The sequence below is a fragment of the Miniopterus schreibersii genome (assembly GCF_964146895.1).
Source record: "Miniopterus schreibersii genome assembly, chromosome: 2".
Classification (NCBI taxonomy): Eukaryota; Metazoa; Chordata; class Mammalia; order Chiroptera; family Miniopteridae; genus Miniopterus; species Miniopterus schreibersii.
In genome coordinates, this window is record NC_138102.1 from 83,675,205 (window position 1) to 83,805,223 (window position 130,019).

Below are 130,019 nucleotides of genomic sequence, written 5' to 3' on the forward strand. Positions count from 1 at the left end.
TAATTTTTCCAAGCCTCAATTCCCACATATGTAAAATGGAATGCAAATAATTATAATATGATCCTTAACAGAGTGTTGTGAGAATTTCTGAGCTAATTTGTGTTAAGTATTGATCTTAGGCCTGGCATAGAGTAAGCAGTAAATGAAAAGCTATCATTATTATTACTAAATCTTAAATTGATTATATTAATAAAATGTTAGAATGTTAGAGCTAGAAGGGAGCTCAGAAACAGCAAAGATATAGATTCGAAGTCCACAGACTTAAGCGGGAATCCTGTCTCTGCTCCCTCCTAGCAGGATGACCTTGGACAAATTAGTCACCCAGTAAAACCCCACCCAGTATGTGAGAAACACCTAGACTTGTTAAAATTCTTATTCCAAGGCCTTTCTCCAGGTATTCTGATTAAATGGTTTTATGGGCCCAAGGATCTGCATTTTACAAGATCCCAGGTGATTCTGATCCATGAATCCTTTAGACCACAGTTTGTGAAATGTTCACCTAATCTCCTGAAGTTTCAGACAGTGATACCTGCTTCATGATTTTTGTATGGGAGCATCTGGCCTCAATTCTGGTTCATTGTCAGTGTTCAGAAATGTTGGGTCCCTTCTTCTAGATAGTTCATTCAACTATCTTATCCAAGCATGTATATCCAGTACTAGAAAAGAGACCAAAATCTCTATAATGTGCTAGAAGTTGATGGAAATCAGCTAACAAATTAAGGAGCATCAAACTGTAAAGGGTGAAGTCTATGAAACACATTAGACATATTTTGAAAAATTAGGCCTGAATTCCCACTCCCTCTCTACAAATTAGCCATGTATGGAAATTAAAAAATTCCACTCTGATGAGCACATCTCCTGCTTTCAAATGCCAGAAACCAAGTGAACAGAGAGCAGGGCCTGGACCATTACCATTGGCAGCGAGCAGTTTCATAATGAGTTTTGGAAATTTGACTTCTTGCTGGCCTCTGATTCATTAATGTAATATTAGAAGAAAATTAACAGGGTATGATGACCTCAGAAGACATCTGGGGAAAAGGCCAAGTCTATGTAAAACTAAGTCAGCTACAAAGAAAATGAAACTTCAGTTTGCCCACAAGCACTGGAGCTTTTGAAGTTCCTGTTTGCTCTGATGCATTCCATTGTCTTAGCTGATGACTGCCTGCTGTTGCTATAGAATGGGAACTTTGAAGCTGTGGAGTCCACAATAAGCTAGATGAGCTCACTTGTTAATGCTTTCCTGTTTTACATTTCAGTATGCTAAACTGCTTTTAAACTCTGAATTGCAATCTGTGGCATTATATAATGATATAATATCTTTGCTCTGTAATTGGGAAATAACTTGGTGATATTTTTTATTGGAGGGGGTTGAAAACTATAGAGAAACATAAGGTGGTATTTATATAAATGTACCTCCCCCCCCAAAAAAACCCAAAAAACCTATTCCATCAACTCTCTCAAAAACAAGTAGGCAACAACTGTAAAGACCTCTTAGTGGTGAAGAATATACTTTGAACTTTTCCCCTTTTCATCCAGTGCTTGTGGACACAGGATACACAGAAGCAGAGAGGAGAAGAGAAAAATCTACTGAAAGCTGGTTCTGTTAACAGATTAGATTCAAATTTATGTTTGGAAAAAAACAGCTATAATGTTTTATTCAGGTTCAGGAATGGCAGCTTCATCAGAGTGGAAGCCTGCCTTAAGGAAAAATATTCATGATTACCCCTGAATAAAGTTTTGAAACAGAATCAAATTTGTCTATGGGGAACTCTTTTTAAAAAAATGTATTCATACATTTGTTCACTTATTCACCAAACATTGGCTGCTGCCATCTACATTAGCCAGTGAGAAAATGGAGGGGAAGACCTGGTGTTTTCACGGAGCACTCTGCTCTCCTCTTAAATCAGCTCCCATGGAGTCCATTACAGTGTGCTTGATATTTCATTGAAACTACTAATTCTACAAATACTTGTTGAGTATATTTCCTCTGTGTGGAGTACAGAGCTATATGATCCCTGCCTACCTCAGGGGGTTGCTGCAAGGTTAAGTGGGTTCATGCAGATAAAGTGTTTAGCACTGCACCAGCAGTGTTTACTAGATGTCTGAGGAATGACTGACTTCATGCCCAGGGGGAAATTGTTGCTGGGAAAAGACTGATAGTGACCTTGTGGTAGTAACCTTCAACAGGATAAGCTGATGGAGAACTATAAGGCTTTTACTGTCTTCTGGCAGCTGTATGCTTCCTCTTTCCTGCAGTCACACTTCTGGTCTACTTACTTTCACTTAGGTTTTTCTGTTTGGCTTCAGTTACTTTGTGACTCTCTCCCTCCCTCCTACTCTCCTTCCTGTTCTCTCCAGGTTTCTCTCATACTTATTCTATACATACTGCTGTCATAAAATCCTAGCAATATTTTACTCTATCAAATTTGTTCAAAATGATATAAAAGTAGCCATCAAGGGATAAAGCTGCCCAGGAGTGATTGGCCTGTGTGAGCTAAGGCAAGGGGATAGCATCAGCCCCCTACAAGTTAGGCCAACCTGAGGATGGGGGGCATGGTGTTCCTACTGTGGCTTAAAGTATTTAGATACGTACATACATATTGCTATATATACCTGCATGTAAATATTATTTGTGAGAGATTTTTGATATTTTGAATTATGAAACAGAAATTCTGATTCCTTAATGAGAAGCACTGAACCTAGCATGTCTGACTGGGGTAGCTGAAGTCCTTGGGGGGCAAGTACAACGCCAAGAGTCCAGTTGTCATTTCCTCAGTACTCATTTAGATATTTTAATCATACAGGATCATAGATCAAAGAAATTATGTATCTAATACACTTTAAGAAAAACTTTAACAAAGAGAGGAACTTGTTTGTTGTCTCTCGAAGAGTCAATCCCTAAACATATCCTTGCCCTCCATGAGGACAATGTCAAGGTCCCCAAAGATAGGACCACCTGTACTTTTGCTCCTTGTAAGTGCCCAGAGCCTGGTACGGTGCCTGGTGCCTCAAAGTACTCAATACACATCTACTGATGTAAAATAGTAAGTGTTGAAGTAATTTTTACATGCTGCATTTCATAGCCCAAATACTCAAAAAAGGATTCTTGATCACGTGACAAATTAAAAAGCCAAAGAGAACATATCAAACCAGAACATGGTGTTAAAGGGTAGTTCTAATGGGATTTTAAATCACTGATGTAAGTTCCAACAACATATCCTGTTTGTAGGTAATAATTGTTTGAGGAACTCAGATCTGACAGGATGATGCCCACACTTGTATAGGAAAATTCATGGTGGGGGCCCAAGGCAGGCTGTTGCTGTCATGATCCAGATGTTCATCGTGTAAGTGGGTTCAATCTTCAGACAGAGGGAAAGAAAAATCTATAATGGAAACGTAAGAAAAATAAAACAAAGTCTGACTTCAGCTTACTGAGAACAATTTTCTTATTTTAACATTAGCAAATTAAATGACCAGGTGAAGCTGTTTAAATAATTCTTGGATATATGGAACCCAAATAAGTGAACTGAGCAGGGTTAATTTACTGACTGACTTGAATCACTAACTAGTCTGTGTAATTAGGTGGCTCTTGGTTTTCAATCGGCTCAAAATATGCAGAAAAGACAAAGAAGTGAATTCAGTGGCTCATCTAAGATACAGTCATATAATAAGAATGAGAAAGAAATTTTATTAAGCCTAAAGGACACCAGGATATGAAAAAAGTGGAAAAAAAAGATACAAATGAAAAATAAAATCTCAGAATTGTATTTGTCAATAGATTATTGAATTACATTGACCAACTATTGATAAGAGTTGACAAACACTTTGTTCTATTTAATGAATTTTATTCCCTACCTACTAGAAATTATTTTTCATGTTATTATGTTACTAATAGAGAGTTCCAAACCATAACTAACCAATACTTATTTCCTGTGCTAAGGATAATGCCTTCACCGAGCAGAAGAGTTTGTTTCAAGGAAGGACAGAGTATATCTGTAAATAGGCAGCTGAATTAGACACAACTGAAAGATTTGGTCTCAGATTTGCTATGGCTCATTAAGATAGTATTTGGAGCAGAGGGACAATTATTTCTTGGATCCTGATGCTTGCATAGGCCACAGAGAAATGGAACAACCAAATATTTTTCTTGAGTCTATTTAACATATTTTTGTATGCATATGGCTGTCTTTGGTGTTAGTGAACCCAACACAATATTCTTTCTAGTACAGTAATCCACTGAATGAATTTATTCAATATATTTTACCAACCTCCTTGTGTGCAAGTTGCTGCACACATGCATGTTTTGAATCACAAGGACATTTGCAAGACATTTGTGATTTTGGTAGATACTGCCAGTTGTCTTGCAAAGAGACCATATCATTTTATTTTCCCACCAAAACTGGACATACCAATTTTCCTGCAGCTAAGCCAGTACTATTTGTTATCAAACCTTTTGACCTTTGTCAATCATATTCTTGGGAAATGGTATCTCACCATTGTTTTATTTAATAATTCTGCAATTATGTTCCAGGTTAAAAATATTTTTATATATGTAAATCATCTGTATTTCTTTTTCAGTGAACTATGTTATTATATTCCTTAAAAATTGTTTTTCTTTCAAAATCTTGCCAATATCCTTAATGGAAGTACTTACAAAATTGAACTATATGGGGTAGCTTTGCTATCATATTGTTTTAAGTCATTTTTGAGGAAACTCCGTACTGTTTAATATAGCTGTTGCACCATTTTACATGAGGAGCATACCTTTTTTGATGCAACCTCTTTTTGATATGAAAATGTTGAACTTAGCAGTGAGTCTTCCCTTGGTGTGCAGCACAGGGTAGAAAGAAGTGAACTAATGGCATAAGGAGCCCAGGGGCCTTATTGATACAAAGGGGCCTATCACTCAGTCCCTTTACTGTTTGTGTTATCCACTGCTTTCACAGATTCTGCACTGGAGAGAAAGGGGAATTCCACAACACTTTCTGTTCTACATCATTAAACACTCTCTCTGGCAATAGAACCTCATGGAGTAACTATTAAATTTTCCTGCCTACTGTTCCGGGCTCTGGTGTAAAAAAGTTGGCAAGCCACAAAATTATCATATTTTCTTGAAAAAAAATAGTATGGCAACATTAAATTCCATGTCAATGTAAGGAAAGTTGTACCACTCATTGGAACAGGGCTCTGGGCATGGAAAATGATATAAGGAATTGAGCTGCATTCTGATTTCTACTTTAAAAAACAATGCTCCCATTTTATTTGCCCAAATGGGATGTAACACTGTGGAAATAATCATTAGAGAAGAGACTTATATTCATCTGTAGTTTCTTCTTTTAAAATTGAACCATTTCATCTTTTTAAAATGAAGATTCTCATCCCCCTCTCTGTACACCCCCAGAGTCTCATAAAAAAGTTTTTCTTTTTTGTTCTTGTTTTTTAGTTTTTGTTTTTGTTAATTCTCACCAGAGGATATTTTTCCACTGACTTTTAGAGAGACTAGAAGGGAGGGACTGGGACAGACATAGACAGGGAGAAAGAGAGAGAAACATTGAAGTGTACCCCAACCAGGTCTGGGAATGAACCTGCCACACAGGTATGTGCCCTTCACTGGGAATCGAACCCATGGCCCTTTGGTGCACAGGCCAACACTCTCACCACTGAGCCACACCAACCAAGGCTCATTAAAGTTTTTCTACTTAATGAGTGATTAGTTTCTTTATCTATACAGATTTTGTGGGAATTGTTACTTTTTGCCTATGAACAAAAGAAAATTTGATTCAGAAGATTAAAACCACATTTTTGCCCACTCTAATTATAAATATTAAAAGCATTGGGCCTCATCTCAACAATGAACTTAGAGAATAAAATATAGGTCTGTCCAGATGTTTAGCAAGCTTGAGAGAGCACACTTCACTTACCCTAAACCTCACAGGATGGAGTTTTCCATGTGCTAGATATGGATGGCAACATGCTACACTCTTGCACCATCCAGTGTGTGTAAGTCAATGGCACTTAACTTCAGAACCAGGACCCTGTGAATGTCAGGAATCACTGGACTTGAGTGATTTAAGTGTCACAAATGATAAACATTAAATGTTTTTGTATGTGTTTAAATTTGTTTCATTGCACTCAGAATAAGAAGAAAACACTTCTTTTCCACATGTCTAAGTAGATGAAACGATCAAGAAAAACATGTTTCACATGTGTTCAAACTCAAAGAAAACTGTTAGCTAAATTTAAGCTGCTATAATTAGTAATAGCACTAAATATAGTTTTTCACTGGTCCAATTACTTCCTGATGATTGATGATCCCTTTATAGTTTTTCAGTTATCTAGGTTACCGAGACAGTTAATTTTATGTGTCTACTTGCAGGGTGTTTTTGGATGAAGTTAACTTTTAAATCAGTGAACTCTGAGTATAGCAGATGGATGTCCATACTGTGAGTGGACCTCATCCAATAAGTTTAAGGCCTGAGTAGAATGAAAGGACTGTTCTCCCCAAATAAGAGGAAATTCTCCCCCAGATTGCCTTTGGATTTTGTGTGTCTCTCTCTCCTCACAGTCTCTCCTATTGGTTCTGTTTATGTAGAGAATCCTGACTAATATTGTTCCTTTCCTATACAGACATTTCCTTTCTGCTTCTGAATTTCTACATTTTGTAAGGTGAACTCAGATCAGTATTTATGCTTTTTTTTCTTTTAATGGGGAATTAAGATCATTTATTCTCTATAACTATAATAACTAGATGTAGGAATAAATAGATAGGAATACATCAGTCAGTATTCTAGCAAGAAATACAATTCCACTCAAAAGAATTTAACAAAAAAGTGACTATTTACATAAGTGTAGACAGAGGTAAAGCAGCTAACTGGGCCTAATGAGGCCCTCAAAAAACTAGCATTAGCAGGAAGCAGTTACCACCCAACAGCCTGAAGGGGCAAGGAGAAGAAACCATGGTCCCAGAGCCCATGAGGACTGGAATCTTAGAGAGGGTACCTGTCAAAGGCTGTCATAAAAAAAAGGATGAAACTACAGTCAGACTATGGCTAAAGAAAGGAGCAGTGGAAGAAATACCCTGAGCTTTCTCTTATCCTCCCTCTGATCTGCCAGTGCCTCCAGTCGTCTGAACCCAAGCAGATGTCAAGGGCCGGGGCTGGGAGATACACCCGAGGGAGGCCAGCCTCTTGGGGCACACAGCAGGGAAGAGGTAATGGGTCTGTGGAGGCAAACAGAATAGCTAGCACTCATTGAAAACAGCCCAGAAGATTTTGCTGTGGACTAAAGAACAATCATATTCCCTGTCTGACGGACCTCCAGCTTTGACGACCATGTAGACACAGACTAGAACACTCACTGCCCTGCCACTGGGAATGGGCCCCACTTCCACTCACTCTATCACCACCTCCAATCATCACTAACCTCAAGCAGAGCAGATGGATGGCCATGAACCCTGCTCAGATTGCTTTTGGCCTGCCTTCTATCGCTGTCGGCTGCTCTGAGTATACCAGGCAGGCTTCTCTACCCTCTTCTGAGGCTCCTGGGCTACCTCCAGCCAGCTTCCAGCAAGCCTTAAAAATGGGGGGTAACTTTTGTGACCGAAGCAGATGATGTGACCCCTGAAATCTTTTTATATGTCATTTTACTTTAAGTTGATGTCATATATAGCCACATGGGAATAAACTCCTGTCTGAAATGATTTTGAAGGACACAAAAACTGACAAAAAGTTAACTTTTTATAAAGTTTTTAGAGACAATGCATATGTGTAAAATTCTAAATCTTCTTGTCCAAACAATAAACCTCACTTTATTTGGCAAAAAAAAAATCTCTGTTCAGCCTTATAGTGTTTAAAATGGTTTATATCAAAATTACTCAGTATGTCCACAAGTAGGTCACCTAAAAACCAAATTTTAAAAGAACAGAGCAAATAAAGGGGCAAGAAGAAGAAACAGTGTTAGCCAACCCCACAAGAACTGGGACCACTAAGGTGAGGCCAGTGAGATGGGGAATGTAAGGAGGTGCTCATGCTCAGGCCCCACAAGTTGGCACTGGGCATGAGCACCTCATTACATTTTGCACCCTAGTTGCCTCTCCTGCCTCACCCTGGTCTGGCCTTGCTGGGTTATCCATTTTCTCTCATTCAGAAAGCACGACCCACCAGTGTGTACTCACTTATTCTTTTTGGAAAGTCACCCTTTTATAGAGGCTTCAATATGATTTCACTCATTGATGTAAGAGGGAATTTTATAAACCATGAAAAGAACTTTCTGGAACAGACATGGGTAATAAGACTGGATCACATAAGCATGGGAGTCTGTTACCCGAGGAGCTAGAGGAGTTCCAAAGTTGAGACTGATCCTGAGGCTCCTTGCATTTAACTGCAAACAAAGCAAGCAGCCAGCAAGCATAAGTGGCTGGAAAGTGAGGAAATACTGATGAGTTACAAAGATGCTCCAACATCCTAAATTCTAACACTCATCCATTCCTTTGGGTAAAAGTCCCTTATTTTAAAAAGCAGGCATTCCTTTTTAAGTTGCAGGAGGGTATTTGGTATAGTTAAGGTGTCAGCTCTGTCTTATGAATTGACTGTTGAGATCATTTTCCATAAGAGGTGAGGTTGGAAATAATGAAGATACATTTCATATTCTTTACAATATTTTTTCCCTAAGGTTAGCACAGGATTCCACAAGTCATCTGAAGAGAATGTTTTGGTATTGTTTGCTTCTCAGTGTAGGACTCCATATGCAAAGCAGAAAGAAAGTAGCCAAAGGAATATTGAACAAATATTTACATTAAATGCTGAATGTACAGTTCAGTCCCCATGATTATTATCAATCATATGTGTCTTAGCTTGGGTTACTATAATAAAGTACCGCAGATTAGGTGCCTAAAACAACAGACATTTATTTCTCACAATTCTGGAAGCTGGAAGGTCCAAGATTAAGGTGTCTGCAAATTTGGTTCCAGGTGAAGTCCCACTTCCTGGCTTGCAGATGGCAGCCTTCTTGTTGTGCAACCACATAGAGTAAAAAAGAGAGCTCTGGTCTCTTTCTCTTCCTAAAGGACACTTATTCCACCATGGAAGCCTCACCTTTATGAACTCATCTAACCCCCAATTACCTCCCAAAGGCTTCACCTCCAAATATGACCACATTGTAGGGTAGGGCTTCAACATACATATATATTTTAGGGGAGCAAAAACATTCAGTCCATTATAACGTAGTACAAAAACATACCACAATGATGTCTGTAAAAATATTGCTAAGAAAGTTGCTAAAATGTTAGCTTTTTAGCTTCAGGTTGACTTTGATCCATTACTCTAGTTTTACAGATAGTTGGTTTTACACTCACAGTGGTTAAATGTATGGGGTCTTACTTCACTTGCAAAGAAAATATGTGGTCCTCAGAGCTCAGTAACAGATGTCCAAAGTTTATAAACCACTAAGAAGACATACTCAGTGTATTAAAACAAAGTTCACTGCTAAGGTTGACCCATTTCTTTTGTATTTTGATTCATAGGATACAAAAAGAAAAACATTGCACATCATTTAAAAAGCACGAACACCCCATTTAGCTGTTTAGAGCAGGGTATTTTTGTGTCTGTATGTGTGTGTGTGTTTTATTAAAAGGCCTTAAGTAAAATACTTCTAAGGGAATGGTTACATACAGCAATCTTGAGGACAAAATTGCTGATGTGAGTAGCATCACACTGCATTCACTGTGATGCAAATAGAATGATCTTTCTCATAATATTTTGAGGATAAAAATTTGCTAGGCAATATGGTATCAATGAGAAATCCGGAAAAGAATTAAAAAGTAGCCCAGCCGGGCGTGGCTCAGCGGTTGAGCGTCGACCTAGGATCCAAGCTATCGGGGTTCAATTCCCGGTCAGGGCACATGCCCGGGTTGCGGGCTTGATCAATGACTCTCTCATCATTGATGTTTCTATCTCTCTCTCTCCCTCGCTTTTCCTCTCTCTGAAATCAGTAAAGATATATTAAAAAAAAAAAAAAGTAATTATTGTTTACCTGAAAACTAGTCAACTATTTATGCAAGAAAATCTCTCAATTTCAATATGTCCTCATTCTCTAACTGTAAAGGGAAAATTTACACTTGAATGTCTATTGAATACATATATTTCACAGATATTACTCATGGTTAATCAGAATATCTTAGGAATTGTAGAAATAGGAAATCTAGGTAGAAAATAACTTCCTGGCACACAATCAATTAATTTCTTTATTTATAATTATTTGACTGAGGTAAGTTTTGGAACAAAATATTTGTTAAAAATTCCCATTATTCTGAACTTAAACCAATCTGAATCTGTAATAGGATGACCAGAAGCTCTGGGTGAGATTACCCAGCTGTGTCACACAGCACATTTATGTATCTGTAATTCTCTCTGTGTACCATCTCACCCACTGTCATGACTGTCAGTGTTTTGATTATGATAGAGAAGGTTAAAAGCAAGGGCACTGCCTAGCTGGGCATGGTTCAGCGGTTGAGCATCGACCTAGGATCCAGGAGATCGGGGTTCGATTCCCGGTCAGGGCACATGCCCGGGTTGCAGGTTAGGCAGCCGATCAATGACTCTTTCATCATTGATGTTTCTATCTCTCTCTCTCCCCTTCCTTTCCTCTCTCTGAAATCAATAAAGATATGGTTAAAAAAAAAAAAAAAGAGCAAGGGCACTGAGTGAAGTCAGGAGTTCTGACTCAGAGGTAGAGTAAAGCTCTACAGAAGAACCTGAAAGTCTTTATGAAGGACGTTAATGAGTCAGCCTTTCTTGCAGACTCTTCAGTCTTTTGTGGAAGGCTGTGTTTCCAGAAATTCAATTATGACAATATTTACCTGGGGATTTAAAGGGAGAAAATATTTTTAAACACAAAAATCACTCCCAATATCAAGAATAAGAAAATAAGGGCTCACCATAAGGTGATAGAAGAGTGGAGAATCAGGGAGAGATAAACAATGAAACAGATAGACTGAAATTATGCCACAGGGTATGCATTCTTTTAGGAAAGTTTAAAGATGCTATAATTTCTGTGGCATATATAATCCTTAAATCCCAACACATCACAAACAAGTTAAAATAATGGACTGTGTTTCTCTTGTTATTTCTTCCCTTCTAATAATATCACTAAATAAGTGAATTATCTTTGTTGGTGAAGAAGTCAACAGTGACCTCAATTTTCTATTACTTGACTGTATCCTAAGGCAATTATGCTAGTTAGGTTATGAGACAATTTCATATAAGAAACATGTATTTGAATTAAATGTATCACTGAAGGTTTACATTTTGCAAGCTGTTCTAAGCATGTCACCTATATTAACTAACTTAATATATTAAAGAAAGGGAACAGCATCACAGAACATATAATTTTTATTGTTAGCAAAGTAATTCATTTTTAAAATTTGGCATTACTAAATAGAATAAAGTGAAAATAAAACATTTGTGGTCCAATGCATCACAGGTTACACAAAGAGATAAGAGATCTGTAATGTATAATTCTTACAAGGGATTAATATCTAGATTATACAAGAAACTTTAGCCTATCAACAATAAAACACTCCTATAGAAAAACAGGCAAAATATAGAAAAGGCATGGATTCCAAGATGGAGGCAGATTAAGTGGAAGCCACACTGACACTCTCTTAGGATGAAACTGGATTTACCACTAAAATATAGAAAAAACATCCTGAATAATCTGCTGCAACTGAAGATGAGCTGGAGAGAACTTTCATAACCAAGAAGGAAAAGTGGAGACTGCATAGATAATGGTAGAAAGTGTGGAGGCGCAAGAGGGCTGGCTGGGCTCCCACAGGCAGCAGCTGAAGGTCTGGAGGGAAATATCAGCTGTGGGGGTTCCTATTGAGAACTCTGGGGTCTAAATCTCAAGCTGGTCTCCGTGGCTCAGAACACCAAAACTGAGAAAGTGTTCACATAACATCGGGCCATGAAAATCAGTGAAGTTTCTGTCTGCCAGGGAGAGATGTCTGGAAATGCAGGCACCTTCTTGAAGGGCCAAGACAGTTTCATGTGCAGCTACTCACCTTGGGCTTCAGCAGAGCGAAGACAGAGTGGACTAGAGCTGTGTGAGGAGAATCCAGGTTTGTGGGCTCTGGAGATAGAGCTCAGAGGGAACCCATCAGGACTCCTGTGCTGAGTCAGTCCCCCATATGGCAGAGAAAAATCTTTCTCAGGCAGACATTTACTATCCAGGCAGCTTTTGCCTGGGGGCAAGGGAAAAGCAATTGCTGCACCATGTTGAAAAATCTCTCATCCCACCTTGTGAAGTTTCTACACCCTGAGGCTCATTAAGAGACTGTGAAAAACAATCAGCCTCTGAGTGCTTTGAGTCTTCGCCTGATTTGCTTCTGGACCCAGGGCTTGGAAAAGCAGAGCTGGGTGTTCATCTTGGTCCTTTCCAAACCTACCCAGCCACAGCAGAGGGATTCACAAACTGTGGATTGCTGATAACTCCAAACAGTGTACCCAAGGCCAGTCACAAACAGCATCTGACATTGGCTTGCACCAGAGAGCCTCCAAAAAGACTGAGAGTCCTAGGAGATCTAATTAATACATCAAAACAAATCCAAATAGGCAGCGAAAATGGGGAGACAAAAAACAAACAAACCCCAAATGAAAGAACAAGAGAATTCCCAGAAGAAGAGCTAAGTGAAATGGAGATAAGCACTCTATCAGATACAGAGTTCAGAATACTGATTGTAAGGATGTGAATATAATAAGAAAAGATATGGAAACTATGAAGGAAATTAAGAATGACATAGCAGAAACAAAAAATACATTGGAAGGAATAAACAGCAAATTAGGGGAAGCTGAGGATCAGACCAGTGAATTTGAAGAGAGGGTAGAAAAAAATCACTCAATCAGAGAACCAAAAAGAAAAAAACAACAACTGAAAAACACAACAGTTTAAGGGAGCTGTGGGACAACAAGAAATGTAACAATAGTCACATCATAGGAATGCCAGAAGGGGAAGAAAGTAAGCAAGGGATAGAGAGCCTGTTTGAAGAAATAATGGAACAAAACTTCCCTAACCTGGTGAAGGAAAAAGTCACACAAGTTCAGGAGGCACAGAGTCCCAAGCAAGAAGAAACCAAAGAGGCCCACACCCAGACACATTATAATTAAAATGCAAAAAAATAAAGTCAAAGAGAGAACATATGTTGCTCTCTCTGTCTATTTCTACTTCTTATTACATTAGACAGGCATATATATATACACATATTAATATGTATATATTAATATATATATATAAATATATCTTTATTGATTTCAAAGAGAAAGGGAGAGAGAGAGAGAGAAACATCAATAATGAGTCATTGATTAGCTGCCTCCTGCACACCCCCTACTGGGGATTGAGCCTGCAACCCATGCATGTGCCCTGACTGGGAACTGAACTGCGATCTCCTGGATCATAGGTCTATTTTCAACTGCTGAGCCACATCAGCTGGACAGGCTATCAGCTGATTTCCCATCAGAAACTCTACAGGCCAGAAGGGAATGGCATGAAGTATTCAAGGTAATGAAAAGCAAGGATCTGAAACCAAGACTACTCTATCCAGGAAGGCTATTATTCAAAAGAGATGGTGAAATAAAGAGCTTCCCAGGCAAAAAAAGGCTAAAGGAGTTTATCACCACCAAACCAGCATTGCAAGAAATGTTAAGGGACTACTATAATAAGAAGTAGAAATAGACAGAGAGAGAAACATATACATAAAAAATTAAAAATGGCCATAGATAAGTTCCTATCAATAATAAGAAACTTAAATGTAAATGGATTAAATGCTCCAATCATCAGACATAGAGTAATTGTATGGATAAGAAAATATAACCCAAATATATGTTGCGTACAAGAGACCCACCTCAGAACAAAAGACTCACACAGGCTGAAAATGAAGGGATGGAAAAAAATTTTCCATGCAAATGGAAATGAAAAAACAAACAAACCTGTGATAACAATACTCATATCTGACAAAATAGACTTCAAAATGAAGACCATAGCTAGAGTCAAGAAAGGTCACTACATAATACTAAAGGGATCAATCCAACAAGATGATATAACCCTGGTAAACATATATGCACCGAATATAGCAGCAACTTAATATATAAAAAATCTTCTGGAGGACTTAAAGAGAGAGATTGACAGCAGTACAGTCATAATAGGGGACTTTCACACCCCACTGACTTCATTGTATAGATCTTCTAAACAAAAAATCAACAAGGAAATAGTGACTCTAAATGACACACTAGATCACATGGATTTAATTGACATTTACAGAACATTTTGCCCCAAAGCTTCAGAATATACATTCTCCTCAAGTGCACATGGGGCATTCTCAAAGACAGACCACATGTTAGAGCACAAAACAAGTCTCAATTTCAAGAGGATTGAAAACATAACAACCATCTTCTTGGACATTTTCACCATGGAATACTATGCAGCTGTAAAAGAAAAGGATCCCTTACCCTTTCACACAGCATGGTGGGACTTGGAGAGTGTTATGTTAAGTGAAATAAGCCAGTCAGAGGAAAACAAGTATCACATGATCTCACTCATATATGGAATCTAATGAACAAAATAAACTGAGAACAAAATAGATCCAGAGACCTATGTCTCTACAAGCATGAATCAGACTGACCAATCTCAGAGGGAAGGTGCGGTTAGTGTAGTGGGTGGGGAGAGATTAACCTAAGAACTTATATGCATCTGTGCATAACACATGGACATAGACAATAGTGTGATAAAGGCCTACAAGGAAGGGGCAGGTGCAGGGTGGAGGGGATCAATGGGGGGAAAATGGGAGATCTGTAAAACTTTCAACCATAAAGGTAAATTAAAACAAAAAAAGATGAAAAAGGAAACTTACAGAAAAGGAACCTCATTAAGCTAATAAACATATGGAGAGGTTCTTGAACAATAATAAAAGGAATGCAAATAAAATGATAAAATATCACTTTGTGCCCATTAATTAGGCATTGATTGGAGAGGTTGGTGGTGTTCACTGTTGGCCAAGGTATGAGTTAGGAGCCCTCCTGCCCTTCTGATAAGAGAGTAGACTTACACAGCCATCGAGAGGCAGTGATACTACTTAGACCAGCTAAGTGCATTTCCAAGGGTCTTGATTGCAGGTTGTCTGATATCAGGTTGTGGAAGCAATCTGATATCTTTCACTGGGAGTGGATGGGTAAAAAGTGAGAGTGACCACCCATGGAGGGCTGTGCTGAAGTTAGAAGCAAAAGATTCAATTTCATGTAGGAGCATGAATAAATCTTAAAACTATTGCACTAAGTGAGAAAAGTAAGAAACAGAATGATATACATAATATAATTCTATTTGCGTAAGTTAAAGACATATCTTAAAACTATAAAATTCTTTAAAAGAAAACATAAGGGAAAGCTTAATGATTCAGATTTGACAATAATTTCTTGGATATGACATCAAAAGCACAGTCAATGAAAGAAAAAAGTAGATAAATTAGACTCATCAAAATTAAAAACAACTTGTGTATATCAAAGGACACCATTGAGGGAGTGAAAGCGCAATTTATGGAATGGGAGAAAACACTTGCAAATCAGATATCTTATAAAGACTCAGTGCCCAGAATATATAAAGAACTCCCACAACTCAACAACAACAATTTAAAAAGGGCAAAGGACTTGAATAGACATTTCTCCAAAGAAGATATACAAATGACACATAAGCATGTACAAAATATGCAATATCACTAATCATTAGGTAAATGCATATGCAAATTGCAGCAAGATCCTACTACACACCCATTAGGATAGTTATTATTAAAAGAAAAACAAAAGCAAGAATCAGAAAATAGCAAGTATGGCAAAGATGTGGAGAACTGGAACCTGTGCAATGCTGGTGAGATGTAAAATGGTGGAACCACTGTGGACAACAGTGGTGGTTCCTCAAAAATGTAAAGATAGAATTATCATATGATCCAAAAACCCAACTTCTAGGTATACACCCCAAAGAAGTGAAAGCAGGACTCTGAACAGATATTTGTATCTGTTCATAACAATATTCATATCAGCAAAACAGTGGAAATAACCCAAGTGTTTATCAGCACATGAATGTATAAACAAAATGTGCCTTATACACTTAATGGAATACTATCAGCCTTAAAAAGGATAGAAATCCTGACACATGTTACAATATGGATGAACCTCAGAGGCATAATAAGTGAAATAAGCCAGTGATAAAATAACAAATATTATATGATTCTACTTATAATGAGGTGCCTAAAATTGTCAAATTTATAAAGACAGAAAGTAGAATAGTCATTTCCATGGTTTGGAGAGGGGCAGGCATCCCCGAAGAGCTATTGTTTAATGGGTACAGAGTTTCAGTTTGGATGATGAAAAAGTGCTGGAGCCCTGGCTGATTTGCTTCAGTGGTCAGGGCATCCACCTGCAGACCAAAGGGTCCCAGTTTTGATTCTGGCCAAGGGCGTGTACCTGGGTTGCAGGCTCAATCCCTGTTTCTTGTCGGGGTGCATGCAGGAGGCAACCAATCACTGTGTCTCTCTCACATTGATTTTTTTTCACCCTCTCTCTCTCTCCTTTCTGCTCTCTTTGAAAAGCAATGGAAAAAATATCCTCAGGTGAGGATTAAAAAAAAAAGTAAAAGTGCTGGAGATGGATGGTAGTGATAGTTGAATAATAATGTGAATGTACTAAATGCAACTGAACTGTACACTTAAAAGTGGTTAAATACCACAATTTAAAAAACAAAAAATAAATTTAAAAAGACAAAAAAATGGTTCTGATAATTTTAGAGTAGGAGTGTAATATAGTACTTTTTTAAAGGAGGAGGAAGATGTTTGTCTTCACTTATATGAAAAAATCTAAACAACATAATAATTAAGTGGTCAATATTATGCAAAACTATTAATTTAAAAAAATTTTTGAGAGCAAATATATTTCTGCACAAAACAATAAATAGACATTTCAAGATATTTGTAAAACACACTAGAATGCTTGATGGGTGGGGTAAGGGAATGGGTTGGCTACAAGGATAAAAGGAAATAAATGGGTAAATGGAACAGGGTAAGGGAAATACTGGTGACTTCTCCACTTAATTCAGTTTAATAAAAATTTATTAAGGCTCTACCTTTTCCAGACACTTTATTTGTATTTTCTTTTTCTGATGGTATCTAAACTTAAATATGATGTATAAACATGAGATAATAAGACTGCTTATTAATTTTAGTTAGAGAATTGCATATGCCACAAGAACAGAAAGAAAAATAATAATTTATTGCTGAAAAATCTATCTTCTAACATCCTTTATCTTGTTTATATGGTAAGATCAGCTGACATATAAGAAATAAGATTGTATCTTTAATATTGCTTTTATCTCAAGTGATGCCTTTAGAAGACAAAAAATATAATTAAAAATAAGCTATAACATAAAATGATAGGTTTGGAAAAAATTAGATGTTATTTAAGTTATTTGTATATGTTAGTCTTTTATGAAAAATAAAACTTCAGAGGTATGTTTAGATATTACTAAGTCCCAAGTGACTACAAACTTAACATGTTCTGATAAAAACTTATTCTTAACAATGCCCGATAATTCATTAATTCAACAAATATTTATTAAACTTCTACCATGTGCCAGATACTGGTGCTCAGATTCTATTGTACACATAACTTTTAAATTTATATCTCTACCCCAGACTTCTATGAATTACAACCCCCTGGCACTGCTGTCTTTAAATTATTGCTTGACAGTCTCAAAGGTACTTCAAAGCCAACATATCAAAAAATACCTTGTGATCCATCCCTAAGACCTATTGTCCTTCTTTCATTTGTTTCTCAGAAAATGGTTTCATCTTCCATCTAAGTGGCACAAGCCAGACACTAAATGATCATCCTTGATATCACTCTTATCCAGACACTTCACCAACTCTGTTAATTTTATCTTTTAAATATTCCTCAAATCCATTGTCTTCCCTCCATCTTCAGTCACCATCCTATTCCAAGATATTATTATTGTCTCTTATTTCTTGACAGGACTCCTGGTCTCAAACATGCCCAGCTCTCCACCTCACTCTCCACATTGAAACCAAACCTTGTCATGTCATTTCTTATCCTGCCACCTCTTAAAAATCTATGTCTCTTTAATTGAAGAATAAACTCTTTAAGATGACCAGTGAGTTCCTACCCATCTCCCTATCCTCATCTCATCCTACCCTCTCCCCCACTCTCTTTGCCCTGTCATACTGGCCTTTAAGTTCCTTGTGTGCACCACGATTCATCCTGCCACAGGATCTCTCTGTCCTTGCTTTTTCCTCTTTTTTGCATAGTTCATCCATTCACTCACAAGTATTGATTGAGGACCTACTACATGCCAGGCACTGATTTAGGTACTAGGGATTCCTAATGAAATTAATTCCCTGCCCCCTTGAAGGTTTCATTTTGGTGAGTTGAACCAAGACTCTGGTGGATTAACACTGAATTAGTCCAACATATCTTCTTCAGAGAAGTCTGATCATCCCAAGTTGATAAGGTCTCCTTCTTACACGTTCTCCAAACCTCATTGCATCAATTTGTGGGTTTAACGGAATAATATTTGCATCACCCATTAGTCTGTAAGGTTTCTCTAGGGCAAAGACATGGCAGTGCCCTTGGGACCTATCACAGTGCCAAGTGCATAAAATATCTTTGATTTAGTAAATATGTATTGATTGAATAAAACATGAATAGAAAATGGTCATTGTACTAAGGCTAATTCAGTGCAAAAGGCAAATGAAAGAAAGAATGATACATCAGAGGAATAATGCTAACTCCAAAGTATATACAAAAGCTGAAGGGATTCCAAAATGGCTGTGGAGTAGGTGAAAGCAACACACACCTCCTCCTGGCTGTAAACCAAGGTTACGGCTAAAATTTGGAGCAATCAACCTGAGTAAACAACAGAAGGACACTTGGACAGAAGTACCATACCAAAGGATTGGAAAAAAGAGGATACACGGACACTGGTAAGAAAGTTAGAGACACAGGGAGGGCTGGTCTTTGCACCCAGGGGCAGTGGCTGTGAAGCCAGAGAAATATTGTTGCTATAAAAGCCCCCCCCCCCCGGAGGAAAGCAGGGTCTCAATCTCATGCCAGGACCCCCAAGCCAGAGCACTGGGGCCAGAAAGAAGAGCCTGTATAACATCTGGCAGCAAAAATAAGTGGGGACTTTGTCCACTGGAAAGAGGAGGGAGTCTGCTTGAATCCAGGTTATCTCCTTAAGGGCCAACACACACAGACTCGCTCTCAGGCACTCAGTTGGGCCTCTGGTGGAGGGAAGGAGACTCAGAGCATACAGAAGCCATGAGGAGAAGATCTGTGTGGCATGGCTCTGGATATCTGGAAGGTTGGCATCTAGGGTCCTAGTCCTGAACCAACATTCCATATGGCCCTCAGGAGACATCTCCCAGGGTCCAGCATTTCTATTCTTACAACAGCGCCTGGAGATAGTGCACTAACACCACCCTCCAAATACTGGCAACACCACCTTGCCAAGCTTGAGTCTGGCATAAGAAACTGTTGGCTGTACCCAACAGACACCTGAGGTGAGCTTTTTTTACTGGAGAAACTATAGACAAACTCTTAGACAATCATTGAACTGAGTGGCTTCAGAAAAAGAGTCAATCTTTTCCCCTTGCCAATCTTTCCCCCTTCCTATGGGTTAGGCAGGCACCACACCCAACACAAGGGTCCCTGGTTGAGGGTGTCAAGCAGAAGGCAGCTGAGGAAGTAGCGGGAGGTGAGCATTTGCACCTCCCATGGCCCTGCACTACCTCCAAAATAAGGCTTCCTGTATTTGCATTCCCAGATCTTGCTGGCCCCATCATGTTAAACTCACATCCATGGGGGGTTGGGGGGCCCAAAAGGGACACAACTCAGAGCTTGGACATTTTATGAATCCCCTTTGGGGCCCCCATCTGGGGCAGTGTGCTGCAGAGTTGGAAAGAGGTGAGCAGCTTTCTCTCCCCCCAAGTGACTGCGCCACCCCAAGCGGAGGGTGCAGCCTTGATCTGTTCCTCCAAGCCCCTCCACACCTTCCTGCTGGTGCAGCCTCGCAAGGGAAAAGGGAAATGGCTCCGAACTGCGACATCTGATGTGGCAAGCAGCTCTCTCCCCTCAAAAGGGCCAGCACCACCCCAAGTGGAGGGCTGCCCTGATCTGTTTTTCCAAGTCCTGCAGGGGAGAAGGGAGCAGGAAAAGCCCATCTGGCCCCATCTGTCTGGGATCAGTTTTTAGGAGAAAGGAGGCTTTGCTCAGAGCTGGGACATTCAGAGCACATCTATTCAGAGTCTCCAGTCCAGGGCTTGAGCAGGAGTGGCTACATAACTAAAAGGAGGAGTGTGGCTCACCCCCTTCCCATGGCACAGTTGGTACCACTCCCCAAAAGAAGGCTTTCTTGATCTGATTGCCCAAGTCCCAGTGAATCCACCCTGTACTATTGAGCTTCCTTCTGCAGTGAGGACAGCAGGCTACACCCAAACTGAACCTGTAGTGTGCTCCTCCTGGGGCAGAAAAGAATTAGAGACTCAGGTAGAGTCTGATGGTACGTCTTGGGAATAGAAGCCACATTCTCTCTACTGAGTACCAGACCATGTTGCCCCAAATTAGGAGACCCACCAACTCTCTGCCAAAACTAGTTGCCCCAACCCTCCAAGCCTGAGCCCGGTGGAAGGGTTGGTGAGGCATGGCCAGGTTGGTCCCACTCTACAGTCTTCCAGCATAAGACCCTGGAGGAATCTCTGGTAACATCAAGGGTGAGTGGAGTAGCTGAAAAGTGGACACTAACCTCAGGGAGTTTTGGTCTTTTATCGATCTGTCCCAGCTCAGAGCTCAAAGAACCCAACCTGTCTACACAGATTGGCTCCTTCTGCCCACACAGGTCCAGTAAACACAGACAAAAGCAGTGACTAGTGTGGAAGCTCCAGAGGTATCCCAAGTGGATCCAGAACCAGCACAACAAGTGGTGGGATTCAGACAACACAAGAGCATGACCCAAGCAGCCACACAAGCAACATACACAAAGGAAGAATCCAGCAGGCACCAGACCCTGCTAGGAACAATTCTGTCTTAAGGGCAGACCCTGCACACCATCTCATAAACTGTGATCAAGGTTTACCCTTATAGTCACCCAGCCTGAAGGGTTAAGTCCAACCACAAAAGGGCCGAGGACATTCACAAAGACACAACTACAACAGAAGGTGCACATAACACACAAACAACATTCTTGGAGCACGGGGCATAGATGATCTGGAATACTGTGCCACTGAGTTCATCAGGACACCTCAAGAATGCACTTGCACAACAGTTTGCTCACAGTGGTCAGGTTGAGCCTAAGCCATCCAGCCTGAAGGTTGATCCCACCCATGACAGGACAACAGTAATCAAGACCCAATTACAACAGTAGGGCCCACACATCCACACAAGGGACATTCCTAGAGTATCCAGCTCAGGAGATCAAGGAAATAGCACCACTGTGTCCCACAGAATGCTTTCTACATAAGACCACCCCCAAAAGACTGGGATTCATAGTAGTTCTATGTAATATATAGAAACAAACACAAAGAGACAGCTAAAATGGAGTGACAATGAAACAACCACCAGTGAAAGAAAAGGAAAATTCTCCAGAAAAACAACTAAATGAAATGAAGGCAAGCAATTTATCAGATACAGAGTTCAAAATAGTGGTTATAAGGATGCTCAAACAACTTAGCAAGAATTACAAGGAACTTAATGAGAACTACAAGAAACTCAATGGTAACTACATCATCATGAAAGAAGAGATAGAAACGATGAATAACAACCAATTGGAAATGAAGAATACCACATCTGAAAACAAGACTACCCTGGAAGGAATTAAAAGCAGTTTGGATGAAGCAGAGGATCAAATCAGCTATTTGGAAGACAAGATAGAAAAAGCATCAAATCAGAGCAACAAAAAGAAAAAAATTTTAAAAGACTGAGGGTAGTTTAAGGCAGGGGTGGTGAACCTTTTTTCTGCCAAGGGTCATTTGGATATTTATAACATCATTTGTGGCACATACAAAATTATCAACTTAAAAATTAGCTATGAAAAAGCTCCTAGATTTATTGAACTTTGAGTCCCACCTACAGTTGCCTTGGTAGGGCCAGACCAAATGACTTTTCAGGCCATATATGGCCTGCAGGCTGGACGTTCCTCATTCCTGGTTTAAGGGAACTCTGGGACAATATGAAATGTAGCATCTGCATCATAGGAGTACCAGAAGGAGAAAAACATGAGCAGGCAAGAGAGACTGTGTTAGAAGAAATAATGACAGAAAAATTCCCTAACCTGATGAAAGAAAAAGTCACACAACTTCAGGAAGCTCAGAGAGTTCTAGTCAAGATGAACCCAAAGAGAACCACTCCAAGACACATCATAATTAAAATAGCCAAGGTTAATGACAAAGAGAGAATCTTAAAGGCAGCAAGAGAGAGACAGTTAACTACCTGCAAGGAAGATCGCATAAGGCTATCAGTGGATTTCTCAACAAACACTCTTCAGACCAGAAGGGATTGGTATGAAGTATTCAAAGTAATGAAAAGCAAGAACCTGCAACCAAGACTGCTATATCCAGCAAGGCTATCATTTAAAATTGAAGGTGAAATATAGAGCTTCCCAGACAAAATAAGGCTAAATGGAGTTTAGTACCACCAAACGAGCATTGTAATAAATGCTAAAGAAGAAGAAATATATAAAGAAACATAGGCATAAAGAAAAAATGGCAATAAATAAGTACCTATCCATCATAACCTTAAGTGTAAATGGATTAAACACTCTAATCAAAAGACATAGGGTAGGTGAATGGATAAGAAAACATGACCCATATATATGCTGTCTATAAGAGACCCACCTCAGAACAAAATACCCACAACCAATGAAATTATGGGATGGAAAAAAATTATCCATGCAAATGGAAATGAATAAAAAAAGCCAGGGTAGCAATACTTATATCTGACAAAATAGACTTCAAAATGAAAGCCATAATATGACACAATAAAGGTCACTACATAATACTAAAGGGATCAATCCAATAAGATGACATAACCCTGGTAAACATATTTGAACCTAATACAGGAGCACCTAAATTTATAAAAAAAACTTCTAGAGGACTTTAAGGGAGAGATCGACAGCAATACAGTCATAGTAGTGGACATTAACACCCCACTGACTTCACTGGATAGATCTTCTGGAGAAAGAATCAACAAGGAAACAATGACTTTATTTATTTTTTAAATATATCTTTATTCATTTTAGAGAGAGGAAGGGAGAGGGAGAGAGAGATAGAAACATCAATGATGAGAGTCATCATTGATCTGCTGCCTCCTGCACACTCTTTACTGGGGATGGAGCCCATAACCTGGGCATTTGCCCTGACTGGGAATCAAACTGCGATCTCCTGGATCCTAGGTTGATGCTCAACTGCTGAGCCATGCCTGGCTGGGTGAAAACAGTGACTTTAAATGACATACTATATCAGATGGAGTTAAGTGACATTTACAAAACATTTCACCTCAATGCTACAGAATATACATTCTTCTCAAGTGCACATTGGACATTCTCAAAGATATATCACATGTTAGTACACAAAATAAGGCTCTTCAATTTCAAGAAGGTTGAAATCTTATCAAGCATCTTCTCATATCACAATGAGATGAAACTAGAAATCAACTACAATGAAAACCCTTAAAATATTCAAACACATTAAGGCTAAATAGTATGTTATTAAACAATGAATGGGTTACCATTGATATCAAGGAAGAAATAAAAAACTTCCTGAAACAAATGGAAAGGAACACACAACAACAAAAAATCTATTTGATGCAGCAAAAGCAGTCCTGAGAGGGAAGTTCATAGCATTACAGTTCTACCTCTAGAAACAAGAAAAATCTCTAATAAACTACCTAACCCTGCAACTAAAATAACTAAAAAAGGAACCAAATGAAAAGCCCAGAGTAAGTAGAAGGAGGGAAATAATAAAAATCAGAGCAGAAATAAATTATATAGAGACTAAAAAAAAACACCAGTATAAAAGATCAGTGAAACCAAGAGCTGGTTCTTTGAAAATATGAACAAGATTGATGAACCTTTAGCTAGACTCATCAAGAAACAAAGAGGACCCAAATAAATAAAATTAAAAATGAAAGAGGTAAAGTAACAACTGACATCACAGAAATAAAAGACAATACTATGAAGAACTATATGGCAATAAATAGAACCTACACAAAATGGACAAATTCCTAGAAAAATACAATCTTCTAAAACTGAATGAGGAAGAATCAGAAAACCTGAACAGACCAATAACAACTAATGGAATTAAAGCAGTAATTAAAAAATTCCCAAGAAATAAAGTCCTGGAGAGGATGGCTTCACTGGGGAGTTTTACCAAATATTTGAAGAAGAATTAACACCTATCCACCTCAAACTATTCCATGAAATCCAAGAGGAAGGAACACTTCCAAGCTCCTTTATCGAAGCCAGCATTATCCTAATTCCAAAACCACATAAGACACTAAAAAGAAAGAAAATTGCAGGTCAGTATCTCTGATGAACACAGATGCTATAATCCTCAACAAAATATTAGCAAATTGAATTCAGCAATGTATTAAATATATCATGCACTATGACCAAGTGGATTTATTTTGGGGATGCAAGTATGTTATAATATTCACAAATCAACAAATGTGATACATCACATAAACAAAATGAAGGATAAAAATCACATGATCATATCAATATACAGAAAAAGCATTTGACAAAATTCAACACCTATTTTTGATAAAAACCCTTAGCAAAGCAGAAATAGAGGGATCATACTTCATCTCAGCACATGCCATACATGACAAACGTAGAGCCAACATTAGACTAAATGGCCAAAAACTAAAAGCATTTTCCTTATGAACAGGAACAAGACAGGGATGTTTGCTTTCACCAGCTATTCAACATAGTACTGGAAATCCTAGCCACAATGATCAGACAAGAAGAAAAAAAATCAAAGGCATACAAATTTGAAAGGAGGAAGTAAAACTGTCATTTTTTGCAGAAGACATGATATTGTACATAGAAAATCCAAAAGATTCCACCAAAAAACTATTAGATTTAATAAATGAATTCAGAAAAGTAGCAGGATACAAAATTAATATCCAGAAACCAGTGGCATTTTTATACACCAATAATAAACTCTCAGAAAGAGAAACTAAAAAAAAATCCTATTTACCATTGCAACAAAAAATTAAGATACTTAGGAACAAATTTAACCAAGGAGGTAAAAGATATGTACTCAGAACACTATAGGATTTTGAAAAAAGAAATATGGGAAGATACAAACAAATGGAAGCACATACAGTGTTCATGGATTAGAATAATTAACATCATTAAAATGTCCATACCACCCAAAGCAATCTATAAATTCAACACAATTCCTATTAAAATACCATCAGCATATTTCACAGGTCTAGAACAAATATTCCAAAAATTTATACCAAAAAAGACTCTGAAAAGCTGAACCTTTTTTTAAAAAATGTTCTCAATGCCTTTAATTTTAGCTGCAGCATTCTTGAGAAAGAAGAACAAAGTTGGAGGGAATCACAATTCAGGATATCAAATTATGATACAAAGCTATTGTAATCAAAACAGCCTGGTAGTGGCACAAGGACAGGCATATAGATCAATGGAACAGAACAGAGACCCCAGAAGTTGACCCAAGCCATTACACTCAATTGATATTTGACAAGGGAGGCAAGAGCATACAATGGAGTAAAGACAATGTCTTCAATAAACAGTGGTGTGAAAAATGGACAGGTACATAAAAAATTTGAAACTGGACCACCAAATTACACCATACACAAGAATAAACTATAAATGGATAAAAGATTTAAATGTAAAACATGAAACCATAAAAATCCTAGAACTCATAGGCAGTAAAACCTCAGATATCTCAGAGATTTTGCTGATATATCTTCTAGGGCAAGAGAAACGAAGAAAAAAAAAATGGGACTACATTAAACTAAAAAGCTTCTGCACAGCAAAAGAAACCATCACCAAAATCAAAATGAAATGCACTGTATGGAAAACACATTCACCAATGATACATCTGATAAGAGGTTAAGATGATTTTCCTAAGCAAAATAAGCTAGTCAGAAAAAGACAAATATTGCATGATCTCACTTCTATGTGGAATCCAATAATCACATTAAATGATGAATAAAAGGGAGCCGGAAGCATAGAAACATGTAACAGACTGATAAATCTCAGAGGCAAGTGGGAGGTGTCAGGAAGAGATTAATCAAAGAACTTATATGCATATATGCATAACCCATGGACACAGGCAAATAGGGTGATGAAGTCCGGTGCTGGGGCAAGAACCAGATGGTGAGGGGCAAGAGGCAAAAAGGGGGGGGGCATATGTAATACTCTCAACAATAAAGATTAAAAAAAGAGAGTTGAAAATTTAACATAGCTCCAGGAAAAAACAAAACAAAAAAAGGGCATTAGGGAAGATGGCGGCACTATGAGAAGCAGCAGAGCGCCCCTGCTCCCAGCTGTGGACTCGATTTACTCCTAAGTTCCTACATAGCCAGCTTGAAAAAACCAGAGAAACATACCTGAGTGGACAGAGTGTGAGTGGGGAGCACTGAAGAAACATCACAGAGTCCGGTAAGGGGTGGGGCATAGGCAGGGGGGAGTCCCCTTGAAGCCTGTGCTGGGCTCCAAGCCCAGAGGCTTGGAGGCTGCAAAGCTCCCTCCTCTCAGGTGTGTGGACGGCATCCAAGAGCAGGGATCTCACACCAGGCCTGGAGCGAGGAGAGGGGAAGGAGCGCCCCGCGCACAGGGCAGAAGGACACAGGGGAGCGGTGAGTCCGCAAGGAGGGGACGGCCACTTCTTAGGAAACAAAGCCTCTAGTGGCAGCTGCAACCAGCATCTAGTGCTCGAGGTGCCTACCATAGGGAAGGCTGTCCCAAGGTCTGTGGCACCCCAGTGGTAAGGGACCGGAGGACTGCATTGAGCAGCCGCACACGGGGACCCTCTGCCTCCCTGTGGGGCATTGTATTGAGCCCCAGAAAGCTCTGAATCTGCATGGCATGGGGGAGGGGAGGAGCTCCCGGTGCCGGGAGGCTGGGATGTGTGACCGGCCCTGAGGGGCGCTGTGGTAGAGTGTGAAGCCCCTCCAGCTTTGCTGAGACCAGCGGTGTGGGGAGTTGTGTGGAGCTGACTTTGGATCCCCTCCCGCTGAGTGCCTTGGTGCTCGAGCAGTGGGGGACCTTGTAGGGCAGACTTTCTGCCTGTGTGTTGCTTTGTGCCTTTGCAAGTTTGATTGCAGAACTGGCTCCCACATTGCCAGACAGACCAGTGGAGGCTGGGATTGGGGTCTGCACAGTAGACAGTCTGAGGGGTGGGCCTGGTTCGACCAGCTAACCAGGGCTGAGCAGGGAGGGGCAGAGCCCACCGGCCTCTCCTGCAGCCAGGAGCACCGCCCCCAACAGGAAAGGGGTGGGTCTCACTCACTGAAGCCCAGATACTCCTGCAGGGAACAGTCCTGAGGGGGAAGGTAGAATAGCTCATAGGAGGACTTTACAAGAATAAGACTCTCAGGGACTATTGTTTGGGAACTGGAGGAAACGCTGAAAACCCCTGCTGGGGGCTGGGCAGGCAAAAGGCTCACCAGAATGTGTTTTTAATCAAACCCACTGAGCCCAGGCTGCTGAAACGGCCCATACAGAAAACGCAACAGGCTGAAATCAATCTGAAACTGCAGCAAGACAGAGCATGGGGAACTAGAATCAGAGGACAAGATAGGGACTGAGGAGCTGGCAGTGGAGCAGAGACTAACTCCTGCAGAGTGAGCGCCTGACAGCTACACCTCTAAGGGGAGTGATACCCTGAGCTACACTAGCCACCCTGCACCCTAAAGACTCTACAGAAGACTCTGAAGTAGGACCAGGCAACTACAAGGTTGCAAAATAGCTGAAAAGAGGAGGTGTTCCACAAAGAGCCTCAGATCAACCATCTACCTAAGGACACCAGAGCCAAACCTAGATGGCTCCTCACATTGGCTGATACACAAGTACCTCCCAGGAGAACTGAAATCACCACACAAAACAGTGACCCTCAGACAACATAAGTTGCCCAGAAGAAACTCACCTGATTGACTACCTTTTTTTCTTCTGTTTTTTTGTTTGGTTTGGTTTTGGTTTTGGGGTGTTTTTTTTTGGTTTGTTTTTTGTTTGTGGGTTGGTTTATGTTTTCTCTTTTTCCTTAGGAAGAAGAGAAAGGGGGAAAAAATCTGTTTTTCCTTCTTTCTTAAATGTTATAATAATTTTTTTTAAAGATTTTTAAACTATTTTTTTAAATCTTTTTTATAAAAGAATTTTGTCTTGGTTAGCTTGTTTTTAGTTTTGTTTTGTTTATTTGCATTGTTTTGTTTTCTCATTGCTTCGACTATCAAGACTTTCTTGATATCCCTGCTTAACAACTGGGACTTTATCATTATACCTAAGTTTACTGCTTTTCTCTATAGTTTCCACCAAATCTCTTACTGGACTCCCTCCCTGCCTGGGCTATGTCTCTCTCTCTCCTCTTGATCCATTGGCATAACTTTTTTTTCTTTTTTTTTCTACTTTTCTTTTATTCTTTTGTTATCCTCCCTTCTGTCTTCCTGTATTTTTGTTCAATTGTTAGTTTCTCTTATTCTCTTTATTGTATTTTTGTTTTCTCATTTTCAACTATTATCTTATTCCTATTCTCTCCCTTAATTTTTTGCTGCCCTTCTTTCAGAATCTTTTCTCTGCTTCTGTTACCTCCCAGTAGCTTCTCTATTTTTTACATTTTACTTTATTATTATTTTCCAAATTTTCACCAGTATTAACAACAATATACATCTCTCTCTCTCTCTCAGCCTTACTTTTCTTTCTCTCTCTCTTTTTTAAGCATTTTTGTGTGTGTGCGTTCTCCCTTCACTCTCCCAGTTCTATTTTCATGTGGGTTGTTTTCATTGTGACTGTCAAGATATTTTGTAAGATATCTCTTGTTTCCTGGAAGTTTAGTTGTGTGTTGACCTGCCTTGCCAGCACCTCTACAACACCTTACATGACGAGGTTGGGGCTGAGACACAGTTAGCCAACCTGAGAGGAGGGTCCTCCCAAGGACTGATCAATGACAACCTAGACCCAACCACAACAGGAGAACATAAAGAAACCACAAAAGGGACACCCACAAGAGGGACACACGTAGAGCAAAGAGCTCAGAAGTGTAAGGAAAACACACATCTGTACTCCACTGGACCCATAAGACAAAATCCCATCCCACAAGACAGAGAGACAGCAAATATATCTAATATATAGATACAAACACTAAGACCTACTAAAATGGGGTGACAAAAAAACAACCCCCAAATTAAAGAAAAGGAAACAGCGCCAGAAAAAGACTTGGATGAGATGGAATTAAGCAAGTTATCAGAAATGGAGTTTAGAGTATGGATGATGAAGATGTTCAAGGAACTTAAAAAGACACTAGATGATAAGATCGATGCTAAGACCTTAGTGAAAACATGAAAAAAGAGATACAGACCATAAATAAAACTCAGACAGAGATAAAGAATGCTGTATCTGATATCAGAAATGCATCGGAAGAAATTAAAAGCAGGCTCAATGAAGCGGAGGATAAAATAAGTGACTTAGAACAAGGTAGAAAAAAATCACACCATCAGAGCAGCAAAAAGAAAAAACACCTAAAAAGCATGAGGACAGTCTAAGGGAGCTTTGGGACAACGTGAAGTGAAACAACTTTGGCATTATAGGAGTGCCAGAGGGGGAGGAAAGAGAGCAAGGATAGAGAACTTGGTGGAAGAAATAATGATAGAAAATTCCCTAGGCTGGCGAAGGAGAAAGCCACACAAGTTCAGGAAGCACAGAGGGTTCCAAACAAGAGGGATCCAAAGAGACCCACTGCAAGACACATCATAATTAAAATGGAAAATGTCAAGGACAAAGGAAAATATTAGGACTGCAAGAGAGAGACAAGCAGAGACCTATAAGGAGACCCCCATAAGACTGACAGCTGATTTCTCAACAGAGACTCTTCAGGCCAGAAGGGAGTGGCATGAAATTCTGCAAGTAATGAAAAGCAAGAACATGCAACCAAGATTGCTCTATCCAGCAAGGCTACCGTTTAAAATTGAAGGTGAAATAAAAAGCTTCCCAGACAAAAAAAGGCTAAAGGAGTTGAGTACCACCAAACCAGCATTGCAAGAAATTGTAAAACGACTGCATTAAGATAAAGAAGAAAGAGTGAGAGAAAGGTACATCAGCATAAAGGGGGAAAATGGGATTAAATAAGTTGATATCAATAGTAACCTTAAATGTAAAAGGAATAAATTGTCCAATCAAAAGACAAAGGGTAGCTGAATGGATAAGAAAACATGACTCAAATATATGCTGTCTACAAGAGACCCACCTGAGAGCAAAAGACTCACACAGGCTAAAAGTGAAGGGATGGAGTAAAATATTCCATGCAAATGGAAAGGAAAAGAAAGCTGGAGTAGCAATTCTTATTTCTGACAAAACAGATTTCAAAATAAAGACCATAACAAGAGACAAAGATGGTCACTACATATTACTAAAGGGATAAATCCAACAGGAGGAAATAACCCCTATAAACATTCATCCACCCAATACAGGAGCATCTAAATGTATAAAAAATTTCTTGTGGGACTTTAAAGGGGAGATTGACAGCAACACAATCATAGTGGGGGACTTTAACACCCCCCTGTCAGCATTGGACAGATCATCAAGACAAAAAATCAACAGGGAAATGCAGACTTTAAATGATTCACTAGACTTAATGGATTTAACTGACATTTACCGAACATTTCACCCCAAAGTAGCAGAATACACATTCTTCTCAAGGGCACATGGAACATTCTCAAAAATAGACCACATGTTAGGGCACAAGACAATTCTCTACAAATATAAGAAGATTGAAATCATATCAAGCTTCTTCTCAGATCACAATGCCATGAAACTAGAAATCAACCACTATAAAAAAACTCAAAATTATGCAAACACATGGAGGCTAAATAGTATGTTATTAAACAATGAATGGGTTACCAAGGAGATCAAGGAAGAAATCAAACACTTCATGGAACGTAACAAAAATGAACAGACAACAACCCCAAACCTATGGGACATGGTGAAAGCAGTCCTGAGAGGAAAATTCATAGCATTACAGTCCTATCTCAAGAAACAAGAAAAAGATCTAATGAACCATCTAACACAACAACTAAAAGAACTAGAACGAGAACAGCAAGAAAAGCCCTGAGGAAGTAGAAGGAAGGAAATAATAAAAATCAGAGCAGAGATTAATGACATAGAGACTAAAAAAACAGTACAAAAAATCAATGAAACCAAGAGCTGGTGCTTTGAAAAGGTAAATAAGATTGATGCACCTTTAGCCAGACTCACTAAGAAACAAAAAGAGAGGACCCAAATAAATAAAATCAGAAATGAAAGAGACGATATAACAACTGACCCAACAGAAATACAAAGGATTTTAAGAAAGTATTATGAGCAACCATATGCCAACAAACTGGACAACATTGGGGGAAATGGACAAATTCCTAGACGCATACAACCTTCCAAAGCTGAATCAAGAAGAGGCAGAAAACCTGAATAGGCTGATAACAACTAGTGAAATTGAAGCAGTAATCAAAAAACTCCCAGCAAACAAAAGTCCTGGACAAATGGATTTAGAGGTGAGTTTTACCAAACATTTAAAGAAGAATTAGCACCTATTCTATTCAAACTATTCCAGAAAATTCAAGAGGAGGGAAAACTCCCAAACTCATTTTATGAGGCCAGTGTCATTCTAATCCCAAAACCAGATAAACTCACTACAGAGAAAGAAAATTACAGGCCAATATTCCTGATGAACATAGATGCTAAAATCCTCACTAAAATACTAGCAAACCTGATCCAGCAATACATTAAAAAGACCACACATCATGACCAAGTGGGTTTTATTCTGGGGATGCAAGGCTGGTACAACATCTGCAAAACAATAAATGTGATACATCACATAAACAAATTGAAGGATAAAAATCATCTGATCATATCAATATATGCAGAAAAAGGATTTGACAAAATCCAGCACCCATTTCTGATAAAAACTCTCAGCAAAGTGGGAATAGAGGGATTATACATCAACATAATAAAGGCCATATATTAAAGACCTACAGCCAACAGCATACTCAATGGGAAAAACTAAAACCAATTCCATTAAAAACAGGAACAAGACAGAGATGTCCACTTTCACTACTCTTATTCAACATAGTACTTGAAGTCCTCTCCATAGCTATCAGAGAGGAAGAAAACATAAAGGTATCCAAATTGGAAAGGAGGAAGTAAAACTGTCATTATTTGTAGATGACATGATACTGTACATAGAAAACCCCAAAGACTCCATCAATGTACTACTAGATTTAATAAACAAATTTGGCAAGGCAGCTGGATACAAAATCAACATCCGGAAATCAATGGCATTCTTACACACCACCAATGAACTTTCAGAGAGAAAAACTAAAAAAGCAATACCATTTACCATTACAACTAAAAAAGTAAGATACCTAGGGATAAACTTAACCAAGGATGTAAAAGACATGTACTCGGAAAACTACGTGACACTGAAAAAAGAAATAGAGGAAGATTTAAACAAGTGGAAGAAGATACCATGCTCATGGATTGGAAGAATTAATATCATTAAAATGTCCATACTACCCAAAGCAGTTTATAAATTCAATCCAATTCCTATTAAAATACCAAGAGCATATTTCACAGACCTAGAACAAACATTTTGAAAATTTATATGGAACCAAAAAACACCCCAAATAGCTGCAGCCATCCTGGGGGAAAAATACAGAGTGGGAGGGATCACCTTACCAGACTTCAAACTGTATTACAAAGCCACTGTAATCAAAACAGCCTGGTATTGGTACAACAACAGGCATATAGATCAATGGAACAGAACAGAGACCCCAGAATTAGACCCACGCCATTATGGTCAGTTAATATTTGACAAAGGAGGCAAGAGTATCCAATGGAGTAATGACAGTTTCTTCAATAAGTGGTGCTGGGAAAATTGGACAGATACATGCAAAAAAATGAAACTAGACTACCAACTTTTCACCATACACAAAAATAAACTCAAAATGGATAAAAGACTTAAATGTAAGTCACAAAACCATAAAAATCCTGGAAGAAATCATTGGCAGTAAGGTCAAAGACATCCCATCTAGTGGACTTTTCACTGATACATCTCCTAGAGCAAGAGAAAGAAAAGAAAAAATAAACATATGGGACTACATCAAACTAAAAAGCTTCTGCACAGCAAAAGAAAACAGCCTCAAAATACAAAGGAACCCATGGTCTGGGAAAACATATTTGTCAAGGATGTATCTGATAAGGGACTAATTTCCAAAGTGTGCAAAGAACTCATAGTACTCAGCAAGAGGAAGACAAACAACCCAATTAAGAAATAGGCAAAGGACTTGAATAGACACTTCTCCAAAGAGGACATACAGATGGCCAAGAGACACATGAGAAAATGCTCAACGTCGCTAATCATCAGAGAGATGCAAATTGAAACTACAATGAGGTATCACTTCACCCCTGTCAGACTGACTACCATCAACAAATCAATAAATGACATGTGCTGAGGAAGGTGTGGAGAAAGGGGAACCCTAGTACACTGCTGGTGGGAATTCAGATTGGTGCAACCACTATGGAAAACAGTATGGAGGTTCCTCAAAAAATTAGAAATGGAACTGCCTTTTGACCCAGTGATTCCAGTCCTAGGAATGTATCCTAAGAATCCTGAAACAATAAGTAGAAAGTATATATATACCCCGATGCTCATAGCAGCACAGTTTACAATAGCCAAGATCTGGAAACAGCCCAAGTGTCCATCAGTAGATGAGTGGATAAAAAAAGCTGTGGGACATTTACACCATGGAATACTACACAGCTATAAAGAAGAAGTATCTCGTACCCTTTGGGACAGTATGGATGGACCTGGAGAATATTATGCTAAGTGAAATAAGCCAGACAGAGAAAGACAAACATCACATGATCTTGCTTATACGTGTAATCTAAAGAACTTAATGAACTGATGAACAGAATAGATTCAATGACATGGAAGCATAAATGAGACTGACGAGTATCAGAGGGATGGAGGAGGGCAGGTGGGTGGAGGGGGAGAGAATAACCAAAGAATTTCTATGCATATATGCACAATCCAAGGACATGGACAATGGTGGGGAGAGGGACTGGGGAGGGTGGAATGGGTCACTGGGGAGAAAAAGGGACATCTGTAATATGTTAAACAAAAATAAAATTTAAAAAAAATTAAATTAAATTTAAAAATAAACAAACAAAAAAGAACTCGTACAACTCAACAAAAGGAAGACAAACAGTCCAATTAAGGAAAAAGACCTGAATAGACACTTCTCCAAAGAGGACAAACAGATGGCCAATAGACATATGAAAAAATGCTGAAATTCACTAGTCATCAGAGAGACGCAAATTAAAACTACAATGGGGTATCACCTCACACCAGTGAGAATGGCTACCATCAATAAATCAACAAACAACACATGCTGACGAGGATGTGGGGAAAAGGGAACCCTAGTACACTGATTGCAGACTGGCGCAGCCACTATGGAAAACAGTATGGAGTTTCCTCAAAAAATTAAAAATGTATTGCCGTTTGATCCAGCAATCCCACTTCTAGGAATATATCCTAAGAAGCCTGAAACACCAATCAGAAAGAATATATGCACTCCTAAGTTCAAAGCAGTGCTATGTACGATAGTTAAGATTTGGAAACAGCCCAAGAGCCCATAAGTAGATGAGTGATTAAAAAAATCTGTGGTGCGTTTACACCATGGAATACTATGCAGATATAAAAAGAAAAGGATCTCTTACTCTTTGTGACAGCATGGATGGGCCTGGAGAGTATTATGCAGAGTGACATAAGCCAGTCAGAGAAGAATAAGTATCACATGATCTCACTTATATATAGAATCTAATGAAAATGATAAACTGATGAACAAAACAGGCCTGGAGGCATTGATACAGGTAACAGACTGACATATCTCAGTGGAGGTTGGGTGGGAAACAGAAAGAGATTAACCAAATAACTTTTGTACACATAAGCATAGCCAATAGACACAGATAATAGTGTGATGAAAGGTTGGAGTGGGGGAAGTGCTGGGAAGAGGGGGGCAAAGTGTGGGGACTTGGGGGATATCTGTAATATTGTCAATAGTGAAAAAAAGAATAGAAAAAAACAAATTAAGAAGCATTATGTGTGTAGATAGGTAGATGATAGATAAATAGATGATAGGTTAGATAGATAGATTTTATAAAGATATGGACAAAGGTCTTAGTGGTTACTTGACATTGGGTAGGATCCAGAGTTTATTTTCTTCATTTTGCTAATCTGTATTTTCTATCATTTTCTATAATGACAATGTATTGTCGATGTAATAAAGAAAAGCTGTTTTTACAAATGTTTTTATTTATTTCAGAGAGAGGAAGGGAAAGGGAGAGAGAGATAGAAACATCAATGATGAGAGTTGTTGATCTGCTGCCTCCTGAATGCCCTTACCGGGGATGGAGCCCACAACCTGGGCATGTGCCGTGACCAGGAATCGAACTGAGATCTCTGGATCATAGGTTGATGCTCAACCACTAAGCCACCCACGATGGCCAGGCAAGAAAAGCTATTTTTAATAGTAAAAAAAAAAAGCTGAAGAGACACAGAAGGTTCCTCATTTTATTTTTGTTTTGTTTTTTAGTGGGAAGACAAACACATTTATGTCCTGAAGGATAATGGCCAGAAGAAAGAGAACAAAGACACAGGAAGGAAAGGCGCTGATGGAATGGCAGCTTCCCTAGAGAAAGGAGAAGATGGGGTTTAGAGCTCAGTGGAAGTGCAGATGTGAGTGGTGGTGATGGTTCATGAGCTCTGTTTGAGGATTTTTATTTCTTTGTGGAGTCATAGGCTAGATCAGGTCAATACAGCAGCCACTTGCTACATGTGACCACTGAACCCTATAAATATGGGCAGACTGAAGACTATATACTATAAATGCAACATACACATTAAATTTTGAAGGCTTAGTACAAAAGCAATAATTTTTATATTAATAGTTTTTATATTAATTACTGTTGAAATGATAATATAGTCCATTCTCATTGTTTGTGGTAGTTATGTTGTATGAAGTTGCCCTAAACACTGAATTAGTGAACTGAGGAAATACAGGGTTGGGTTCCTGAACAGAGCAACTGTTCACAACATTTTTACCAACTGATCAATGCATAATCTTGTTTTATGTGTGTTTCTGTTTAAAGACACTTTATTTAATATACATTGTCCCATCAACATTGAACTCATGGTCAACAGCGCTAAACTTCATGCCTGAATGAGCTTATCTGACACACTTATTTTCTCCATAATTCATATCCCAGCCTTCTTGCTCTTAGAAACAGTAAACAGCATTTCAGCACTATGCGTGGAGGCCATTTTAAACAGCAAAATTGCCAATAAATAGCACAAATGTGCAAAAAATGTGGCACTAAATAGACCATTAAAAGAACACTTGTTTCTATATAGAATGAGATGAAACAGGAAGGCAGAGTGGGTTTATTTGACCTCAGTTGGGATGTGTGTCAGGTGTTGCAAATTTTTCTCCCCTCTTCACAATTCCACAAATGATCACAAGAGTGCTCCAGTATTGATTTTGGGGTCACAAATAAATTTTAGTGAGTAGGCGAATTTGCAAATGCAGAATCAGTAGATAATGAACGTCCATTCTATCTTGGATATATTGCATTAAATGAAAGATATTATTAAAATTAATTTCACCTGTTTCTCTTTACTTTTTTAGTATGGCTGCTAGGAAATTTGAAGTTACATAAGGGGGTCACATTACATTCTATTGGACAGCACTGGGTTTAATTATCTCCTAAGAGAAGTCATTAGAAATGGGTCAGAGAGTCCTAAGAGGAAATGATGAGGGTCACACTGTGCTTGGCCCCAGGTACATGGGCCCCTGCAACACCTCATTTGCCTTGTAGCACCTTCCTTGAAAATTTCTAAGGCCCCTCTGGTGCCTGGGTACAGCAGGAACTCTAATGTTGTCTGAGTGGTGTCCCTAAGCCCTGATCAGGATCCTATGGGCCCCTGTTCCTGGTTCTCTTCTTTGGGGTGCTTTCAAAGCCTCAACCCCTTCCTACACATGTGGGATTGACCAGATCACCTAGGAGCTCTGGATCTGACATCCATGGGGTTGTCCTGGGGTACTGCAGGAGAGCAGCATCCCTCAGGTAAATCCCTGCCGCTGTTTGGCATGGCATTTCTTTCGTGGATCACATGGGACTGGGCTACTAGAATGGTGGTGACACACTGATTTGAGGTTAATCTCATTCATGTCTGACCCAGGACCAAGAATTATTACATGCACTGTTTGGACAATAAAACAAGCACAATAAATAAGCGCCTCTTTTCTACCCATTGTTCTAAGTCTCCATCAATAAATAGCTATACCTCACATGAACCTGTGAATTCGACAAGGCATTTAAAAATCATATTGTTTATATAGACAAAATTCCTGAAAAAATCAGTTGCCCATTAGGGCAGCTTTGGGTGAGGGTGTGGAATGGCCAGATACACACAAAAGGGTTACAGTGAGGTGAAGCTGTGAGAAGGGGCTGAGGCTGGGCATCTGTGCTCCTCGTCCACCTCTCAGGTGTGTTCTTAGTGGTTCAGGAATCATTAAATACCTAAGGCTTTTTTTATGAAAAGGTATTCTGCAGCTAAAATCAAGTTTACAGGCCATTGCCCTAGGTCCTGTAAGTGAAAACTGAGGCATCAGGGTGGGAAAGACTTCCAGGAGCACTGGGTTGGAGGTGGTGGCAGAGTTGAACTGAGGACAGCAATGCACCTCTTCTCTAGGGACAAGATGACCTTGATTAGAAATGAGCTTTGCATTAGGTGACTAATTCAAGTGTTTCATACGTGAGTAAGCGCTTTAGATCTAAAGTGTTTCTGAAAACCTTTTTTCATTAAAAGCCATTAGATACTCTAGAACAAATTAAAGTTCCAAATAAGGTTCTCACTGACATTTAATCCTTGATCCCTCCTCAATGTTGCTATAGACATGAGATTACCATATACAGAAGATGCTATTTATCTTGGGTTTGCTGAGCAGAAAACAAAATTAAAAAATAAGATTATCTGTCTCGCATGGCTATTAAAGCACAATACCCTTTTTCAATATCCCAAGTTTTTCCCTCCTTTGGAAATTTAATTGGGACATAAGTTTTTGAAAATTTTGAGTATACAGAGTAATATTCATCATAATTTTTATTCTTCCGTGTATATCTGCAGAAAACTGTTCTTATTAAAATGAGTTTGTAGCCCTGGGTGGTGTTGTTCAGTGGTTAGCGCATCGGCCTGCACAGGGAAGGGTCTTGAGTTCAATTCCTGGTCAAGGGTATGTACCTGGATTGCAGATTCAATCCTGGCCCTGATCAGGGCGAGTATGAGAGGCAACCAATCTCTCAGACGCATCAATGTTTTTCTCTCTCAACCCCTCCCACTATGGAAAAAATATTCTTGAGTGAGAATTAACAACAGCAACAAAAAAAGGGTTTGCAATTTCTTTATATTTTTATTTCTATAAGTGGCTTTTAATAACAATAGCCCAAATAGTGAATTTAACAAGTGGTAGACTTTTAAAAAGAGTTTGTTTCTCATCGGATTTAAAGAGGGATCTCTGTTGTCTGATTAGACGCTATTGTGTTCTTTCTTGTACTAGAGGAAAATTCTTTCTCTACTGCACATAATTTTATATACGTGCATCTTTACAAAAGGTCATTTTATACTTTTTAAAGCAAATTTTATGTTATGTTCTTGCTGAATTATTATTTAATAAACACATCAAACCTTGATTTCTTGGTGCTTATTTTCCAGGGAGACACAAAACAAACCTGACCTATACTCTCCTTATTTGAACACACACAGATCATCTTTAATGTAAAAGTAATTTTAAAGTTTGTTTTGCTATTTTTTTCGAGATCTCTATTATTACTATTATTATTTTTAAAAATATGTCTTTATTGATTTCAGAGAGAGGAAGGGAGAGGGAGAGAGACAGAAACATCAATGATGAGAGAGTCATTGATCGGCTGCCTCCTGCAAGCAACCTACTGGGTACTGAGCCCCAAACCTAGGCATGTGCCCTGACTGGGAATCAAACTGTGATCTCCTGGATCATAGATCGATGCTCAACCGCTGAGCCACGCCAACTGGGCTGAACTATTATTACTTTAAAAACCAATTTACCTCCTTATGCTTCTGCTGCTTCAGTCAGTCTCTGCTCAGCACACAACACTGTTAATTTTTTCAAAGCAATTCTCTATTTTCTCTTTGTAATGTGGTCTGATGTCTTATTAAGTTTCTGGCCAACTTTCTCTACTTGTCATATGTCTTCTTTAGGATGCCTGTGACCACTCCTATAGCTGTTCCTATGAGGTTTTAGTTAATTCCAAAGCTATTAGTACACGTGGATGCCTTACAATTTTTCCCCTGTAACAAACATTTTTGCCTTTGTGAAGCTTGAGTCTCACCAAGCAATCTGCCAACCAGGAATCAGTTTTGCTGTGTGCTCTTCTCTCAAAATGAAGTAAAATAATGGTGAGATGAGGTCAACTCTGCAATGCTAACACCACCACGTTAACCCCATGGCTTTCTATGATATCTACTAGGGCTGTTCACAAGAGCAGCTCCCTGGCTATCTTGCAAACTTGATGCAGATGTTTCTAATCGTGTTTTTTTTTTTTCTTTCTGATTATAATCTAGAAAATTTGGAAAACATTAAAAAACACAGAAAAACTAAAATTACTTGTAATCTTGTCCTGGCCTGTGTGACTCTGTTGATTGGACCATTGTCCTATACATCAGATGGTGGCGGTTTGATTCCCAGTCAGGGCACATACCCAAGTTGTGGGTTTGATCCCCAGTTGGGGCATGTAGGAGAGGGCAACCAATCCTTGTTTCTGTCTCATATTGATGTTTCTCTCTCTCCTTCTCCATCTCCCTTCCTCTCTCTCTCAAATCAATAAAAACATGTCCTTGGGTGAAGATTAAAAAAAATTACTTGTAATCTCACCTCACAGAGGGAACTAGTGTTCATATTTGGATGCATTTCTTTCTGGTCTTTTGTTGAAGCACACACATATTAATACACCCATATATGTGACAGGGTATCCTAGTGGAACCTAAACCGAGTCCTTCTGAGTTTGACAGTTTGGAAATTGACTGGGCTGCTTACCCCCTCCAGGCATGACTGTATGTTTGATATGCTTTGCTCTCTAGTTCTCTGGAGGGTGTTTTTTGGGAGAGGGACGTGTGGATTATTGCTGTGTTTCTAAAGGCCCAAGTGAAAATAAAGACAAGGACAGAGGCAGTGAGGAGAGAGAAATTAGAACAGCAGGAGAGTTACTTGGTTTTATGGATTTTTTAGTTTAGAGACACAGAATGGGGCTTTGGGACCTGGATGACAGCATGTTGAAGCTGGGGCTGGAGAGAGTGCCATTCTCCCCATTGCTGTGTTTCTTGGCACCCCCATGGCAGTTCCAGGGACTGAGCCCACCTTGGGCATATGTTGGCATTTTCTCCTGGGTGTTATTACCTCTTGCCAGCAATGGACAACATCTGGGAAGCAGGAGCAGGTGAACATGCTAGTTGCCAGGTAGTGACTACACCTGAGAGTTAGATAAGTGCATGTGAGGGTCCCTTCTAGGGGGAGTTTTAAAGTGGAGTCACAGGTTCTGCCTGTACAGCTGGGAGCAAGAACAGAAAGTTTGCTACATAAACATTAGTGTGACTGAGCTTGTATTTGTAGGCTGGTGACATCTGATTCTGCCTATTACAAATGTTTTGTCTGTCTTGTGTTCTCTATTAAAATTGGAATATATCCTGTGTATACTTTTTGTGTTCTATTCTTTTCCCCGCAATAGTGTAATTTTCCCATGCCATTACATATTTTTTAAAGGCTTAAGCTTATAAAGAGAAAAAAAGGGAGACCATCCCTGCCAGCCACCTCTCCAGACCCAAATACTCTGCATCACCAATATTTAGTATATAGGGAAGGTAAGATCAGAAGATGAGAGAGCATGGATATCTGTTTATTTGAAAGTAATTGACATTTGTAATCAATGAACACATATTGTGTTCTGACTCCATAGGCACTGGTGTAAGGAAAGCAACGAAGGGAAGAACAGACTTAGTCTTAAGAAACTTAAATCTAGTTTGGAATACAACATTTAAACTTATGAAAAAAAATAATATAGAAGTTAAATAGTATTTAATAAATTCTTTGATTAATCTCTCCCCACACACTACCATCCCCCCCTTCCCTCTGAGATTCTTTACTCTATGCCATGCTTCTATGTCACTGGATCTATTTTGTTCATTAGTTTATTTTGTTCTTTAAATTCCTCATATAAGTGAGATCATATGGTACTTGTCTTTCTATACCTGGCTTATTTCACTTAGCATAATATTCTCCAGGTCCCTTCATGCTGTCTCTAAGGGTAAGAGATCCTTCTTCTTTACAGCTGCCTGGGATGGGGGGAGAGTGCGGGGAAGATGGGGTCAATGGGGAAAAAAGGAGACATCTGTAATACTTTCAACAGTAAAGATAAATTTTTAAAAAACATACACACAACACACACACACACACACACACACACACACACACAAGTAATCCTTGGGGCAGAAAACTACTTTTCAGTGATAAATGGCTCAAACACCCAATATGTCACCATATATGTTCTTATAGATTTCATGAAATAGTACAATAAAAGTGACATCTCATAGCAATCTCTTGTTTAACAGATTAAACAACAGGAGCCCAGAAAATCTAATTTCCTTGAACAATGGCACACATCTAATTAATCATAGAACTAAGGCAGAAACTAAACTGCCAACATTATGTCTTATACATATTTTCTTAAAAAACACACAAATTATTACTTTTTCTGTTAACTTTTCTGTAGGGAAAGAGGTTCCATGAAGTTCTTTCATATCCTGTTCTATTGTCCCTTCTCACCAGAATCCTTTCTTTTTGTCCAACCGAACAATAAAAATTCTTAATTTTGTCTAAAAAAATAATAATAATATTTAATAGTAGCATGAACTATTTCACAAGAAATCTTGTGTTAATAAATGGTGCAGAGAATCATGAGTCATGATATAATCATTACTGGAAAGAATCTGCAATCATGTCACCTAACTGCTCCTCTCTCTAACCTGGCACACACAACATATTTGGTACTGGTTTGTTTGTCTCTTTCCTCCCCTATCCATAACCCCTCACTCAACCCCTTGAGAATGAGGGCTTGGCCCGGGCCAAGGTCAGGGCTACTTCACACATGAAAAAACTCATTTTAAGTACTCCATAAAGTTTGTGGAAATAAAATTGAACATGTTGTGTGCATCTGTGAAGGAATAATGACAGGTGTTGTGGAAAGAGAGAGAAGAACATGAGCACTCATGTTTAAAATGTGATCCATCATGCATTGATTGTATTTTCTTGGGGAAACTAGTGAGTGATTGTTATAGTCTTTCTAGTAAGTGCATGAATCTAACTGGAATATGTTTCTAGCTTTACTATATAGCCTTATACATGTATGCTAACTCTAGTCATAGATCCACTTAAAAATATTACCTTTTCTTTTCTCTTTTGGTTTAATTCATTATTTAATTATCAATTCAAATTATGTCATCAGTAAAGTTCTTTAACATCTTGTAGATTTAAATATATATATATGTATATATATATATGTCTTTATTGATTTCAGAGAGAGAGGAAGGGAGAGGGGGAGAGAAAAAGAAATATCAATGATGAGAGAGTCATTGATCAGCTGCCTCCTGCGTGCCTCTGACTGGGGGATCCACCCCGCAACCTGGGCATGTTCCCTGACCAAGAATTGAACCATGATCTCCTGGATCCTAAGTTGATGCTCAACCGCTGAGCCACGCCCAGACAGGCAGTAAAGTTTTTTAATACTTTGAAGCTATTTTGAACTTGGGTGACGCCAAGAATAGAGGTCACGATAAATGAAAATAGGGAGCCAGAGGATAAATTGGTTTTGCAGTAAGATCACAACTTGCACCTGAGTTAAGGCTGCCACAACAAGGACTGGCTTCTAACAAGAAGTGTCCTGAATGAACCCATCCCAGGCTTTAGTGGCCCCTTTACTCTTCACACCTCTCTGCTCTCTCCTCTCTCACGGTGCATGTTTTGTTGTACATGCTGGCTTGTGTTTTCCAAGTGTCTGTTCAGGTCATATCTTGCTTCTTCAATTAGACGACAAGCTTTTTGTGATTAATCTTATTTTTGAACTTCTTTTCTAGTCCTCAGAGGATACCCTGGGGCACTACAAGGGACCGCTTCACTGGGTGAGTTTGGGAAGTTGCCCCCAACTTGGCCTTGTCAGCAATAAATGAAGAGAAAGAAGCCCAATGTGGTTCACTGCCAAGCTTTCTGAGGAGGGATTTTGTAGCTAAAGTGAGAGGTCAGCACCCCTTATCTTGGACAAGATGAGAAAAGTTTGTAGCTGACAATAGGACCAAGACTATATGACCTAGTAATGCTCTGAATTACCCCAGAATTCCATTCTGAAGAATACTACGTTAAGTTTCATGAGGAATTTCTCATGTTTAGGAGGTTCTGTAAAATAAATTTAAGAACACTTTGGAATCCCTCCGCCCCCCCCCCCCCATTTTATACTTTTTGAGCAAAACTTTCAAGAAAGAAAGGCCTCAGAATGTCCTACCTTCCAGGATCCTCTCAGAGCTGCAGGTTGCCTTGGGCCTGGGCAGACCAACTCAGGTAGACATGGTGGGTCCCAAAGCTGCTCTAAAGTTCTGGAGTTCTTCTCGGAACACAACCCCTGGCCCCCACCATGAACATGGCTGGCTCTACTGGCATGAGCTAGGTTGATGCTAAGTGGTCCACTCAATGCCTTCAAACTTCTCTCTAACCACTAACTACACTGACTTCTCATGAGACAAAACTCAGGTACAGAAGGATATGCCATGTTCTGTCTATCAGCAGTTCACAATACTACACTTTTACCTTATTGTGTGCTATCTTCTTAATTCCGTTAGTATTATTTTTTACTTAATAATTTCATACCACTCAGTGGCAATTATCTTCATGTTGTATGTATTTCCTTAGAAAGTGGCATCTCACAAACAGTGATTGTGTACTTGCAGAAATATGGTGAGATTTTCAGTGATGTGGACCAAGGATCTTTGATCATGCTGACATAGAGATTTTCTCATTCATTCCACAAATATTTGGGTGCCCACTATGTGCCAGGTACCAGAGAGGGTCAGAGCATCAGTACTGAGCAGTTCAAAGTCCCTGCTGTCATGGAACCTATAGTCTAAGAATATGAGACAGCCAATACACAAAGAGACAAATAAATATATAATGTATTATCAGGTATCTATCTTATAAAGAAAACCAAGAGAGTGATGAGATGAGGGATGCTATTTGAGATTGTGTGGTCAAGAAAGAACTTTTTTGAGATGACAGTTAAGTAAAGACTTGAGTGTAGTAAGCAAACAACCTGTGAAGATATTTACAGATGAACATTCTGGGTAGAATGATCAGCAAATACAAATGACCTGAGTCAGGAACATGCCTAATTGGTCTAAGGAAAAGTTTGGAGGCCCTTAGCACATGAGGGAAGAATAGCAGAAGATAAAGTCTAAGAGACTAATGGGGTCTAGATCATATGGGACCTTGTAAGTCACATCAAGGATTCGGGATGTTTTCAAGTATGACGAGAAGCCACTGGGGGATACCGAATAGGAAAAGGATTAATTTGACATTTTAGACAGACCACTACTACTTGAGAGACCTGGGAGCAAGAATGGAAGTAAAGAGAAGGTGACTGCAGGAATTCAGGGTATAAGTAATGTTAGGTGGGATGAGGGTGATAGTGGTGAATATGGTGGCCACCAGTCAAATTTGGAATAATTTGTTTAAGTAAAGTCAATGGAGTTTGCTGATGGATTGGATAAGGGTTACAAGAGGGAGAAAAGGGTTTTGGCTTCAACTATATTTTTTTCTTTTTTAAAAAAGGAGAGAGTGGTCAGCTACATTAAATGCTGCTAAAGATTAAGTAAATTGAGTACTGAGAATTAACCGTTGAATTTAGCAACACAGAGATAATTTGTGATCTCCACATTAGTGATTTTAGTGAGTTGACTAAAAGCACAATTGGAATGGTTTCCTAGGGAATAGATTATCTCTTTGGAAGATTGACTGGATAAAGGAGGAACTCATGGTGCAAACTGAAGTCATTTGTAATCTTCCAATTCTTTGGTTGGGTGGTAGGGTGATAGGTTTGTAGATTCATTAGATTAGTATGTGTTACACTTCACATATATAATTCATATATTCTTTCCTATGGTTCAAATATTAAATTTTAAAATACTTTAAATTTAATAGAGAAGGGTATATATAAACTGATTAACAGCTCCTATTTCATTCCCTATTTCTGCTTTTCAGACCTTTCAAATCTCAAATATCTTATAGCCTGTTCCACAATATTGCCCTCTCAGCATGTATTACTAATCTCTTCTAATACCATCCTGAAAGGGTGATGGGCAGACATCTCCCTTTCTCCCACCATGGAGAGTATGGCTGTGTGTGGGTACTGCAGTGACCATAAGTTGGAGAAGGGGGAATTGGAGGAATGGGTTTTATAAGAAGCTCAGTCATATTGTAGTCACTACAGCATCTAAGTGGAGAAGCAAACCACCAATGTTTACTGAGCACTTTGCAAGGCATGGGGGCACCAACTCTGCCCTTGAGAAGTTCACTATGGATAAAATGACACAGGAGCAGTGATCAGAGTGAAAGATTGACATGCGCTTCCTCTGTGAAATGTGAGGCTCTGTGTGGCTCCTGGAGACAAAACTAAGACTCTCTGGTCAAAGGTGCAACAAAGCAGATTCTATGGAAGGAATAATTGATTTGTTGCAAGTGTCCAGCAATGGTGCAGACTTTTCACCAGGTAGTGATTTCCCTGTCATAGGAAATGTTTAGGTAGGAGACATGAAGGAATTAAGAAGATTCCTGCAAGGATGGGAGTTTAGATCATCTGACTCTTAAACTTCCTTTCAAGGCCAAGATTCTGGTTTTGAATAGGATTAGTAGTATATTGGTTACTGTCTGCTGCAAACAATGGAATCCACGCTGACTGGTTTAAGCAGGAGAGGGATTGTTTATTAAAATATATTAAATCACTCACACAATGGGAATGCTTTTCAAAGTACAATGGAGGCTGAGCTTTCAGGAACAGGAAATTACTCCCACTTCCGTTGGCGTCAAGTGCTGGGTGCTGGTGTCACTAGGAGGGACTCGGACTTACTGGAAATAATGAAACCTGGCTTCTCTTTCCCTCCCTTCCTTTCTTCAGTCCTTCACCACTCCTCTGTGACTTGCATCCCTCCATTCTTCTTTATTGATGTTACCTTCATAAAAATATGGATTCCATGTTTGGAATTCTCCTTTATATTATGCCATATCTTTTCTCTGGAAGGTAAACAGAATTGGAATGAAAAGGGTCAGGGAGAAGAAAAGAGAGTGATCAGTGACTGTTTCCATTCACACAGCATCAGTCTTTGTTGGCCACTACATCTGCTGGCACTATAAAACTGAGTTAATCCGAATGTGATTATTTAGCCCATGACTTTCTTCTCTTTTCTTTTTTCCCCTCAAAGGTAAGGGATGGAGAGAAATTATTTATAAAGTGAAAATTAAAGGGAAAAAAATTACCTCCTCCAATTTCATGCCTCATATATTTAAAAAATCTAAACTTGTAACATAATTTATGTAACTTTCCTTTATTGATGGGCATTGGGGATACCTCTATTGTCCACTATTACATACAGTGCTACGTTGAGCACTTGTGCACATATATCTTCATGCATTTGTTGCTGCTATTGCTGTAGGATAGAGCCCTCGAAGTGAAATTGCTGGATCATCAGGCATGGGCATGTATATTTTTTATGGATAATTATAAATTACTCTCCTCCAAAGTTGTAAGATTTCCATTTTCATCAGTAGTATATAAATGCACATTTTCTTGTACTTTAACACTGAATGTTCATTTTTTCCCACTTTTAGATGAAAAATGGTGTCTCTTTTAAAAATATATATTTTTCTCTCTCTTTGGTAGTTTCTGTTTGCTTGTTTATTGGACTTTTTCTTCCTTTATGACTTCCCTTTTCATATCCTTGTATGATTTTCGCAGTGAGTGGATTATCTTTTTTTGCTTCATGGCGAGAAAGGTTTTCTTCACAAGATTATGAAAATATCCTCCTACAGTTTTTTCTAGTATCTTTATACATTTTTCAGGTTGCTATTTAATCTCTTAGGAATATTTTGTTAGTATGGTGTGCATTTATAAACTAACAATGACCATTTTTCCTAGTCTTTAAAAAACTTACCTTTCCCACATTTTAGCTTATGTTAAATTACTATATCATCTATCATCTATCTCTATCTATCATCTATCTATCATCTATCTATCTATCTATCTATCTATCTATCTATCTATCTATCTATCTATCTATCTATATCTATCTATCTATCTATCTATCTATCATCTATCTATCTATCTATCATCATCTATCTATCTATCTATCTATCTATCTATCTATCTATCTATCTATCATCTATCTATCTATCTATCATCTATCTATCATCTATCTATCTATCTATCTATCTATCTATCTATCTATCTATCTATCTATCATCTATCTATCTATCTATCTATCATCTATCTATCTATCTATCTATCATCTATCTATCTATCTATCTATCTATCTATCTATCTATCTATCTATCTATCATCTATCTATCTATCTATCTATCATCTATCTATCATCTATATCTATATCTATCTATCTATCTATATCTATCTATCTATCATCTATCTATCTATCATCTATCTATCATCTATCTATCTATCTATCTATCTATCTATCTATCTATCTATCTATCATCTATCTATCTATCATCTATCATCTATCTATATCTATCTATCATCTATCTATCATCTATATCTATCTATCATCTATCTATCTATCTATATCTATCATCTATCATCTATCTATCATCTATCTATCTATCTATCTATCATCATCTATCTATCTCTATCTATCATCTATCTATCTATATCTATCTATCTATCTATCTATCATCATCTATCTATCTATCATCTATCTATCATCTATCTATCTATCTATCTATCTATCTATCTATCTATCTATCTATCTATCATCTATCTATCTAATCATCTATCTATATCTATCTATCATCTATCTATATCTATCTATCTATCATCTATCTATCTATCATCTATCTATCTATCTATCATCTATCTATCATCTATCTATCTATCTATCTATCATCTATCTATCTATCTATCTAATCTATCATCTATCTATCATCTATCATCTATCTATCTATCATCTATCTATCTATCATCTATCTATCTATCATCTATCTATCTATCTATCTATCTATCTATCTATCTATCTATCTATCTATCATCTATATCTATCTATCAATCATCTATCTATTATCTACCTATCATCTATCTATATCATCTATCATCTATCTATCACCTATCTATCATCTATCTAACATCTATCTATCATCATCTATATCTATCATCTATCATCATCTATCTATCTATCTATCTATCTATCTATCTATCTATCTATCTATCTATATCTATCTATCATCTATCTATCATCATCTATCTATCTATCTATCATCTATCTATCTATCTATCTATCTATCTATCTATCTATCTATCTATCTATATCTATCTATCTATCTATCATCTATCTATCTATCTATCTATCATCTATCTATCTATCTATCTATCTATCTATCTATCTATCTATCATCTATCTATCTATCTATCTATCTATCTATCTATCTATCATCTATCTATCTATCTATCATCTATCTATCATCTATCATCTATCTATCATCATCTATCATCATCTGTCTATCTATCATCTATCTATCATCTATCTATCTATCTATTATCTATCATCTATCTATCTATCTATCTATCTATCTATCTATCTATCTATCTATCATCTATCATCTATCTATCGTCTATCTATCTATCTATCATCTATCTATCTATCATCTATCTATCTATCTATCTATCTATCTATCTATCTATCTATCTATCTATATCTATCTATCATCTATCTATCTATCATCTATCTATCTATCTATCATCTATCTATCATCTATCTATCTATCATCTATCTATCATCTATCTATCTATCTATCTATCTATCTATCTATCTATCTATCTATCATCATCTATCTATCATCTATCTATCTATCTATCTATCTATCTATCATCTATCTATCATCTATCTATCTATCTATCATCTATCTGTCTATCTATCTATCATCTATCTAATCTATATCTATCTATCTATCTATCTATCTATCTATCTATCTATCTATCTAATCTATCATCTATCATCTATCATCTATCTATCATCATCCACCTATCATCATCTAATCATCTATCTATCATCATCAATCCAGAGCTGTTTTGTATATTCCTGTATGTTTTACTGCTTTTTCACTATTCCTATTTCAATAACATATTGCTTTGATTATATTAGTGTAAATTCTTCCCTTATTCTTCCTTTCACGATTTTCTTAACTATTTTTGCATAATTTTCATGTCTTCTATCACAAATGATGTTGAATATTTTTCATGTTTATACTATATCTGATATGTTTTCATGTTAATTCATTTTTTGTGTTTGTGTACTTTTCCAATGTAAGCATTTTAACTTTGAGATTGGTGCTTGAAATTTCCCAGTGGAAATGCTGGCAGGCACTGAAGGTGTGAAGTGAAAGGGCAGGGGTGAGATCATGATGAAGAGATTCAAATTTAGAAATCACTCTCACAGTTGAAAACAGGGTAGTTGAGCTCTCAAAAGAAGGGTGTCAGGAGAGAAATATATAGAGGGCCGGTGACTAGGAGATGGCGATAGTCAGCAAGAGGAAGAGGAGCTAAGCCAGAATCACAGAAATCAGTGAGGAAAGCAAGCTTTATAGATCCAAATTTTAGCTTTTGCTGAAAAAAACAAAATAAAAGAAAACAAACAAAAAACCAAAACCCATCAGACCCTCTGTTTAAAAAGAGATTACCAAAACAGTGCTGGCATAAACTCAATATTGTTGGGCTGAGGTTTTGTGGGCAACTCTGCTGTCACTTGGCCAAGGTCACAGACCCTACACTCAAATTTTCATTAGTCACACTTGGAGAGAGATTCATTTTGTATAATTTTTCTATGTGGGTCATATATTCCAAATAATTAATTCACTTTCTGCTTCAAACAATGCCCCTGATGACTCAGAAGACCAATTTTAAGTTTGTGGCCAGGAACAGGGTGGCAGTCTGTGAGAGTGGGCCAGGTGGATGCTAATTGGGCCATCCAAGATCTGAACTGTTACCTTGGTTCTAATCGACAAAAGAGACTGACCACATTCAAAGAAACAGCAAGCTTGTTTTTTTATATTAGTACACGAAAGTAGCCCCTGTGGCTCAGTTGGTTTGGTGTTGTCCAATGCACTGAAAGACTGCTGGTTCAATTCCCAGTCAGAGCTCATGCCCAGGTTACAAGCTCTATCCCTGGTAGGGGATGTGCAGGAGGCAGCCAATTTCTGTTTCATTGTCACAACGACATTTCTCTTTCCCCTTCTCCATTCCTCTTTCTCTAAAAATCAATAAAAAAATCTTTTAAAAAATTCTCCCCAGTTCCTTAATAGCATTAAATATTCAGTCATTATTTAATTTTTTAAAAAGTATAACTGTTATCTCAGTGAGAAATAGGTTGCAAAATTGTATATTTTAAACACAGGCATATAGGCAACCTGAAATACTACATCAAATATTTGAGATAAATGTGGTCTATTTAGACAGTTATTTTAAAAAGTCATGCTGTGTAGCTTCAATCTTGTTGTTCAGTAAGATTTCAATCATCTTTTGTTGACTATTCAGGAAATTCACTACAGTGAGTCTTTTACTTTTTCATACTCACCCAGCTTATTCATTCTCAGCATTGACTTATTCTACTGGAAGATATAAACCAAGAGTTTTAAATTTCATGTTGTTCCCCTGATCCATCAGCCTCTCACCTCAAAATATACTTGTCTACACCTCCATCTTTGCCTTCGAATCTCTCTGTAGTGCCACCTACCTTTCTTTCTCCACTCAGGAAGATGTAATCTTTTCTCACTATGGAACAAAATTTATTGACATATACTTCCTTTAATTTGTATGCAAATTAAAAAGTCAAATAATTTTGAAAAGTTTTATTGAAAAATCTTCAATGTCATGATTTCTTCCTTTTCAACAATTTTAGCTGTTTTTGCTTGGTATTTCACCTCATCATTTTAAAATAATATGCAGGTACCTCTTTCTCGTGAATCATTTACATAATTGCCCAATATAGTTACAATCATAATTCTCTCTTACATTCACATTAAGTATAAATATGTAAAGTTCATTCACAGCTGAGCCAAGTAGTACACTATGAGAACATTTCCCTAATCATGTTTTTTTTTTTTTCCTGGAAAAGTGATTGCCTCATTTTTTCCCTTTCTTTCTGGTTTTGAGGCTTGACTTATCTCCCCAGGTTGTGTTTTTGTTTTGTTCCTTTTGGCATGCTTTGTAATTTTTGTTGAAAGTTGGACAAGATGCATCAAGTCAAGGGAACTAAGGTAGATAGGACTTTATTGTGAGATTCTATGTTTATCTGGTTAGGAATTGGGCTGAGTTTACTGTTCATCGTATCTGTGCTATTAGAAGCTAAAATATGCTCCAGTGTTCTAGTTTTTTTGTCTGCCCCATTGCCTTTGGATTTCCCTAGAGACCTCTTCTTAAGTAGGGTCTGAGGTGATTGTAGTTCTTTTAGCTATAATCCCCTGTTATTATACAGGAGCCCTCTTGATGTGGTGGTGAGGTTCTGGAAAGGGGAACACTCTGTAGTCCTGTGATTGAGTCTATTAGTGAACCTGAACTGGGTATTTTTCTTGCTCCATGTCAAAAGCTAGAGGGAGCTGGAGTTGGACATTTCCTATCCTTCAGGTTAGTTGGGCTTTGGTAAAACCCATTTGGTCAGACTCTGGTACAACAGTTTCCCTTAAGGAAACAGAGAGCTTATTAAAGAGAAGAGAAAGCTTCAAGCGTATTTCAGAGTGCTAACTTTTTCTCTTCTGCCAGGAGTACAAGGGGATTTTTCTCTCCTCTTTACAGTGAGAATCTTGTAGGGCTCATGGAGGTAAAATTCACAGAAGTGTGGGAGTCCCCTAAGGCTGGGGTCCTCAGAGTTTTTAACTCTCAAGCATATCCACATTGAATCTCTAGCAATCTGTCAATCACAATTGAAAGTTATCCTACTGGAATTGGTTCTAGCTGTGGGCTTCCGCACCTGGTAATCAGTGATTCTATGTTTTGCCCTGTCTTTCCAGTCTTGAGGGGCAGCAGTTTGCTCTGCAACCTCACTTCTTTGATGAATCTAAGAAAAGTTGATTTTCCAGTTTGTTCAATTTTTTTCTTGTGAGGATGAAAGTGATGACTTCCAAGCTCTTAACATGTTGGATCAGAAACCTGAAATCCTTTACTTCAGACCTCTAGCTAAGTCTTCTTATTCACTCCTAAAGTCATAAAATCTCTCTCAACAAAGTTAATCAGATATCTACCTGTTCCTTTTGTGTGATTGTTTGTTTCCTGGAGACAACCCGCTTGAAGCCCTGTGTTCCCCTGTCTACCTGGAATATTGGCTGCATCCTGAGGCTTCCTTTTGCTACAGTCCTATGACTTCCCTTTATATTTCTTCTGCCTTTTAGACTCTATGTCTTGCAACCCATGTTTCCCCCTTTTTTTTTGTTTTTTGTTTACTTCCTCATTTTAGTGGAGCATATATTTCTACAGCTTCATAAAAAAAGGTGCATGGAAAGTACCTTTTAAAAGACCTTTAATGTATGAAATTTTGTATACTACTATTACACTTAATTATTAGTTTGGTGGAATATAGGATTGTAGGTTGAAAATCATTTTCCCTCAGAATATTAAAGACATGGCTTCACTGATCTCTAATTTTCAGTGTCACTTTTGAGAAGCCCAATGCTACTTTTGTTCTTGTTTTATATATTTTTTCCTTCTGGAAGCTTTAGTATTTTATTTTTATATTTGGGATTATGAAATTCCACAACGATGTGCCTTACTTTGGGTCTTTTATCATAATTGTGCTACTTAGAACCATTTAACTGGAAACTCATGTCCTTCAATTAAGAATTTTCTGTTTTCTCCATTTTCTCTCTTGAACTCCTGTAAGTTGGATGTTTGATCCTCTGAATTTTCCTTAACCTTTCTCTCTTACTTTCTTTTTTTTAATATATCTTTATTGATTTCAGAGAGAGGAAAGGAGAGGGAGAAAGAGAGATAGAAACATCAATGATGAGAGAGTCATTGATCGGCTGCAGCCCGCAACCCGGGCATGTGCCCTGACCAGGAATCGAACCCCGATCGCCTGGATCCTAGGTCAACGCTCAACCGCTGAGCCACGCCCGGCAGGGACTCTCTTACTTTTTAATGGTTTACTTTTTGTACTAGTTCCTAACAGATTTTTTTTGTTGTTGTTTTCCAACAATTGTACCAATTTTTAAATTTTATTTTTGTTATATTCTTAATTTCCAAGAATTCTCTTTTGGCTTTCTATTGTTCCTATTTTCATTCTTATCCTGTTCTTGTATCATAGATGCAATACTTTCTCTTACTTGAAAATATTAATGACAGTTTTTGTACTCTTTCATGAAGAGATTCCCTTCATATATCTGGTACTCCTTGGCTGTTCCTTTATACTTAAGAATGAGCCACTAAAAGGCTGTCTGGAAGGTTTATGTGCATAGATAGGGCTTGTGACAGATGGGGCTTTATTGCCAGGTGCTGTGAGGAAGTCCTGGAGCCAGCCTGGGGAAGCTTTGCAGAATATGATTTACTCTCTGATTTTTAGTCCCATGACTCACCCATTCTATTCTCCATATATGCTGTCCCCAGAGCTATAGCCTTTTTGGATCTGTTTCAGAAAGAACAATTTCCCTGTGGAGCTAGGGGGTGCCAGACTAAGGGTACTCCTAAGGGCAGAAAATTGGAATTTGACCATTTCTGTTTTCAGGTTCCAGATGCTTCTCTCCTTTTGTGGTATCTCAGATCTTAAGCCTTTCTTGAGCCAGGTAAAGCATCTTGTCTCTCATACACCTTTCCCTCAGCTAACTTACTTACCAGTTCTTCATCTTCATTCCCTTTCCATACACTAATCTCTCTCAATTTTGTTGAAAACAGGTTTGGCTCTTATTCTCCTTGTTATATTGGGGATAATTTTGAAAGAAAAAGTAGAGACATCTTGGCTCTATCAACTCATTATCGAGTCCTTGATGTCATGTTTCCTGCTTCTAGACATAAGCCTTGTAAGGACATGTTTCGTTGGTGTGCAAAGCAATTCCAGGCTGTGGAGGCAGCAGTGTTCCTTAGTAGGACATGGTGGGGAAGGGAGGTGCAGGATCCAAGCCCTCAGGCTCCCTGCTCCACTCCCAGGAAATGAAGCCATCCTGGAACAGTCAGTTTTCGTGGGCTGCAGAAGCACCCAGAGCCCCATCTAATATCCCCACAGTCTACTTTAGTTTCAGAGAACTCAACAGAGTTGAAGCTTCCCAGAAACCCATTTGCCATTCTCTTGGGAGCTCCCTTTTGCCACCTTTGTAGAAGCTTTTTGTCTACCACCCCAATGTGCTGGTTTATGCTCCCTTTTCCAACATTATGGCATTTCAGCTGCATGCTCTTTGTTCTTCTGGTCTTGGTACTGTCTCTGTGTTTAATGTGGTGGGATCTAAAAGTCTACAATCAGGTGGTACTCTATGCTATCTTGCTTCATCCTTCCCCCTAAACTCCCTATTCTCCTTCTCCTAAACTTCCCACCTCTGTGCACAAATATGTGCAGAGTTCCTCATCTTGAGAAATTTCCTCTGAACTGTGCTAACCCCTCAAGTGACCATCCTTTCTCATTCCTTCTCATGGCCAACTTCTCAGAAGAATATATAATATGGCCTCTATTTTCTCACCTCCCATGGACTCTCATTAATGCCTTATATTGTAATCTGGTCTAAGTCCTCATTGCAATTTAAAAAATACGTCTCAAAAGTCACCAAATGATCAAATTTCTAGATCAGTTTTCTATTCTCATCAAGTTTGATTATCCCTCCTTTTTGAAATGCTCATCTCCTTAGCTTAGAAAACACATGATCCTAGGACTTCTGGCACTCCCCTTGGGTTTTGTTTTTGTTTTTTGTCTCCTTTCCACCTGACCTACTCCCACAGACAGAGACATATATCAAGGCTCAGCCTATGACTTTAGTTGTTTCTTTTTGAACACCCTCATCTTATCCACTATCCTAGTCTCAAAACTCCTGGTCCAAATCTGCAGTCTGTCTTCTGAGCTTCAAAGATATATCTCCAATTATTTGCTTTATATTCTCACTTTTATCTTTGATGGACACTTCAATTTCAACATAGTTAGCATTGAATTCATCTTTCATCAAAAATTAATTATACATCCTACACATAGGTATATCCATGGTACTATTATTTGTATTTTCAACTAAGCTCAAAAATATTCAAATCATCACTTGGTTTTCCCTCTCACTTACCTCCTATGTTTAATTTTTTCCCCTTTCTGTCATTGTTTTGCCTCACACTTTCCCTTCTTTTTCTTGGCATTTTTTCACCATGCTAGGCATAAGCCTTCCTGAATTCATTATACAGGTTACTGTAGTTGCTTTCAAAGTGATCGTCCATGTTTCAGTATCTTCCCCTCAATTTGTGTTACTTCCAAATCAGTTGCTTGGTAAATTAATATTGTTCCTTCTTAAAATAAGTTGAGGCACCTTGCTCTTTGCCCTTGTAACTCAACTGCAAAAACTTTCAGTGGCTCCTGAGTTAGGCTGGACTACAAAGGCCCTTACAGATTTGAAGTTCAACTCCTGAATTAGAAATCATTTTCATTTTTGTTTTGCTGGCAAATAAGCAGAACAAAGATACTAGTGGGTGGGAATGAATCCTGTGGCCTTCTTAGTTCTTCATAGGGGTGCTAATGTTTAGTGGTTCTGAAAACTTCTGTGGGATGAAGAATTTGCTAGGTCAGAGAAGCTTGAAACCCTAATATCACTGCCTTTTCAATCTTTTTGGGCTTGTCAGAGGTGTACCAGGTATACCAGGGGCAGAGGGGTATGTTGGCACTAGACCTATTCCACAGCAACATAGTTTTGTGTTCTATTTCTTGTGTCATCAGACCTACTTGAACTTTAGTAGAGTGGACTTGGACATGGCCTGCCATAGTCCATATGCAGGATGTCAAATATGGCACTGTTATGACTACTTCTCTTTCTTGTGTTCAAAGCAGACATTACTAATCAATCACAGCCTCCTCTAGAAGCCAGAATGTGGCTTCACCATTCTCAACAATGTTCTTCAGCCATTTCTTACCCATTCATTCATTCATTCATTCATTCCACAAATACATGTGGAATGTGTACAATGTGAAAGCACTGTTCTAGGTCTTAGAGATACTGTAAAGAAAAAAACAGATGCCTATTCTCATGGAGCTTACATTTTTAGTTGGGGATAAAGAAAGTAAACAAAGATAATCTGAGATACTCAGAAACTCAATGAGAAAGATAAAACAGGGCACTGTAATATTAGAGTGACTGTGTTAACTGCTTTCATTGGAGAGGTCAAAGAACACTGCTCTTAGAATGTGGCTTTTGCTCTAAGACCTGACTGAAGAGAAACAGGCAGTCAGTCCTGTGCAGAGCATTCCAGAGAGCAGCCAGCCAGTCAAAGGCCCTGAGGCTGGGAGCCAGTCTGGCTTGTTTCAAAGACAACCAGAAGGCAACTATGGCTGGAGCAGAGTAAAGAGTGGAAGAGTAGTGTAAGAGGAGGGCAGGAATTGTTGGCCTTTTTTTGTTAACTGCTACCCTCTTAGTGCCTAGAATGGTGCTCAGCACAATACAAACATTTGTTTAATGAGTAAATAAAGGTAGAGGCTCTGATGCAATATAATGATAAAACCTTATTAAAGACTCTTTACGGTCTCACCCCTACCTATCTTTTCAGTTCACTGTTTCCTTGCACAAATAGATTTATTATTTATTTTAATTCTATATATATTTTTTACCACAAATATACTGCAAACACTTTTTCTTCCATGGTGCTTCCCTATTATCTTTGCTTCCAGGTCTCCTTGCAAGTTTTACTCTTTAAACCCCAGATATTATCACATTGCTATGAAACTTTTCCAGCTGCTAAAAATGAGATTTCTCCTTCCCCTGAATTCCTCTAACAGCTATCACATGTCTCATTTGTTAATGCTCAACATAATAAACTAAACAATTTATTGTCACTTCCCTTACTCTGGTTCTCTAACCCAGGGTTGTCTTTAGGGCAGAGGTTGTAGTCTGTGTTTTGAAGTCTTAAGTTTCTCATGGTGACTTTGCCCATGGTTGTTGCTCAGTGTTGGTGATGATGTCAATAACTCCTCAGTGAAGCCAAGTGTCTGGTGAGGTGTGAGGTTGGTGATGTGATTTGGCCCATGTGGGCTAGTAAGCCTCCTTCTATTACCTTCGCCAGGGAGGGCTCTGGGTCCCAGGAACGCACAGGAGAAGAACTGGTCACAAGGGACTGATGAAGGAATGTGTCAGCTTGATGACCACCTTAGGTTATTGAAAATCATCACCATTGCAAAAGTCAGTACTGTAAGTAAATTTAGACATTTCCTTTCCTTTAATGCACCAATAACTTCATTTTCATATTCAAAGCACAACAAATATTAAAACTCTTATTTGTGGGAGAACAAAACATTGAATGAAAGCCACATTTTAGATGTTCAAAGGTGGCTGTAAAAAGTAAGAATCAAAATAAAACAAAGCAAATGAGGATGAGTAGTAGCTGTTAGTCACACTTCAGGAATCCAGAGCATAACAACTATCAACAGACTTGATAAACATCGATTTCTGGGAAGAAAGTTTAATTATCATGCAATCTTTATCACTGGGTTAAATTAACTATCACTTGAGAACATCTCTGCAAATGCTGAAATCGTTGATGTCTAACTTAGGGTATATATGTGCTTTATGGCCCCTCCAAGAGAGGCATGAACTTTAAATGTGAAGAATTTAGTCAACTTGGTTCTTTTTTTAAATCACTATTAAAAACAAAAAAACAAAAACAACTTTTTTTTTTTTTTTACTGTTGGTTAAATAAAAGTAACAATAGACACAATTTGCCCTGAGCAAACAGACCATACATCAATAAGTGAACACTTAGCCTAAGCTATTTTCCATGAGACCCATGAAGCATTTCTAACAGAAACTTAACAAGTTACAACACAGTAAACAATCCAATCTTCAGCTCTAGAAAGGAAATGTGATCCTGCATGCAGACATAGAAGCTTCTTAATTTACCTGGAAGAGAGCGTGACTGTGCAGTTAGGTGGTGTAATTTTTTAAATTGCTGAAGTGTCATTGTTTTTTATTTTACATTTATTGAAAAATAGAAATGCCACATGTAACAGAAGCAGTAAGTCTTGTTCCAGTCTGATGGCTTAATCTTACTAATTATGAAAATATATGCTAGCTGCAGTTTAATAAAATATTGGAATTTCTTATGCTTACATTTTAAGGGATTAATAAAAGTACCTTCATCTGTAATATTTAAAACTTTATTGATTTGTATGAAAGTGCAGGGATGATCACTGGACAAGAATGGATGTACCTCTGTGAGGATCTTCGTCATTCAACACACTGCAGGTGTGTGGGGACTGAGGCAGAAGGTACTGGAACAGGAGGTAACGGTATTATTAGCAAGATCTTACATTTGTCTGGACCTTTCATGTTTGAGTCATCTGTGTGCACATTTTTCATTTGAGCCTCAGAAGCCTCTAAGGCAGCAGGGTCAACATATCTGTTTCCATTTGATAGATGAGGATCCTAAAACTTATCCAGGCTTCATGTACACACATTCTCAAATAAACATTGTGTCTCCGCAGCTTCTGTCCAAAGGGCTCATTGGCAACTGGAAAGACGTCATGACCCTATTTTGTTGCACAGGGAGTGGATGCTTGGGCTAAATCCCTCCTCCTCTTTCCTTTCACAGCTCAGGAGACATTTGTGGGACCCAGGGACCTCTGGCTCCAGCAAAACTGCGTGCGAAACTTTACACAGTCAAGTTAGCCGGAGCTGAAAGCTAAAACGTGGTAATTCATAACACTGATGAAAAGGGTAATAAAGGTGAAAGATAGTTACTTAAAGCAGAAACCATGGTGTTTTTTCGTTCTTTCCTTCCTTTTTTTTTTTTTTAGAACAATCAACAACAGCTGTCTTCAAGCTCACCAAGCAATTCTGCACGATCTAATTAAAGAACAAGCGCTGGTTTGCAGTGGTTAAGCGGTAACAGCATGAGGGACAGTCCCAAGGCAACCACGCGCCTCCTGCGTCTTCCTCGAAGGCTACCGAGCCTGGGCCGCCCCCCGCGCCGGTGCGCGGCCCTCACCTGAAGGCTTTAAGGGGAGTCCACCTCCGTTCCCTGTCTTGCAACATTCTAAGTTCCCACCTAAGTCTCCCCACCTTGCCATCCCCATATGACTTCAGCCAATTCCTAATCGGCTCTAGTCACGTCAACCTAAAGCTTATCTGGGCCTCCCAGGGGTAGAAAAGAGAAACCAGGTGCCTCCGGGTCGGCGGACCCGCGAGGCTGGCAAAGGCCCCGAGCCAGACTCGGAGGAAGTTGGCTTCCCTCCAGGACCAACGCCGGCTCCGCGGCTTCTTCCAGGAACGCGAGGGGATGGGAAAGAGAAGGCGGCGCGCAGAGAACTTGTGTCGCCCAAGCATCCTCCGCGGCTCAGGGGCGCGACGGGGCTCCGGTGCCTTTTCTCCGACGTCCGGGAGCGGCGCCTGCAGCCCCCGCCGGTTGTCCCGCCCCCTCCCCAGGCACCCGCTCGCCTTCTGCGCCCTTGCCCCACCATTGCAGGGCGGGGCAGGCGCCGGCTTGCAGGTAATTATTGCCAGCGGGGCCAGCCGGGTAAGCGGGGGTGGGCGCGCGGCGGGGGGCGGGCGGCGGGCGGCGGGGCGCGGGCTTAAAGGAGCGGCGCGGGCCCGGTGCCTGCATCCCGCGCAGCATGCCGGCGCGCGCCCCGCCTCGCCGCCCGCGGTCGCCTCTGCTGCCGCTTCTGCTGCTGTTGGTCCTGGGCGGCCGCCGCCTGCGCGCCGAGCCTGGAGACGGTGCGCAGATCTGGGCCCGCTTCGCGCGCCCTCCGGCCCCCGAGGCCGCCGGCCTCCTCTACGACACCTTCCCCGACGGCTTCCTCTGGGGCGTGGGCACCGCCGCCTACCAGACCGAGGGCGGCTGGCGGCAGCACGGCAAGGGCGCGTCCATCTGGGACACGTTCACCCACCTACCCCCAAAGCTCCCAGGCGACCCCCCGGTAGCCGGTCTGCCGTCGGGCGCCCTGGCACCGTCCCTGCCCGCCACCGGGGACGTGGCCAGCGACAGCTACAACAACGTCTTCCGAGACACTGAAGGGCTGCGTGAGCTCGGGGTCACCCACTACCGCTTCTCCATCTCGTGGGCGCGAGTGCTCCCCAATGGCAGCGCGGACGCCCCTAACCGCGAAGGGCTGCGCTACTACCGACGCCTGCTGGAGCGGCTGCGGGAGCTGGGAGTGCAGCCCGTGGTCACCCTCTACCATTGGGACCTACCCCAGCGCCTGCAAGACGCCTATGGCGGCTGGGCCAACCGCGCCCTGGCCGACCACTTCAGGGATTACGCCGAGCTCTGCTTCCGCCACTTTGGCGGCCAGGTCAAGTACTGGATCACCATCGACAACCCCTACGTGGTGGCCTGGCACGGCTACGCCACCGGGCGCCTGGCCCCCGGCGTCCGGGGCAGTGCGCGGCTTGGGTACCTGGTGGCGCACAACCTCCTCCTGGTGAGTTCGAGGGGCCAGGCGGAGGGCCACGCCGGGGACAGGGCCTCTGGAGACGCGGGGGAAAGCGGGGTGCCTGAGCCTCCAGCTCAGACGAACACATTTGCGAGGTCACCTAGGAGTCGCACGGGGCTGTGGGGGTCCGGGGGACTGAGCAGTTCAGGCTTTCCTTGGAGGGCGTGCAGTTGGGGTTGGGAATGGGAAGGAAATGCCGCTGTGGGCAGTGGGTGCGCGAATGAGTGCCCGGAGTGAGTGCCCCTTGGAGACCGTTTGTCAGATATTGGGATCAGTTTCTAGGGTGAGAAAAGGGCGCTCCTTTTAATGGGTGTAGAGGAACCCCTAGAGGTAAGGCGGGGAGGATCTGTTAATGGTAGCCGTGGGGAGAAGGAGAAGGGTGGGTGAAAGACAAGTTTGTTCAGAAGCTGCGCAGACTTCTTTACTCTCTGCTAGAGTTTGTGGGGATGGCCGGAGTTCAACGTTAATCCAATAAGATCTGTGTTGCTTGTGGCTCAGTCCACACCGGCTGCAAATGCAAAGGTGCTAAAATCGCGTATCGTGGAGAGGTGGGTTTAAATGTCTTTGGAAGTTCTTTCTCTCTAACCTTACTTAATTGGCAGGGATGTGAAAACCCTTAAAACAGCCTTAAACAAAGCTAGACATAAAAAGACATAATTACAGAATGATATAGGTTGTGTCCTCCAAGTATATTCCCAGATTGCTCTCTCCAATGGGAAGGATTCCTCCGGATGAGATCCTTAATCTGATAAAACTGATTTTAACACTCTTGTACAAAAAGCTGAATAAAATTTGGCTGTAGAAAGTGTTGATATGCCATGATGAAGTTGTCTCCCAAACAATTCTCCCTCCTTTTTCTCCTTTATTTAATGTTCAAAATTAGGTCCCTTTGATTTGAGGGTTCATAATGTCAGTTGTTGGTACACCTTGCACAGTTTTGTATCAAGAGAATATTTTATTTGTATGTACAAACATTTTAATAAAAGTGTTTAAATGTATAACTTTTGGTACTGTATTTTGGTGACTCGTGGGCCTACTGGAAGTCCTATTTTTAAAGCCACGTATTCTGAACAAATTCAAGACAGACTACTTCTGCATACTTTTCACTGAAGCTGCAGAAAATTGAGGCGCCACATAGTGGGTTATTGGGTTGGCTTAGTGCTCTGAGATGCCAGCAATGTAACAATGGCTAAGTAGGTTGTATGTCAGCTCCACAAAACCTGCTACTACAGGTCATAGAAGAGTGTTGGACGAGTTCGAAAAAAATTGAGATGTTAGTGATTTTATATTGATATATATCTTTTCATTAACATACTTCAGAACAATGCTAATAAGCTTTCTCAGTCTGGCTATCCTTTTAAGGAATCAGAAGATCCTAAGCACCACCTGTTTATGATTGTGATAGAAAAACCATGGGAAGAACTGGCCCCTCTTTTGAGGAAGACAAGCAAATTTCAATCCATACCAGAAAAAATAATAAATTAGTGGACCAGCTAGAGGACCAAATAGACCATTTCTGCAAAATTACCATTTTAGATTTAAATCATACAAGTTATATTTTTAGAGTGTATGTAATAACTCTGTGTATCTATACAAAAGTCACCAGTTGCTATTTTAGTGACTTACATGATTATTTCATATATAAAATCAAGTAGTGAGACAGCAGGAGCTTTCTGGTACTCTGGTATTTTACACAGTCAGCATGCTTTTGATTCTTATGCCCACTCTCAGCCCTTTGATTAACTTTTCAGTTATATTTTTGGATCCTTACACACACACAAACTTGCCAAACACTAACCATCCTTCCCAGAAATGCAGTGGACTCTGAATTCATAAGAAATTAGTGACAAGTGGACACTTTCTTTTGCTGATGCTGCAAACAAAATGCTGGTTGCTGTAAAACATTAATTTTGCTTTCAAATTTCTTTGGTTTGGAGCTTAGTCATTTTTGTATCTTAAGAAGTAAGTTGTCATTATCAAATAATACCTTAAATTATTTTTTTCATGAGATATTTTTATTCTGTTTTTAATATCCTTTCTTGGTGTAGTGTTGCAGGGAGGGGGATAGGGAACTTTTGACTCTACTTAAAAAGATAAAACATATTCTGCAGTTTTTGTTAATAGAACATTTCATCTAGGGCTTACATATTACTGTTAGAAGCCACTGAGCTCCTTACACATTCGTTTTTATTTGGAGATCTGATGCTAGTGAAGGATAAAGCTGGCCAGCACCCCTCCCCTGAGGTTCTGTTCTGTGCTTCCACTCCTTTAAAAGTAGGCTAAGGGACCACCTGAGGACATTGGAAATTTGACCCCCCCCCCCCCCACACACACACACCCTCAGAGGTTCAAGAATCATTGGTGGGATGGAAGACAGGAGGCAGGTCAAACTACAGGATGAATAATGAGGGAATGTGCTCATAATGGAGGTCTCCATGTTCCTTTGTGGGTTCCTGATACTGGGATAAACCGAGAGGGTGGGGGGAGGGAGAGAGAGATGGAGAGAGAAAGAAACATAGCATTTAGAACTGAAAGAATTTCCCTGCAGAGCTATGGGAGGCTGGGCTGCTTTGCTCATCTGAGTACAACACAGAAAGAGAACACACCTTTTCTCTCTGATTTGAAGAGGGACTGTGTGTCTTCACAGCTCTTGAAAGATGGTCTTTTGAACCCCTGAAAAACAAGCATTGATGCCTATAGTTAAGAGTTCAGCCTCTGAGTTTTTGCTCTGCCCATAGTTTCCTGAGAGGAACAGGACTGAGTTGAAGATACACATGGGCCTCCCAAGGAGTCTTGCCTATGTCTGTACAGCCCAACTGTGGAAAAAGACAACTTATTTCACTTAAGGAGGTGAGGCCAGGAGATGTTACTTTGGGCATTGATGTATAGTACAAACATGATGGGTACTGAGTGTTTACATGTGCATCAACATCCGTGCTCATGTCTTAGCTGACTTGTCTGCAACATTTGTCTAGACGCTCTTATCTCTTCCTTGACACACCTCCTCAACTCCTCTTCCAGAACCCCACTCTCTCTTGCTTCTCTTCTCAGCTCACTGGTGATACCTTCTCAGTTCCCTCTGCTTATGCCTCCTCACTTTGTCTCTGATATTGGCATGCCCAGGACTTCACCCCGGGGCCTGTTCTCTAGATTCACGCCAAGTGATTTCTTTGAATACTCTCTATATCCTGATGACAGCAGACTTTGAGTTTCCAGCCAGAACTTCTTCCCTGAGCTCTGGATATGTATCTGTCTGCCTTCTCCACTTAGATGTCCAATAGGCATGTCACGTTGAACACATCCAAATGCAAACTCCTGTTTTTCCCCATCTCCGTTATGGCAACTGCTCTTTCAGTTGGTTGAGCCACAAACATTAACTCCTCCCTTTCTCCCACATCTTATTTTTAATCCATCAACAGATTTGACAGCTCCAACTACCTTCAAAATGTATCCAGAATCCAACCACTTCTCTCCCTATTTAAAGTTACAGTCAGAGCACCCATCAGATTCTGCCAAGATAATTGGAATAGCTTCCTAGCCGATGTCCTTGCTTCTGCCCTCACCCCTTGCAGTGTACTGTGATGGATAATCTCAAGGATATTGTTATATGGGAACCAGATAAAGTTCCTTGTTTATGAAAATCTCACCTTCAAGAACCAGCTAATTTGCTCCCTTCGGTCCCACACCTGAATGCTATTTCTTCCTTCTGTGGAATCCCACAATGCTTCATTTTGATGGCTCCTACCACGTTGTTCCCTTATTTAACCATTTACCTCCTTACACCATTTCACTTGCTGGGCATTTCCTTAAGTGAGGAAACCATGTTCACTTCATCTATCCTAAAATGCCATCTTTCCCTTGGTAGGTGCTCAGCAAATGACTTTTAACTGTTTAATAGACTGACGCTGCCTTTATGAATGATGCTTCTAGGATTTATTCTCTTTGTCAGTCTTTCTGGCTACTTTCCACTGGGAAGTACCAAATCCTAACCAGATAGGAAAATCAGTAAACATAATGGGGCAGAATTTGACAATTTCAGTAAAAGCTTAAGGTTCATCATCAAATTGATGATTCCATTGTAAAAATTTCCAAGTAATTATATTTAGTTAAAAAACTATCTATAATCACTATGGAACTTTATGAAGAAGTTTTCAGAATGAGAGGTAGGGGAAGTCTCCTGGCTGGATTTAGGAGCATGAATTGGAAGTTGCTTTGTTTTCTGGTTGAATTTTCATTCCCCAAGTAATAGGAGAGGCAATTTATCTACTAGATACATGCTCAAATTATATATGCTATGTGCTTTTGGGAAGCACTGTAACCATTTTCCTCTAATTAAAATGTATTTAGTACCTGGATGCAATAACCAACTGGGTTGAAACTATGTATTTTACAGAATGCTACTAAATTCAATTGCATGTTTAATCAGAAATAGTTAAAATATCTCCCAAAGAGCTTGATCACTCCTCTTTGAATACCTGATTGAACAAAGTGTTTCTTGAAGGTTACAGTCAAGTCCAAGAAAAAAATTAAGAATAGAAAAAGAAGTAAAAATTTAAAATCGTAGCAATGTTTAACAATGTCGATTATTTTGAGTTGAAGAAAAGAGGCAAAATACAGATTACTAAGCATTCAAATAATGTCATTGTGCATTTCTTAAGTACAAAATGAATGAGTGCACAATTGTATTACCTGGGTATGTAGTTAGTCATGACTTTTGCACATAGATGTCTTCTGAGTTATCTTAATTTTTCAAACAATATGATTGCTCTAAGTCAGAATTTTATTATAATTAATTTGTACGAAAGGTGCCTTTCTTTCAATGGATGTTATCTTTTAAAGCATAAAGTAAACTTTAGCTGTAGGAGGAGAATAGAATACATATCTATTGGGAGGACAAGAAATAAAGAATGAGTGAATAAAAATACATACTGTTACTGAATCCTCCAAGATCACATCTTCTGAGGAAACTCCAAAGTTGTATTTGCAATTTCTACTTAAACAGATAAGCATAATCTACCGTTTATATACTCTTATCTTGACATATATGGGTACAAAGTTAATTTGAAGGATCGCTATACTTCTTCTCTCCATTATCTAGGGATAAACTCTTATTTATCCTACAAAGAGTTGACATAAATACTCCTATTTTGTGATAACAGAATGGATCATATACTTATTTGTAATTCCTTGAGATTATAGACTACATATCATATTTATTTAAAAATTTTAAGTGCTTATTTTAGCCCTTGGAACAGAGGAAATATTCAATGCAATATTTAATGAATGAATACAGATGTAAAATGATCTGTACTTGTTTCAATATGCCATTTTTCTTTCTTGCAGATTGGATAGTTACAGTCTGCTTCTTCACACAGTGTCTAGGAGGGAATTTTAGAGTTAGGAAGAATGGAAAAAATTCCCTCCTAGATAGGTTTATGACCTTTGTGCATTTCCAGGACAAATAATATCCCAATTTCCTCCACTGCACAGGGAAGGAGCAGAAGGGGAAGAATGTGGCTGACCTGGAGGCTGTACCATCCTTTCCACTCACATTCTATTGGCAGTACCCAGTCATATGGTGTAAAGAGCCTGGGAATTATTGTCTGTTGTGGAGCCCTGTGCTCAGTGAATAATTTTATTATGTTGAAATCAGGTGGAAACAAACCATTCAGGGCAACCAGCCACCTCTGCCACACTGCCTACCTCCGAGATATATCGTGAGAATTAAAATCATGTATGTCAACATATTTTGAAAAATATAAAGAGCCCCACAAAAGTGAGGTATGAATTTATTATCGATAATAATAATGGCAAAAGTACTGGAGAAATGATCCTCTTGAGCTGTTTAGAAGAAAGAAATTAGATAAATGCTTAGAAATTAGAAACTGTTGTCTCACTTCTTCTTTTGCAACATGTAGCATGCAGTGGGATGAAGTCTTTGAAAATTTTTTAGTAGTATTTGGTTAAATATTTTCAAGAAATAACTGATTTTATATAAAACATAGTATTACCAAGTAACTTTTCTGGACACAGCTTGATGTTTATATTTTTTAAATTAAAAAAAATAAATTATTTTTAGAGAGAGAGGAAGGGAGGAGAGAAAGATAAATGTGAGAGAAAAACATCAATTGACTGCCTCCTCCATGCCTCCTACCAGAGATAGAGCCTGCAACCCAAGGCATGTGCCCTGACTGGGAATCAAACCAGCAACCTTTCAATGCACAGGATGACTTCTAACCAGCTGAGCCACATGGGCCAGGGCTGGACACAACTTGATATTTAAAAGAAGTATATTCAGTTTATTATTGATATAATTTCATATATTGACTAAAGGTAAATATTTAGTAAACTCTTGTGGCCCCAGTCTGAATATATATATTTTTATCAATAACATTATTGTTTAAAGTATGAATGTCAGAACATCATCTCTGAATCAATATCATAGTTAGATAAAATACTCAAACTGAGAGCAGTGATATACATTAAATTTAAGCAAACATTTCTATGTCTGTAAGTGCACTTTTATTTGATGATTAGAATGCTAGAATTAGAAGGGACCAGGGGATTCCAGGTCCAATTTCTTCCCAGGAAAAACTCCTTGTAGTGGCCCTCGTGGGGTGCTCCAGCTTCTACTGCACTATTTGCTGCAAGAGGAACTCGGTACCACTCCATTTTACCTTTATATTGAATGAAAACCTGCCTCTGTACTGGACTTAAAGAATAAAACAAATTGTTTTTTGAAGAGGCAGCTTTTCAAATATCTGAAAAAGCCACTATGTTTTTCAGGTATGTTGCTGAATGGTGAAACAAATGTGACCCAAGAGAGGCCCTTTTATCTTCTGACACTTGAGGATAAGGTGGGGAAGGAGATGGAAAACTTGACCTTTCTATCTACTCAGTGGGGTGGGTCATGGTCTTCCAGAAACCAAGCAATCTCAGATTGTCTGTGGGACACACCTCTGTCCCATCTTCCTTAACAAGGGGCTGCTGGTGAGGATAGATGACTGAGGATGAGGGACCCCATGTCTCTGGTCTCTGGACCCTGAAGAGAATTGGAACTACTGTGCCTCAGATGCATTTAGAGGTTTTTTATGTCAGGGACGAGGAGGTGGCCCCAAAACCACAACTGAGGGGAGGGGAGGGGAATGCATGTCACATTTGGGAACGCATGACACCTCCTCCCCACTTGACTCCCCCTTCTCTCTGGATTCTTCATTGAAAGGTCCTCTCCCTCTTGGTGACCTGCATTCTTCCTCAGTGTCTGGCCTTCCTCGGCAGAGGTGGAGGCAAAGGTGATAGGGGTCTGTCATCTTGGGCTCAGGTACATTCTCCTTGATATTATCTGAGGTCAAATATAACTCTGTAGCATGGTTATTTCTTTACTAAAAGCACACTGGGCTTCCTGAGAGATTCCGTGCCCTCCTATTTATTAATGTGGACTGTGCTCACTGTGAACAAGTCACCTGGCCCCTTTCTTCACCTCATAACCAGGTCACATTGCACAGCTCTCAGCATAGAGGGCAAAAGATTGTCTCTGGGTCTGCAGGTTTGCCCCAGCTCTAGAGGGGGCTAGGATCCAGAGGGTGGGGAACGATCTGGCAGTTTAGTCTGGTGAACCAGCAATCTTTTGGTGCAGCCAAGGACACCCAACCAACTGTGAGCCACACTGGCCAGGGCTGTTGTTTATTTTTGGACTTTAAATCTTATTAAATTTCTTCTTCAATGTGCAGAGATAAGAGGAGAGTTCCCACAGATGGGTGATTCTTAAAAATTGGAAATAACCTAAATATATTTAAGTGATCAGTTAAAGAAATAGTGGTACACATGTCCAGTGGAATAGTATTTGGCTATTAAATTGTCAATGTATGGTCATTAAAAGTCACACACAAAAAAGCCAGTTATATTATGCTTCTTCCATATCTCTGTTGTATGGAAGTATGACTAAGTAGTAAGCACTTTACTGCTCTTCAGCTGTGCTGGGCTCTCTGCCTCCTGTCCTTTCCCCCAGGTCCCTTCCTTGACATGCTGAAGCCTAGGTTTGATATTCCTGCTTTCTGCTTTGTAAAATCTCATCCTACCCTCTTTTAGCACATTTATTGAAATTATTTGTCTTCCCACAAAAGCCCTCAGGTTTGAGATGCCAGGAGCCATGTTTGTCTTGTTTTCCATTTTATACCGACAGTCTTCCAGGGCCCAGAGAGAGGAAGCATGCAGGTATTTGTGGAATGAATGAAAGAATGCACACACACCCTGGCTTCCCCCCAGAGGTGAAGGAAAAAAGGAAAATGTTAACAGTGCATTATTACTGAACTGTGGGATTAAAGGCGATTCTTTCATTTTGTTCTGATTATCTGGATTCTCTAATTTTTCTCTAAGTAAAATGTATTGTTTTGTGATGAGAAATAGTAAGCAGTGTTTCCCGTAAAAGATGGCAGATTGTATTTACCCATCTAATTATTTTCTCTCTTGAAACCCAATAAACTTTGGTAAAGAAATGGTTAAAACAAAGAAAGAAAGAGGGAGGAGGAAGAAGAGAGAGTAGGAGAGAAGGGAGAGGAAGAAAGAGCCACAGAGATGGACGAGAGCAAAGTAGCAGCAGCATTTTAGAAGCTGAAAAGCAGATGGTGAAGCTATTGACTTAGAAGACCTAAGAAAGCTGACTGCTACGTTGGCAGTGGGAGAAGCAAAGAACCTATCCCAAGTTGCATAACCTTCAAGAGTCACAGAGGGTAGGAAGACCAGATACTTTGGAACTGGAGGGCATGGGAGAGAGTGTAACATGAGAATTGGTTGTAAGCTATTTAAGAAACAACTAGATTTTTAGGTCCCTTCCCTAATTCCTCATTGCTGGGCATCTGCCCCCTCTTCAGTCAGAGAGAAAACCAGAAGTTAATTTTTTGGAGAATATAAAATGGGAGGTATCTGAACTGAGAGACACCAGACACATTTGAAGTCATGAGCACTATATTGAAAATAAGCATTAAGTTAACATGAGCAACTGAAAGCTGAAGACTCTCCCACCCCCAGCTCAAACCCCCGTACCAGCCCTCTTCTCCCACCATGCTTTCAGAATGGTGGCAGCGTGATTTTGCCCTCCAGGTAGAGATTGGAAGAGTCTTCTCCAGGGAATCTGATGAGCTCCTGAGGAAAGACCTAAGGTGCTGATCCTACAGGTTCCACAACATATATCAGAGACAGATCACTCTGCAGTGAAGCTCAAAGTCAACAGACCCTACCGACATGCTCAGACCTTCCAATTGGGTATTTTGTTTCTCATTCTTAAAGATGAGTAGACAGTCAAGAATCAACAGACATCTGAGAAAAACTTCCAACATGAAAGATTGAGACCCATACAAATAAACAAAACAGAAAAGCAACTTGGAGGAAACAAATTATGCAGGGAGAAATATCAACTAAAACAAACAACACAGTCAAAAGGTACAAATATCTAGTTATAAAATAAATTAAATCATGGGATGTAATGTATAGCATGGTGACTATAGTTAATAATTTTGTATTGTGTATTTGAAAATTGCTAAGAGAGTAGATCTTAAAAGTTCTCATCACAAGAAAAAATATCATAATTATGGAGATGGATGTTAACTTGACTTATTGTGGTGATCATTCCATAATACATACAATGTTGAATCATTATGTTATACAGCTGAAACTAATATAATGTTATATGTCAATATGTCAAGTATCTGAATAAAATAAATATTTTAAACACCCAATAAATATTTAAAGAGAGAAGAAAAGATACTGCGTCTAGAAAATAAGAATAGGATAACAAAATATGGGGGTAGGGAGGAAACACTTGGAAATTAAATACATTATAGCAGAATTGAAAAAAAATAATGGGTTGGAAAATAAAGGCAATAAAGTCTCTCCAAGAACAGAGTAAGAAGGCAAAGAGATGGAAAATAGTAGAAAAAAGTAAGAAAATGTAGTGGACCAGCCAGAGGTCCAACATTCAAATAACAGGGATTCCAGAAAGAGAGTATGGCAGGTACTGTAGAGTGTTATGCCAGCGGCCCTTCTTGAATCATGTCGCTAAGCATTCATGCCTTGTGTACTTGCCTCCCGTAGAATGTGGGCTTGACCATGTGATTTATTTCATTCAGTAGGACAGTAGTTAGTATGATACAAACAAAAGCTTGATAAATACATTCACATTAGAATGTTTCTTCTTGGATCACTTCTTAAAAGACAGCTTCAGTAGTTGGGCTAGGTTACTGAAAGATGAGAAGCCATATGAAGAGAGACTTTGTGGGATTTAAAAATGGCTTGGACATTCTTGCCCCAATTGAGATCTCTGTTAAATATAGCCATATGAGTAACCTCTTTGATGTTACATGGGGTAGAAGAGCTATCAGCTAAGCCCAGTTAACCCACAGAGTCAAGAGAAATAATAAATCCATGTTACTTCAGTACCCTAATTGGGGTGGTTAGTTTGATAGCAATAGAGAGCTAAAATAAAGAGAAAGGAAATAATGAAGTAATTTAAAATAATTTTTCCTAGAATGGAGGGCATGGATTTCCATACTGAATGCAAAGTACTATGGGAATCATTACAGAGCATACCTGCTGTGTTATTGCAGGGTCTTTCCTCCTAGGGACTCGGCCACCTCTTTGGCTGTCTGCAACCTCTTTGGGTTACAGATCTGGCAATTGGCTGTATGGGAACTGAGCAAGTGATCATGGATTTTTATTTTGCCATACTTTATCTGTCTGTGCTAGCAACCCATTGGACCATTCCATTGTAATGGTATTTGTGGCCTCCTGGCTTCTGGCTTTAAATGCTATCCACTACCTGCTTGTTCTCTGTTACTTCAGAGTCTCATAATGTCCATGGATGGTAATAAGCCCAATTCTGTGACCCAATACTATCAACCCTGGAGGAGCACCACCACTGAATTTCTTAGTGATGCTGGTGGCCCTTGACAAGCACATTCATGATGGCCTTGGTAAATGGTGTGTCTCCTTCCCTGGCATTCCTGTGGTGGGTTGTTTGGCCTCACATAATATATCCATTCCAGCAAGTCTACTTGTCTCAGCTTCTTTTAGTTCTTCCTCTACCAGCTGTCAGGGCAACTCAAGCATTTCTGCCCACTCAGCATTGGCCATCACTTTTTCTAGGCTTCTCAGAGCCATCCTAGCAGCAAGATTTTTTTTGCCCATTCCCTGGAGTCACTGCCAAAGCATTAAAGGACACTTCTGGAGAACGTGCACCCTAGTCATTGAATTCTGTCTCATCCTGTCTTATATTCCAGGCCCTTGGTCAAAGACCCTCACAATTCAATCCCTGGGGTTTTGGCCAGTACATGCTAAATCTTGAAGCTACTTTAATACATAACATCTTTTTCCCTCTATCAGGCCTTGCTGTTTCCAGGTGGGTTATACTGGGATTTAACCCTAGTTAGTGTGGCCTGTCAGCCCCTAAGGGGGGACAATTGTTACCTTTTAGGCATGAGCCCTCTTTAGCATAGGGATGTGCTATCTCTTACTAGGGAAGGCTGGGCCATCTCTGTAAGCTCCAAGTGTTTCAAGGGGTCTAAAGAGCCCAGCTCCTCGGGGGCTTCAACTTCATCAGTAGTTATTGGCCTATTCAGGTTTTCTGACTTCTGATTGTGTTTTGGAAGGTTCTATTTTTCTAGGAATTTGTCCATTTTATCCAGGTTGTCCAGCTTGTTGGCATATAGTTGTTCATAGTATTTTCTTATAATCCTTTGTATTTCCGTTGGGTTGTTACTTCATCTCTTTTGTTTCTAATTTTGTTTATTTGGGTCCTCTCTCTCTATTTCTTGATGAGTCTGGTTAAAGGTTCATCAATCTTATTTATCTTTTCGAACAATCAGCTCTTGGTTTCATTGATTATTTGTAGTTTTTTTAGTCTCTATGTCATTTATTTCCACTCTCATCTTTACTATTTCCTTCCTTCTACTTTGGGCTTTTCTTGTTGTTTTCTTTCTAAGTTGTAGGGCTGGATAGTTTATTAGGAGTTTTTCTTGTTTTTTGAGGTAGGCCTGTAGTGCTATGAATTTCCATCTCAGGGCTGCTTTCACTGTGTCCCATAGATTTTGGGTTGTGTGTCCATTTTCATTTATTTCCAAAAAGTTTTTGATTTCTTCTGTGATCTCTTTGGTAACTCATTCATTGTTTAATAACATGCTATTTAGCCTCCATGTGTTTCAGTGTTTTTATTGTAGTTGATTTCTAATTTCATGCCATTGTGATCTGAGAAGATGCTTGATATGATTTCAGTCATCTTGAACTTGTAGAGACTTGTTTTGTGGCCTAACATGTGTTCTATCTTTGTGAATGTCCTATGTGCACTTGAGTACAATGTATATTCTGTAGCTTTGGGGTGAAATGTTCTCTAAATGTCAATTAAATCCATCTGATCTAGTGTGTCATTTAAGACCACTCTGCCCTTGTTGATTTTTTTGTCTAGAAGATCTGTCCAATGATGTCAGTAGGGTGTTAAAGTCTCCTACTATGATTGTCTTGCTGTCAATCTCTCCTTTAAAATCCTCCAGAGGATTTTTTATGTATTTGGGGTCTCCTATATTGGGTGCATATATGTTTACCAGGGTTATAGCCTCTTGTTGGATCGACCCCTTTAGTAATATGTAGTGACCTTCATTGTCTCTTGTTATGGCTTTCATTTTGAAGTCTATTTTGTCAGATATGAGTATTGCGATCCCAGCTTCTTTTTCATTTCTGTTTGCATGGACATTTTTTTCCCATCCTTTCAGTTTCTTCCTGTGTGAGTCCTTTGTTCTGAAGTGGGTCTCTTGTAGACATCATATATATGGGTCATGTTTTCTTATCCATTCAGCTACCATATGTCTTTTGATTGGTAACACTTAACCCATTTACATTTATGGTTATTATTGATAGGTACTTATTTGTTGCTATTCTTTTTTTATGTCTGTGTTCCTCTCTTTCTCTATATTTCTTCTTCCTCTTCTTAGCATTTCTTGTAGTGCTGGTTTCATAGTAATAAATTTCTTTAGCTTTTTTTTTGTCTGTGAAGCTGTTTATTTCACCATCTATTTTGAATGATAGCCTTGCTAGGATAGAATAGTCTTGGATTCAGTCCCTTAATTTTTTATTACATTGAATACTTCATGTCACTCCCTTCTGGCCTGAAGTGTTTCTATTGAGGAATCAGCTGCCATTCTACTGAGAGCTCCCTTGTAGGTAACTTTCTGCCTCTCTCTTGCTGCTTTTAAGATTCTTTCTTTATCTTTAATGTTTGCCATTTTAATTATGATGTGTCTAGGTGTGGATCTTTTAGGGTTCATTTTGATTGGGACTCTGTGTTTCCTGAACTTGAGTGACTTTTTCCTTCACCAGGTTATGGAAGTTTTCTATCATTCTTTAAACACCTTCTCTAGTCCTTGCTTGGATTGTTCTCCTTCTGCCACGCCTACAATGCAGATGTTGTTATGTTTCATGTTGTCCCAAAGCTCCTTAAACTGTCCTCCTTTAAAAATATTTTTTCTAATTGCTGCTCTGATTGGGTGTTTTATTCCACCTTTTGTCTAATTTGCTGATTCAGTCCTCAAATTCTTCTAATCTACTGTTGATTCCTTCCAATGTATTATTTATTTCAACTATGTGATTCTTCATTTATTCTTCAATAAATATGTTAAAATGCAGTCCTTATCTAATTATTCAAGTAGCAATTATACTATCTTCTATATAAGCTACTTTTCTTCTTCTTCACCTAAACAGTATCGTAAGATGATCTGGCAATTTTCAAAATTATTACATCCAGAAGTAGGCCTATTGTGTTCCCAGATAAGCTATGCAATATAATAAAAAATTATTTGAGGTCATTTTGGCAGATTTATTTTTTGAATCCAGATTACCTCCTCATTATCTTTACTTTCTCAGAACTGGTGTATTTTTTAAAAAACTTTTTATTGAATTTATTCCTGTGACATTGGTTAATAAAATTATATAGTTTTCAGGGAGATTAAAGATGGCAGTAGACTGAGTGGAAGCTACACTGACACTCTACCGGGACCAAACTGGAATTACAACTAAAGTATAGAAAAACCGTCCTGAATAATCTACTGCAACTGAAGACAAGCTGGAGACAACCCTCATAACCAAGGAGGAAAAGTGGAGACCACATACAGACTGGTAGGAAATGCAGAAGCACAAGAGGGCTGGCTGGGCTCCCACAGGCAGCAGCTGAAGGTCCAGAGGGATATGTCAGCTGTAGGGAATTCCCTCTGGGGCCTAAACCCCAGGCTGGGCTTCCCAACCAAGAGCAACAGAACTGGGAAAGGTGCCCACATAACATCTGACTGTGAAAAGCAGCCAGGTTTCTGTCTGGCAGGGAGAGATGGCTGGAAATGCAGGCACCCTTTTAAAAAGCCACAGCACAAAGTTTTGTGTGCAGCCACTTACCTTGGGCTCTAGCAAAGGGCAGGCAGAGTGAACTGGACCTGTGTGAGGAGAATCTAGGGTTATGGGCTCTGGAGATAGACCTCAGAGGGCACCCCTCCCAGATTCCTGTGTCTTAAGTCATTTCCCCATACTGAAGAGGCAGACATTTACCTTCTAAGCAGCTTTTGCCTGAGGGGGAGGCAGTTGCCCCACCCTGCTTGAAAACTTCTTGCCTTATCCCCTGGAGTTTCTATAGTGTGAAGCACGTTAAGAGACTGATAACAGTCAGCTGCCCCACCCTGTGGAGTTGCTATAGCCTGAGGCTCATTAAGAGAATCAGATTAATCAGCCTGCAGACAGAGGCAAATGTCAGAGTGCTTTGAGCCTTTGCCTGATCAGCTTCTGGACCCCTGCCTTGGAAAAGCAGACTTTGATGTGCATCTTGGTTCTGTCCAAACACACCCAGCCTCAACAGAGGGGACCTCAAGCTGTGGTTTGTTGATAGCTCCAAACAGGGTACTCAAGGCCAGTCACAACAGCATCTGACATTGGCCTGCACCAGAGACCTTCCAAAAAGACTGAGAGTCCTAGCAGGCCTACCTAATACATAGAAACAAACTCAAATAGGCAGCCAAAATGGGGAGGCAAAGAAACAAGCCTCAAATGAAAGAACAAGAGAAGTCTCCAGAAAAAGAGCTAAATGAAATGGAGATAAGTAATCTAGCAGATATAGAGTTCAGAATACTGATTATAAGGGTGCTCAACTGCAAGAAAAAAGATATGGAAACTATGAAAAATAACCAGTCAGAAATCAAGAATGACATAGCAGAAATAAATAATATATTGGAAGGAATAAATAACAGAATAGAGAAAGCTGAGGATTGGATCAGCAAATTAGGAGACAGGTTAGAAAAAGTCACTCAATCAGAGATCCATAAAGAAAAATCAATTAAAAAACAGAACAGTCTAAGGGAGCTGTGGGACAACATGAAATGTAACAATATTTGCATCAAAGGAGTGCCAGAAGAGGTTGAAAATAAGCAAGGGTTAGAGAACCTGTTTGAGGAAATAATGGCATAAATCTTCCCTAACCTGGTAAAGGAAAAAGTCACGGAGAATCCCAAGCAAGAAGAATCCAAAGAGGCCCATGCCTAGACACCTCATAATTAAAATGCCAAAAATTCAAGTCAGCGAATTCTTGAAGGCTGCAAGAGAAAAGCAATCTATTACCTACAAAGGAGTTCCCACAAGGCTGTTATCTGATTTTTCATCAGAAATTCTACAGACCAGAAGGGAATGGCATGAAGTACTCAGGCAATGCAAAACAAGTATCTGAACCCAAGACTATGCTATCCAGCAAGGCTATCGTTAAAAATAGATGGTGAAATAAAGAGCTTCCCAAACAACAAAAGGCTAACGGAGTTTATCACCACAAAGCCAGCATTGCAGGAAATGTTAAAGGGACTGCTGAAATTAGAAGTAGAAATAGAGAAACATAGGCATAAAGAATTAAAATGGCAGTAAATAAAGACCTATCAATAATTACCTCAAGGACTTTAAGGGAGAGATCAACAGCAATACAGTCATAGTCATGGACTTCTACACCCCACTAACTTCACTGAATAGATTTTCCAAACAAAAAGTCAATACAGAAACAGAGACTAAATGGCACACTAGATCAGATGGATTTAATTGATGTTTACAGAACATTTCACCCCAAAGTTACAGAATATATATTCTTCTCAAGTGCACATGGGTCATGCTCAAAGATAGACCACACGTTAGGATACAAAGCAAGTCTCTACAAGTTCAAGAAGATTGACATCATATCAAGCATCAGATCACAATGGAATGAAATTTTAAATCAAGTACAGTAAAAACACTCAAAAACATTCAAACATATGGAGGTTAAATAGCATGTTCTTAAACAATGAATGGGTTACCAATAAGATCAAGAAAGAGATCAAAAACTTCCTCGAAACAAATGAAAATGAACACACAACAACCCCAAATCTATGGGACACAGCAAAAGCAGTCCTAGGAGGGAAGTTCATAACACTACATCCTACCTCTAAAAGCAAGAATTTTTTTTTTTTTTTTAATATATCTTTATTGATTACAGACATAGGAAAGGAGAGGGAGAGAGAGAGAGAGAGAAAACATCAATGATAAGAGAGTCATTGATCGGCTACCCCCTGCATGCCCCCGACTGGGGATCGAGCCTGCAACCTGGGCATGTGCCCCGACCGGGAATCAAACCCGGATCACCTGGTCGACACAACCACTGAGCCATGCCTGGCCAGGCACAAGAAAAATTTTTAGTAAACTATCTAACCCTGCAACTTAAAGAACTAGAAAGCTCCCCTGTGAAGCTGTCTGGAGCAGGGCTTTTGTTTACTGGGATTTTTTTTTTTATTACTGCTTCGATTTCATCAGTTATTATTCGCCTATTCAGCTTTTCTGATTCTTCCTGATTCAGTTTTACATGATCTCATGCATATGTGGAATCTAATAAACAAAATAGACTGAGGGACAAAATAGATCCACAGACATAGAAGCATGGAACAGACTGATGAATCTCAGTGGGAAAGTGGGGGTGGGGGACTGGATGGAGAGAGATTAATCAAAGAATTGATATGTATATATGCATAACCCATGGGCACAGACAATAGTGTGGTAAAAGCCTGGGGGGGTGCGGATGTGGGGTGGACAGGATCAATGGGGGAAATAGGAGGGATATCTATGATACTTTCAATAATAAAGATAAATTAATAAAAATTATATAGGTTTCAAGTGTATAAGTCTGTAACGCATCATCTATAAATTGTATTGTGTATTCGCCTGTCAGGAACCAGCCTGAAAGACGAACAAACCTGAGTTCAAGGGGTGGGAATGGAAGAGACAAACGCAGTTATGGGATCAGGAGGGCTGCCCTCCAATGAGGTGCAGCAGCCTCAAATGGCTTCAACGCCTTTATTATATAGTGAGTAACAAACAACTGGTAAGGAAGTGAAGGTGATACAAAGTAGTTCTTTCATGGCTGCACAAACACACTTTCAGTGTAAACATCCTGCCTCCTGCATGAGCTCAGACCTTTGTAACTATCTTCATTTCGGCTCCCCACAGGAACCTGCCGGGAGGGTTGAGTCCCTGGCTCCAGGCCCTCAGGCTGCGTGGACCATGTCCAGACACATAGCGGGCTCTCAATATCAAGGGTAATTGTGGGGAGGGTCGAGTCCCTGACTCCAGACCCTCAGGAGGCATGGACCGTGTCCAGACACATCACCGGCTCCCAACATTCACCATCCAATGTTGTGTCTTTCTGTCACCATTTATTCCCCCTATATCCTCGTCTACCTACCTCCAACTCCCTTTACACTCTTGTCACCATACTCTTGCCAGTGTCTATGAGGGGCTTTTTCACTTAATCCCTTCGCCTTTTTCACCCAGTCCCCCAACATCCCTCCCCTCTGACAGCCGTCTATCTCTTCTCTGTATATATGAGTCTGTTCCTATTTTGTTTGTTAGTTTACTTGGTTTATTAGATTCCACATATAAGTAAAATTATATGGTATTTGTCTTTCTCTGACTGGCTTATTTCATTTAGTATAATACTTTTCAGGTTTATCCATGCTGTTCCAAAAGGTAAGATTTCTTTCTTTTTTATAGCCAAGTAGTATTCTGTTGTATAAATGTACCACAGCGATTTTATCCACTGGTCTACTGATTGGCACTTGGGCTGCTTCCAAATCTTAGCTACTGTAAAGGACACTGCAACATATGGGTGAATATATTCTTTCAAATTAGTCTTTTGGGTTTCTTCGTATATATTCCCAGAAGTGAAATTGCTGGGTCTTAAGGCAGTTCCATTTTTTATTTTTTAAGGTAAGCCCATGCTGCTTTCCACAGTGGCTGCACTGATCTGCATTCCCATTATCAGTGCACAAGGGCTCCCTTTTCTCCACACGATCAGCAGCACTTGTTGATTTCTTGATGATAGCCATTCTGACAGCCCTGAGATGATATCTCACTGTGGTTTAATTTGCATTTCTCTGATGTTTAGTGGCATTGAGCATCTTTTCATATGGCTATTGGCCATCTGTATGTCCTCTATGGAGAAATGTCTATTCAGATCCTTTGCCCATATTTCAATTGGATTGTTTGTTTATTTGGTGTTGAGTTGTATAAATTCTGTATAGATTTTGGATATTAGCCCCTTATCAGATGTATGAGAGAATATGTTCTCCCACTCAGTGGGTAGTCTTTTCATTTTGTTGATTGTTTCCTTTGCTGTACAAAAACTTTTTAGTTTGATGTAATCCTATTTGTTTATTTTTTTTTCTTTCAGTACTGGTGTATTTTTATTAAGCCATTACATAATTTTGCTTAATGGGTCTATTGTTTCTGAAATCCACACTTTCTTCCTTTTTAAGTTATGAAAATTTTCATTCTTCATCACCATGTTTCCTACAATCCCTCAAAGTTCCGTGATCATACCTGCAAATTCTTTTGCTGGGTCCCTCTTGGAGATGATAAATTTGTAATGGCATGTAGGCTCCTGTTTGCTTTCCTCTTGCAATAATCAAGAATTCAAGTTTAAGGATGTAGTCTTAGGATAGGTAAAATAGAAGGACAAGAGGAAATAGAATAAAAAATGCTGCTGACAGTAGTTAAAATGATGCCTCAAGATTGATAAAGACAATCTGAGAAAGACCTAGAAGACATGAGCAGTACTGATGTGCTTCAGGAGACCTACCAGGTGTAGTGAATTAAGGAAGTCAGAGAATCAAATATTATTGATTGCCTCCATCTATTACACAACTAAAATAAAGTATGTAATCTGGATTTAATTTCATGTAGACACAGTTCTGCTGATGAAGCTCAGAGTAACATATGGGTTGATATATTAGTAAATTCATGATCTGCTGGGTGACCTGCTGTAAGGTATAATGCCTAACAGAAGCACACAGGGGGAGGAAAAGGTATGACTTTTGACAAGCATTTGCCCCAACTAACTCTTTGTCAAAAAGGGTGAGGAGTGATTCTCTGATTTCAAAGGAAGCTTGAAATTCAGAATTTTGAGTGAGATTTAAAAATTTTTTTTAAAGATTATCTCGAAAAAATTTTTTAAGCATGACAAAGGCCAAACAAATCTTCTCTGTGGATGTTGAGTTTATAATCCCTGAGCATCTGGTTCATCTAACAGGAGCATGATGCCAAACACTCTAGTGTGTCTCATCCATCATTATCTGCCTGAGGTTTGAGACCAAGGCTGTGGTCTCCTCCAGGTGTTACCTCCCACTGGAGTGGTGCTCACAGACTAAGGAAGGTCAAATGGTGATGTATGTTGGAGAATGTGGATTTTTGAGTGCATAGCTCTTTAATGTATGGATTCTGCAATATTAAATACATCATGATATTCATTAAAACTTGTTTTATTTTATAAGATAACTAGGCTTTTGTGAAATCATTAGACAGTCTACTTAATCACACGGAATGCTCATACACTGGCCGCACTCCCAGGCCTGAGACTAGAGGTTTACTTTCAGGGGATTGAAAGAAAGGAAAATGGATCTTTGGGGCACTGCATAGAACAAAGGACTGAGGATGAGACACAGGGAAGAATGCAGGGACTCAGTTGGAATTGTACCTACAAAATTCCCATCACCCCTCCACAGTCTCATCACTCTGTAAGTAGATAGCGTCTGTCTCCCTGGTAAGAAAAAGGAAAATTTTACTCCCTGAAAACCCTGAATGGCTCCAAAGTAAAGATCTCACAGGCATTTGGAGATGTGTTTGCTAATGAAATGACTGACTTTCTGGCCAATCAACATAGTGTATAGCTCTCTATAAGGTGTCTACATGACTGTAATTGTTGACCAGTTTTTAAGTATTTTTAAGTATGAACGGATAGCCAAACTTCAAAAGATATTTGAGGAAAGTGCTCAATATGAAACAGTAAATAAAATAAAGAAACAGAAAAGCAAACCAGGAAAACAGATTATGCAAGATATTAACTACACACAAATCGAATAAGGAACAATAAAGAGAATATTTAAAAATTTTTGGACATCAACTATATGATTGTTGAAATAAAATGTTTAGTAGAAAGATTAAAAAGTAAAAGAAATGCCCCCGATATAATACAAAATGATGAAGAAATGAAAATATTTAAAGAAATGGGGAGCCCGGCCGGGCGTGGCTCAGCAGTTGAGCGTCGACCTAGGATCCAGGCGATCGGGGGTCGATTCCCGGTCAGGGCACATGCCCGGGTTGCAGGCTCAATCAGTGACTCCCTCATCATTGATGTTTCTATCTCTCTCTCTTCCTCTCCTTTCCTCTCCCTGAAATCAATAAAAATATATTTTTAAAAAATAAAAAAATAAAGAAATGGGGAAAAGATTTAAAACATCAAGCACAAAAGCCCAACATCAGACTAACAGCAGTTCTAGAAAGAGAGTAAGGAAATGGAGGGCAGACAATTATTAAAGAAATAATTTTTTAAAATGCCCCAGCACTGAAGAACACGAACCCTCAGCTTTAAAGACCCCCCTGAGTTCCTAGCACATTAATCTCTACAACAAATGCACAGTTATGCAGAGATTTAGAAAGCTGACCTTCAGTGTAATCTTTTCTAAGAAGCTAATTGAAGGTATGCACCAGCAAAATTACAGAGTAAATAAATAGGAAGAAGTAGGATTTTGAAAAGTATGGCAACAATCCAGAAGTAAAGGAAAATCCTAGGATGAGAGCAGCTCTAGATAGCATCTAGTTCAGATGGAACAAGGAAAGTGGAAGATTCTAGCAGAGAAGGGAAAAAGTAGACTCGATAGAATAGATGGTAATGGTAGTAAATATGGAGAATTGCAAAAGCATTAAAACACGTGGAATATGATCCAAGTTTAATAATGAGGTGATTATTTATTCAAGGGGAAATAAACAGCTGTCAAAAAAAGGTGGGTGGTGGTGGGAGATGTTATAGTGTCCTATTTGGCTCTGTAACGAATAAGATTTATATAATAACCTTGCTATAAATACTGGTTGATGATTTAAATAAAAACAGACATTTGGGAGAATAAGGGAAGAAAATTGGGGGGATATAAAAGAGGTAGCTCTTCATTATCAGGATGAATTGTTAAATTTTGTAATAAACATATTACTTAGGAATATAATGGTATTTACTAGAAGAAACAGCTAAAAGTTAAAAATAGTTGTCTTCAGGGAGCAGAAGACGCTTACTGTTTATCATGATAAGCCTTTGGTACTATTTGATTTTAAACTACACAAATGAATTTATTTAATTAAAAATAATTTTTAAAAACCCATACTACTGAAAAATGCTTTATAGTTTCTGAAGTGCTTTTGTGTATTGGGTGGAGGTGGGAGGGAATTAGCTGAATCTCAGAGAGTTTAGCTGACTTTCCTCTGACTGCCAAGGGCTTGAGCTGGAATGAGAACTAGGTTTTCTGAAGCCCTGTTCCCAGTGCTCATTCCATTACTGCATGCTGCCTCCAACACAGTACAGATTTCATCTAGGGCAGGGGTGGGGAACCTTTTCTCCACCGTATAAATATCCAAGACCATTTGGATATTTATAACATCATTCGCGGACAATGCAAAATGATCAACTTAAAAATTAACTATGGAAAAAGCTCCTAGATTTATTGAATTTTCAGTCTGGCCTGCGGTTGCCTTGGCAGGGCCAGACCAAATAATTTTGCAGGCCATATGTGGCCCTCGGGATGTTTCCCACTCCTGATCTAAGGTATGCTAGTAATGTCTCCAGACCAAGAGTAAGTTCCCTCCTTGTCCACATGTTAGCACTCTGAAATGAGGAGAATGTCAGTCCCAAATTGTCACCAGCATCTTTAACCTTTATTAACATCTAGAGACTCACCATTACCAATTCTTTAAAAATCACTAACCCATATACATCCATCTGTTCCAGTTACTCTTGCTATGTAATACCTCCAAACTTAGTGGCTTTAAATAACCATTTTATTTTGCTTACATATTGCAGGCCAGAATTAGAGATGGGCTCACCAGGGGTAGTGAAGATGAATTTCTTGGGTTTGGTTTTTAGCTTCGGAATAGAAGACTCTATAAGAGCAATTTAAAAACAAAATAAACAAACAAAAGCCCTCTGGCATAATAGTGGCTATTAAAAAAAATCTTTGATTCCTTCTGTGACCCCCTCCCCCCCAAAGTAAGCCAAGTCTGTGGATTTAGTAGTTGTTCAACACCCTAAGATGAACTTTTGGAAATGAATCCAACCAAAATTTTGTGTGTGCTTGTGTGTGTGATAAAAAATAAAGTTTGGAGGTTATTTATGACCACAAAGGGAGACTGTCAGGAAAAATGTCCTAGATTTGGAAATTGGGCAAAAGGATTGCTAGTTTTCTTCAGAACTGACGCTGCAGCTGGTGTGCCCAGGTTAACCCCATTCTCTGACTGGTATTCTCTGTGAGTGGGAGGGAAGTCGGTGGGCAGAAGGGAGTGTACCTTTGTTGGATTTGCTATGGATTAGGGGATGTTAAATTCTGTAAGGGTAGATGTTAATAGAAATGAGTCTTGCATTATAAGAACACATGGATTTTGTCCACATATCTCTACAGAGATATAAAATGAAGATTAAAACCCCAAGATATTTAATGAAATAAAAATAAAAATTCCTGAGCATGTAAAAAAAAAAAATGCTTCTCCTCTCCTTGGCACCCAGGCTTCCCTTAATTTGTTCTATTTTTCTTTTCTTTTTTTAAAAAAAATTAAATTATATATTTTTGACACTATTGCAGATGTCCCACATTTTCCCCACCTTTTCCTACCTCCACCCAGCCATGCCCCCCTCCTTTAGCCCTCCCCACACTATTGTCTGTGTCTTTGGGCTATGCATATATATTATTTGACTAATCCCTTCATTTTCCTTTATCCAGTCCCCACCACCACCTTCTTCTCTCACATTTGTCAGTCTGTTCCATGCTTCCATTCCTCTGGTTCTATTTTATTCATCAGTTTCTTTTGTTCATTAAATTCCACATATTAGTAAGATCATATGGTATTTTGTCTTTCTCTGACTGGCTTATTTCACTTAGCATAATAATCTCTAGGTCCATCCACGCTGTCGCAAAGGGTAAGAGATCCTTCTTTTTAATAGCACCATAGTGTTGCATTGTGTAAGTGTACCACAGATTTTTTACCCACTCATCTGCTGGGCTGTTTCCAGATCTGGGCTATTGTAAATGAAACGTCTATGAATATAGGGGTGCATATATACTTTCTTGAAGTTTTGTGATTCTTTTGGTATACCCAGAAGTGGGATTACTGGATCAAATGATGGTGCCATTTTAATTTTTTGAGGAAACTCCATACTGTTTTACACAGTGGCTGAGCAGTCTTCATTCCCACCAACAGTGCACTAGGGTTCCCTTTTCCCCACATCCTTGCCAGCACTTGTTGTTTGTTGATTTATTGATAGTAGCCATTCTGACAGTTGTGAGGTGATACCTCATTATAGTTTTAATGTGCACCTCCCTGATGATTAGTGACGTTGGGCATTTGTTCATATGTTTATTGGCCATCTGTATGTCCTTTTAGGAGAAGGGTCTATTCAGGACTTTTGCCCATTTTAAGTTGGATTGCTTGTCTTCCTGGTGTGGAGTTGTATTAGTTTGTTGTATATTTTGGAGATTAACCAAATAAGATGAATTATAGGTGAATATATTCTCCCATACAGTGCGTTTCCTTTTTGTTTTGTTGATGGCTTTTTTTTTTTTTTTTGCTGTGCAGAAGCCTTTTAGTTTGATGTAGTCCCATTTGTTTACTTTTCCCCTTGTTTCTCTTGCCCTTGGAGACATATTGGCAAAATATTGCTCTGAAAGATGTCTGAGATTTTACTGCCTATGTCTTCTTGTGGGATTTTTATGGTTCTGTAACTTACAATTAAGTCTGTTATGCATTTTGAGTTTATTTTTGTGTATGGCGGAAGTTGGTGGTCAAGTTGCATTTTTTTGCATGTGCCTGTCCAGTTTTCTTTACAACATGTATTGAAGAGACTGCTTTTACTCCATTGTATGCTTTTGCCTCCTTTGTCAAATATTAATTGACCATAATGGCATGGGTCAATTTCTGGGTTCTCTGTTCTGTTCCTCTAATCTATATGTCTGTTCTTGTGCCAGTACCAAGCTGTTTTAATTACAGTGGTTTGTAGTATAGTTTGATATCTGGTATTGTGATCCCTCCAACTTTGTTGTTCTTTCTCAAGATTGCTGAGGCTATTTGCAGTCTTTTTTGGTTCCATATAAATTTTTGGAAAATTTGTTCTAGATCTGTGAAATATGCCATTGGTATTTTAATAGGAATTGCATTGCATATATAGATTGCTTTGGGTAGTATGGACATTTTAACAATGTTAATTCTTACAATCTGTGAACACGGCATATGCTTCCACTCATTTGTATCTACCTCTATTTCTATCGTCAGTGTCCTATAGTTTTCCAAGTACAGATCTTTTATCTCCTTGGTTAAGGCTTTCCTAGGTACCTCATATTTTTGTTGCAATAATAAATGGGATTGTTTTCTTAGTTTCTCTTTCTGAGAGTTTATTTTTGGTGTATAAAAATGCAACTGATTTCAGGATATTAATTTTGTATCATGCTACTTTGCCAAATTATTTATTAGATCTAGTAGTTTTGGTGGAGTCTTTAGGGTTTTCTATGTACGATATCATGTCATCTGTGAATAATGACAGTTTTACTTCCTCCTTTCTAATTTTGATGCCTTTTATTTCTTCTTCTCTGATCACAGTGGCTAGGACTTCCAGCACTATGTTGAATGTAAGAGTGGTAAAAGTGGACATCCCTGTCTTGTTCCTGATGAAAAGAAAAACACTTTCAGTTTTTGCCCATTGTGTATGATATTGGCTGTAAGTTTTTCATATATGACCTTTATTATGTTGAGGTATGATGCCTTTATTCCCACCTTATCATAATGGGTGCTGGATTTTATCAAATGCTTTTTCTGCATCTACTGATATGATCATGTGCTTTTTATATTTCATTTTGTATGTGTGATGTATCACACTGATTTTTTGCAGATATTGTACCAGCCTCGCACCCATGGAATAAATCCCACTTGCTCATGTTGTATGAACTTTTTAATGTCTGCTAAATCAGTTTTGTAATATTTTGTTGAGGATTTTATCATCTCTGTTCATCAGGGACATTGACCTATAATTTTCTTTCTTTGTAGTATCTTTATCTGGTTTTGGAAATAGGATAATGCTGGCCTCGTTACAAGAGCTTGGAAGTGTTCCTTCCTCTTGGATTTTTTGGAATAGTTTGAGAAGGATAGGTGTTAGTTCTTATTTGAATGTTTGGTATTATTTACCTGTGAAGCCATCTGGTCCAGGACTTTTGTTTGCTGGGAATTTTTTATTTTAATTAATTAATTAATTATTTTTGAAAATATATCTTTATTGATTTCAGAGAGAGGAAGGGAGAGGGAGAGACAGAGATAGAAACATCAATGATGAGAGAGTCATTGATTGGATGCAGCCCGAAACCCAGGCATGTGCCCTGACCGGGAATCGAACCCCGATCACCTGGATCCTAGGTTGACGATCAACCACTGAGCCACGCCCGGCCGGGCACTGGGAGTTTTTTAATTACTCCTTCAATTTCATTAGTTATTATTAGCCTATTCATGTTTTCAGATTGTTCCTGATTGAGTTTTGGAAGATTGTATGTATCTAAGAATTTGTCCATTTTACCCAGATTGTCCAATTTGTTTGCAAAATTGTTGTTTATCATATTTTCTTTCAATCCTTTGTATTTCTGTTGGGTCAGTTGTTATATTGCCTCTTTCATTTCTGATTTTATTTATGTAGATCCTCCTCTTTGTTTCTTGGTGAGTCTGGCTAAAAGTATAGCGCTCTTGTTTACCTTTTCTAAGAACCAACTCTTGGTTTCAGTGATCTTTTGTATTGTTTTTTTAGCCTCTATGTCATTTATTTCTCTCTGTTCTTTATTATTTCCTTCCTTCTGCTTACTTTGGGCTCTTCTTGTTGTTCTCTTTCTAGTTCTTTAAAATAGGGTTAGATTGTTTATTTGGTACTTTTCTTATTTCTTGAGGTAGGCCTAAGATGCTATAAACTTCCCTTTCAAGACTGCTTTTGCTGTGTCCCATAGATTTGGGGTTGTTGTGTGTTCATTTTCATTTATTTTCAGGTAATTTTTAAATTTTTTCCTTGATCTCATTGTTAATAACATGTTTTTTAACCTCTACATGTTTTTGAGGTTTTTTCTATTTTCATTGTTTTCCAGTTTCATGCCATTGTGATCTGAGAAGATGCTTGGTATGATTTCAATCTCCTTAAACATGTTAAAAGTTATTTTGTGTTCTAACATGTGGTCTATCTTTGAGAATGTTCCATGTGTACTTGAAAAGAATGTATAGTCTGCAGCTTTGGGATGAAATGTTCTGCAGATGTCAATCAAATCCGTCTGATCCAGTGTGTCATTTAATGTTGTTTCCTTATTGAGTTTTTCTCTCGAGGATCTATCCAGTGATGTCAGTGGGGTGTTAAAGTCCTTTACTATGACTGTATTGCTGTTGATTTCTCTCTTAAAGTCTACCAAATTTTAAAAATATTTTTAGTGGTTCCTATATAGGATGCATATATGTTTACAAGGGTTATGTCCTCTTTTTGGATAGATCCCTTTAGTATTATGTAGTGGCATTCTTTGTCTCTTGTTATGGTCTTTGTTTTGAAGTCTGTTTTGTCAGATATAAGTATTGCTATCCAAGCTTTTTTTCTGTTTTCATTTGCATGGAATATTTTTTTCTATTCCTTCATTTTTAGTCTGTATGAATATTTTGTTCTGAGATGGGTCTCCTGTAGGCAGCATGTATATGGGTCATGTTTTCTTATCCATTTAGCTGCCCTATATCTTTTGATTGAAACATTTAATCCATTTACATTTAAGGCTATTATTGATAGGTAATTATTTATTGCCATTTTTTCCTTCATACCTATGCTCCTTTCTCTATTCATTTTTTAAAAACAGTCCCTTTAACATTTCTTGCAATGCTGGTATGGTAGTGAACTCCATTAGCTATTTTTGTTTGTTTGTTTGTTTTTTGTCTGTGAAGCTCTTATTTTACCTTCAGTTTTAAATGATAGTCTTGCTGGATAGAGTAGTCTTGTTTTCAGATCCTTGCTTTTCATTATTTGAATACTTCTTGCCAATCCCTTTTGTCCTGAAGTGTTTCTGTTTAAAAATCAGCTGACAGCCTTATGGGAACTCCCTTGTAGGTAACAAACTGTTTCTCTTTTGCTCCCTTAAGATTTTCTCTTTGTCTTTAGCCTTTTCCATTTAAATTATGAAGTGTCTTGGTGTGGGTCTCTTTAGGTTAATCTTGAATGGGACTCTCTGTGCTTCCTGAACTTCTGTGAATTTTTTCTTCACCAGGTTAAGGAAGTTTTCTGTTATTATTTATTCAAATAAGTTTTCTATTCATTGCTCACTTTCTTTCTTTTTCTGTTCCCCTATGATGTGGATATTTTTATGTTTCGTGTTGTCCCAAGGTTCCCTTAAATTAACCTTATTTTTTAAAATTCTTTTTTTTTTTGCTGCTCGAATTTGCTGTTTTTTCTTCCTTGTCTTCCGAATCTCTCATTGAATCCTCTGCTTCATCCAGCCTACTTTTAATTACCTCCAGTATATTTTTGATGTATGATATGATATTCTTCATTTCTGACTGGTTCTTATTCATGCTCTCTATGGCCTTTTTTATGTCGATGTAGTTCCCACTAAGTTTCTTGTAGCTTCCATTGAGTTTCTTGTAATTCTCGCTAAGTTCCTTGAGCATCCTTATAATCATTACTCTGAACTCTACATCTGATAAATTGCTTGCCTCCATTTCGTTTAACTCTTTTCCTGGAGATTCCTCCTTTTCTCTCATTTGAGGGTTGTTTCTTTGTTTCCCCATTTTAACTGGTTCTTTGTGTTTGTTTGTACTTATTAGATAGGACTACTATGGCTCCCAGTTTTTTTGATGTGGCCTTATGTACTATAATAAGTGTCCAGTGGTACAGTCTCTTTGCTCTCCTGAGCTGGGTGCTCTAAGAATGCCCCTTGTGTGGGTAATTTGAGTTCTCCTGTTGTAACTTGGTCTTGAATGTTGTTGTTGCATTTATGTGTGGGATCTCCTCTTAGGCTGAATGAATGTGTGTTTCAGCCCTGACTACGTCATCAAGCTGTTGTACAGGTGTTGACAGAACAAAACAACAAAACAAGAGACAGAGCAAAAACATACAAAAGACCCCAACAACAACAGCAAAAACAACCACAAAAGAAAAGAGAAATAGGAAAGAGAAAACAGACAGGATTAATAAAAGAGAAAAAATATGAGAAAGAATAAAAGGGCAGGAAAAAATAATATGACAGGAAAGAAGGGAGAGAAAAACATCAGAATAATGAATAAGAAAAGGGAAATGGTAAAAAAAACACGATGGTGAGCCCCACCTGGGGTCCAAGCCTCACTCCTCTCAGAGGGATACCCCCACCTCCCCCCAACCGGGGGCCAAGATATCCCTTTGTACCCTGGGCCTGCCACCCTTGGGAGCTGGGCGAGCTCCGCTCACGACCTCATCCTTCCTACTAGCCTCAAGGTGGTTTCTGCCTTTCCTTGTTTGAAAAGGCTCCTCTTCAGCAAGTCTTCAGTTGGTAATTCATGGTGAATGTTCCCCAGTTTAGTTTCATTTCCAGTTTGTTTCTTGGACGAGGTGCAGGAAAGATCCACCTACTCTGCTGCCATCTTTAACCTCTTGTTCTTTTCCCATACCACTTACCATCTTCTCACAGTCTTTTGAGTTAACATTTATTACATGTCCTGTTTATTTTTCTCTTTCTGCTAAAATGGAAGCTCCTTGAGAGCAGAGGTTTTTGTCTGATTAGTTCATTCTTTCATCCTAAAGCCCTAGAACTGTACCAGGCATGTAGTAAGTGTTTAGTAAATACTTGTGGAATGAAAATATCTCTTAAACCAGTGACTTTCAACCTTTTTGACCTTGACCCACAGTAAGAAAGGAATTTTACACATTGACACATATACAACTAAAGCCGAACTTTCATGAAGCAATACTTTTTACATGCAGTGCACTCTGATATTTTCTAATTAGTTCTGTTCTATTTCAATTTTCAAAGTGGCCGGGGTAACCTATGACTTGATTTCACAATTGGGACCTTTCATACAAAACACTGATTTAAGACCATGTAGAAACTATTACCACAAAAAGGCAAATGGAAAAGAGAGGGAGAACAGGGCAGGTAGATTGCTTTCTACTACTAGCTACTCCATAAAACATATTTCATATTCCTGTAATCTTATCCTGTCTGACAATGTAGAGGCCCTCACACATTCACATGTCACTTTTTCTTCAGGTGAAAAGTGTTCTCTACTGCATATGGAATTGAGTTATTTCAAAAGCAATGAGCTATAAATGAACTTGAGAATTGATAAATGATTTTAAAGTCTCAGAGTCAATAACTGGTTGGCATCTGCTGTTGATAATTCAAAGCAGGAGAATTAGGTGAGCAGGCGGAGGTAAAACATTTAGAAAGTAAAGGTGAAAAACACTTCTTTCAATTTTGTTGAAATTGGAGAATAGCTGTTTCATGAGGGTATTATAGAATTACTTTGGTGATTATAATAATAGATGTTTACTGAAAAGATCCCAGCTGACTGATGAACCACTGGAGGCTTCTGCTGACCTTGTGCATCCCTGATCTCAGTCCTTTATCTTCTTGTCTCTTTTTCTCATTTAGCCTGATGTTTCCCTCCCTGTTCCTTTATCGTTCTCATTTTTTTGCTATTAGAAAAACAAATAAAAAACCAGGAATTGAAACTCCTCTGTGTCTCAGATAATATTGTGATTAATGCACTAGACAGATTCTGGTCATAGACCAGGTATTTTGTTAACAACCTAGCATCAATAATTTGGAAAGATTTTCATAGCGGCATGATTTAATATTAAACAGAATGATTTAACTGATGTTGATTAGTTCTGTACAAATAAATTAATGAGTCAAGAAACTTAAACTCTGATTTATTTATGTATTTACCCAAAATGAGTTATAAAATAATTTTTACTTGATTTGAAGGAAGTTTTTCTTTAAAATAAATAAAGTCTTTTATGTAACTTACTTTGAAAAACTCCAGATGAAATTATCATAAGTAATAAAACTCCAAAACTACACCGTAATTTTAAAAAATTTACTCTGGACTTTATTTTGCCTAGTTGTAAAAGCATGCCTTTAACTGAGTGAGTTTTTATAGAATCTCAAATGTGGTTACATGTGTATTAAGGAATTCTATATTTGCAAATGACCAATTCTAACTAAAACTAGGTTAAGGAAGAAAAGGGACTTTATTAAGACATTGGTATAATTCATAAAATTGGAGAAGAGCTTTAGGGATTTTAGGAATTGGACTTTGAAGTGATCATTACTATCAAGGAGGGCAATCTTTCTCCCTCATTACATAAAAAAACACAGGGGTCAGCTTGGCCTCTTTACATCCCACTGCAGAAGAGCTCTTCCCATGTCAGCACCTCTGGATTCACTTTCTTCCTCTCCAGACTTAGGAGAGACTGTTGCTCCACTCCAGCAGAACAGTCTTAGAGAAGATATCTCACTGGCCTGGCCTGGGACATTCAACTGAAGTAGAGGAAGATAAACTAATGTCCTTTTATTTTTACAATTTTCCTACAAGATCAATAAATAACACTGAAAATTGAGAGCAAGTATTGTACCTTATGCACGTCCTTTATTTCTAGAACCTTTTATGCTCGTATATAGTAGATGCTTAATACACCAGTTATCAATTTGTACACTTAAAAATGATTAAAAGAGTAAATTTTGTGCTGTGTATATTTTACTGCAGTAAAAAGGAAAATAAATCTATTATCTAACTTTTTGTCCATTTCTCAAAATCTAGGATATGCCATAATTTCTTGTGATTTCCAGAAGAGACCTAATCTCAAACTTAGTTCTATAGGATATAATAGTAGAGTTTTAGAAATCATATGCAGCAATCTGTTTCACCTTGAATATTTAAATAAAGGTTTAAAATAAAAATTTATGATATGGAACATACCAATATATTGGGGCTGGGTGGAAAGGTCTTAATATCGGGGTCATATATTTCCTTTTTGGTGAACATTGGGGATCCGATTTTCTATCTGTTATGTATGCAGTAAGTATTGGCATACATCTAAGCCTGGGGTTTTGTTTATTTCTGTATCCCCAGCACTTAACGTATCTAACATATAGTAGGTGTTTAATAATGTGATTGTTTCAACTAATCTAAAAACTGTGGCACACGGTAGCTACTTAAACAATATTTTCCTAAAAGAATAAATAAATGAATAAGCTCATGTTGTTGAATGTTCAGGTTGATAGAGAGTGAAAATGTTTGGTGAAGAGCCACTGACAGGAAAAACTTTGATGCATGATACTTAGTTCAACTTCGTATGTACAAAGTGTATGGGAAGTCAAACAAAGCTTCACAGGGGAGATGAGAATTGAACTAAATTTGGAAGGAGCAAGAATTTTTCTTTGACTAACTGGGGAAAATAGCACTTAAGAGTAAAGGGGTTATTTAGGAACTGGTTCTTGGAAGAGACAAGTCTAAAACAGAAGGGAGAGAGGGCTATAGATAATAGAGGAAAAGCAGAATGTTATTTTTTTAGGTTCACAGGTATAGTCCTGGCTGAGGGATAAAGAGAAACTGACCTGGCTGTAACAAAAGGGCTGGGCTGGGGAGTTATGAGATTTACATTTACATGAAAACTGTACTGGTCTTCCTGTTAATTTGTGGGTGACTATATGGCTTGGTGCTTAAGCTAAAAAATCCTACTTATTTAATTTATTAAGGAGACCTCAGTAAAAAGGCAAGCAGGCCTAGTTGCTGCCTATTTTCATATATTTGATTAGGTGTCTGGGAAGGCAGACATGAGGCCCTAACACAGCTTAGTGCATGAATGAAAGAGGTAGATCCCAGACAAGTTTTAAGGAACTGCACACAGAGAGTACTGGATATTTTCATGGACAAAATCTGTAGATGACTATTTTGGGGCAATTATTTGTTATAACTATCTAATAGTTATTAGATAGTTATTTTGTGTGAGGTTGCTTGAAATTCTCTCTGAAGGAAATGTAGTTTATAATCCAGGAAGCTGTGCTGATAGACACAAGAGGAATAATTTGGTATTCAAACATGATCATTAGGCTAATTGGAATACTTGCATAATAGCACAGGATAGTAGTGACTTTTAAGAAAGTCCTTAGACAAATAATCATGACACTATTCTTGAATTTGTAAAAGGATGCAAAAACGAAAAAAAATTCCAGGGTTCTCTGAAATTTGTCTAGTCCTGTGACCTTTCTCAAAAATAATGTACCTTTCATTTAGACTACAACAACATCTTGGAGGCTCTTCTTGTGTAAGGAGTAGACACAAATGAGCTATTTGAGTTACTTTCTGTTTATGGGCTGTATTTTAGTTCTCTAATCACTGGTCTCAGTCAATTTAATTAAGATGATTTATAGGATTAAATTAATCCTTTAAGAATTATTCCATTTTCATTTTAAAAAAATCTAATAATGATAGCAAAAAGTGACCCATTTAGTATTACCTCTGAAATTTATTCTAGTAATTAATACCATCCATGTCTTCTCCAACTTTAGAATTCTACACCCAGCTACAAACCAGGCATCTTCATTGAGACAGCAAAACCATGACCTATATAGAATTTGATTCCTTTCCTTCCCCAATCCCTTATTTTTGCTTTCCCTGTTGTCTTTGATTCTTTCCCCCTTTCACAAGTCTGTCACCATGCAATAATTTTTAACTTCATGCAAATGCAATGATGTAACCATATGAATGTATTCTTTGTGTCTTGGTTCTTTTGCTCTACATTGTTCTTTTAAAGGTGAATCCATTTTGTGATGTGAAACACTAGTTTACACCTTTTATAGCTGAGTGGTATTGCAATATATACACAGACCACAGTGTTTATACATAACTCCTGTTGATGGACAATTGTGTTGTGTTCAGTTTTTTGCTATTGTGAATAAAACTACTATAAATATCATTAAACAAATTATTTTTATAAGTTATTATCTTTATATTGTACAAGACTTTTTGTGGACTTTGCCATTTCTCTTGTGTGTGGAATTGCTGAATTGTAAAGAAGACCTGTTTAATTTTTAAGAAACTGCCAGAGAGTTTTCCAAAGTGGTGGCACTATTTATAGTCCTACTAGCAGTGTATGAAGTTCCAGTTGCTTTTCATCCATGTCAGATTTTGTCATCAGTCTTTAATGCAGGTATTTCAGTGGGTGTGATTGCTTATTGTGGTTTTAATTTTTATTTCCCTGATAATGCTGATATTGAGCATTAGTGGAGATGCTCTGGTGAAATGTCTATTCAAAGCTTTTGTTCACTGTGGGGAAAAGGGTGTTGTTTCCTTTTTATTATTGATTTGCTGAAGTCCTGTATTTTTTAATATAATTTTTGTCAGATATACATATTTTTAGTATTTCCCTTCAGTGGTTTATCTTTTCATATTTTTAACTTTTGAAGAGCAGATTTTAATTTGGATGAAGTCTACTTTATCATTTTTTCTTGTATGATTTGTGCTTTCTGTGTCTTAGGAAATCTTTACTTACCTCATGATCAAAAGGCCATGTTTTGTTCTACAAGATTAATACTTTTAGCTTTTACATTTGGACCTGTTATCTGTCTCAAATGAATTTTTATGCAAGGTGTAAGGTTGAGTTCATTTTTTCCCCATACATTTTCCAAATACAGGACCATTTATTGAAAAGACTTTCCTTTTGCCATGTAAGTGCTTTGGTGCATTGGTTGAAAAATCACTTGGCTCTGGGTTTAGTTTTGAATTCTCTATTCTTTTTTTAAAATCTATTTGTCTGTCCTTATGCCAGCATCACACTATGTTGATTATTATAGCTTTATAGTAAGTCTTGAAATCAGGTATTGTTAACGCTTCTACTTTGTTCTTCCTTTTCAAATTATTTTAACTGCTCTATATCCTTTGAATTCTCATATTTATTTTAAAATCAACTTGCCAACTTCTACAAAAAATTTGTTGAGATATTGGATGGGATAGCATTGAATCTATAGATCATTTTGGGGGAGAATGAATAGCTTAACAATATTGAGTCTTCTGATCCATAAAAAAATGGTATCACCCTTCATTTGTTTAGACCTTAGTAATGTTTTGTAGATGTCATTGTAACAGTCTTGCACATTTTTTACTACTTTAGTTAACTTGTCCTAGGTATTTTATGGTTTTGGTGTTATTCTAAATGGTATTGTATTTAAAATTTACTTTCCAAATGTTTATTGTGCATATATAAAAATACTATTGATTTTTGCATATTGACGTATTTTGTTAACTTGCTAAATTCACTTATTAGTTCTAATAGTTTATTTTTAGATTCCTTAGAATTTCTATATAGACAATCATGTTTTCTATGAATAATAGGGTTATTTTCCTTTCCAATCAATGTGCTTTCATTTCTTTGATTTGCCTTACTACACTGTCTAGGACCTCCAGTACAACGTAAATAAAAGTTGTCAGAGTGGTTAAATTTATTCCTAAGTGTTTTATTTTTTTGAACCTATTGTATTGAATTAATTTTTAAATTTTTTGGATTGTTCATTGTTATTGTTTGGAAATACAATGGATTTTTGAGTGTTGATATTGTACCCTGCAATTTTCCTGAATTTGTTTATTAGCTCTAATAGTTTATTTGTGTGGATTATTTAGCATTTTCCTTATGTAAGATCATGTCCTCTGTGACAGAGGGTTTTTATTTATTTTCCAACTTGGATACCCCTTTTTTTCTTGCTTAATTGATCTGGCTAAACTTCGATGTGTGCTGAGGACAATGGTGAAAGCAGACATCTCTGTCTTGATCCTTGTCTTGGGAGGAAAGCTTTCAGTCTTTCACCACTGAGTAAGATGTTAACTGAGGTTTTCCCCAAAATGCCCATTATCACAATAAGAAAGCTCCCTTCTACTCCTAGTTTTTTAAAGAATTTTTGTCATGAAAGACTTTTGGATTCCTTCAAATGCCTTTTCTGAATTAATTGCAATGATCATGTGGGGTTTCTCTCCCTTCATTCTAGTAATGCAATTGTGTGATGATATAAACTACATATACGTCTCTCATCCAGTTCTGGGCACAGAGATCTTAAAATCCTTGTAATTCACCTAAGTGATAAAAACACTAAGAGCATCTCTTGCTCTAATATTTATCTTTAGCCCCATTCCTCACATGGGGCTCCTAAAGCCATTGTAAATACTTAAGCTATAGGAACACTACAAGCACCTTTTTTTCTAGTGAAGCAACTCTGGGTAGGCCCCTGGATGATTCCTGGATGGGGGTGGGTCACAAAAAACCAGGCCATAATTAGAAGCTTAGAATTTTCAGCTCCATCCCCTGTCCATCCCCCACAATCCTCCAGAGAGAGAAGGGCTTGGAATGAAGTTAATAGTTGATTATGCCTACATGAGGAAGTCTCTATAAAATTCCAAAGCGAGGGGTTTGGAGTTTCCGGGCTGGTGAACACATTCACACTGGAAGGGTGATACACCCCAGCTCCATGGGGATAGAAGATCCTGTGCTCAAAAGCTCACTTTGTGTATCTCTTCATCTGTCTATTCATCTGTATCTTTATCATATCTTTTAATAAACTAGTAAATGTAAGCAAGTGTTTTCCTTAGTTGTGTGAGCCACTCTAGTAAATTAAGTGAACCTGAGGGGGTCAAGGAAACTTCTGCTGTATAATCAGTTGGTCAGAAGCACAGGTAATAATTGGGTTTGTGACTGCTGTCTTAAGAGTGTGTGTAAGGGAGATGGTCTTATGGGACTGAGCCCTTAACCTGTGGGATATGATGCTATCTGTGGATAGATGGTGTAAGAATTGAGTTAAATTGCAGGACGGCCAGATGTTGTCACAGAGAATTGTTAGGTGTGGGGAAAACCTGCACACATTTGTTGACCTGAAATGTCAGAAGTGAAGTGTTTTGTGTGAGCAGTGAAGGAGACTCACTGGGAAGAAACACATAGTAGAGAAGAACTGTTTTTCTTTATAACAGGAAAAAAATAGAAGTTTTGTCTTTACAAAGAGGTATTATATTCACTGATTTTCATATGTTGAATTATCCTTGCATTCCTGGGATAAATCCTACTTGATTAAGGTATATAATACTTATAATATGCTGCTGAAATTGTTTTGCTAATATTTTGTTGAGGTTTTTCATATCTATTTAATAAGGGATATTGGCCTGTAGCTTTCTGTGGGAAGGATTGGTGCTAATTCTTCTTTAAATGTTTGGTGTAACTTACCATTAAGGCCACTTGCCTTCAATTTTTCTTAGTTGGGAGGTTTTTGATTACTGATTCAATCTCTTGAAACATATTTTATGTTCCAGGATGTGGTTTATATTCATAAACATATCATGTACAACTTGAAAGCATTGTTTAGGGTAGTGTTGACCTAAATGTCAATTGGGTCAATTCGGTTTATAGTATTGTTTAGACAATTTATATACTTACTAACTTTTTGCTATTTTTTCAGTAAATTACTAAAAATCCTTCAACATATTGTAAACCTGTCTACTTTTAAAAAATTCTGTGGGTTTTTGCTTTATGTATTTTAAAGCTCTGATATCATTACATTTAAAATTATGTCTTCTTGATGAATGGACTCTTTTATCATTAAGAAATATCCACCTTTACCTCTGGTAACACTTCTTGTCTTGAAGTCTATTTTGTTGTTAATATACCTTTGCCAGATTTGTTATATTTACTATGTGCCTAATATATCACTTTCCATCTTTTTCTTTCAATCTAGCTGAGACTTTATGTTTAAAGTGTATTTCTTGTACACTGTTTCAAAATACAGTTTGATAGTATTTGTCTTTTACTTGGAGTATTTAGTACATTTTTACTTGAGGGATTATTGATATGATTGGGTTTATGTTTATCTTCTTGTTCTTTGTGTTCTATTTGTCCTATCAGTTTTTGTTTCTTTATGCATACTTTTCAGTGAATCAAATATTCTTTAGTATTTCATTTTTATTATTCTGCTGGCTTTTTAGATATAATGTTTAATATATTTTGTTATTTTCTTAGAGATTACATTATTTACCTTTATCATATAGTATATATAGAGTTAATATTGTTAGACCCATTCAATAAAATTTTACTTTTCGATTCTGTAATTTTTATATGTTTTTTTGTTTCCATTTCTCAGTTGTGATTCCCCATTTATTCACTTTTTATATCTATCTTTTCCTTGCAATCCTTAGACATATTTCTAAAAGCTTTTTAAAAATCCTTCTAGGTCACCTTGGCTTTGATTCCTGTTTCTTTTGAATACTTTTTTTAATTAAGATTTTCATTTTCCTTCTTTTTCAATGTCTAGTAATTTTTTATTATGCAGTGGACAATATAAATGACACATGATAGGGAGTTTGGTTTATATTGCATTCCTTTAAAGGGTACAGTATTTTGTTCTGCCAGACAGTTAAATTACCAAAGGATATTTTCAAACACGCCAGGCTTGAATTTAGTCTTTGCTTAAGCTGGTCTATTTCACTTTTGGCCTTATTCCTCAGGTATGACCTTTGTGGGTTTCAGCTGAATAGCTGAAGGGCTCAGCCACGTTTCTCTACTGTGGGTATCCTAAATGGCAATGTTCCCCAGCCATGCACAACTTTTGATATTCAGCTCTCAGACCTGTAGCAGCCGCCCATCACTAATCCTCATAGAGTCTCAGCTTGTGTGTACTTAGCCAAGGACCCTCAGGAAATCCCCATGCAGAGTCCTGGGCCCTTCCTTTTCACAGCTTTCTTCTCTTCAAGTTGTTGACCTGCTTCAGCAGCTCTGCCTCTGACTTCTGCCTTCTCAGCTCAGCCATACTGCTATGTATTGCTTTGGCTGCATTTCCCTCACCCAGGTCTGGAACATGAGCTAAGGCAGAAAGCTGGAATGGACACAGAGCTCACCTCTTATGTTTCCCTTAACTCACTATTTTTAAATACCTTATCTGTGTGAAACTTTGTGTTGGATACTAGTAGGGGTACAAATAGATAAACGACAAGGGGCTTACAATTTAGTCAGAAGAAAAATGTACTACGAAATTCAGGGTATTTTACTTGTCCTCCAAAATTTGGCAATACTAGCTGATTGTAAAGAAATATGAGATCCATTTTTTCTAGATTTTTCATACTCTATATTTCAAAATTCTACATCAAGACTGGGAAGGAAATGAGGAGAATATCATATACCGGAGTGTTTTACACAACAAAATGTATCATTAGTGCATTTTGAGGCAACACAGTATTATTATTAGAGTTTTACCATGCCAGGTTCTTTGTAATTTATTTTTTTAATGATGTCTGCCTGAAAGTTCCCATTTTTAAAAAATTTATTTTTATTGTTGAAAGTATTACAAATGTCCCCTTCCCCCCCCCCCCCTTGATCTCCTCTACTCGGCATCCAGCCTCTCTTCCACCCCCGCCCCAGGCCTTCTCCACACTATTGTCTGTGTCCATAGGTTATGCATATATGCATCTAAGTTCTTTGATTAATCTCTCTCCCCCACTCCCCTACCCCACCTTCCCTCTGAGATCCCTCAGTCTGTCTCATGCTTCTATGTCTCTGTATCTATTTTGTTTATCAGTTAATTTTGTTCATTAGATTCCACATATGAGGGAGATCATGTGATACTTGTCTTAGACTGGCTTATTTCACTTAGCATAGTACTCTCTAGGTCCCTCCATGCTATCCCAAAGGGAAAATTCCCTTTTAAGATCTCAGAAATAAAATACAACCAGCGTTTTCCTGCTCTGGCTCAGAAAAATATTTGCTTCCATCTCATATTTTTTGATCTGGTTCTTAATGCCAGCCTTCATTCTTCCATATCTCTTTATTGAATACTTACCCTGCCCCAGAGTATTAGTAAGTATCACTTTGCTAGAATCTGAGAATAGAGAGATAAAAGACCTAGTCAATGCATTCAAAACACTTACAATCTAGACACTTAAATAAATATAACATGATATGGTTAAGGTCTTTGATAAAGGCCAGATTGGAGACCCATGGAGTAGACATTTAAGGGTAGGCAGAGAGATGATGTCAGGGAAGACTTTCTGGAGATGGTGATGTATGAGCTGAGTTTCGAAGAGGATAAGGATAGAAAACCTGGGAGTAGGTAGAGAGCTGAACCTATAAAAGCATGTTAGCCTAGGAGATATCAGAACTTCACATGGGGTTCAATGTGCCTAAGAGTTAAGATTGAGGCAGAAACTGTAGGGCAGGTTAAAGAACAGTTAGGCAGGGTTTTATTGTATCATGGCTTTCAAATAACCATCATGGACAATTATGCATGGCCTGCTATTCAACTTCTATTTGCCTGTTTTGAATTTTAAGTTTTTTCTTACTTCTAAAGCAAGACATATGTATATTAGGAAATGAAAAATAAATAAGCAAGATGAAGAGAATTATACAAGTCATAATCCTGCTACAAGTTTTAAATTCTTCTGAATCTTTATGTACATATTTTTCTTAAGTGAAAAATGCTATTAAAACTCTACATATTGCTTTGTAACCTGCTTTTTTGTTCAGTTAATATTTTAGGAACATATTTTACATGTTAGTATACATTCTGTATTATTTATAATATATGAAGAGTAGTATTTCTTATATTTCTTCAGTTATGCTACAATGTAGTAAAACATGCATACGATGGTACAAATGTATTTGAATATTGGACATTTCAATTGGTTTCAATATTTTGCTATTATAAATAGTAATTAGATAAACATTCTTGCTCATACTCTTATTTCCCTGAGCCTGCCTCAAATATTATATCTCAATCTTAAAATAACAAGATTATAAGGTTTCTATGCCAAGAATAATTAGAAAACTATGCAAAATCATACATAACCTTCCTCAATTAATCATCCTTACTTGTTGTAGTATCCCAAATAGTGACCTTCTTACACCTTGCCTCATAGTATTTGATTATTAAAATCTACCATCTGAAAATGAAATGAACTCATGAGGAGGTGAGGAGCAGGGTTTGGTTAAGTTTAACAGACACTAGGGCCTCCTGTACACGGGAGGGAATGAGGGAACTCCCTAGGGATCTCAGCTCGGGTTGAGGAGGCATATCATTTTGCAACAAGTGATGTAAGAAAAGTTTGCCTAAGACTTGGAGGGTGCCCAGAGGAAGGCAATACAGCTCAGCAAGTGGGATAGGAGTTGGGGGTAAGGGGACTTCCTGAAGATGCCATAGATGGAATGACCTGCAATTTGGGCTGCCGTAGAGAGCAGTCAAATAACAGATCCAGTGGGGAGTTTGAAATGGGGCTAGTGGTTAGGCTAAATGATACCTAAGATGCTTTCTGTATTAGTTAGGGTTCACTAGAGAAACAGACCAATAGGAAAATATAGATATATAGAAAGAGATTTATTACTAGGAGTTGGCTCATGTGTATGGAGGCTGAGTAGTACCATGATGTGCTGTCTGCAAGTTGGAGGTTCAGGAAAACTGGTGGTGTAGTTTCAGTCCATACCTGGAGGCCTAAGACCAAAGGAGCCAAAATCCAAAACAGCAGAAGATGGATGTCTTAGTTCAATCAGAGAACAAGTTCATTCTTCCTTCGCTTTTTTGTTCTGTTCGGGCCTCAACTGGATGATGCCCACCAGCATGGGTGAGGGTGATCTTCTTCACTTATCTACCAGATCAAAAGCTAATCTTGTCCAGAAATATCCTCACAGACATACCCAGAATGATGTTGCCATGGTTTTGTTAAATTAACATTTGTTAAATGGAGCACAGGGTGCTGCATATTGAGCCTCTGTTTAACAACAGAACACAAGAGAAGCTGAAATGAAGAAGTTTGTTACAGGTTCTGGAGAAAGTACATGGCATGCCTCAAGGGGCCATACAGGGATGTCAAGGCAGAACACACACATACACATACACATACACATGGGGGGTAGGGTGGGGAAGGGACTTGGGACACATGCCTTCATTAGGGTCTGTGGGTGGAGTGCTTTGGGGTTCTTGGGCCAAGGCTAAATTGGTCAATTCAAACCAAAAGATAGTTTTGGTAAGCCCTACCAAGTTTTATCTAAGGAGTGCATAAGACATACAGGCAGTGGGAGGCAGGGAAGACTGCAAATCACAATTGCTTATGACTCCGCAGGCCACCCTCTAGGGTATGTGCTTCCATGAGAGGCCAGTGTCAGTTTAAGTTTCCTGTTGGCTTAAAATGATTAAACAAAAGGGGTTCTGAGGCAGCAGTACCATGGAGTGCTTAGCCAAATTCTCAACAAATGTTTCACCAGCTGTCTGGGGGTCCCTTAGCCCAGTCAAGCTGACACATAAATTAACCATCATACCTTCCCATGTTACAAATTTATACTTCTCTAAATAATAAACAACTTGTATAAGTTTTTACTTGCATCACATCATTTAATTCTCACAATGTCCCTAAAGGAGAATAGATGCTTTTCCCATTTGTATAGAGAAATAACTAAGGCTCACACTGGTAATGGATAGAGGACTGGGATCCAAACCTGTCTCTTCTAATCCAGACCCCAGGTCAAATCACTACATCACATGATTGCTATGAGCTGCCTTCCTTAGCAGGGGGTATTTCCTTAGCTGCATCTTCCTTTTTGGTCGGCTCATCCCTTAGGGATAGAAGGAATAATTGAACATGGAGACCCTACCATATGCAAACTTTGTTTTATGTGTTTTACTTAAATCATCTCATTTAATCCTCATAATAACCCTATGAGAGAGACAGGAAAGTTAGTCTTACCTGCCTAAGTTAAGTAATGTGGTAAAAGGCACACAACTAAATGCGACAGAGCAGGAATTTTATCTGACATTGAATACCATATGTGTACTTCTATATAGCCCAAGTCTTTTGTTTTCTTGCCCAAGCCCCGTCTGAGCCATGTCAAAGTAGTTATGGTTAGATGAGTAGTCCATGATTGTAAACAATTCTATGGTATGACTGTGACTTCAGCTACCTGCTCATATTAGGAAGTTCTTGGGTTGCTCTCACTCTTGCTTGACCCCCCTACCCATTACAGTGCTTGTGCTGTAGAGGTAAGTATGTTAGATTTAAGGCATGACTGTCTTAGGCCTCCATTTGGGCCAAATTAGTAAAGTCCCCTGGTCTGATGCCCTGAGTACTGGCATGAACTCCCTTTCTTTTCTGTTTAACTGTTAAATGTCAGTTCGAGATTTCTTGTCAAGTGGGAGAGAAAGGGTGTCAAAAGAGAGGAAGATAGAGAAGAGTGGGGGGCATCACAAAGCCAGCAGTATAGCACAATTAAGCCCCAGGTTTTGAATCACATGGACAAATGTCACTAATGTGTAGATCAACATTTTATTCTTCATTTCCTTCTTAGCTGCTCCAGGTCACACACACACAGAAAAAATACATTCAGTGAAATGAAACATAGATATTTACTAAGAAACCAAATATTGAAAGTTCAACATAAACTATTTTATTCCATTGAAATGTTGGGCTGAACTCATAAGAATCGTAATGAGGCCATTCTTGGACACCCACAATCAAATAATCACAAGAAGGTTATTCAGAAAAAAATGAAGAGGATATTAGGCATCCTGACTCAAAGAGCTTCTTTAGGCTCAGGGAGTGGAATGAAAACTGGCATGAACCATTTTGGAGAATTTGGGTCAAACAGAGTTAGAATAAAATTTTAAAGACAATATATTAAGGGAGTAAAAGTCTGATAAACAGCACTTGTATTTTTAGCAAAATAGAGTAAATTGAGGAATTCAAAAGTAAAGAAAAACATAATTCAAGTAAGGTAGGAAAAATCCTATCATCCTACTATTCTTTATAAATAAAAAGGACACAAATGAAAATAAGATATCAGAAACCAGTAAGATTTTATGGTAATATAAAGTTGGGTTTATGGAAGCAAAGCCCATTTCATTGCTGTAGGAAACTCCAAGCTGAGTGCTGACTAACTACAGACATTGGATCTCTTCAAAGCTGTACTTCAGTGGTTTTTTTGCTTTGCTTGTCTCTTGAATACTGGGGCCAGAGGGAAGTCAGTACTGTTCCAGAGTTCTGGAGGGTCAGCTAAGGTTAGATATTGGAGTTAACCCTTTAATTCACTGCACTGATTCTTCTTAGAGAAGAACAAAGATTGTGAGAATATGTGTTAGAATTTAGCTCTGAGAGATGAATACAAAATATTAAATTGATGCCAACAACTTGAGTCAACTTGAAAACCCCCAGTCTCTTAGGAAAAAAAATATATAATCCTATTTAGAAATTCCTGGTGCAATCACAGGTTTGGGATTTGTTCTTTTAATGAAGTCTATTAATTAAAAAGTACATAATCCAAAGTCAATTAAGCAGTAAGATATAATAACAGATTCTTATTTCATTAGTTTTTCAAAGTATGAATAATAACTACACATTCAACACCAGAAATTCTCATTTTTCAACTGGCTGCTGAAAAACAATGGAAATAATTCCAGTCAGGGTAGCAGCTCACTGTAGGCTGACCTACCTCTGAAATAATTTATTGATTCCAGGTGACTTTTACATTGTGGGATGAGTCATTAGGTTAGGTTTGATGAAAAACAGATACAACTAGGGTTGGAAATTCAAATATGTATTATATTTCTCCTCACAATCATAAACAATTTTACCAGGTTCTTTTGTTTTTGTTTTCCTTTTTAGGCTCATGCCAAAATCTGGCATCTCTACAATACTTCTTTCCGTCCAACTCAGGGAGGCCAGGTGTCCATTGCCCTAAGTTCCCACTGGATCAATCCACGAAGAATGACAGACCACAGCATCAAAGAATGTCAGAAATCTCTTGACTTTGTTCTAGGTTGGTTTGCCAAACCCATATTTATTGATGGTGACTATCCTGAGAGCATGAAGAATAATCTTTCATCTCTTCTGCCTGCTTTTACTGAACCTGAGAAAAAGTTCATCAAAGGAACAGCTGACTTTTTTGCTCTTTCCTTTGGACCAACCTTGAGTTTTCAACTATTGGACCCTCACATGAAGTTCCGCCAATTAGAATCTCCCAGCCTGAGGCAACTGCTTTCTTGGATTAACCTTGAATATAACCACCCCCAAATATTTATTGTGGAAAATGGCTGGTTTGTCTCAGGGACCACCAAGAGAGATGATGCCAAGTATATGTATTACCTCAAAAAATTTATAATGGAAACCTTAAAAGGTAGGATTGGGGATAAAATTCTAATTTCTTGCCAAAATCCACTGGTAAAACAATCTTTAAGATGATCTATAATAAATTATGTAAATTTATAGTTTTTAATTAATGTAGAAATTCATTTTGGCAATAATAAGAATGCATTTATGTAACACTTTTCTCATTTTGGGCCTTAAGGAACTTAAATAATTTTTAAACCCATTTTGTAAATGAGAAACTGGGTTATAATGTGTGAAGTCACTTGACTTTCAGAGTTACTACTCTAGATTTTTAGATTACATTAAGGATTAAGTAAATCCCAGGGTATCTAGCTCTCCTAAAATGTATTTGGGTTCTTATTGCTTGTACTGAATGAAACATTTTTTAAAGAAAAAAAGAATATCAACATTTTCTGGAGAAAATAGTAAATAGTTCATGCTTTTAAAGACTTTCTTCGTTTATCTCATCTGGCACAATATTAGGTGCCTAGGATAAAAAGGGGAACATCTTCCCAGGCCCAAAGAGCATCCACTGGAAATAACGGAAATCCAAATAAAAACTTACTGAAGATAAGCCTATTTGTGAAGACATTTATATATAGAGTTATCTAGGTTTGATTGGATCCTTTTGTAGGTCATTGGTTTACCAAACAATAAGCACATTATATAATTTATTTCCTTAAGTAGTAAAGCCCTCAAATCTCTTGTCCTCTCTTCCATATACAGCCATCAGGCTGGATGGGGTGGACATCATCGGGTACACAGCGTGGTCCCTCATAGACGGCTTTGAGTGGCACAGAGGCTACAGCATCAGGCGTGGACTCTTCTACATTGACTTTCTGAGCCGGGATAAGAAGCTGTTGCCGAAGTCTTCAGCCTTGTTCTACCAACAGCTGATAGAGAAAAATGGCTTCCCTCCTTTACCTGAAAATCAACCCCTAGAAGGGACATTTCCCTGTGACTTTGCTTGGGGAATTGTTGACAACTACATTCAAGTAAGTCAGCTGAAAAACCAATCAGCAGTCTCACCAAGCCCTGTCACTAGTAAGTAGAGCTTCCTTATTAGGTTGTCATGGCACATTGTCCGTTCTTCGGACCAAACACTGTTCCTTATGGTCATTTTTTGGAACGCTGCATCCTTCTCTCAAAAAATCTCCCTAGCTTCACCTTGACTTTAAATCAGCCCTCAAAGGGGAACAAATAAAACATATATAAATATTTAAGATCTGATAAAATAAAATATCTTTTAACACAGCGATTTTCAAACCTTTGTAAAGCAGTTGAGTTCTTCCATAAATAGGATGTAACACAGAACTCCAAATTGCCTGAGATCTCAGTGGAGCTGCTGAGACCCAAGCAGGAAGAGCCCTTCTGAAACAGAACTTTGGACCCCCCAAATCTTGCTGAAATAAGTAGAGAATGAAAACCCTTGCTCGAAATCATCTTGAGCAGTAGTCAATGAGATGGTAAGGAAGTTCTTCAAAATGGTCAACCAATATTTATTAAGTACCTACTAGGTAGTTAGTTCTCAGTATTATTTTAAATTTAATTTTTAAATATTTTAATTTACATATTTTTTAAAAATTTAAAAATAAAATATTTTAATTTAATTACTTAATATTTTTAAACTTTAATTTTCTTTAATTTTAAAGAAATTTGTTTTCTAGAGTTTGATCAAATAGTAAGCACATGTTGGATGTTTAGCATGTACACAGCCCTGTGCTAGTTGCTGGGGTGCTTCTTTGAGGGGAATGTACAGTGAGATGAGTAAGATATGACCCCTGCTGTGAAAGGAGTCTTGAGAGAAAATGATGGATACACAAATAACATAACAGAATGAAGAAAGCATGATGGTAAGTGAGCAGGTGGTAGTGGGGTGCTGCAGAGCAGAGTCTGAAAACAGACAAAGTTCAGTATCCACAGATAAGCAATGGGATTTTGCATGCTGAGTGCTTTGAGCAATTCATTGGTTCTGTAAGGGAGGAAAAATAACTTTTTCTCTACTCTTCTGAGTTCTTACCTGAGACTCCTATAATAAAAGACAGATTAACATGAGAAGAACAAACAGAAGTTTATTAACATTATATATTAACCTCATATATATAGTATATATCTATATGTTATATAGATATATACTATATATAGTATATATCTATATGTTATATAGATATATACTATACATATATACATATATACATACATACATACATATATATATATATATGGGAGATACTCAGAGAAAAATGAATAACTGCAGGGGTGGCTTAGAATTCAAGCTTAAATACCATATTAATAGGGAAATGGGAGTGGGGATATAGATCTCTTAAGGGAGAGTAAATTATTTTTAGAAAACGTAACTGGGCCCACATAAGAATAGATGGGAACTGTGAGAGTTTGTGACAAAGTTTGGGTGTGTTATTGATTTCTAGTCTCCTCTTCTGTGACAAGAGTCAATCTTCCCTGGTTGATGAAACTCAGGGGAGGGGATTTATGACACTCAGTTCCTGTTGGAGGATCTGTCTTCAGGCAGATAAAGGTAGTGCTGAGGAAGTCTCTCCCTGCATTTGATGTTTTTCAAGTGCCTGCAGCTCAAAATAATCAGTACACCAAAGGGGCATATTTTGGGGTGGCATGTTCTGTTACCCTTCAGTTCAAAAGTATTTGGAAGAATGTTTGGATCTGAGGGAAGTCCTAGTTGAAATGGGTTGCTCTTTTCTTGTAAATATCAAATTGCAATCTTTTATTTATAAGAAAATATACCAACACTATACTTAATATTTTTTTATTTGTTTGTATTACTCCTATGTCTTTTTCAGACCTCCAGTTAGTTTTAGGGGCAGTCTCAGAGGTAAATCCCTTCCTTACCTGTTAGCAAGGATATCTGAGGCAACAGCAAATCCTCTCAGCTCCACCCACTCAGTGGGAGATTTTCCAGCCTCCTCCCTCAGCCCACTGCTATTTGCAACCTACCTATTCTAACTTTCCTCCTGCAAAGGGGATAAATTGTGGGGTTCAAGTGAGATTTGAAGGAGCAAATGAGGGAGAAGGAACAAGGGAAAGGGACAAGGGTGGAAGGTAGACTCAATCTCCTATCATGCCTCACTCCCTGCTGGGCCATGCACCCCTTGTCCTTGAGGGCTCATGCTCCTCTGAGATCTCTGATGGTAGCCTGAGCTTGGGCAAGTAATTCCCAGTTCAGTCCTTTGTGAAGAGATGTCTCCACCAGCATCGCTATGCAGACAATGTGAGGGAGGAGACATTGGAGGGAGTCCTTTCATTCTGCTCATTCCCCGCACAAGGGCCCTGTTTGCCTGGCAGACTGGTAAGGAGTGAGAAAGTCTTAAGAATATATCCCATTTACTAGAAGCTCTGGTCAGATGCAACAAATATGTCAGTGAGGAGGAAGGGAGATGGGGAGAGAACCCCGTTTTCTACTCCTAGAGGCATTTGATTTAGAATTTGATCTAATGCCAGCCACTCATCAGCCCTAGACCTTTCCTCTCAGGAGGCATTCCCTTTTACATCATCAGATCAGGGCCCCTACTCCTCCACCTAGCAGAGCCCCCCAGTGCTCTCCTATGCAGAACCAGACAAACACAAAATTAAATCACTCTCAACCTCACTGTGGACTTGAACTTCTCCTGAAGCTCTTTAGTGGGAAAAAGCTGCAATTGTTATTTTATTTTTTCTGCTTTTCACTGTGAACTATGTATTATTTTGGTAGTGCCCTTCCCAAGCTAGCTTCCTAATTGACAAAGTAAAAATAAGTTTTTTGTTAGGGCAGTTCTTAGGAATGTGGGTGTATGTTTTAATTTATAAGTAGTGCTCTATCCTTTTAATACATTATATTAAAGTCCTGAGAAGTGACTTTTAAACCACTGAAATTTATCTTTTTCCTGCTGTCTAGCATTTCAAAATCCTAATATAAACGAGGCATGCATTTTACTTGAAAAACTTTAAAATTATATCCCATTAATCACACAACTTGTCTGAAGTCTGACCTTAGGCTTATTTGCATGGATTGTCGTGTTATTTGGACTGAATTTTCCAGTTCATTGTATTTTTCCACAACTACTAATTCTCATACTGAATCAGGTATGGAACTTGCTACACATTGGGAACATACGGCTTCTTTAGCAGTGGTCATGCTAGGAGAAAGTTTCTTCCATAACATATGCAATGCATACTGTATACCCATTTCTTCTGATTCATCTTTATCTCATTTTTCATTAAGAAATAAGTAAACTAATTAATGGAGGTTAGATAAAATTTTGCCTAAATTATATTATTTCTAAATGTTCTGTATTTTTAAGGAATAGATCCCCACCCCCAAGACTTATACTTTAGTCTCTCATATTTGTTTTCAAATGGACTGAATAAAAGCTGGTGTTATGGAACAATTTATAGTAGAAAAGATACAAATTTAGTCAACTCAGAGTTCTATAAAAATAATCGAAAAATTCCTTCAAACTATGCACACTTTTACTTCAAAAGAGCATGCAAATATTTTCTCTTGCAAAGCCAAGGAAACATGATTTGTGGGTACATCACAGTGGAAAAATATTTCTGACAGCATTCCCACAGCACTAGGGGAAATGCATTCATGGGTGATCTACAAGGGACAATCGTCCGGAAAAAGCAAGTTCCCTCTGATACACTGGTTTTTATTACTTTCCTTCACTAACACAGCACCGACCCCTTCAGAGAAACAACAGCCCATTTGCAATAGGCCCCCAAAACTGCAAGGAAATGTCTACTAGTGATTCAAAATTGGAGTTCGTCTGACACCCTGCTTTTATGCAGGGGTCAAACCAAGTAACCTTCTCTAAGGAGACTATTTCTCAGGAAAAAACAGGCAGAGGCAGTGTGTCTGGGGTGCACTTTCAGTTTGCATTCCCTTCATGGTTTACACCTGGAGGGAGGATTTTGTCATTATGAGTTTACAATTTGTGCACTGTCCTGAATACTTGTTTTCAGTATGGAGAATTTGATGTCAGATGTTGAGAACCATATTATCATGATTGTCACAGAAAAACAATTAGGAAAAAATTTTAAACCATTATGGATGGATGACCACATCCATCCTTATGTCCACATTCTTTATCACTTTCTACCATCAGTCAGATTGAATTTGTTAAAAATCTGTCATCAGCCCCAAAGCTAATAAAAGGTTATGCTTATTTAGCACCTCCTTTTCTGAGAGCAAATCTCAGTGTAGAATGTGATTTTAAGAAGTACAATTTAATTTTAAATGTCATTTTATTTTTTTTACTCTCACTCAGTTTTTAAGCTTTACCTTTTCCATTAAAAAGATTAGTCTAATCTCAGTAGTATTATATTAAAAGAAAAATGTCCAAAAATACTCTGCATGCTTAACAAAGACCAGAGATATGTGAGAATCACTACTAATGTTTGTTATCTGAAGTATGGAAAAACATTCAGATTTTTAAAAAACATTAAAGTAACAAAGAGTACTATGGATAAAACAAATGTGCATAAAAGAAAATGGGGAGTTTTCTTCAGGAACTCACTATTTATGAAAAATCGTTTCAATTTTAAGCCAGAAAGGTTATTGTTTTTGCTTATCTTGCTAGCTAGTTTCATGGAAAGAACAGCACTGAACTACTTTTCCAGGCCTGTCCTGGTGAAGTCATAGACTTATGCTCCCTCTGCTTCTTCTAGGTTGACACCACTCTGTCTCAGTTTACCGACCCGAACGTTTACTTGTGGGACATCCACCACAGTAAGGGGCTCATTAAGGTGGATGGCCTTGTGACCAAGAAGAGGAAACCCTATTGTGTGGACTTCGCTGCCATCCTGCCCCAGATCGCCCTACTCCAGGAAATGCACGTGACGCATTTCCACTTCTCCCTCGACTGGGCCCTGATCCTCCCTCTGGGTGACCAGTCCCAGGTGAACCGCACAGTCCTGCACTACTATCGCTGCATTGCCAGTGAACTCCTGCATGCCAACATAACCCCTGTGGTGGCCCTGTGGCGACCTGAGGCTCCACACCAAGGCCTGCCGGAGCCCCTGGCCAAGCAGGGCGCCTGGGAGAATCCCCACACGGCCCTGGCGTTTGCAGATTATGCCAAGCTGTGCTTTAAAGATCTCGGCTCCCATGTCAAGTTTTGGATCACGATGAGCGAGCCCTACACAAGGAACATGACCTACAGTGCAGGGCACAACCTGCTGAAGGCCCACGCCCTGGCTTGGCATGTGTATGATGATATGTTTAGGCACTCTCAGAAAGGAAAAATATCCATAGCCTTGCAGGCTGACTGGATAGAACCAGCCTGCCCTTTCTCCCCAAGGGACAAAGAAGTGGCAGAAAGAGTTTTGGAATTTGACATTGGCTGGCTGGCTGAGCCCATTTTTGGCTCTGGGGATTATCCACGTGTGATGAGGGACTGGCTGAACCAAAGAAACAATTTCCTTCTACCTTATTTCACTGAAGATGAAAAAAAGCTTATACGGGGTTCCTTTGACTTTTTGGCTTTAAGCCATTACACCACCATCCTTGTAGACTGGGAAAAAGAAGATCCAATAAAATATAATGACTACCTGGAAGTACAAGAAATGACGGACATCACATGGATCAACTCCCCCAGTCAGGTAGCAGTAGTGCCCTGGGGCTTACGAAAAGTCCTGAGCTGGCTAAAGTTGAAGTATGGAGACCTCCCTATGTATATAATCTCCAACGGCATTGATGACGATCTGCAAGCAGGCCAAGATAAGCTGAGGGTGCATTATATGCAGAATTATGTAAATGAAGCTCTGAAAGGTAAGGCCTTCTGAAAACTCTCTTTTTTCGCTTTTTTAAAAAAATAAAAATGTTTTTTTAAAAACATATCATTATTGAGGAAACAAGATGGCGGTGTAGGTAGCAGCTGCAGCTGCACCCACCGCCTCCCGCAACCACATCAAAATTACAACTAAAATACAGAACCACCATCACTCAGAACCTCCTGAAATATGGCTGAACAGAAGCCCTACAACCAGGGAACTGAAGCAGAACAGAGACGGATAGGAGGGGCGGGGACGCGGGCGGATCAGGGCTGGAGCCTGGAGATGGGCCCACGGGCCCACACTCAGCGATGTGGGTTAAACCCGGGAGGGAATCTCAGCTGTGGGGGTTTCCCAGAGGAGTGAGGGGTCCCAGCCCCACAGCAGGCCCCCAGCCCAGGGCCCCAGGGCCGGGAAGAGAAGTCCCCACAACTCCAGGTTGTGAAACAAGTGGGGACTGTCACTGAGGGTCATGGAGGCTGCAGGAGTCCCAGGCTTTCCTTTTAAAGGGCCCACACACGGACTCACTCGTAAGTGCTCCCTCTGGGCTCCAGCGCTGGGCAGCAGCTTGAAAAGAACCTGAGGCACTTGGGGAGGAACTAACCTGCCTGAAATTGGGATGAGAGGTGGAGGGCAGCTTTCTCCCAGGCAGAAGAGATGGCAGAGGCCATTGATCCTTTGGTGAGCCCTCCCCACACAGAGCCGGCAGGCAGGTGCCGTATTTGAATCTCCAGCACCTGACTCACACCTTTGGCCCTGTCCCTGTGATTCCTGGAGACCCCGCCCCTCCCCACCTGCAAGCTCAATCAGGCCGTTTCCACTGGCTTTTTTATGCAAGAGTCCTCTTGAGCCTCATGCTTAGGACTTTCCTAAAATCTCTCAAACAAGCAACAGCATGCCCCATACGGCTTGATAAGTGGCCCCAGGCCTGGCACTAGTGGCAGCCTACATTGCCTCATAGCTTGGCCTCTCCTGGACACCTCCAAGCCCAGCACAAATAGCAGCCAACTATGGTTTGCTGTGTAGCTCTTGCTGGGTGGCCCTGGTAAAGGCACAGGCAGAGGATGACTTTGCACCTCCCGGAGGCCCCAGAGACAGTGCACCTGGTGGTCAGACTCGACCATGCTGGATTACAACCCTACCACATCCACAAGTGACACACTCAAGGGGAGCACTTGGTGAACACCAAAGCTCCACTGAAATAAATTCTGCTCCATAGGGGTGTCTCCAGCACAGCAGCTCTTCAGCTGTAGTGCAGCTGGTCCTCACAGCCAATTGGCCTGGGAGTCAGTTCCTCCCAGGGACACCAACAGCAACCAAGGCTCAAGTACAACAAGACAGTGCACACAGCCCACACAGGGGAGCACCTAGAAGGCCCAGCTCAGGTGACTGGGGAGGCTGAACCACTGGACCCTATAGGACACCTACTACATGAAGCCACTCTACAAATTCCAGGAGACATAGCAGCTTTACCTAATGCATAGAAACAAACACCAGGAAGCAGCCAAAATGCGGAAGCAAAGAATCATATCACAAAGGAAAGAACAGAAGAAATCTCTAGAAAAGGAACTAAATGAAATAGATCCAAGCAAGCTAACAGATACAGAGTTCAGAATAATGGTTATAAGGATGCTCAAGGATATTAGTAAGAGTATGATGAAAATAATTGAGAAGATCGATGGCATAATAAAGTACCAATTTGAAATGAAGGCTACATGAACTGAAATGAAGAATAATTTACAGGGAATCAACAGTAGAGGACTCTGAGAATCAAATCAGCAATTTGGAACATGAAGAAACAAAAAACACCCAACCAGAAGAGCAAAAAGAAGAAAGAATCCAGAAATATGAAGATAGCATAAGGAGCCTCTGGGACAACTTCAAGAGGCCCAACATTTGTATTATTGGGGTACCAGAAGGAGAAGAAAGAGAGCAAGAAATTGAAAACCTATTTGAAAAAATGACAGAAAACTTCCCCTACCTAGGGAAAGAAATAGACTTACAAGTCCAGGAAGCACAGAGGATCCCAAACAAGAGGAACCCAAAGAGGCCCACAACAAGACACATCATAATTAAAATGCCAAAGGTTAAAGGCAAAGAGAGAATCTTAAAAGCAGCAAGAGAAAAGCAATTAGTTACCTACAAGGGAGCACTCATACGACTGTCAGCTGATTTCTCAACAGAAACCTTGCAGGCAAGAAGGGAGTGGCAAGAAATATTCAAAGTGATGAAAAAGATGGAACTACTACCAAGGTTACTCTACCCAGCAAAGCTATTATTTAGAATTGAAGGGCAGATAAAGAGCTTCTCAGACAAGGAAAAGCTAAAGGAGTTCACCACCACCAAACCAGCACTACAGGAAATGTTGAAGGGTCTTCTTTAACAAGAAGCTAATGAACAAGAGAATCTGATGAACTAAATAGATCCAGAGACATTGACGCATGTAACAGACGATCATATTTCAGAGGGAAGAGGGAAGGGGGGTAGAGGGTGGGAAGAGCTTAACCAAGGAAGTTATATGCATGTATGCATAGCCCATGGACACAGTCAATAACTGGGTAGGGGCCTGGGGAGGGGGTGGGAGTGAAGTGGAGGGGGTCAATGGGGGGGGTGGAAATGGGACACCTGTAATACTTTAAACAATAAAGATAAATTTAAAAAAAAAGATCACAGAAACCCGCAAAAAAAAAAAAAAATATATATATATATATATATATATATAATTGTCTAAAGTATTACAGATGTCCCCTTTTTACCCCCCATTGACCCCTTCTACCCTGAACCCATCCCCCACCCTGGGCTTTCACCACACTATGAAAACTCTCTCTTGAAGGTTATGTTACCCGAAGGCATGATAACCACTTAGAAATTCTCAAATACACACACTGTCACCTTCAAAGAGAAGTGGTGTCCATTTGTTGCCACCCTGAAAAAGTTCTACAAAGAGTATTTTCCCCAGAGATAAAGGAGTTTAGCTAAAAGTGGCAGACTCAAAATCCTTACCACCTACTTTGGGCCTATGAAAGCATGGACTGTCTTGTCCTCCATCCTCAGATGGCCTCACAGCAGTCTGACCTGCTTCAAGTATATGAAGATTAACCCAAGTACCTCATAGTAGGTTTCATTATGTAAAACCTACTGTGTTAAATGTAGCTCAATGTTTGTCTTGATATTTGCCTATTTGTCTTTCCATGAAAGCAGTCTTTTCTAATTAAATACAATTTAGTCTGAAGTGTTTTCTGATTAAATACAATTTAGTCTGAAATTTTATTAAATGGTATTAAAAATATTTCCTGATGCACCAAGGCCATGTACAGGTAAAGTGTTGTGTGCAAAATATTTTAATAACTATTCTCCTGTTCTTTTGTTTCTCCAGCCTACATATTGGATGGGATCAACCTTTGTGGCTACTTTGTGTATTCATTTAATGATCGCACAGCTCCGAAGTTTGGCCTCTATCGTTATGCTGCCAATCAGTTTGAGCCCAAACCATCCATGAAACATTACAGGAAAATTATTGACAACAATGGCTTCCCAGGTCCTGAAACCCTGAGGAGATTTTGTCCAGAAGAATTCACCCTGTGCACAGAGTGCAGCTTTTTTCATACCCGAAAGACTTTACTAGCTTTCATAGCTTTTCTACTTTTTGCTTTTATTATTTCACTTTCTCTTATTTTTTACTATAAGAAAGGCAAGAGAAATTACAAATAGTCCTGAACTTATTCCTATTCATTTACTTTGAAATAATTACGCACACACGTTAGCTGTTAACCATTTGCACTTGTCAGTGTTGTGAAGCTATAGATTTCATATACCTGATTCCTACAAAACCTTTCTGTGGCATGTGACAGAGGTTTTCAAATAAGCATAGGTGATTGTAAAATCTTGAATAATGTGAATAGTGCCTGGATTTGTTTCTCTTTGGAGGGTGATCAAAAAAACAGACAGGGCCATCATTCCTACAACACATTGTGTAATAAAAGCATGAGAAACGGCAACCATTCTGTAACATTTTTACAGAAATTTAATGACAAGATTAGGCTATTTTTATCTGGGACCATTCCTAAATATAATGTTTACTTAAAGTAATAATTGCAAGTGTTAGAATACAAAGTTATGTCCCAAGCAACCATCTTCCAACTGCCATGATATGCCTAATGGTCTCTGTCGAACCAAGTTTCCCTTGAAAAAGAAGATGATAGAATATAGGAGAGATGGCAAAGGGCCCTTTTAAAAGCAGCATTTCTGTCAAATGCTGTTAATGTTAATTTATATATCTGGTTAATGATATACTTAGCAGGGCAAATTACAGAACTTTATATTTGTATGTGACTTTCAAGGCTTAAAGCCTGAGTCCTTGAAGGCTTTGTGTCACTGGGCCTTGTTGAGGGTCTGCTCATAGGGGATTTTCATTGAATGTTTGCAGAAAAATAAACATGACTCATGAGATGTTGGGCTCTTCAGGAAGCATAAACCGATTGTGAATCACATTATCCTGCAGTAGCTCTAGGAGGAGGGAAGGAATAAAAAGTATGCATTATGAACAGCATTATGATTAATTTGATGATAAACCCTTTCATTTTAGAACAGACCGTGGAATGAATGAGGTGACCTTTCTTGAGAGAATAAGAACAAAATAATAACTCATCCTGTGAAGAATGACTTCACTTTCTGCTCTTTCGAATGTGCCATAATTTCTCTGAGTTGAGTTTTAAATTTTCTTAATACATTCAAAAGCATTGGTCTGATAACACTGGAAACTTTGCTTTTGTGATTCCTGAAGTCCAGTTTATTTTTTTGCTGCTACTTCTGTGGAACTAGCTTTGAACTAGTCTTGCTTTAAAATTTTTTTAATTAAAAAAATATATATATATTTTTTATTGATTTCAGAGAGAGGAAAGGAGAGGGAGATAGAAATATCAATGATGAGAGAGAGTCATTGATTGGCTGCCCCCTGCAACGCCCCCGATGGGGGATGGAGCCCGAAACCCGGGCATGTGCCCTGACCAGGAATTGAACCTCGATCTGCTGGATCCTAAGCGGAAGCTCAACCGCTGAGCCACGCCCAGCCAGGCTGAATTTTTACACTAAAACATACTGCTGATTTCCAGAAAGGGTTAAGTCTTATCCTGTAATGCCCTTTAAATAAATCTTGCTGATTTTCAGACAGGGGAATCTATTACACCAGAGTTGTAGCTGATCTTAATGTTTATTTTATAGATGAGCCAACATCATGCCAGGCAAGATAAACCAACATCATATCAGGCATAACTTATCTTGCTGACACAGTAATACAATGGATACGAAATATTGTACTGTATTATGTATCATCTTTAGAGGTGGTATGATTGTTTTCATTGAAAGATAAGCTTTGGGTTAATCTTTTTAAAACTGGACTTATTAAAATTGGAAACTAGAGATCATAGTTTATTTTATGCATTTATTTTTATGATTATAAGATTAATATATAGTCATTGTAAAAAATTTTAAAACACAGAAACTATATGTAAAAAAATTACTTGTAATTTCACCATCCTGAGGTAGCCACTATTAGCATAGTCTATGTATTTTATTTTACTTAATTAGAGTCAGCTCATATTGTAAATTATTATGTATCTTCACTAATTTTTATTCTGTGCATTTTCTTTGTCATTTATCTTCAAAAGCATCCAATTTTTAATGGAGTAATTCCACTACATAAATTATCACAACTTATTCAACTATTCCTATTTGTTGGCCCAGTTTCTTATTGTTAATTACTGTTAATAATGAATGTTATTTTAAAATGATTTTCTTGCTACAATAATTTTTTGAGTGTATAGAGAAGTAATTTTGTTCCTTGATAATGGATTAAAATAAATTGGCCTACAACTTTGCCTTCTTTCATAACCGTATGACTGATTGCTAGATAAACTTCTTAAAAATTTTTTTTTGAGTTGTCTAAACCACATAGAATATGATTGGAGCAGTGAAGAAAAAGTTCTGACAGCAAGAGGGAGCAAACTGCAAGGTAGGTTGCGAAGGGTGCCCCAGGGTAGTCTCTGGTTGAGCTGAGAGATAATTTCAGACACTGAGAAAGCAAAATAGGAGAAGAGCTGAAAGTGACAAAACAGATGCCAAAGTACTGAGGAGAAACGACATTTCAAAATCATTCAACTGACTTATGGTGAGAGCATCATGCTAACATTGAGTCCCCATAGGCCTTAGGGGGAGGTCCATGGCTCAGGGCCATCTTGAAAGGAGAGAGGGTGCTTCTCAGATCAGTCCAGAGCATGCTCATTTCTTAAGCACTACACTCCTTCCATTGATGCTCTACTCTCAGGAATTCTGGACTTTTCACCATGCCACATACAGGGGTGGGCAAAAGTAGGTGTACAGCTGTGAGTGACATTCTTTTGAGTTAAAAACAACTATAAACCTACTTTTGCCCACCTCATATATTCATATATATTTATAAACATATACATATATTTATGTATATATATGTGTATATATTTAAATATAGAGACCATTCCCCTGGAACTCCTACATCTCTCAGTAGTTGTGGGGCCAATTCTACAGGGGCATTGAGTGATATGCTGTGGTTCCCTGAGGACTCTCAGGCTATTTTCTGCCATATTTGCATTTGCCCTACATTCACAGTTCCTGCCCTTGAACCCAGGTGGGCCTCTTGCACTTAGGCCCAGTTCATTTTGCCTTTGTTTCAAAAGACTGGTTTTCAGATTCATTAAGGATATTTTCCATTTCATTTTTTCTGTCTTCCATAGACAATATTAGAATCTACTTATGCCTTAGAAGCTTTCTTTTGTATTAATTATAACAGCACTTTCCAACAGAGATATAAGCCACATAACTTAAATTTTCTAATAGTCACATTAACACAATAAAAAAGCACAGAAGCAACCAATTTTAAACTACATTGTATTTCCCCTACACATACAAAATATTATAATTTCAACAGGCAATCAATATAAAGGGGATTAAAATTTTACATAATTTTTTGGGTACTAAGTCTTAGAAATATGGTGTGTGTTTTACAAGTACAGTACATCTTGAGCTTAATTTGGATTAACTACACTGTGAGTGCTCAATAGCACATGTGCTTATTGGCTACTGCAGTGGACAGTGCAGGCCTATAAGGAAAGCCTTGCTTTGCCACGTCACTCCATAGCATAATTAATATATCCAAAATATTTGACAACTTAGCAGACTAAACTTTTTCCAAGAATCTTCTAAGCTCCATAATCCATAGAAATGGTCAGCATGTAAGTTTTCAATTAAATTTAACTATTGGTAAAAACAAATATTTTAAAGACATCAATGTGGACAAAAGCATTTTGCAATTCTGAATATTAATTCAGGTGGTGAGATTAAATTGCTTTTCTTTTTACATAGTCTATAATTGAGTTTTTTTCTCTAAATCAAATTGCCCCTTTCCAAATTAATAGAGCAACTGTATTGTTCTATAGCATCTTAATTCAATATTTAATATGAAGAGCACTGCTCAAAAATTTCTGCCTTGGAAGAAAATGTTACTTTGGGTAATATGGACTGGCCTTGACAGAAGGCCTTGATTCTAGAGGGGAAAGAAGAGGCCATGCCCTTTTTGTTTTATTTCTTTACTTAGCCCAGTGTTTTTAAATAAATATTGTTAAATAAATGCTGATTAATTGAATAGATGTAGGAATGAGTGATGGAATAAATTAATGAACAGAATTACCTCACTGATACTACCTTTGTCCAGAGATTGCTTTAATAGAGATTGATTGTCAAGAATCAGAAACTGCTATGCGTTAGACACCACACACTGCAATTCTATGTACTCAGAGGAAGGAATGATACACTTGAATGTAAAACCTTTAATAGCCAGTCTTTTTAGAGGATGAGTCAGTAAAACTGCTGTCCTAAGTCATCACCTCTAGCTTAATCACTGAGATTATAATTTTTTTTCTTCATTATTGACACTGTCCCTCAACTAGTCAACCTTTTTGTTTGCAAGACTTGTTATCAGGTTCCATTCTTTATATGAAAATATAAAAAGGGAACTCATCATCTAGAAGGAATCCCTTTGCATCATCTCTAAATACCTACAATTTCCTAGAACATGTAGCTTTTTGCTCAGACCCATTACATTTTTCCATTTTTATATCCATTTAATATTGTTGGAGTTTGTTTGTTGCAGTGCATTTCCTGGAATATTTTTGTTTTGTACATTTGTGGTAAATACTCATTGTTTGAAATCAAGGAGAAAAGGGTCAAGAAAAACCATAGGGAACCTTAAGTAAAGGGTGTAAATGCCACTAATGATCATGAAAGGATGGCTAAAATATGGTGAATTCCTGTTTCACAGCATGATTGCTACACACCAGAAAAGACTTGGTTACTGATACTGCAGCCCCCTCTTTTGACCCAATAAGTTAGAGAAGAAGAAAAAAATTCAACTCCACATACTAATCAAGTTAGAAAAACAGGGGGAAAGAGTCAGCAAGACCTATGGTCAAAAGGTCACTGAATCTCAATTTCCTTGTCTTTGAAATAGGAGAAATGTCTATCATAGCATAATGTTGAACATGGTAAGTATTCAATAAATAAAGGCCTATCTTACACATTTTTTTCTAGACTAATTCTACTTATTCTTAATATGCATGTGATTTTTTGTTAACCAGATATTTAGAGCTCAGTCACAATAAAACCAAGGACTATTACAGTGAGTATGACTCACTCGAAGCCCTTTAATTATTTTATTTGTGACTTTGAATATACATCTCCAGAGAATTCCCTTGGTAAAACTAAACTGAAAAAGTCAATCCCCTCAGTCACTTAATAATATTAGATTATTTTCTTGAATCCAAATTTTACAAATGTTGGATCGATTGAATCCTGAAGTTAATTTGGCAGAAGATGTGTTTACATCAGTTTGTGGGACCATCTGCTCTTTTGAAACAATCTAATGACACAGACAAAACACTGAAATTTGTATAGTTGTTAACTTGTTGGTAAATATTTGAAGGACCATTAACTAAATTTTTATGTAATTCAAAATCTCTGATAGAGTTTCTGATTTTGTTTACAATCTTTCAATATGCTTATTTTATGGTAAAAACTAATTAATTTTAAATGCTCTTATTTATATAAATTATTTGCACCTGAAACATTGCCTCTTAATAATTGCAAGAATAGACTGACAATTCTTTTTTGAATCTTAATTGATTAGCTTGTAAAATTCACTTTCCTTTCAATATTGTAGAGGTTTTTGCCTAATTATGGCATTACACATAAATGTTATATAAGCATTTCATCCTGTTTTGATCTCCAACTGCATATGAATCAAAGCTTTTGCTAATTTAGTTCCAAGTTATTAGACTACAAGTTCTTCATTGCTTCAAGGCCATACTATTTCATGTAAAACATGAGGTTTTATAATTATTTTTTTCCTCTTAAATTATTGATATTTTCTGATGAATCGCCAGACTACTTTCTATAGTGGGTGTACCAGTCTACATTCCCACCAGTACTGAATGAGGGTTCCCTTTTCTCCACAACCTCTCCAACACTTGTTGCCTGTCTTGTTGATCATAGCCACTCTAACAGGTGTGAGGTGGTATCTCATTGTAGTTTTGACTTGCATTTCCCTAATTGCTAGTGAGGTTGAACATCTTTTCATATACCTATTGGCTGTTCATATGTCTTCTTGGGAGAGGTGTCTGTTCAGGTCCTCTGCCCATTTTTTGATTGGGTGGGTTGTTTGCTGTTGAGTTTTATGAGTTCTTTATATATTTTGGAAATTAAGCCCTTGTCAGAGCTACTGTTTGCAAATATCTCCCATCTGGTTGGCTGCCTCTTTGTTTTGTTGTCAGTTTCTTTTGCTCTGCAGAAGCTTTTTAGTTTGATATAGTCCCATTTATTTATTTATGCCTTTACTTCCTTCACCTTTGGGATCAAGTTCATAAAATGTTCTCTGTGACCAAGGTCCATGAGTTTGGTACCCATGTTTTCTTCTATGTAACTTATAGTTCGAGCTACCATACAACCCAGCAATTTCTCTCCTGGGTATATACTGGAAAAACTCAAAAACATGTATTCACAAAGATATATGCACCCTTATGTTCATTGCAGCATTATTCACAGTGGACAAAACATGGAAATGACCAAACTTCCCCTGCTATAGAGATGTGGTACATGTATACAGTGGAATACTACTCAACCATAAGAAAGGATTAAATATTGACATTTGCAACAACATGGATGGGCCTTGAGAATATTATGCTAAATGAAATAAGTCAGTCAGAAAAAGCTAAGAACCATATGATTTCACTCATATGTGGGATATAAAACTGAAACTCGTGGACAGAAACAGCAGTGTGGTGGTTGCCAGAAGGAAGGGGGTGGAGGGTAAAGGGGGCCTAATATATGATGATGGGAGATTTGACTTTGGGTGGTGGGCACACGGTGCAATATACAGATCCTGCATCACAGAAATGTACACTTGAAACCTATATGATCCTATTGACCAGAATCACCCCAATAAATTTAATTTAAAAAGTTTAAAAAAGACTAAGATAAAAAATGAACAAGATTTTATCCCAAATTCATACCATTCTGAAATGTCCTTATTTTATCTGTGCTGTCATGGACCTCATAAACCACCAAAACAAACACAGTGAGCTTTACTATCCATCAGACTGACAACACTAGAGCTACAAGATTCTCACCTGTTGGGGAAACAGCTGCAATGGCTCTCTAGAGAGGAAGCAAGCTACAAAGCATGGGAAAGTCTTGCAGAATTGGGGGAGGGACTATGCATGGAGCAGGGCCCCTGGATCTGGGGGTCCTGGGGTACACTTTGCAAATGCAGATGACCAGGCCTATTCCTCCTAGTCTCCACTTTTTGAAGTGCCCTTCTGGAGATAGATGCAGCACCCGATTTGGCAAGAGGCTCTTCTGAGTAATTCTAACAGAGCATTCATTGAGAAACTCAGGGTGATGTGGAAGAGTATAGCCAAGGACAGATTCAGCAGATGCAAGAAGATGAGCAAGGTTCAAGGACAAAGGGGACTGAGCCAGAAACAAGAATGTCAGAATTCAAGAGCTTACAGGTAAAGCACTTTCTGATTGCATCAGGATAGCTGTGTTGAAGGAGCAGCAATGCCACTGGAGGCGGTAATGCTTACAGGGTGTTAGTCCAGGGTACTGGGAAGGGTATTTACAAAGAGGTCAGAAAGGCTGAGAATGGTTTCAGGGCTTTTGAGGGTAAGCCCAGTGGAGGAGGGGAGGCAAACAAAGTACTACAGATGAAAACTGTAAGAGAGGCATTAAAGTATGTTCAGAAAGTCAGAACATTCCTAAAAGGAGGAACAAGAGCAGGTGAATGAAGATGGCCCTGGGGAGCAAGGATCATGCCAGCACCTGAGCATGGGGCAGAGTTCTGGAAGGAATGAGCTCTTATATCGTGGAGGCAATCCCAAAACCAGCCTGGGATCTTTTGCTTTCTAGTTTTCTCAAATTTACTTTATAACCTGAAGCAAAACCCATTGAGCCTTATTGTTCTGGTCTGTAAAGAGCGGGAGTTAATCCAGACTGGTAGGTTTCAACCTTGGTTTCACATCAGAATCACATGGGATCTTTTAAAAAATCTTCAGACCAATTAAATCAGATTCTCTGGGAGTGGCATCCAGGCATTGGTATTTTTTAAAGCTCCCAGGTAATCACAACGAGAGGCTAAAACTGACCCTGTGATCTAAGTCGGCGCCTCTCCAACTTTCCTGTGCACAGGAATTAGCTGGAGATCCTGGTGAAAGGCCAGTTCTGAGTCTGTAGATCTGAGGTAGGCCTGACGTCTTGCATTTCTAACTGCTCGGGGTTGCCCAAGATGCTCCTGTTCTGTGGACCACACTTTGAGTAGCAAGGGGCTAAAGATCCCTCCTCTATGGTTGCTTGGAGGATGGATATAGTTTGTACTAATAAGGATACCAAGAGATAAAAAACAAAACAAAACTAGTCTGTTTCTACTGATACAAAAAGCCAGAACAAAACAGAGTGGTGTCATGGACGGTGAACAGGTACCAGTTTAAGGCTATCATAATCATAACTTTAAGATGCAATTTTTAATAACAAGTTCTTACCTTAAAATGCATAATCATTTTTAAACAAAACTTCTAGAGCTAAATAATTATATTTTTAAAAATAAAAAAAATAATTTAATATGAAAAGTTATGACTAAAACAGGACAAATTTTCTCCATCCAGCATTTTAGAAGAGTAATGCTGAACCAAGAGTTCTCAGGATACAAATATCCTATAAGCTCAAACATGTTGTAGTGATGTTTTTTCAATATGAAATGATAAGAACAGTTTCATATTAGTTATCACTACATAAAATTATGTATATATCTACTGATGATACAGATATCAATTGTGAGGTATAAAAGTTTTAAGTTTATTGAAACTTTCTATCATTAAGAATGTATCTAGCCCGGCTGGGAGTGACTCAGCAGTTGAGCGTCGGCCTAGGATCCAGGAGATTGCGGTTTGATTCCCGGTCAGGGCACATGCTGGGGTTGTGGGCTCGATCCCCACTCGGGGGTGTGCAGGAGGCAGCTGATCAATGACTCTCTCATCATTGATGTTTCTGTCTCTCTCTCCCTCTCCCTTCCTCTCTCTGAAATCAATAAAGATATATTAAAAAAAAAAAAAAGAATGTATCTAAAAATACACATTGAATGAAGAGACAATGAATCTAGTCTTGAAGGGTTGGGTTGAGCATCTTGAAGTCTGAAAAAACAACAAAGTTCTAGAAAGAACTTTTCAGAGCCTATCATAAACCAGCTCTTTTCCACCTGGAGGGGTCATGAGGCCTGAGTTTGTTTGCCAGTTCTTTTCAGTGCTTGGTTCATTCATCTATGAAGTGGTTAATGACATCACTTCCCAGGGATATTACTTAGCTTAACTGGTTGATGTCATATGAGAAAGTAGCTATGTCAAAGCATTACCCAGATTAAGTTATTATCTGGCTCTCTCTCACATGAATACACTCTTATCACTTTTAGAGAAGTGGTATAATTTCTTTCTTAAATGTTTGGTAAAAGTCACCAGTGAACCCAATGGGCATGGTGCTTTCTGTTTTAGAAGATTGTAGATTATCAATTTTTAAAATATAGACCTATTCAGAGTGTCTCTTTCTTCTTGTTTGAGTTTTGGCAGTTGTATCTTTTGAGGAATTGGTCAATTTTATCTAAATTATAAAATGTATGGGCGTAGTGTTCCTAGTATTACTTTATTATCCTTTTAATGTCCTTGAGATATGTAGTGATGTCCCTCAAATGCCATTTTGATTCAATTCACTTTTCCCTTCAAGTACTTTTAATGTGTGTCCTTGCTTCCCATGACCAGCTAACATTTGCTCTCCAGTCCTCCTATGGGTGTTCTCTGGCCTGGTCATCTTCAACCTCGCTCAACATTAGAATCTCAACCTGCGTGATTGTCTAATCTCTTCCATAGATTATAAAGTGCTCTAACATAGGGATCTCATTTATCTTGTAATTCCCCAGAATGTATATTAATTGCTCAATTAACACTTCTTTTATAAATAACTGCTTAATGAAAAAGAGTAGAAACTTATTACAGGTGGTTCTTTAAAAAGAGTAAACTATTTTTCCAGTTATTGAGGCTCAGTTGAACTCTATTACCTGGAGTTTTGCCAGTCAGACTTCTTTAATAATACTTATGATGATAATAAGTGTTTATTGTGAGTAACCTGGGGCTGTACAAAATCTTGAACTGCCTTCTCCATTGCTTAAAAGAAGATCATATTAAGATGTTTGTTTCTGGATAATGGATTCATTATATTTATCATCATGGATTATTTATTTTAAAATAATTGAAATACAATAAAAATTACAATAATATCACACTGAATATTAATCTTCATTTGATGATTAGTTCATTCAACAAATAATTAACATACAATATGTGAGTGTTAATAGAGTTATGAAGTGGGATATTCTACCGTTGTTAATTTATGTATATTTGGAATGCCTTGTGCATCAATTGTGCTAGAAAATGGCTTGCATTAATTGACATACAGTGTGATATTTTTAATCAATTTTTTCAATAAACATTGAGCAAAATATGACTCTCTAAAATAGTATATTTTATAGAGCAATTACTAATAAGTTACCTATGAAGCAAAGTTCTATAAATCAAATCCAGTTCTTGACTATTCCTTCAAAGGTATGGTAGAGCAGGTTGGCTGCCTGATCTACTGGTATCTTTGGTTTGTGCTTCTGGACCTGAAGTGATGGTATGTCAACAACTCTTTTCCCTACATCTGCTCAGTCTAAGATAGATGCAACACTAGAAATGTCAATTCTGACTAGATGCTTTAAGTAGTGGCTCTCAAGCCTGTTTGCACATTGGAATCACCTGGGGAGTTTTCAAAAGCACTGATGCCTGGTACCATTTGCAGATATTCTAGCTGAATTGGTCTGGGATGTTGCCTTGCATCTCTGTCATTGCTCCAGTGCCCATGGATGGGCCTGCCAGCCTCTGCCTGGTGGCCCTGGTCCTCTTTATCCTATAGCTCAAAGGGGGCAGTGGTTTCCTCTTCTTGCTATTATCTGAGTTTCCTCACCATCCCTGATTGGGTTCTCAACTCTTCCATTGCCCCTATACCCAATTCTCTGTGTAACATTCCCTCTGTTGTAAAATCTCAAAGTTCCTCTTTTACTCACTCAAGTTCTCGTCGGACCTTGACTAAGACATCCGGCAGTGAAGGTGGTGAGAAGTGAATTAAGCAGAGTGTTGGATGTCCTTGGACAGTCAACCCCAGTCTTGGCTGGGAGGGCAAACAAGGCTCGGACAAGTGGAAATGGGGAGTGGGAAGGACACAAGGTTGGTGACCATTTCCAGAGGCCACTCAGCAGATACACCTGCATGTATTCTATAACATAAATCTCATGGGAGAATTGAATGAAATGTTCTCACTTTATCATTTTTTGATGATTTAACTTCCTTGTAATAGGTCACACATTTTATAAAGTTTGTCAGGGAAGAAATCAATTTTTAACATGATTTCTATCTGTTGGCACATAGCTTTGGTTAACTAACCCTGAGTCACCTTTTAGTCCATACCAGTAAAGCTGAAGAAACCTAAATGTGATTTTCTTTTTAAATTTGGAATCCTTTTTACCAAACCTGCTATTAACTTATGCTTCAAATTCATGACCAAACTTAAGGTAGGTTTGGAAAAACCTCATCCCAGTTAAAACAAATCCCTTCAAAATGCCTGTTCTTTGTCTTGTGTGTGTAAGAGGAGGTGCTCTGTTCTATGTTACTTAATGGTACTGTACCATTGGAACTCTGCTGACAGTGGCCACATAAACAAGAGGAAGCAACCCCAGTAATCAAATAAAAGCCATGTGCATTTGTTGGTTATACACACAGGCACTCAGGTCTGCTTTCAAGTAAATACATGGTTGATCATTTGCAGACCCAGAGCCTTTTCTTCACACTCACACACTCATACACACACACTCCACACCCTCAGCTGATACTGAAGCAGCCTTTGCCCAAGTGTGCTTTCTGAATGGCCTGACTGAATTGGATTCTGTTTCTGCTCTTTTATAGACATCTTCAGAAAGCACTAGTGAACATCCTCTACATTGTACACAAAAAAATTCTTAGTAAAAGCTGACATTTTTGTCTTAGGAACATCACTGCTATAAGCTAAAAGAGTGAACCCCAATATGTAAACTTGTATAATAATAAAAAATATTTGTCAAGCCCAAGCTTTAAAAATATGTTACTATCCCCATTTTACAGATGAAACCAAGGTTTAAAAAATCTCACAGCAGAAAATGGAAGTAAAAGTGGGACTTGAGTAGGCAGGATTGCTCTAGACATGCAATCTGAATTATGCTACAGATTGAATTTATGTCTGTCACATTTTAAATGGCTGGATGGATCCAAAGCTTCTCTATCCTTGAGATAATTAGTCCTGGGAAAGTTAGGGGCCCAGAAAAAACAGCCACTAATTTAAGTTATTAGTGACTATTTAGAGTTAGGTTCACATTTGTTTCCTAGAAAGGCAGACAACTGATTTACAAGGAGAAGAGAGACCATTGATGGCTTAAAGATCTGCATAAAACCTCTAGAAGAAGAGATTGTAAAGGGCAGATTTATAAGGCAAATTACTACAGTGGCAATAAAAATGCACTAAACACTCCAATCCAAACTACTATTGGGTGGAAAATCAGATATTACCATTGCTATGAGCTTGGGCACCCAGGCAGGGCCAGCAGATACACAGGGCATCGGTTGGGAAGGGCCCTGCACTTGGTTTCATGTTCTTCTACGACTATCTTAAATTTCTTAATATAATTTTATTTGTGAAATATGTTTTGTGATGATGCTGATGGACCAATATAACTGACACATGGGTTAGTGGAAATATGCCAGGCAGTAGCTGGCACAAGGATGGCTGTGGTCCAGTGGCAGCCACTGGCACATAGCAGTTGGCTCAGGTCTCACAATCATGCCTTAGGGCAGTTCACAATTCCTGAGGGGATGGCCAGCAAAGAACCTAGGTCCAGGTGGTGGCAAATAACATTTTATAAATTTACATTTTAAGTTAATTTCAGACTTATATGAAACCCATTTGTACAGAGAGCTAAATCCTTTAGAAAGATTATTTTGTGACAATAATCAGTTTTAGATATAAAATTTACATTTTGATATAATTTATCAGAAATATATCCCAATATAATATCTCCTCAAAAATCCCAGTGATGTTGTCACAGTCTATAAAATACTCTTAATAGCTCCAGTAACAGTTGTACACAGAAAGATCTTTCTCAAAATTAAAAATTATCAATAATTATTTGTGATCTTGCACTTGCAAGAGTGACCAATAATGCTTTAAGTTATTAAAAATAAAAAGATGCTATAAGTACAGGTTTTAATGATTTAATAAATGTACAGACAAGTAAGCCAAATGAATCATATGATCAATCAAGATAGCACATTAATGAAGTATTATCATTTATTACATTATATAAAATTATGACACCAAAATATTATTTTGCAAATTTTTGTATTTTAGTATCTTTCTTAGCACTTTTTTCTGCCTTTTAAAAAAGGGGATTTCATTGTCAATTTGCACTGGGTCC

At 38.5% G+C, this 130,019-nt stretch overlaps 1 protein-coding gene across 1 annotated transcript; it reads left to right on the forward strand.

Annotated features, from left to right (window-relative positions):
- Positions 1-60,487: 60,487 nt before the first annotated feature.
- On the forward strand, positions 60,488-117,479 carry KL (klotho). The gene is made up of 5 exons (XM_081128150.1): positions 60,488-61,321; positions 105,587-106,097; positions 106,796-107,064; positions 111,752-112,853; positions 116,232-117,479. Exons 1-5 carry the CDS (start codon positions 60,512-60,514, stop codon positions 116,564-116,566), a joined length of 3,027 nt encoding a protein of 1,008 aa, XP_080984276.1. The 5' UTR covers positions 60,488-60,511; the 3' UTR covers positions 116,567-117,479.
- Positions 117,480-130,019: the final 12,540 nt, after the last annotated feature.

Bases quoted from the DNA above. Each gene is read 5' to 3' on its own strand.
- KL (XM_081128150.1), top strand. From the start codon at position 60,512: ATGCCGGCGCGCGCCCCGCCTCGCCGCCCGCGGTCGCCTCTGCTGCCG. The intron at 107,065-111,751 runs GTAAGTCAGCTG...TGCTTCTTCTAG, and splicing joins TTGTTGACAACTACATTCAA to GTTGACACCACTCTGTCTCA. The intron at 112,854-116,231 runs GTAAGGCCTTCT...TTGTTTCTCCAG, and splicing joins TGTAAATGAAGCTCTGAAAG to CCTACATATTGGATGGGATC.